Here is a 114137-nt window from a genome sequence, read left to right as displayed (position 1 = left end):
GGTTATACACAATTAGTACAATTAAAGGGATCAAAATGATCACTGAAACATCCAATAGCACTGGAAACTGTTATTTAATCATCAGCCACATGTCAATTGTAATCATTTACATTAACATTTACAGTTTAAATGTATTTCTGTGGCATGGGGCATCATCCACAAGAGTGTGGTCAAACACTGACGTCGTCTCTGTGACACTCACGTGTTCACTGGGCGAGTTGGCACTGATTTTTTTTTTTGTAAATAAAAAAAAACAAAACAAAACATGAAGAAAAAAACAGGTTATAAGGAAACGGGCCAGCTTTGATTTCTGGCAGCTTGAGTGTCCCCGCACTCCAGGAGACGTAGAGCCAACAAAAACCACTGGACAGTGGAGGGTTTTTACTTCAGAGGAACTCATATGGAGACATTTGGATTTTTTGTATAAAATGTTTTGTTTTGTTTAAAAAAAGTTTTTTTGTATATATATATATATATATATACATATATGTTGTACAAATCTTTTATTTTAAAGTGACTGTGATATCAGTTTTATATCGCATGGGATCTTTAACCTCAGGCTTTATATACAATAAACAAGTGTTTCCGTCTGGACTTCATGGACCACAGAAGTTAACAGTCAGTGCTTTCATTGTGAATGTGTTGATTTTGTGGAAAAATCAATATTTTGAATAACTCTCTTCCTCCTAAGTCTTCTAAAACCTATAGCCCTTTGGTATGTAGTTTTATAAGTATAAACAGGAACAGGGAAAAAAGAAGAGAGACCACATCACACTGGCTTCCTGTTGGTTTTAGGATTGATTTTTAAAATGTTATTGTTGGTTTTTAAAGCTCTTAACGGAAGCATCTTTTTTCTCCTTTATTTAGGATAATTAAGTCGTAATATTGCGAGAATAATGTCGTAATCTAAGGAGAATAAAGTCTTAATATTGCGAGAATAATGTTGTAATACTGTGAGATTAAAGTTGTAATATTGCCAGAATAAAGTCGTGATATTGCAAGAATAAAGTCATAATATTATGAGAATAAAGTTGTAATTTTAGGAGAATTAAGTCGTAATATTGCGAGAAAAGTCGTAATTTTAAGGAGAATAAAAAAATTAAGTAATATTAATATATTAATATTCGTAATATAGAACGATTTTAAATTGCTTTTAAAGAGCCACCTCTTCTCCTTGTCTTTCACTTCAGGATAAAAAATAGTCAACCCGCACACTTCTATATGTAGTTTTTACCATTTATAATGTTTTATTATGTCACTATTTTACTGTTTTACACCTCTTATGTTGCTGTGCCGTTAAATCTGTAAAGCACTTTGGTCAAACTTGTTTGTTGTTTTTTTAAATGTGCTCTAGAAATAAAGTGGACTTGACTATAACTTAATATCACTCACATGTTTTTCTGCAATTGGGTCAGGCCTAAAAATATCAGCATGTTGTTCTGCAAATCATCACAGGGGGGAAAGAAACATTCATTGTTTTCACAGACATGTAACATAACGATAAAATCACCTGACAGTTATTCTAGAGGTGACGGCAAGTTCACTGTTGTGGCTCCATGTAAAAATAACCACTGTTTCAAGAAGTCTAATCAATGTTTCTAGAAACTGGGGCAGAGATAGTAAGGAGGGCACTGTCGTCCCGGGAGAGACGTGATAATCCTGAATCTATACTGCAGCCACTCATGTTGTTCTGCTGTGAAGCTCGGGCTCTATCACTGCACCTCTTACATTATAAATACCCGACTCCTGACGCCAGAATCGCGTTTGATCACATCACAATCACAAGATCATCCAGCTCTCAGAGGAACACCGGCTTGTGCACACATGCATATAAAGTTCTGTCTCTTTATATATGTAGGGAGGAGGGGAAAGGAAGATAAAGACAAAAGGGGACACGGCGTATATAGAGTCTTCCTTCAAAGCCCCATGCAGGTAGCATTAAGGCCACCGATGACAACGATGGCATCATTTCTTATCATTTGGTGCACGAACAACAGGACTTTCTAATACACGTCTCTTTGTAGAAAAAGATCCCAGTGAAGCACTAATCCCTTTTAAATATTCCATCACTTCCCTGCCTCTGGTAGTTGATGGCACTTACAAGGAAATATTTATAACTTACTGCACTAAGAGCGACCCCGCAGGTCCCACGCATAGCCAAAATTATGCAAATTGTATTGCCTTTGCGTTCTAACTCTTGAGCGAAAAATGTGCAAGAAGAACATTTGCTTTTCCCTTTTCATGCTGTCACATTCACTTTGTCAGCTTGATCTTAATATCTCCACTCAACCCGGTGTTGTGCCGAAAAGAGACCGCTTGCCGAAAAACGACTGCCCCCCCGACTGGAACGCGCATCAGTTCAGAGGAAGTGAGCGTAGGTCTACTATAGTAGATATAATATATGTGATTTTACACCGCTTTGATCTGTAAATAAAGTTATATTTCAATACCTCAGTTTCAATGATTTTATGAAGATTAGGAAATAAATGCAGAAAACAATGTAGAAAGTTTTAATGTCATATTAGATAGCAATCATATAACACATAATGAGGCTGTTGAAGTGCTATCAGAGGTGGGTAATAATGAGTTACATTTACTTCATTACATTTACTTAAGTTACTTTTTGGATAACTTGTACTTTCAAGAGTATAATTATGAATACAATAATGCAGTATATGTAGAACGGTAACTGTAATGGATTGCCTTTACATTCTGCATAACATTCTCTGAGTTCTGAGAGTTATAGGGTGCAGTCACTTTTTGGCAGGCCCTATAAGTCTATCGGTCTATAAGTCTATAAGGCCCTATAAGACTATAAGTCTTTATTGCAAGGGGTAATATTGACCAAATTTACTGTACATGCACCTGTTTTCCTCCATTGTTCGTGCTGAAAAGACAGAGAATGTAACCCCTACCAATCCAGAGTTATAGGGTACAGTCTCTTTTTGGCAGGCCCTGCCAAAAAGTGACTGTACCCTATAAGTCTTTATTGCAAGGAGTAATATTGACCAAATTTACTGTACATGCACCTGTTTTCCTCTATTGTTCATGCTGAAAAGACAGAGAATGTAACCCCTACCAATCCAGAGTTATAGGGTGCAGTCACTTTTCAGCAGAAACAGAATTTGCAGAAAGAGAATTTGCAGGCTGTACATTTAAAAAAAAACAAAAAAAAAAACATTGTCTATAAACCGTTTAAGCAAATTGAACTCTCTTACTTGACTGCACACATGAGTGTGACAGTGAATGATTGTTTGTCTCTATGTTGACCCTGTGACCCCGCGACCCTCATGTGGAGAACAAAGTGGTAAAAAGATGAATGAATTGTCTATAAACATGGCTGCACCACTATTACCAGTGAAGCATGTATTTCAATTTAACATGTTTCCTCAAACTCTGACGACACATTCCGTGTGCTAATATAACACAGCTTGTTGGGAACGAGACTCATCTCCATATAAATTATGTTCAGCTCTCTAATGAGAACGTAACGGAAAAATATAAATGTAAATCATATTCTCTAGAAAATTAAAAGACGTTTTAACATCAACAATTACGCTGGGCATCTTCCATCTGCTGAGGGCGTTCATGTGATGTTAAATTAATATAATACCAGTAAGCTGTGCGGGGTAGTTTCGCCTCATATCACAGCAACAGCTCAACAGACTGAGAGGGATAAATATGTTTTGTTGTTTTGTTGACAGTGTATTGATATTCATGAACGAGTGCATCGTCACTGCCGGGAATTGTTTTTGTCTCATTTTCTAATCCTTTTTATGATTTATTCATTCATTTATTTCATTTCGTTTCATTTATTTTCTTTAGAATAATTCAACACATAGTCATAGTCAAATGTTTGTGTAGCTCTGTAACCTCCAGTGTGACCCAGTTTCTGAGAGCACATCATAAATGTTTCATCCACACAAAGCCACGCCGACGTATTGTTATTTTGTGCGTGCGCTTCATGTCATGACGCCGGGTTTTATTTTTTTATGCGTGAAGATCTCGGTCAAATATCTCCATCAAAAAACCCAGGGGGCTGTTTTATTACCCACACTCACATATACACACAGAACGCACATTTACGATCACTTGCTTTGACCTTGAGTGTCCTTGTGGCCACAGCTGACTGGGGGGTGGGGGGGGGGGGGCTAAACAAGAGAGATTGAGAGAGGGAGAGAGAGAAGGGGGGAGGTGTAAAGTCATCAATTATTTATGGGTGAAATCTAATAAGAGGAAGGAGTTTAGAGGGGGAAGTGAGCGCGGTGACTAATAGACAAGAGTCCAAAACATCACAATACAACGACAAAAGTGAAGAATTCACCCATATTCCCGCAAATTTGCTACAAGTGAAGTGTAATTTAATGGTATTGCTGTAATGACCTCACATAAAATCCCACTCACAATTCCTCTCTCTCTGTATTTTGCCCTTATCTTAGAGTTAAATCTTTGGTTTGTTGCTCCATCACTCTCATGCTCACCTGTGTCCTGTAGGGTAACACACACACACAAGTGTCTGAGACCACGTGAGACCCTTGTGTTTGTCTGTCAAGTATCCTCCCGTCCATATATGCATACTTATTTGATTTGTGGGTGATTTGCGCAGCTTTGCAGCTCCTCATTAGGAGCGGGGGTTTTTTTTTTTGTGAGCACTCATGTGTGAATGCCCTGACAGCTCGAGTGGTGTTGATACAAAAACTAAATGAATCCTCTTTCACTGAAGCACCAAACAGTCTTGTAATTGGCTTTTCAAAAGACAATTTGCTCTGTTCCGTCGTCTTACTGTGATTAAACCTTCTCTCTGAATTAGAGCAGTGTTTAGCTCTGATGGGACAGAAATGTATGAATATAATGAAGCCATCAGTTGGTTCAACAGTTGTTCTTGTTATTTTATTTTAAATGTTAACAATATAGACTTCAAATGTCTTCTCCAAATTGTACACTTTTGAGATCATTTTAGTTTGAGTAACTTCATTTACTCAGTCGTTTGCGCTCATGCAGCACAGACCTGTGCCACAGGTGCACCCATGGTAAATTGTCGTGGGAATAATACACAACTCGTCACTTCTTCTGATGCACTGTTGAGTCAAAGTTAGGATTCATTTTACATTTTAGCAATGATCGTGCAGAAGTCACAAAATGAGACCGCTTTTTTTTTTCTTTCATTTTTGTTCATAAAAACAAGCCACGTGAACTTTGAACTGTGACGCATTTCCAAATTTCACAAATTCAAATCCGATTTTAAACATTTTGAGTACTTTTTTGCTCAGGTGTGTTTATATAGTTAAAAATGAAAGAAAATAATTCATCAGATTGCTGAAAGAAAGGGTATAAGACACTCTATATTGCTAGATTCTTATAGCCTCTGTATAAACTGTACACTTTAACATAATAATGGAAAAAAAGCAGCTGAAATGCTTTGTGTTCTACGGGACAAGTGAACAAGAGAGAGGATACTAGACCTCAGTCCCTGATTTAGTTCGTTTTCAACTGCAATGAGTGCAAACTTGAGTAATTTAACAACAGTCTTCCATCACAAATAGTGTATAATGCTTTTTTTCAGCAGTGTTGAGTATGTAGGTACTCAAAAATGTGTTATAGTTAATAGTTATAATAATAGTTTTGATAGTTTGCAATGTGTGTAAGCAATACTTTTTGGCTTGATCACTACAGTGGGTCAATGAAAACAGGAATTTACACTTTAAATTAAATGTCCATAGGTTTTTGGGATTAGATCATTTGACTATTTGATAATAGATGTATATACTATAATGACAAATAACCATTATATATATATACATATATATATGTATATGTATATATATATATATATATATATATATATATATATATATATATATGTATATATGACTTATTTCATATTCTGAAAGCGACCATGTCTGCAGTGACCTTCAGGGACGTGGAATACACAGGAGGACATGAGAAATACGCTGACACAGCTGTTTAGCTGTTGACAACCCCCCACCACCACCACACACACACACACACACACACACACACACACAAACGTGGAGTTTGTTCAAACCCTCCTGTCAAAAGCCTTCAGAGGAGAGAATCTGTTGAATCTCTCCACTCAAGCTCATCTTGACTGTGAAAGTATAACAGCATCTCCTCAGTGACCTGGCCTTTCCCCCCTTTCTTTATTCACGCTGAAGAAAACGCTTCAACAATTGTTGAAAAGAACGATGTAACGTCAGACAGGGAACTGTGGTGAACGAAGCAGCACAATGCGGACAATGAAGCGGCTCTTTTGACACGTGATCTCCGATGTGATGATAATAGTAAGATAAGATGGAGCCTCTGTGATGAATTAAACATTTAGCGAAGTGTGTGTGTGTGTGTGCTGTGCACGTGTAGCCAGGGAACAGGACTTGCTGACGTTTGCAATGTGTGACTGTTCAGTCCTGCTGTAAAGTGAAGGGTCAGCAATACTGTATCTACAGTGTGTGACATGTATGATCATGCAGACACTCTTGGTGAGGACACCCTCTTAAAACTGTCCTCACAAAAGCTGGAAAACACTGTAGCCGTGGCAGTGTTGGAGCTTGATGAGTAAATCAATTTAATATACAGAAACTTTCTTTTACTTAAACAGGTTTAAAACAAACAGTATGATAAATCTTAATTGTTGACAGAAGACAAAAAAAAAAACAAGATCAGATAAGAAACACGACACCCCGTCATGTTTTGCTTGCCTCAACCTTCACCTTCACACAAAGTCTCATATGTCTCAGACAAAGGAAGACGGGTAGGTTTATGTAAGTCTTTGGCGTCTGTTCATTTCATAAGTCACAATTCTGAAAATTCTGTGACACTTTGAGACACCAGAGGTCTCTCGTCTGACATGACTTTAGGTCACAAAACACTCAAAGTGAAAAACAGAAGGGGTGGTAAACAGAGACAAGACAGAAAGAGAGACAGAGTTATAAATACATAACCCCTGCACATGCTGGTGCCCTTGTCTTAACCCCCTCATCCTGATTTGTTAGAGATACGTTTTTTTCTCCCTCTTTCTTTCTTGCTTTCGTTCGTTCTCTTGAGCCTTTTCCCCAATTTGGCTCTCATGTCAGATACATCCTGACAACAGTGAGCATCTGCAACACTGGTTGTGCAGCGCTCGCTCTAATGATGCCCCAGCTGCCTGCTTGCTCTGTCACGTTAAGTACGGAAAATGTGCAAATTTGCAATAAAAATGTTAATAAGTACAGGGCTTTTTAGGAAAGGAAAATGAAGGTTCAGAGTTCTGTGGCGTTGTGTGCCTCACCTGTGAAAGACAAACACACACAGGAAACAGGCAGTAAACCATATAACACATTCAAAGTGGACATAATCCTCCAGATTGAGGGCAACCTGGACGTAGAAATACACTAAATAACCACCAGGGGGTTATTTTTGAACCATAGTTAAAGGTTTCACTCACTGCTCTCAGGTCTTCAATTATGTCAATGTTGTACATTATGTTCCCATTTAGCAGAACATATGATAAAGACAGTGTGGGGGTGATATCATCTATTAGGAGCATTAGTTTCAGATATAACGTCAGTGAATTTCCAGTAACAAAAACTCAACATGGTGCAGATCAAATTGCCCATTTTGAGGCCTGAAAACAGGAATTCACATTTAAAAGATGCAGTTGTTGTAAACAGACAAACAGGTTCAAATTGTGGCAGCTTTAGTTTCTGACCGGAGCCATAAACCACCGGGAAACAAGGTTATACTTAAACATTCAGTTCATTTTCCTGATGAATGACGTTGGTTCGAGAGGAGAAAAGATATATTAACAAATATTCTTCAATCAAACAGTGAATTCAGTGTAAAGTCGCGTTAAATACTTGGAAATAAGAAGTTATAGTTAGCTGAACATTATTTTTTTATTATATTAATCCAAAACCCAAATGAAGAGAAAGACATTGCTACTTACAAAGCAGCATGTTCTAAAGACACATGACGCAAACATCAGGCAATGTGGTTCAAATGTTTGGAGACATAGGGAGGAAGTGGTGGTTCAGGCCTCTATTTATAGAGTAGGCGGTACAGTGGGCGGTCCTGTCACATCTACTTCCTGGATACCTGGAGGATAAACCTGCACTTTCTAACATCAATGTTAGCCTATAACAGTGCTTCTCAAAGTATGGGCTGCTGCTTCCTGGTGGGCCTTGGATGTGTTGCAAAAAATAAATAAATAAATAAATAAATATCTTCCATTTACCAAATTCAGTGAATTATAAGTGCATTCTTTAAACTGGAAAACCCTCCACTATTAAAATATGTCTATATGTCCCTGTATGTTGCACCAACTGTCCTCAAGTCCTCCTCCACAAACATCCATGAACCTTCATGGTCCATCTTCAACATCCTTAGTTCAATATAACCACTATCCCTCCTCTGCATGTGACTGAATCGCCTCAACCTCGCCTCTTTTTCTTTATCTGCAAACCTTTCAACCTGAGCGCTCCCTTGAATATGTGCTCTAATTTCTAATCCTGGTCCATCCTGGTCACTCCGAACGAAGATCTCATCATCTTCAGCTCAGCCAGCTCCAACTCTGCCTCCTGTCTTTTAGGCAGTGTCATTGTCTCCAAGCCACACATCATCCACCATCCAAAAACATGGGCATTGGGAGATCTGCAGAACATTTTAGGGGCAGAACATTTTAGGGGCCTCTGGAGTTTGGGAAGCTCTTGCCTCCAACATTAAAATACAGGATTACTTTGGTTTTTTTAAATCCTTGACCTGCTGCATTGTCAAATAACTGTGTTCGTACTTTGTCACCGTAGAAAATCTCTAATGTTTGGCTTCTGTGTGGCCAAATGTGTCTTGTAGGTTATCATGTGACACAAACTCACACTCCTTTATTACTGAGTCATCTGTACTTCAATAAGAAGTAGAGATGTCTCTGTGAAAAAGTTTTTTCTTTCTTCTAGCTGCTCACTGAGATGAGCAAAAGCAGTGTTGGGCCTCAGGTGGTTGGTTTCATAGAAGAGCCTGCTGATCTGTGACTTCTCCTTGTCTCTGCCTCCCCATCCACCTCCCTCCTTCCACCATCTTCCCCTTCTTTGCTCCCTTTGTTCACCCGAGGCCCCGTCGCTCCCCGCGACACGCAATCTCATTTCCACATGTATGCTATATTTCATTCTGCCCCTTTTTTTTTCCACCTGAGTTTTTATTCTTTAATTCCTTCTCACCATTTCTCACTTGAAATCCAGTTACACCTCCAGCTCTTTTTTTTTTTTTTCTTCTCCCCATGATGAATGCTTCAGGACCATAGAGAAGTAGAATGGGAAAACTCCTTGGTGTAAACAACATCACAACATAATCAAGTCACGTTCTCGGGCGTAAATCATCTTCGTTTCGTATGAGACTAATCATTCAGACAAATAAAATAAACCAAGGGCTCGGATCACTGGAGTAGTTTAGCTTGTCACATTTGATGCGAGTGGAGTGACAGCTCTGTTTCTCTTTTTGTCAACATGACTTGTATATGTTCTGAGAATCAAACCCACGAGAAACTCCCCGCCGTCTCTAACACTGAGGGATTTAGTCCTGTCTCCCCCCAAAGCTGCTCCTTTGTATCAATTATTGCTTATTGCACTGCGACACGACGCAGCGGCCCTACAAGAAAAATATCTGTGGGAGTATTCAAACAGCGAGAGGGCTGGGCTGCACGCAAGGGGCTGGAATGGCAATTTAAAAATTCCGAGGGATTCCTGTTCAGAACACTGTGCATTTCATCACCCGCACGGTCGCTCTGCCTTCACAAAGGGAAAAGCGTGAAAATGTCTGGAGATGTAATATCGCACACAAATATGTGTCACTCACACGTACACACGCACACAACCCACACACAGGCCTCTATTCGGGGGGATAATGAGCAGGTACATGCAAATTGTTGGCTGTCTTGTTAGCCTTTCCCTTTGCACTTCCGCCCATCGAGTCAAAAATAGCCAAATATAATCTATATTCACGCTTCGGTTACAGGCGCCTATATATGAGAAAGAAAAATCATGTTTAGATTCTGTGCTCTTCTTTTGAGGCAGACATCACCGGTGGGGGGGAAAGTGTGTAGTGACACTAAAGTTGTCATTGGATTTGTCAGGGGGTGTTATGAGTGTCATAATTCATAGCTGTGCTGCATTGCAGTGGTTTTTTTCCGCGAGCCGGCGTCGATGTTTTCTGTTCGATCCGTGCTTCGCCTGCGGGAGTAAACATTGGATTTTGATACTAACACTCGCCTCAGCAGCATTCACTGAATGTTGACCTGTGAGATCATGTGTGTGTGTGTGTGTGTGTGTGTGGCACCCCCTATGTGTCAGACTGAAATGGAAATAAAAAAAGTAATCTTTGAGATGTTGGTTGATAGTTTCAGATGTAAAAACTGTTTATTTTTTAACAGGTTCTATTCATTTGACTTTTTGCCTCGGGTTAAAACTTTGACCCCGTGCCGTGACCTCACCCCCCCAAGATGGACAATTGAACTTTAAACGTCCTGTGAAGTATTTTCAAGGTGACTCTAATAAACAGACACTTTACAGAGACACTTTAAAGGGATTTAAATTGAATTGCCATCCAGTCGGTGTGCATTACAGTGAAAGACATGTCACTCAAGTCGAGGATTAACAGCGTGTTCCGAGTCTTCTTCGGTTAATTTTAGTGATGGTGCCATCTGTCTGCTGGCAGAATTTCACTCTGCGTTCATCACGCTCCGTGGATCACACAGCAAACGCAAAAAAAAAAAACACAACCCTATATGATTCTGAGACTTTAAACGTTTATTATCTATCACTTTGAACGCAACTTTTACTTCTCAATGTTTAATTTTGTCTTTGCTGCACATTGTATTTGGTTCAATAATGGATTATGGCACTGATTGATCCCACCTTGTGCTCATATTCACAGTATGGCCAACATTAGAGCCTCAGGCAAGTATTGACTCGGACCAATTCCATTGCAGCACTGTATGGAATATTTAATGGCTTGACAGTGTAGTTCTTTACGTCTGTGTCAGAACGTAAACCCTCTTCAATCAGCTTAATTTCCTCAGAGATCAGCTGAAGTGCAGGTGAAGGTCACAGGTAAGCTGCTCATCCTGGTTTTTTTTTTTTTCAATTTGTCCACAGATGGGCGCCCTCACCTCTGACCGCTCTTCTCCATGGAGCGCAGGAACCTGCCATTGGTTCCCAACCCAATTAGTGTGAGTGCATTGATTTCGGTCAATTATGTGGGTTGTCCCTATAATGACCTCCCATTCGTTGGGGCTGGGGATCAATAAACATGATCATTGATTACTTACATATAATGAGTGTGGATTCATTTTGCGGCTCAGCAGGAGTTCCAAAAAAAAGAAGAAAAAAACAAAACAAAACCAATTACTGCAGTTATAGCCCTCACGCGCGCGGTTTCCAGTCGAGGTTAACCTCACTTAGACGTATTTATGAAATGGGACATTAACACAGAGGACGACCAGTGTGGTGAATTTTACTGACCGCACTACATCATCACCTCAGTTAAGCTGTATCCAGGGAGAAAATCTCCCTATTAATGTCTGTGTTAATGTCAATTAATGTAAATAGTTAGACATATTGCAGACATAATGATCCACTGTTTTCTCAGTGTTACACACACACACACACACACACACACACACATGCTCACACATGGTGGTCCATCTCAATAAATAGTTAGAGGAACAGGTGCTCGGGTTCTTATTACGTTACGGAAAGCTCTATAAATAATTTCCCCGCATTCTTTACCGTCAATATTTTGGCTCTTTCTCATAATAGATTCCTTTACTGTCCACATGATGTGTTTCTTATACAAGGACAAACACCGGGGCTTATGTTGTGCAGAAAGGGTTGTGTGTTTTATTATTTTGAGCGTGGAATTCATCTGCTAAGGTGAAGAATTAACTCATAACATATAAACACTTTTGACCTTTTTTTTCCTTTAAGCTGCGAATCACAGCTCTTTTAATTAGATCAGCATCCTCCCACCTTTTTCCTCAGCATCATATCATAGCCATGCCTCAGCTATTATCCTGCACTCCAATTGAGAAGAGAGGAGAAAAGAGTCACAGGAGCGGTAAGAGTGAGAGGAAGGTTTAATGAGACGAGAAGGGAGACGGATCAAAAAAGTGGACAGGTGTTATGAAATGGAGACGAAGCACACCGCGCGGAGGGGACGCGTGCTCTTAAAACCCAGCACAGGCGTCACTAAATGAATGTAAAAGGTAAAAGGTAAAAGGTAAAAGGTAAAAGGTAAAAGGAAGGAAAGCACGAGGAGCGGAGTGTGCAAAGAGAGATCTTTGAAAAATCTGTCAGCAAGACAATGAGGGAGGTGAGGTGAGAGATTTCTCAGAGTGTGTGAGAGAATAATTCCTCAGCAGGTGTGAATATAGTCTCAGCCTGCACATGCACAACCTCGACACACACACACACACACACACACACTTTTAAAGCTGACTTAATTTCCCCCTTCTGCTCTCTTTTTATCTCTGTCACTCAGGCAGAAATAGGACGCAGAAATATCTGATTAACTGCACACACACACACACACACACACACACACAACTTATGTTTGGATCTTTTAAATAGTTGAATATTTCTGCTTTTTAAACACATAAACACAGATTCATGATCTCTCCTGTTTCCAGTGGAGGTAAAGGTGAGCTGACCTGTTACAGTTACATGCTGTTCATAGCATGAACCTTCACAAACACAGGGTCAGACAAACAATCAAACATAAACTTGGCGTCTTTTCTTTACTGTAAATCTTTTCTTCTCTCATTTCAATTTCATGTATTTTTGCCCCCTTCTTCTGTTGTATATAAGAGTCAATGTCACTATGGACATTAAAGCCATGTCCACCATAAGATGCTGTCATACTTTACAATTCTAATATTTATTTGTTATCAGTAAGGAAAGCTTTTAACAGACTATATCTGAGAGAGGGGGGGGGGGGAACTATTTTGGTTTATGATTCCAGCTCAACATGTTCACGCATGAGCATTAATATTCTAGACAAAAATGTCCGCAGATACGCAGACAGACACGTGAACACACACTTCCCTGTGTCGGCATTTTCTCTGTGGAAGAGCTGACAGCTGCCTCTCTAAAAGTGAAGTGCAATTAACACCTTCAAACCCAACGCAGCAGGCTCATAAATAAAAGAAGCCAATTAAGGGCCTGGAACGCATTAAAAGTGGATTAACCCCAAGGATGTGAATATCCTACGCTCATTTTCATCACAGTGCCCACGATGCCATGATTGAGGGATGTATGCAAATGTTTTCCGAGTGGGGTGAAGAAAAACTGCTCGGGTAAAAGAAGGCATTACAAATAGAGACGTGACAATCACACACGGCTTTACTGCTTTAGATTTAATCCCATGGATTTACATTGCTTTCAATGCCCTTCTCTGAAATACACACCCATTCACATATCAATTATCAGATATGAGAAATATGCTCAGCTGGAATCAGCAGCGCTGACACTCGGTTTAGAAATAATGATGACAGGATACTGTATTATTTTTGCACCTCAGTTCGGCAGCTGCGTCACAGTTACTACACATACACTGTGAAAAAAAGAATAGGGTTTGTTGACTCATCCTAGGCGAGTCGTCTTGTTGGTAGATCAAACATACTCATTCAAAACCATGTCGCCAAAATACTTGTGTCATTACACTTATTTAAATTAGTTTATATCACTATGTAAATCAAAGAAACACCAAAACCTGATACAAAATTGTGTATATCTTGGGGTTCATACCACTTGACATTTAGAGTCATTTATATGCACAGTTTAATCGGGCTATGCTCTTAGTCCGACTAAGCAATTGGACAACTTGCCGAGTCCGGGTATACATGCGGAGGAGAAGATCGATTTATGGGCTGTGTACGTCTGACTCCGCCTCCATAGGTGGCACTGTATCCCTCTATAGGCTAGTGCATATTGAATTAGTTTCCTGTTGACTTTTATGTCACAGAAAAATGAACGGTGAAAAGCGGAAAAAGTGAAAAGCTGCCATGTCCGACTCCAGTCCGACTAAGCGTATACATGCAGGAGTAATTGGACTATAAATCACATTATCCAGGTGTGTTAGTCCGAGTAAGACTAGCTGGATTTTAGTCGGACTAACGTGTTTACATGACATTAAGAAAACATAATTATTGTCTTAGTCTGAACTCAAATCTGACTTTTAACATGCACGTAAACACACTGAGTGATACGGACACTAAAAAAGATCTTTTTAAACGACATTCATTTAGAAGAAGCACTGAACTCTAAAATGATCATTAGAAGAAGTGTGTCCAATTCATTATGTTTGTTTTTACATAACGTACAACATCGTGAGAAACTATAGCTAGTGTATACTGCACAGGTGACATAAGAGTCGGGTCCAGTCAAGTCTCTAAAAGGTGTTGGAATCAGCAAGAGAGAGCGAGGCTTAAATGGATATTTGACCAAGACACAAATGCCACCTTTACAATTAGGAAACCGGTGAGCTGGAATATTGTTGTTTTACATTCTCTCCATTCAGCCTGATCTAATGTGAAGGCTGTTATTGCTCAACAGATGGAAGGATTTAGGCAGACACGCTCTGTCTGTCTCTAACAAACACACACAAACACACTCACACACATAACAGCGCACACATAACAGATGCAGCAGAAGAATGTGGGTTTCTCATATCTTCTGCCATTATCAGTATGATTTATATGCCATTCAAACCGTCATATCTAATACCAGGTATAGTGCCTTTTTTCCACCGACGCCATCAAATATTCATTGCAGCAATAAATGCATTATTTGTTTTAGTTAATTACAAGATATTCTTGAAATTGAAGATCTATACAGCCTTGCAGCGTGTACATACTGCCTGTTCACATTTCTGCTGCTTTTGAAGTGCCAGTAGTGCTGGACCTGAGATGGGGGTTTGGTGTGAATCTCCAGAGATGGCGAGGAAGGATTTGAATGGATGGATGTCAAGATGGGGGTAGATGAAAGATAATGTGGGGGAAGGAGGGAACGGGCAGGTGGTTGGCAGGAGATGATACAGCATGTGGAATGGAGGTAGTATACAGGCTGAATTGATGTCACACACTGAGCTAAAGTAACCAATATCCATCAAGGTCAAGATCAATGCCTCAATCAGGGCAGTGTGTGTACACTGCAGCTTCCCCTGTCATTCGTGCCTGGGCTTCTCCAGCTTTCTTCATCAGTTCCCCCTCCTCTCTCTCTCTCTGCCCTGCGTCTGATTCCCAGCTTAAGCGTGAAGTCATTGTTCAGGTGTTCATGTTGCCACGTAAGCAACACTCCGCACAGCCACCCCCAGGACGTCTCTCGCCGGCCTCACTTACACAGGAAGGACGACAGCGCCAGTGTCTGGTTTCACCGCTTTGCATCATCCGGCCGACAGTCTGTTGTAGTCAAAGTCTGTTCACTCCAGCTTTTGTGCTCCCACTTCTCCATTCTTTCTTGCCTCCTGTGTTTGGGGCAGGTGAGAATGTGCAGGTGTATGTTCAGACACCTGCTGCAGAGAATATACCTCTGTGTGTGTGTGTGTGTGTGTGTGTGTGTGTGTGTGTATCTTTGTGAGGAGCACAGAAATGTATATGTTGCTATTTGTTTTTTTTAATGGTTACAACATGGTTTCAGAATTATGTGTGTACTTGTATTTGTATGTGTGTACTTGTTTTCTGGCATAAACACTGACCTTGTCAGGACCAGTCGTCAACACCTGGTCCTATGGAGGCAGAACCTAATTTCTGTGAAACTGCACGCTTCAGATTATTTCTAAGATGGATTGCGGTTATGATAAGGTTAGGGTTAGGCATTAAATGGTTATGGTTAAGGTTAGGGTTAGGCATTAAATGGTTATGGTTAAGGTTAGAGTTAAGGCTTTGTCCAACTGGAAGTCAATGAAGAGCGTGACTGTGTGTGAGGGTGTGTTCTTGTATGGGTATCTTTCTGAGGACCAAAAAAAACCCAGCATAAACCTATAAGGGAGTGAGGACATTTTGGCTGGTTCTCACAGCTTTTTGGGGGTTAAGACCTGGTTTTAGGGTTAGGGTTAGAGGTTTAGGTTAGGGTTAGACACTTGTGATGATTAATGTTTGGGTAAGGTGTTAGTGAAAACATGCATTATGTTTACGAGTGTCCTCACTATGACTGCTGCACAACCGTGTGTGTGCATGTGTGTGTGAGAGAGAGAGAGAGAGAGAGAGAGAGAGAGCATGTAAATGTTCTTCTCTTTGAAGGCACCTAAATGGTGATCTGATAAAAAATAAAGCATATTTTCAGCTCTTGGCTTCCTATTGAAGTATTTTGTGCTCCTGCAGTGACAAGAATAAAATGCAGGTAGACCAAAGCATTTGGGCCAATGCAAAGAGCAAGTTTGTGCATCTTTTTGCGCATCCTATTAAAAGCAAGTTGCAGTGGCAAATCAAAATAATTTACTCTGACAAGGCTGCAATTCATAACGCTCTGTAAATATGAAATGAACTGATGAATACAGATTCAACCGGTTGAACCATTTATTTATTTGTTGTACCTACCACAGTCCTTTTTTTTAAATAGAAACTAACACACAAAGTAGGCTCCACAATAGTTGCGTAAATTCAAACATCCAGCAGGATCCCAACTGAATATTAAAGTCATTTATTAAGAAAAGCATCTGTAAATAAATCCATTTAACAGGTACTCACATTCATAATTATGATCACATCAGTGCTATGCTAAGAAAGAACAGGTTTAAAACCCCCAGGTTTTCTGATTTTAAAGTAACTGTGCCTAAATCTTAAGATATTAGGTCACATAAATAAAAGAGACTTTTCTGTTAGTAAGTTGTCTAAAGAGCCTGGAGCCTTATGGCCAACAAAACAGCGTGACAACCATTTGATGAGTATGTATTTTATGCTGTCACCGCGACAACGGCCTAAGATCAAGTCTGACAGCCGAAGACTTGAGCTGTGTGTGTGTGAGGTTGTGTGTGTTTGTGTGTGTGTGGGGGGGGGGGGATTTGCAGTCTCACCTTACATCACCTGTCACTGACAACAGATGTTCACACAACAGGATTATTTACACAAATTGCATTGTGCTTGCGATTCTGCATATGGGTGGGGCATCGACTGGTTGTGGTTAAACTTAGGTGTAATGCTTGTTGAAAGTCAACGCAGTGTCCGAAGAAGAATACTATAGTTGCTGCATGTGTGAGAAATAGAGGGACAGCAAGAGAGCGACGATGAGTGAGATTCACTGAGGAAAAGCCCAGATATGAGGCAACACCCACAAAGTGCCTGCTCTCAGAGCAAATCCCTCTCTGTTGTGATGTGCAGGTGTCACATCATCATCTACTCATTCCATGTGATCCAGGAAAAATGACACCCCCTCCATGAAAGGGGGGGACACGTCGTGGGCAGAGGAAACATTCCCCCCCAACTCAATCCATATAGGCTATAGTCTGCCACAGTGCTGCATTTAAAGCCGCCTTCTCATCCATCACTCTCCAACAATAGAGACGTCGTCTAAACTCCGGAGACATCTGCTCAGTCACTGCCCCCCCCCCCCCCCCCGCATGTGTGTGTGTGTGCGGCCCGTGCGGCATCTGCACATTTGTGCAAAAGCTCCAAAAAAAAGCACAAATGTTGATGTGTACAATGACCTTTAATCGTGATGAGAAGATGCTCGCTCCATATTCGCTCTATGCTAACACAACAGAGACAGACGCATCACCTGTTTGACACCAGTATTGTGCTTTGTTGAGCGGCGTTCATTTAATCAGACTGATTATCCTTTTGTCTCCTCTGTAACATATAACAACTAACTTTGTTTTTTTAATTAGGAAAGAAATGAGAGCCGTGAGCGGCATAAACATCAGTGCCACAAAGCAGACAGACAAATAAAACGAGATTGATAAATATTCTATTTGTCGAGCAGAATTTTAATAACGGCTGCTGGGAGTAAGATTAGTGTTTGTTGAATTACTTTCCCGGCCAAACCGTTGGCTTTCTGACCACAAGCAGTGTGTGCATCCGTGTGTGAGACCACCTCGCTCGTATGCCCGTGTCATGCTGGCACCACCATCTGCTGCCCGCCGACGTTCTGTCCTTAACTAATCCCTGAACCTTAACCATGACCGGTTATTAACTAACCCTAACCTTAACCTCACCACAATTCAAATCTTAGCCCTTTTACCAGCTCCTCAGAAAAGTTCTGCCTCATTAGGATCAGGGTTTGGTCTACTAGTGGTCCTGATAAGGTGTTTGTGCCAGAAGAGGTACAACTATACACACACACACACACACACTCCTGTGTCCTACCTACTGTCAGGCAGCCAGGTGGCATTGCACCAAATGTGATGATATACACACACGCTGTGACCCACATTACACCCTGGTCCACCAGACCCTTCTGCTGTCCCTCTCTCTGTGTTTCTCTGTGTTTCTCTGTGTCCCTCCATCTCTCCGTCTCTCCGTCCTTCTGTCTGCCAGGTTGACGGCCTGTTTGGCTCCAGCTCTCTTCCTTGGCTTGACGATGCAAAAAGCTCTTCCTCAAAGCCAAATAACAACACCCGTGTGTGTGTGTGTGTGTGTGTGTGTGTGCGCGTGTGTGTGTGCGCGTGTGTGTGTACGCGGTGTGTGTTTCAGAAGACGACACTATAAAAAAAGGATCTCCTTAGAAGGGTGTCAGATGGCAGGCGTTTGGTTTGGTGTGTGTGTGCACGGGGGGTGGTGGAGAGATGATTGGGGGACAGATGAAGGAAGTGATACAGGCAGAAAAAAAGAGGAGGGGTTAGATTGCTCCATTCTCTAACTCATGGGCTTTTGTTCTCCGGGATAATAACTCACCACTCTGTGACTCCAAAAACCAAGGGAAACCTCCTCCAGTCTGGAAACTTGACTAGCATTCAAACTAACACTCTGGTCACAATAGCTGCTAATACATCATACATTTAATTGATTTGAGATTAAATACCCTGTCATGGACGGGTGACTTGCCCAAGTCACTGACTGCTAACATTGACTCTATGTTCAAAGAATACGGACGGAAGTAAAAACACGAGCATGATCTAGTTCGAAGTGTAACTGTGTCACTTTTCCCTCCTAATAAATTATGCCTGAAGTTGGCTCACGAAAAAAAAACCCAACATGCTTTTGATTTGTTCCAAATTGTGTTGAGGGAAAACACAGAGCCACGATGCTGCCAACAACCTGGAGGCCATGTTGAGTGTCGTGTGAGGCGAAGATGACGGAAAATCTGAGAAGAGATTGGATTATTCAAAAGTGCGCACACACAAATTCAGGCGGAAAGAAAATACACTGCAATCGCCTCACTGCTGTGAGTGTGATGAAGAAAATAGGGGAAAAAAAGGAAAAAAGGGCTATATGTTAATTAGAAATGAACATAAAACCCTCCATCTGCTGTCACCGAACATAAAACCCTGCCCACGGCCCGCAACTGGATGAAATATTGTCCATAATTTGAGAAATGAATGTTCAACCTTCGAGCGAGTTTTAACAAGACTTTTTTTTTTTAAGGTTGGCGTTAAGGGACCTGGTTCCTCTGGATCAACCAAAAATGTTGCAGATCCAAACAAGAAATTCACTCAATTCATTACATTTTCTCTCTATTTTTGGGCCAAAAATAAACAAAGGGAAGCAGGACTGTTCTCCTCATCACTCAAGCCAGTCCTTTAGAAGAGTGAACATGGATACCAAACCAGGACATTGTACAAATAAATGTTCCAACGTCTCTGGCTGGCTACAGAACCCCCCCCCCCCCCCCTCATCTCTGGATCCAGGTGTGCTCTATATCTTTTTTTGTGGCTATCGCTCCATGTACAATCCTACACTGGCGTTTCTTCTCTGTGGTTTTAGGAGACCACCACATTCAGAGGACCAGGTGATGCGGGCGTAGCATGATACAATCCAGATCCCACAGTTTCTGTCTTGTAGAGATTGTTTCCACTAAAAATGCTGTTAGTTTCCTGTGACCTGGTTGAGCAGAACTGCATCTGCAACCCACGTGAAATCTAAAAATACATCTGCACCATTGACTGCTACTATGCCGTGGCCTCAGTAGGTAGATGAATAACTGCGTGTATGGTATGCTTGTGTGTGCATGTGTTAAAGTGGGAATGGGCTGTGGGGTATATGCCAAGGTTTGCCTCGTTTACTAGCTCCTGCTGCAAGTATACATGTGGTGTGCAGTGTGTTGGCCTGTGAGTGTGTATGTGAGTGCCTCAAGCACTGGGCTACACTCAAAGCAATCAATATATTGTATAAATAAGCACTAAATATGATTTTTGAATATTTCCTTTGAACACAGTCAGCAATTGGCAAAAAAAAAAGATTCACTATGATGCTTTTATTGAAAAAGGAAATGATCTTAAAGGGAAAACACTCAGCAGTGCATTCACATCTTATAAATTGGAGGCTCTGACATATGTATATTACCATAAGTCATGATATTTTGCCAAAAGGCTAACACAATAAAACCTGGACACAATTGGTTTAAAATGTAAACACATTATGTCTTAATATACTATATTTTGCCAGCAGGATGACAAATCAGCAGCAGAAACAACATGTGGCCTCTTTATTGTGGCTGTGTGGTCTATTACTGTGTCATTCAAACATGAGCCGTGGAAACCCCTTCTGTCATGCCACTGACAGATGTGTGACCAATGTGGCTAATGCTATTAATTAAAAGATTACACAGTGAGGGCTGTGGCTTCATCTATTGTGTGCGGCAACACTTAAATGTCCAGAGAGCATGAAGTATTTATTTATTTACATCATGAATTTACAGATGAAGGTATATTCTGTTCAAAAAGTGGATTTTCTGTGTGTTTCTGGAGTTTTGGCTTCTCCAGTTTCCTCCCACAGTCCAAAAGCATGCAGATTTGGGGATTAGGCAATGTTGGACACTCTAAATTGACCGTAGGTGTGAGTGTGAGAGTGGATGATTGTTTGTCTCTATGTGGCCCTGTGATGGACTGGCGTATTGTCCAGGGGTGTGACCCCGCCTTTTGCCCTATGTCAGCTGAGATTGGCACCAGTGCCCCTCATGTGACCCTCATGTGACCCTCATGTGGAGGATAAAGCGGTAGAAGATGGAAGGCAACACATCAAGACATGCAAAAAAATACAAAACTAGCATTTGTTCCTCCACAGATGTTTGACTTTAAAAAGAGATGTTTTACCAAATAATAAAAAAGCAGGTCTTTATTAGACCATATTAAAGAGGTTGGGGGGCACCGCTCTTTTCTTCTGTCTCTCTATTCTGCACCTGCTGCCTCTGTGTCTGCAGCTCTGCTCCCTTCCATCCTTCCTTCCTTCCTTCCTTCAGTGTACAGGTGCGAGCGAGCAGCGCCTCCGCCAATTAGGAGAACCGAGCGTGACCACGTGAACAAATCCCGTTCTCTAAATTCCTGTTCAGCTCGAGAGAGAGAGAGAGGGAGAGAGAGAGAGAGAGAGAGAGAGAGGCAGCGCTGACAGGCACAGTGAGTGACGGCAGCCTGAACGGGACCTCAGGTAAATGGCTTTAATTTTCGTCCTCTCTCCCGCTCCCTCTCCCTCTCTCGCCCTCTCTCTCTCTTCATCTCCTTTCATTGGTCATGCACACTTTCTCTCCACGGTCTTGTCCTCGCAGAGCGCGCGTGAGGACACGCGGCTCCGGGACAGGATCCCGTGGATTGTGCGGTGTCTTTGCTCGCGGGTGATTCTCTGCTCTCCTCTGATGCTCGGGCAGGACAAACCCGGTCATCCGCTGATCGCTCGATCTGCACCGTGTGCGCATTGAAACTCATCCACTCCTCCCCTTCTTCCTTCCTTCCTTGCCTCCCTCCCTCCCTCCCCCCCTCGTCTCTCGCAGGCACGCGGGGCTATTGATAGTTGACAGAAGCCTCGTAAATCCCTGGCTCATTTGGCTGACCGGCCACGGCCGTTTGCGCAACAAGAATGTTGATGGAAGTTTATTCTGCTTGCAGATTTGTTGTTTAATTGTTCAAACACCCGCAGAGATTGACGCGTGCACGCGTGCACAGCAGCTCTGTGGTGGCGCAAACATGCAGCCAGGCGAGCAGAGGCAAGAAGCTTTTTATTGCTGAATTATTTATAAGGCTGTCTGCTTCTCGTGGATGGAGAAGTCGGGGTTTAAGGGTGTATGTACTGTATATATGCTACGATTGGTCTCATATTAATTACATTAAACCTCCCTACATATACAGCGGGTTATTTCTGCCCAGGAGAAGCTGCAATTAAACACTGCAGTCTTTGTTCCTCTCTGTGTCTCTATTTTTAGCAAATGAGTCACATTTGGTGTTAAAAGTGTTAGATTGTGGAGACTCGGGAGAGTTGTGTGTACTTTCAGTCCATTACAGAGGAAGATGATGACATTCAAGATTAGCATGCTGGAGTGGCTCCTCCTGGATCAGATCTGATATGTGGACATCTCACATAATCATCCTTAAGTGGACATTAGTCTTCTAATTTGCTGGATGAGGCCAACCTGGAAGTAACAATAAATTGACTAGCCACTAGAGGGCGACTGCTGTTTGCAAAAAGAATGGAAGTCTATAAATAAACATTTTCTTGAGGAGTTAATTGTCTCAATTGCTAGTTTAAGCTCTTCTTCATTAGAACATAATATCTCTACCATTTAGGGCCACACAGTGGGTGTAGTGGTTAGCACTCTTTGCCTTTGCAGCATGAAGACCTGGGTTTGTGACCCAGAGTCAGATGAGGGGCCCCGTGTGCGTGGGTTTTCTCCGGATTCTCCGGTTTCCTTCCACAGTCCAAAAACATGCAGATTTGGGGATTAGGCAAATTGGACACTCTAAATTGTGAAGGTGAGAAAGAGTGGATGGTTGTTTGTCTCTATGTGGCCCTGTGATGGACTGGGTGTACCCCACCTTTTGCCCCATGTCAGCTGGGATTGGCAGGGAAGTGGTAGAAGATGAACGATTTGAGGAAAATAGACAATAGAGTGATTGACATGTGATATCTGTGACTTTCTCAACATGACACTGGTCAAATCGCCAAAATCTTTAAAATGAGCGTTCAGATTCTCATGGGTGGCGTCACTACTCGTGAAGAATTTGAGAGGGTATAGTTTCCTTCAGATGAACGCTATGCATGTAAACCATCATATTTGACCTGGATTTAATCTAAAATTGAACATTGTGCTGATACTGCCTTCACTGCCTTCTCTCTCACTCCAGCACACATTTTTCTTCTTCACATTTTAGGCTACTTTGCAGATTCAGATCGAGGCAAATCATCTCATGAAATTCTTATAGAATTGAGCTGCAACATGAAAGCATTATAGGGTGATGCGTGCCCTCTATATACTCTCTCCTTTAGGTTTATTTACAGCGGAGGGAGATTGTGTTGGAAAAGACTCAAGTCCTTTACTTGTTGTAGAAGATCCAAAAGCAGCACCTGCTCCGACTGAAACTGCCCTGTGATTGGTTTAAAGTCTCCTCTCACTCTATGAGGCTACAGTACAAATCCATTTTCTTTTAAAAATGCATATATTCCTCTCTAGTTCAGCCGTATCTTCCACAAAACCAACATTTTTAAGCCCTGGAAATGGAGACGTTTGTGTAGGATTCAGTTTTCCACATGAACTTTCTGATCGCTTCATGTGGGTTAATTACACCTTAGTTTCTCCTTGAGGTCAAGTCTAACAACAGAACATTTTACTTAAGTGAGCAAACAACTGCAGACATGAAACGTACTTACTCTTTGTTGCACCAACAATGCAGGCAAACGGGGTCTTTGATACCTCATATAAATTAGATGTGCAACTAACAATAGATTTCATGAGCTATTCTGTTATTATTTTTTACAAGTACTGTAAGATAATGAAAAAAAAAATCATTGCCCAAAACCTTAAATATTCTGCAGACGTTCTCATTTTTTCTGGATTCTTTATCACACAAAATCAGTAAATGTTCATATTTAATAAGGTAAAGAAAAATGTGATACTTTGTTTTTATCACGTGTGAAAAGTATTATCAATAGTTGGTGATTAATGGGTGCAACCAGTGATAATCGATCATTTACTGTTGCAGCTTTAATAGAAATGCAGTGTTATTACATCTTTCGGCGTCTCTTGTCTTTCTTACTTGTGAATGAATGGACTCTGCTCGCGCCTGCGCTCTCTCTCTCTCGCTCTCTCTCTCTCCCTCTCTCTCGCTCTCTCTCTCTCTCTCTCTCTGCCTCGGTTGTCGCGGCACCTTCAGTCTGAGTCTTGTCCTCGTCGCAGTTGAACGGCGACAGCTCAGACTGACTCTTTCTTTCTCGGATATTCGTCCGTTTGGATTTCTATATTTCGCATTCACTGACACGGACTCGTCTCCAAACACTGTAAGTCTGCTGCTGTAGTATCGTTTTATTATTGTTGTTGTTATTGTGTTTAGTAGAGGCTGTGTGCGTGCGTGCGTGCGTGTGCCCGCGCTGTCATCCCAGGAGAGTGACACAAGTTGAAATCCTTGTCATGTTTCCACGTTCTTAAGTTCATTCCAAAAATCCTTTATCTCCTTCTTTTCTTCACCCGAGTTCTTTTATTTGTTGCGCGACGAGAAGGAAAAGAGGAACTGAAATGTACTCGTGATTTAACACGTGTCCCTGATGCGGGTGTGCGGCGTTTGTATTTGGCGTTAAATAATAAATAAGAAGAAGTGAGCGTGAACAGTTTTGGGTTTCATCTCTCAGTTCATCTTTCAGAGCAGGTGTATAATATCTCGCAGCCACTTCCGCACCCTGGCTGCCAGATTACGAACCGTGCGTAAAAACACACTGCGATCTTAAATATCAACTAAAACTCTTTAGATTGTGATGTGTTCGTTTCATTTAAGGAACGCGTCCTTGTTGTGGCTATTGTTATCGTTCTGCACTATGTTAGGCGAAGTTGTTGTCATCCTAATATAGTCTGCACCTTTTGTGTTCAGCGCGTGCGGTTTGTTTCTGTGTGTGTGTGTGTGCGCGCGCGCGCCGGCGCGTGTGACGGTGTGAATGACAGAGGGGAGGAAGAAATGCTGATATTCTGAGTGTGTGTGTGTGTGTGTGTGTTCCTGCTGAACCAGCTCGTTGACATACCGAAACATGTGCCACTGATCCTAAAAACGAACACACAAAGGTCTTTGACTCGTGCGTCAGGTGGAATCCGTCACACAGCTGTATGTTGTTGTCGTTGTTGTTGTTGTACATTTCTCTGTAAAGTCTGTTTGTTTTTATATTTGACTGGGGCGTCTAATTGCTGTGCAGGCTTGCTCACATGTATCACCATCTTTATGCCCGGTGGTCTCCAAGCCTTAATGGCCTGTTCACTCCACCCTTTTTTTTTTTAAATGCACAAAAGTGTCTGTGCTGACACTTCAGCCACACCTGGAGAACATGTAGTGTGTCTTTGTGTCTTTCGTGCCCAGCCCTTATACCTTATACCTCTCCTAATCTATAGAGCTGTGTGAACACAGCGTTCTCTAGCTGTGAGTATAAGGCTCCACTTGTGCTGTGAACTGGACTAAAGGTAATTATGACACGCTCACTTTTGGTGTCAGTGGTTCTCAGTTTCTTTATTTGTACGTGTCAGTGAAGGACCCGTTTTTATTGAGGCAGTCAAAGGAAAACAAAGTATAGCAGAGATTGAGCAGGGTGCGTGCGTGTGTGTGTGTGAGTGTGTGTGTGTGTGTGTTGAGCACTTTCCCAGACTGTTTCTCGTAAGCATCGTCTTGGCAGTGAACTCTCTATCAATATCAACACAATGATGGGATGAGAGGAAAGAGAGAGAGGGAAACGTCGTATCTTTGTCACTTCAGTTTCCCTTTTCACTTCTTTCTTCAGCCGTTTTGTGCAAATCTTTCATTTGTTTTGCAATTTCTGTACAAAAATGTCTGGGATTTTTTCCCCCGCCTCATTCTTCTACTAAACCCGTTATAAAGAGTGATAGGATTTTTCAACTCCTCTTTACTTAGTTTTTGGTGTTAGACTTTCCCCAATATCTCTGAAAACATCAAGATTCCTTGAGGGGATACAGGATATTGATTTAAGGACACAGAGACAATTGTGTCTCTGTGTCCTACTTTGCGAGGACATAAAAATAAAAAATAAATAGAGTAAAGACAAAAGAATCAAAGCCACAAACCAGGGAAAAGGCAGTCTTTTCTAATTAGTTAAACTGTTTAGTTGATTTGTTCACTCAGATCTATTGAGGCAAGAAAACAAACACAATTAAATTTGTTGCCAGTCAGGTTTGTTTATCCTGCCCATTACTGGACACATTGCCACGTGTGCAGCACAATTCATTCTTGAAGTCCGAACAATCTACTTTTATTTGTTTGCTTTTTTAACAATCATAAAAATGTCTCTCTGTGTTTGTTTACTTTTAAGTTTGTCCGTTTGTTTTTTGTTTTTGCTAATCTCTCTCTCTCGCGCTTCTATATTTACTGGTGTGGCTTTTTCTTTCAGCTGTGAGTGTGTGTGTGTGTCAAGTGTCTGCTTTACAGTATGTGCCCTCCTCAGAGCAGCAACATGGCTCCTCGGCTGCCTGGGCTCTGCTTTGCCTCATGTCATGCTCTTGGTTTTAAACTGTTGGAATCTAAGTAGCACACACTCAGTGGGAGACGACGCACAGTTGCGTCTTCGGATGTCTCGCTTTCCAGCCTCTGCAGCATGCGTGCGTATGTGTGTGCGCGTTTGTGTGTGTATTCTGGTGCCCAGTGCTTATCAGCGAAACAGGAGTCTGCCCTCCACTTCTCATATTCTAGCATACAGCAGCACATTTGGAGTGTCATCTGGCAAGGAAATGTTGCCCTAATCCAATTGGCTGTAGCTTTAGTAAAAGCTGCCCTAATTGGCCAATACAGCGGCTGGCAGCCAAGGTTCCAGTAAGCACAACAGGGAGTTAGGGGAGAATCCCAGTGGTGCTGTGATGCAGGAAAGATGGAACAAAGGGCAGATAGCAAGAGAGTGTGTGTGTGTGCGTGTGTGTGTGTGTGTGTGTGTGCGTGTGTGTGTGTGTGTGTGTGCGTGTGCGCGTGCCACTGTTTTGAATATTCCTCCACTTGGCAATAATAGAGGGCCCATCTGCACTCTGCTGAATCAGATCCATCCAGATGACCATATCTCATTTTCAAATGTGTTGTTTGGCACACGCACACAAATGCAAATACACACATGCAAACACACCAGTCGCCTCCCCCCCTCCCCCCCCCCCCCCCCTCTGTCTGTCTGTCTTTCCATCTGCAGGAACAGGAACAAGAATGTCTTTGGTCACATAAACATGTTTGAGGAAACATCTTCCAAAGTGACTGATGAACAAAGCTGTGAACAGTGTGTGTTTGCCTGTGTGTGTGTGTGTGTGTGTGTGCGCGTTACGAGAGGAAGAGCCGACTGCCACTGCAGCTGTTCCTGTTTCCTTTCACCTCAGTGTGGAATCCAGAGGGAAGGACGGAGACAAAGGGATGAAGGAGAGAGAGAGAGAGAGAGAGAGAGAGACAGTGGGACAGACGCGAGCAGAGAGGGAGAGAGTGAGCGATGTCCATGTAAGGTTTCAGTGTGTTGGCTGCAGCTATACAACCACTGAACCTGAGATGAACTCTGCAGGGGTCGGCCTCTGAAGTTACTGTTAACGTGAACTTTGACTGCGCGCGGCTGCTTCACACAAAGACACCTTTCATCGTGTGATGCATCGGGGAACTAAAACATTTTAGTGTTTGTTTGGTTTGCATGCTCAATGCAAAATACAGCAACAGTGTCATTACTTAAACTAGTGTACTGTATATGATAAATAGATTTCTGTGATTTTCAAAACTGTGATTTTTTTCATATAAGGCTCTATAGGTTTTTACCGCTCCCTCATACTTTTTCTACTCACATTTCTTGTTATTCTTTTGTATGAAATGAATAAAAACTACTATTGTAGTATTTTTATAATATTTTTTTTTTAATTAGTCAGCCCAGTGAAGGATACACGTCTTGCTGCACTTGTGTTTATCATATTCGCTCGTCTACACGGACATTTGAAAATCAAAATATTGATATACAGTACATACTATTTAAATATACTTTTATTACGGTGGGAAGGGAAATGCTCCACATGGATTTTTAACCTTTCACTTTGTTTATGCAAAAATCCTGATTCTGCAAAGTAAACGAAAAGACCAAAAAACACTGACGCTGCTGGAAGAAACACTGAAGAAAGTCCCGCATGTTCATTTACACGCAGCAAATCTAATGTGCGCACGTGTTTATTTGAGCTCCATATCAGTCACTATCCTCAGGGAGTAAAGTAATTGGCGTTTTTCGTTTTACCGCCACAAAAATTTTTTTCATGTGAACTTTTTATGTCACGACAAAACCTTAAATCAGAGAATGTGTTCTCTTCTGGCTTCATCGTTCTGTGCCTGTTACATGTGCAGGCACAGAAGGAGTGAATGGACTGAGTTTGACAGTTATTATTATGGGAGGCCCATCTGCTCCATCACTCAACTATGACTGAGTGAGTGTCACCACACACACACACACCACGACTGTCCTCATGTCCTCATGTCCTTGCTCTACTGTGTCAAAAAAGAGCTTAGATCGGGGAAACCGCAGCTTCCTCTTTTTCCCCCGTCAGAAACAAAGATGGCAGTGAAGCCAGTAAAGCAGCAGAGAAGCTCGAATTATATTATTTCTCGCTGACAGAACTAATGTGCTTGAAGACAACTTAATAAAGACAATAATACACTCGTCTCAAGTCATACTCCAACACAAGATTCCTAAAACCTTTAGAGAGTTTGACGAATGCTAAGCAGTGTATGCTACTGCTTTGATCTGAATCCATAAGAAAAGTCCGGGGGATCAATATTCAATAACACAGGCTGCACAGTATATGGTAATAATTCCGCATTATATCTTGTATTGCATCTCTGGAGAAATAAGGGAAAATAATATTTCTCTTGAAAGCAATTAAAAAAAGAAAGAAATGCGTCTCGCGATGCCTTTGCTTTGTCTGTGTGTGTGTGTGTGTGCGTGCATGTGTGTGTGTGTGCCTGCGAGCGAGCAGTGTTTTCTCTGCTACAGTGACCCACTGACCGGTGTTAGCAGATTAATTGCTGCTTTAATGTTAAGCTGTGGCATATCACCCCGTAATTGGTAATGGAGATTATCTGAGAGATGCTGTGTGGGTCCACGTGTGTGTGTGTGTGTGTGTGGGAGATTTCTTTATCTGATTAAGACGCTCATCTAGTAAAGTAGGTTTTATTGGATTCTGGTCACATTCCTCCATGCACAGCTCACACACTGTCAGGATCAGTGTGGAAATTCACATCTTTTTAAATGCTTACTTTACTCGTAACAAAAAAAACCTTATGTTATGTATATATATATATATATATATTTATATGTACTGTATGTATGTATAAGAGTCAGCTCTAATAAGATTGGTGTATATTATTTGCAACTTCATGAAGCTGCAAAATGAAAAATATTACTGTAATATATACAGTACACACCCCCCACTGCACTTGACTCATATGTCTCAGAGTTACTGAGGTGTATCCACCCGTGGTTGTTGTGCTTGCTGGGAGCACGGGGATAAAAAGCAGAGAGGATGCAACAGAGCAGCACACTCTGCCACACACACACACACACACACAGAGTGTGCAAAGCTATTCTTTTTAGGACACTGCATTGATTTCCATTCCTTTGTACAGCGTAAACAAAGCATTATCCCGACCCCTTAACCAGTTAATGTCTAACCCTGGAACCTTAACCTAACCACAATGCAGATCTTAAATTCTTCTTCAGTTCTTTAGAAATGAGATTCTGCCTCATTAGGACCAGGCTTTGTACACACACACACACACACACACGCGCGCACACACACACAGTTCACTTCATGAAACTTCATCGCTTTTCTCCTGAGGTCTTTTGGAGCCACATCACTGTCTCACTCACACATCAGTGACAGGCTGAGCCACCACTCAGGCGTGTGTGTGTGTGTGTGTGTGTGTGTGTGTGTGTGTGTGTGTTACAGCATAAGGCTTAAAGAGGAACCTTCCTGTGTTATAAGGAAGACAGTAAACTGTCATTTCTTGGCTGTCGTGGGTTGAATGCACTGAAAAAGAGATGTTTCTTCAATTGTAATAGAACAGGGTTCAATATTGGGCCACAACAGTTAATCAGTTACTTAATTGTTTAAATGTCTAATGTCTAAAACCACAATTAACAAGTTTCTTCAACTTTCACTTACGGGCAAAAACAAGTCTTAAATCATCTGACTTTCATTATTAACTCTCTTTGGCCTTACCGCTCAGCCCCAATTAGAATTGAACAATGATTTGCGGATGCAAAACATTGGCTTTTTATTCACATCTCATTAGAGCAAAAGCCCTGCAGCTCACAGACAGACAGACAGACAGACAGACAGCTCTCATTTTCCAACCTCAAAACACAGAAACTCAGTCACACCAACTGGAACGTGTGCAAAAATGTGTGCAAAGTGATTTGTAGCTCGGATAAGCGCTCGTCATAAGTTCGGCTGGAAGTGAGCGACACAGTGTGTTACCATGCGGTGCCATCTCAAACAAACATCACACTCCGCGGCACCATCAATCGCGCTAACCACTTGCAGTATACGGCTTTTCCGGCTGGGTGAGTGTGGGTATGACATTTGGGTTCTCAAGTAGGCACCTTCTCTTCACTAATGAGTCATTGAGTTCCAGACACAACACCTCAACAAGGCTGAAGAGAGCGTTTCCCAGCATCGCTGCAAACCTCGCCTATGTTTGAACACGTGGCCGGGCCGCACTGCACCAGTGTTCTGCTTCTGCCGTGATCTGAAAAGCCTCAGAACTTTGAAGACAGCGAAGGTTCACTCACATTCTGGTGCCGGTTTAGTGAGGAGAACAAGGAGCCCGGGCTCTTTTAACATGAGCTCATAAGTGATAAAAAACAGGCCTGATATGACTCTAGGGGGAGCTTTATAGTTATCAGCAAAATTAAATTCAGACTGAGCAGCCGGTGTAGAAGTACTTAACACACCTGGTATGAAAGGGTTGAAGATAACAACACAAAGCATGTGTCAATGTGACTTAGGCATGAATTTAAAAAAAGCTGATTTAGAGTTAATGTGACTATTTGTAATTAGATTAAAAAAGTCACACAACTGATTGCATTGATCAAATTAATTCTTTCTATTCCAATATTTAAATTGGACCTTGAAGCAACACACTGTTTAGTTAGCTTTTTGTAGAAAGGTAAATATTTTAAGTTCCATACTTTTGTATTATTTTCATTTCACAATTAAAAATACAGCAAAGAAGAATTTTAAGATTCGGGACTTTCTGACGTTCGTGTGTTGAGTGCAAAAACTTAAGGTCCTAAGCTAGTGAGTCAGCTGAGCTGCACCCACACACCTTTCATTAAAGGTGTCAGCAGCAGCAGCGAGCATTTATTTAGTGTAATGCAATTTACGAGGTTTCTTGAATGCACCTCAAAGCCGCTCAATAAGCTGTGGACACTGCACCAGTGATGGCATTTTTCATTCCTTAGCTGCTCCTCTTTGCATCAACATGATGTGTGTGAACCCTGGATCACTCTTCCTTGCTCTCATACAATGGCGTTTGTTTTCCCTCTGACATAATTACGTGTGATGCCGAGACAGTGTCTTGTAGATTTGGCTGGAAAACATGAGCTTTTTTAGTTTTTTCTTCCCTCATAAAAATGGCTGTGAATTTAGTTTGAAGAAAGCACACACTGCTGGATCTGGATCTGGATGAGTACATGTGTGGAAGAGTTCAATTGAAGTACTTGAAGCAGTCAAGTACAGTGTTGTGTTTTCTCTGTCGGATGACTCGTTTCTAGTAGACAGACACGTGGAGGAAAGATAATCCATTTCCGTCCATCTTTGGTCTGTGTGGTTCCATTCCTATCCCTTTCCGATTCATTTTTTTGTGGAGAATAATGTTGTCTCTGCACGTCAACATCTACAGAGTCAGACGCCTGGACCTAAATATCGAGGTTGTCAGATTCTGTCAAAAGCCTTGTTCTACGGGGAGGAGATAATGATCTCCTCCGTGTGGTTTTTCCCACTGAAAATCTGTCTCCGGTGAGGGAGCGTGATGTAATGAAACACATGAAATCACATGATGTAATCGTACACTTTGATATGTAACATATTTTTGGAACAGTGTGTGCCGAGACTTATCTGACTTAGCGGCAGTGGCTGCTATGAGTTCACATAAGTTATTCTTTTTTTTCTTTTGTGTATCTTCGATTGTGTTGAGAACTGTATTGTGTTTCGCTGGGTTTTGTTTGCTCTCCATGGTGCTGAAATCATCCTTCATTCAGAAGTGAGGTACGTTATTGTCTGCAGGGTTAGCGTCAGACGGTTATGATGTGTTTGCTATTGATGCATATCTGTAGTCTCACAGCGTTTATTGATGCAGATGTAGATGCCTGGGAAAAATTCACACCGGGTTTTATTTCCACAAATGCATGATGGGACGCTGAATGATGGCAAGTGGGAACCAGCAAATGACTTTTATAAATATCAAGTGTAGATAACTTACTCTGTAGAGCCCAGAGCTAAGACTTGTGGAAAAATGGGTCTGTTACAGGATGATAAAGAGCCCGGTGTGTTACTGCAGAGTGTAATGGACCGAGCCCAAACAACCAGCAAACTAGAGCGGCGAGTTATTTTTCTAAATTAAAAAAAAATGTGCATGAAACAGTGATTTGCTCAGGCACATTGAAATCATCAGGCATGTGCACTGTGCAGTGTTCAGCCTTCTGCCTTCTTCATTTCCCCCACATATTTTCTTTGTGATGTAGTGCATTTGACCTGTGATTGTGTTTGGTGGAAATCATGAATTTATATGTAATGATCTGATCATTTGAACAGGGACAAAGAAGGGGAGAACAATTTGTTGGGATTCACTTGAAGCCAGGCTAATAAAAAAAACATCTTTTAAAAAAAAAAAAAATCAATACTATAGTGTTATTGCAGGATAGAACAAGACATTGAAAAAAATAACAATTAACATGTAGGAAATGTAGTTCCATGAAGGTACCATATATGGTTCCTTGCTCATCTGTGGTAAAAAAAACAAATCCAAATCCAACAATAGTATATATACATACTATACAAGAAAAACACAAATAAATGAAAGGATTATTATTTTTAGAACATTTTAGAACAGTGTTTCCCAATCCTGGTCCTCGGGGACGTTTGTCCTAAATGTTTTAGATGTTTCCCTGCTCCAACACACCAGATTGATTTCATCAACTCTCCGTCATCAGTCTTTGAGATATTAACGTAGATGCAGGAGAAGATTGAACTGTATGACCATACTTTTTACCTTTGTGGAACTTCACGGATGTTTGGAGCATTGCAGGCTGGGTGAAATCCACGGATTTCAAAAGATCTCATGGCAACGTGTTTTCGGATGTCTGCGGAAGTTACCAAATATAATTCTTTGCCCAGTAAAGGGTCAGTTTAATTATTATTTATTTTGAATTCCATAAGAAATTGCCGGGTTTGTTTCTTTATTGCTGTGTCAGCAATTATTTACTGGCCTATACTGGCATATTATGGATACTCTGTTAGCTGATGTTGCCTTGAGTAGAGCATATTATGGCAATGATCCTATGCTTCCTGCCTTCTACAGTACACGAGCTGTATTATTATGTAAAGAGCCGTATTCATTCCTTACTCTTTTGTGCGATGTCAATCATCCTATAGGTTGATTTACAGGCTGGTTGGCATGAATGTAAATGTGTGGACAAATGATCACAACACACTTAAGTGTAGTGTTTTATCCACGAGAGAATTGCGAGTGTGCGGCACACGATGCTCTGAAACACTGAAATCACTGTAGTGTTTGTATCTGATTAGCTTAGTTATTTGGGGTAAATGCTCACACTCCGTCAACACTGGTACATGTGAACGTGCGGTCGGCGCTTGAGTTACGTAAGGATATTTGCCACAGAGCAAAGTCTCAGCAAAAGAAGGAAGCGTTAGCGTTTCTCTCGCGTCTCGGTCAGTTATTAAATGACTTTATTGTTTTAATGCTTATGGACTTTAAACCTCTCGGGTTAGTGGGCTCTAATCTAAACAGTACACAGCATTGTTTTGGGCCGGAAACCTGCCTAGTTTTGTGTTCTGATTATTCCACAGTCACGGTTTGCAAACTTAAATAGATTCTAACTGCTGCTACAAAAACACCACCGCCACTTTAGGAATCTTGATATCCATAATGTCTAAGTTGCTGTCTTCAGTTTGAACTAAACCCCCTTCCCTTTAACCCACTGTGTTTAGGGTTAAGTCATGACTCCACTGGCACACAAAGGCGCACAGAAGCCTGGCTTCATAACGCTTCCTCTCTGTGACCCTGAGTGGATGTTTGCTGTAGAAACACTGTAGTGCAGTGTTCCTTCAACTAAAAGCCCCCCAGATGACAGGGGTAATATTGTGTTTTATGTTCAGCAGGATAAACTTCAGTCTTATTTGCTCCTTTTGGTTAAAAAAAAGATCGCAGTGCACCAGTGCAGCAGTAAGAACAAAACATATATTATTAAGAGGTATTTCTGCTTGTGGTCTGGCGGATTTATATGTGCCATCACTCTGTCACCATCACATGCACTTCCCCGTGTACAGAGAGGGATATAAAGCAAGTGGTGTTATGGAACCCTGGTGGACTGCGGCAGTGGATTACATATGCCGTCGTCAGCGTAGGCTATTTCTGTTGCCTCCAGTCAGCCAGCCAAGAAACAGCCCTGCCCATTTTGGACCAGCCTTGCAGGTTCATCCATTTAGACCTCATGTTCTTAATCATTTTTTAACTCTTGCACATGTTAAAGAATTCTTCTTTATTTGGATATTTGAGGTTGTAACACCTTTATTGAATGGAGAAGTGACACAATGTTTATTTACTTTTAATATCTATGTTATCACATGGTTTAGGCCTGGACAATAGGAATGTAAGTATAGTAATGTTGTGTTAAATCTACCACAGTAAATATTGAACTGAAGTTTGACTTTGATGGCAATAGATGGCTGGAAGATGGCTCCATATTTCACCCCTCCAGTTGTTAAGCCCTAGTGGCTCGAGGTCCTGTAACGTCTGGAGTCGTCACGCATGATCTGCACATTTGAGGACTCTCCAAAGAACCTCAGCGATTTGGAGACTGTGAGGTCAAGAGACCATGGTGTTTGCTCCATAAACTTCACAGTTTATGGACAGTTGGGGGGGGGGGGGGGTAAACTCGGCCTTGTGTTAAAATGATTTCATTCCATGCTTTTTCGAGCTTGTCTACATGCTCTTTGAGCCACGTTTTATTGAGCATCTTGAGAAAACACCACTTTTATTTCCCAGTTGCTCGTGGATTTTTTCCTTTGAATCGCAACCAATTTTTCTGGCAGCTGAAATTGGGTTTTTTTTGTCGTTGTCTCTGACTGTGGTGTGGTCTCACCGTCGTTTCTACTCCGATTGAACCGACAGGCATGTACAAACATTTGGATGTTTTGTCTCATTTGTAAAATTGAACCAATTTTTCTACTTGGTAGTTTTCCTCCCGTCCAATGGCCCAGTATCCCGCAAAAATGGACGGATTCTTCCAGTTCAGTTTACTCTGTGAAGTCAAACAGGAAGTAAATGGACATCTATGTGACAATGCACCGAGGTCTCAATTGATTTATAACATCAGTAAACATTTTCCTGATGAGACAATGGTCTCAATTGCTTGATTTAGGTCTTCTTCAACAGAATGTGATGTCAATTTTGGCAAATTAGGATCCGATTTAGAGGAAACTGGATGATAAAGTATGGTACATATGAGGGGATATTGTCCATTAGGTGTCTGGCACGTGACCCCTCTGAACTAATGGTTTCAAAAGTCAACATGGCTCTGGTCAAATTGTGATTCTGGAGGCTTCATAATGGGAATTCAGATTATTATGGGTGAGGCCAGTTGCCACTTTCAATCATGTCACAAGTTCTCTGCATGATCCGTCTTATTTTCCAAAAGTAAACTTTGACAACGATAGAAAACAAAGAAAAAGGATCTGCATTTTTATTCTGCATAGAAGAACCTTATATTAGCCAAAAATGGTGTAACTTTGACTATAAGTCTAAGAAAAAAAATGCACAGGTGGGAAAATTCTCCTCTGCATCAAGGCCCCTGTATTAATTTGTCTTTGAGACGAATGGCTGTGGCTTACACATGTACAGTCCGTGGTTTGATTAATACTCAGCACATTAGTTAGTATGCTTACAGCGTTCCTCATCAATAAAAATTTTTATCACCGCTCAGAACTGCTGACCAACACAAATTTCGTGGTTTATGGGTTAGTCTTACAGCTGCGCTGGTAGTTTGGGCCGTAGTGCAGAAATCCCAGAAACACAGCAGAACATGAAACATGAAAAAGTGTGCAGTTCAATTGAAAAGGCGGCGGATATTCGAGGTGAACGTAGACAATGAGAATTGGAAATAGGACACAAAAAAGGATTGTATGGAGCACAATATCACAGGAACTAGTCATTCTTACACAGAAATCCATTTAAAAATAATAAATGAAAGTAATGCATTGTCATTAAAAAAAAAGAAAAAAAAACAACTCACTTAGTTTCACCATCATAATAACATAACAAATAGTAGATTTGTCAAACTGCCGGGTGATTAGATTATGCGTCGTTAATAGCGTGACTGGTAATGTAATGCTCACAGAGTTGTATTCACCCATGTTGTAGGATTTGTGTTACAGTGACAGAAAGGCGAGATGACGTGAGAGGAATGGAGAAGGAAAGTGTGTGAGATTAAGTTGTTTTTTTTTAATATAGCTGAGTTTGGAAAGAAGCAGAGACTGAGTAAGAGAAAGATTTGGGAGGGTGCATGAAATATGTCGTTAGTCAGACAGATTAATTGACGGGGAGCCGCGTGGCACGGAAGTGTCCAGAGATTTCCGAACAGCCTAAGGTGAGCGAGAGGGAGTCACACTTCAGCAGCTTCACAATCTGAATCAATGTGATACCTCCCTCTCCTCTCTACTCTCTCTCGCTCTCTTTCCACTCTCGTTCTTTCTCTCCCTGGGAATTCTCTGACCCAGTTAGCTCCTCCACCAGGCAGCAACAGAGTTATTTTTACATATTAACAGGAGACAATAGTTTTGTCCTCTGCTTGTCCTCCCCTCATCCATATGCCTCCATGCACTCTTCTCTCTCCCCTTCCTCCATCTTAGCATCCCCCCCCCCCCAGCACCTTCTTCTTCTTCCCCTCTTTCTCTACTCGTCTCCGTTGGCATTGATCCTCCGTCCTCCTGTCGGGATGAACAGATTCAGTTGCAGCTCCCTCCTCCTCCTCCTCCTCCTCCTCCTCCTTCGTTTTGGTACAGAGAGACACGGGATTGGTTGTTCCATATCTCGCAACAGTGGCTCAAGCAAAAATGTGAGAGAAGACAGTTATTTTTTTTAACACGAGCAAATCATGAAAAAGTATAGAATCGGAGAGGGACTTATTATTTTTTTCAGTTGTGTTAAAATTATATTCAGCGTATGGAATTAGATTTTAAGTGGTCCCAAGTGGCTCTGTTACAGTACAGAAAGAGCGATGGTTTACAATTTAAAAAAAATAAATTAAAAAAAGCTAATGCATATATCTCAGCAGATATAACTACATACTGTATTTTATGTTGTTGTAGGAACATGCCACTGCGGTTTATGTTAAAAAAAAACAATATTGTTAGTTCATCTCAGTCTTTTTAACGCCTTTATATTTTTTTATATATTTTTTCTTTTTTCCTTTTTATACATATGTTTCAGTTTATATTTAGACTGTACATAGACTTGCATGCCTCTTATGTTTCTATCTTGTAACATATTCTGGAGCTGCTGAACTGTGAATTTCTCTGTGAGATGAATAAAGTATCTATCTATCTATTAAAGGTTGGGATTTCAGCCAAATGGTCAGTTCTCAAATGAGTCAGTGCCAGTTATAAAACTGGCATAACAGAGAACAGCAGTATTATTACTTTTGCATTATTAAATTAAATTTAATAAATTAACTTCACAGCCCCATTTGTTGTGCCTCTCCTCTCCTCTCTTCTCCTCTCCTCTCCCCCCCCCTCCAGTGGATACAGGGACAGAGAGTGGTTGCAGGTGTAGACAGGTCATCCATTTGCCTCCTAATGATGATGGATGGCAGGGCTGCGGAGAGCGAGAATAGAGAGAAAAGTGGAGCGATGCAGGGCGATAAAGAAATAGCAGAGTAAGAGAAGACTTGTGTTTATATTTGTGTGCCGGCCGGCGGGCAGATGGCACAGAGTTTTTAGTGAAATGTTGGTCCTCAAGTGTTTTTATCGTCCTTGTCATCTTTACCTGATAGCAAACAAATGCACACAGAGCGACGCACAAACACAAGCGAGCGTGTGCTTTGCTTGCAAGGTGACATCTGCTGTAAGCTCACTTCTGAGGAACACCCTTGATACACACACACACACACACACACGCACACGAGTCCCATATCTGTCAGTCCTGACTCCTCTGCCCTGTTTTCAGGGGTATATAAGGGAACATACATGGCGTCTCTGTGGATGCATTCATCTTCATTATCAGAGCTGTGTGTTAGTGGCATCAGGAGGTTTTTTTTATGAAATCTTTGCACCATCTCCCTGTACATGACCTCAAGGATTTACTAATGAATAAATCAAAGAGTAGAGAAAATAATAAATTACACACGCCTATATAAACACAGCGTGTGATAAAACTCGCTCGCAAAAAGAGAATAAATTATAGGGACGAAGCCATTGTTCCTATCTTATTATTGTTTATTCTTTTCAGTCATTTACTAATTGCTTATTTGTTTTTTTATATGTTATTGATACAACACAATACATCACATTAGAGGAACTGAGGTCACTACTGAAAGCTTGGATTACATTTATTTACATAATAGGCAGGGCAATAATTCATTAACACTGACTGTCGGGATATTTCTTCAATAGCAATAAGCAAAGATCAGTAAACTGTGTATTGATTTATTGTTTATGCACACAACACAGTGCTTGTTAGTCTCTGTCCATAAAGACTAAACTATAAAAAAAACTACCACAATTAAGTGATTTCTTCAACTTTGACTCAGTGGCAAAAACACATTTTCTGACATGCATCATGATGATTCTTGTACAAAATGTCATATTGATGATAAACACGTAATATCTGAGAAGTTATTGCTTCTCAAAGCAAAGAGTACAGAAATATTCACCTGTTGTTTGTACCAGAAATAGCCCAAAAAAACAAAAACAACTTGGTCCTGTTTGCGTAACTGCTAGCAAAGATGGCGGACACTGTTTACATGTTAGGAATGAGGTCCCGCCCCCCCTACGAGTGGGTCTAGAAAGTGCGGAATTAGCGCTGCAGTTTGAATCCTCGGACCAAGTGTCACTGGTGGACACGTAACAAAGAAAAGAATGAAGGTATAACGCTCGACTCAGGGGAAACTGAGGTTGGGAAGCACAATTTTTCAAAGATACTTCCTCTATTCTCGTAATACAAAGCGAAATGTGAATGGTTGAAATATAACTTCAATTGTAAGAATACTAATAATTCACTGAGAGTTGATCTCTTATAAATGTGGTTTCTTATTATGTGAAAAGGAACGTAGTCTATATTGTGGCTCTGCTGTGTAGCTGAGGTCAGCTCAGTGTTCTTTGGATATGGTTTGGGTACTTAATGGAATGACACATGTGGGTCACAAGCAATTTCGTCATTCACACACGAGTTATTCTCTGACGTGCCCCATCTTCGCTCAGCACAGCTCGCCTCGCTGCTGTCACACACTGTTCCCACTCAGATGTCTAGCTAGCAGGTGTGTGTGTGTGTGTGTGTGTGTGTGAGATGGGAAGTTTGCCTGAGAGAATGTGTTAAGACCTCATCTGATGGGGTTACACCACATACACGTACGCACACTTACACACATTAGCGCGCCGCTAAAGTCTCACCCTTCCCAAAATACAGACAAGGAGACAGGCAGGTTGCCATGGCAACATAGCAGGGGGGGGGGGGTTGTTAAGAGCTACTGTACGGAGCCCCGGGGCAAGACTTAGTCACTCCTTCTCATTTAGTGTTTGCATGTATCGATGCACGTGTGGGTGAGAGAATCACGAGGAGTCGACCCCGTCCCTCTGCCTCCCTCATGTTCTCCTTTTCAAAGCTCTGTGTCACCTGTCAGGCTGATGTGATGGATCTGGGTGAGCGGCGCTGCATTTACGCACCGAAGTACGGACTATAAACCTGGAAAATAGACCACTGGGTGCTTATTCTCGAAATGAAACCCTCTCACAGGGGAGACGCAGAGCTGCTGCGAGCATGTGTTTATGTTTTTTGCAGTTTATTCACATCAGAGACTCTTTAGTGTGATTTGTAGAGACAGATATACAGAAATAATGAGACACCATGAGGGCTGGGTCCAGAACATTGATTGTCTTTGAACGATCTGATATCAATTAATACAATTGTTATATGGTATTTCCTGTTTCATCTAAACAAATCTCAAGTTTTACTTGACTGTTCATGACCTTGACATCTGTGATGTAAAACTAGCAACAATTACATGTCGTGTGTAACGTCACTGTTGTCTTCTCCTGATAAGAAAAAAAGACATGGATTCAGGCCAAGCTGCACTCACAGCTAAGCAACTTGGTTGCTACTTAAAAACTGTCTGATGCCCTTTGAGACTGTATGTTTTGAACTTTTGAAGGTTTTGAGTTTGAATTGTCGCCTACATCTTTTATTGTAGTCGCACTGTGGGGTCTTGTGGTCTCACGCAAGAGAGATCACATCACACCAGCTTCAGCATCACTTCACTGGTTCATTTTAGAGAACATTTTAAAAATCTGCGTCCTTACTTTAGAGCTTTTCATGGACAAGCTTCTTCTTACATCACAGGTCAGAGGCTGTTAGTTGTTTCCCACACAAGCTTTAGGACCAGAGGGGCTCAAACCTTTCAGGCAGTGGCTTCCAAACTATGGAAGACTTTTCCTTTGTCTTTACGTTACTTAAATTCTGTTGATTGTTTTTTAAAAAAGCAGCTAAAGACTCCTTTATTCAAGCAGGCTTTTAGTTAGACAATAGCTTTGAATCTAAGTGTTTTTGTTGTCTTTGTTTTTATCCATTGTATTTTATGTCTCTTTTATTATTAGCCGAAATGGCTCCTGGCACCAATTCTTGTGAGAAACCTATTGTTATCCTTAAGATTATTATTATTCCGTGTCATTGCGTTCATCATTTGAGAAGGTTAACGTGCATAAAAACGCTTGAAACTTTGCACGCAGGTAAGGTCAGGCAAAACTGCGATATTGGCATAGGGCTCAGACCTGTGCGTTGCACCAGGGCTCTAAAGCGCCCCCTAAGGCGAAATGTGGATGGAGCAAGCCAAGATTAAGTTGCACCGAATTTCATGAAACTTGGTGGGAACTCGTAATAGCCCAAAATGAACATAAAGTCAATTGGGACCACGGCCTCAACTCAACCCCAGCCTTATTTCTGGTTATTCCTATAAAACAGTTTTCATGTCTTCTTTGGTTTGTTTTTTTTCTTCCTCTCCTTCAGCTTCAGTTTGTCTTGGTTACGCTCTATACCCCAGTGTCAAAGACACTGCACCATTTATTGGGTCGCGTATGTTTGTGCACACGGGAATCGACAGGATGTGTACGTGTGTTCTGTGTTGCAGCAAAGGCTTAGTGTTAAACATTCGAGCCTCTGTTCAACGCTGGATGGGGGCAAATTTGCAAGCGGTGATTTAAGTGATCCACGCCTGGACGTACACATGTACCAGCTGCTGTAGCTGTATGGATAACAACATATAGACTGTATTTAACACAGGGGTCCCTTTGTAGGTGTGTGTGTGTACATGAACCCACGAGTCATTTTGTATGTACTACAGGACAGAGTGTGTGTTTTTTAGAGACCTGGCTTAGAGTCACACAGAATAACAAACATAATTAGGATGGCATGCATTCATTTAAAAATCTGCGCAAAACTAAAGGTTACTGCACCACTATTTCACTTAAAGATGCTTTTCATTTGACTTAGTTTTTGTTGAGCTAGGAGGACGGGAACACTGTGATCAATAAAGGAAAGATACAGTGCTGAAAAAGCATTACATTGTCTTCTTTTGCTGATAGAAATCTATTGTTTCCTAATTGGGCTCATGGCCTGAAGATAATGTTTTTTTCTTATATGGTGAGAGCGGCCTTTCGTGAGTGCATGCGAGGACTTTTCTGGATCATTTCTCATATCGTCAAAATTATTCTCAGGATTCTCAAAATGTATGTTTGATCAGTTCAAAAATGTCTTTTATAGGGAATTTCATTTCTCGGAACACTTGCTCCAGGGGAATAGAGATGTGCAATAGGCAACACAATACGCTGCAGTGGCTGAGTCTGTATCAGCTTAAATAGCGTTTCTTGTTTCGTGGAAGGGATAAAGAGTTGCAGGAGCAGCAGGAATGATGAACAGCAGGTTAAAACTCCCAACTTTCTGGCACTTCTCGCTCTGCTCTAAACACACACACTTCCTTTCTCACTTCCTTCCCATGTTCCTCCACTCCCACGCTCACGCTCTCTACCTCCTTCATCACACAGTACATGTTTACCCATTTCCCTGCTGCATTCTGCGCCCTCGACTCTGGTGTGACTCGGGGAGGAATGCAAACATGGATTGTATCGTATACAAACCAGGCCTCTCTGTATTCATGCCAACTTTTAATCCCTTGATCTCCATTTCATTCATGTATTCATGTTTTCACCTCGCATCCACCCACCCACCCACGATCCATCGAGCTACAGCCCAGCTGTCTCCCTTCACCCTCTAGTTGTTTCCTGATTGTAATTCCCAGGCCAAGGCTAAGTGGAGATACAGTGGCCAACCTGTCCCATATCACAAAGGAAATATAGAAGCAGAAATACCAGCACCCCCTCTCTCTGTAGTGCAATCTGTCTGTGCAGCATTACAGCATAAATTGTTGTGCACTATCTGTGACGACAGACAGGCAGACAGACAGACACACACACTGCACTGACCTCCATTCATTTGGACGGCTTAAATAAAGCATTATCCCAGGTTTTGGTCTCCATGAGGACAACTGGTCCTTTCAAATTGCTCTAAGGAGTTAACAAATACAATTACACACACACACACAAGTGATTTATTGAGTGCAAGAGCACTCAATGAAAATGACGTTTAGAATTAGAATGGCATTGTAATATTTTTCAACTGAGAATGAGGTTAAAGATTCTCTTTCATACAGTAAGGGGGATGAATATTTAATAGATACATTCATTATAATTTTATTTCATAAAAAAAGAATAGAGAAGGGAATTTAGAATCCAACAAAGCGATCTGTTATATTTTTATAAGAGCAACCGGAATCGACTCAGGACATGATCTCAAATGATCTCAAAATAATAGCATAATAACCCATATAACAACAAGCACTCCAAATTTGTCACATCTTATTAAGTAACATATTATGAACAACCTTTTTTCAAACATTTTTTGACAAAAACAAGTGCAATTTCAACAATATTATGCCTAAGTTTACCATTTACATGTGTGCATTACAACGTACAGACCACAGAGGATCCACAAAGGCACAAAACAACAAACAATGTTACAATTTACTATTATATTCCAATCACAATGTGAAATTTACACAAATTCATTCTGCGGGTCGGTTCTGGTCCGCGGGCCGTACGTTTAACAATCCAGCTGTAGGTGATACTGACAGTGATGTTACAGCAGGGGCCTCAAACTCAAATGAGCTGGGGGCCAGTGAACTTCTAGTCTGGTCAGGAGGGGCCGGGTCAAGTGAAATAAGTGCAACAATTCGGTAAAAAAACAGTTTAGTGATTAAAGTTAAAATTTAATCTTGATAATCCATAATAATGTTGCAATTACAAATATTCAGGATGACATCGCACACCATTTCAAAGTAAAAGTGTTTGTATGAGGCAAAATGAATCTGTAAATAACAGAATTAAAACATTAAATCAAAATATGCATGTAGACAATTGTAATTAACTACACAGGCTTATATATAATTAAATGTTGAATTTTATCATTTCAAAATAAGTGTAGGGCTGCAGAACATTGACTGGCGGGCCACCTGTGGACCTCGGGCCGCAAGTTTGCGACCCCTGTGTTACAGTCTTACAGTCTCTGTTACAGGGGGGCACGTTTAAGGTCCCACATCTTTTATTTTAAGAAATAACAATGTTGTAAATGCTCAATGAATAAAATGATATGTGCTCACACATCATTTTGTGAATTATTATTCTCTTGCTTATCTTTAAAATATGGCTGACGTGTACACCATCATACGTACAACTGTGCAGCACAACTCACCGACTGATTCATCGTGGACAAAAGCCAAGGAAAGGCACAGGGATATTAAACTGTGAAAAAAAAAGTATGATTTCAAGGGTCTGCTGCCCTCAAAAGCACCAGGTGAGAAAGTCTCTATCAATGAGTCAGGATATGAAAAGCTTAATAGTGAGGTGAGTCACAGAGCTGGAGCGTGCTTGGCTTTATTCAGAGAAATAAAGAGTGCTGGTCTCTGCACATGGGGTAGCAGATGTGCAGGAGAGAGAGGGAGAGACAGAAAACTTCTACTGTGTATGTTCACACCATCTCTAATTAAATAAAGTTATATATGTAGGTTTGGCAAATGACAGTAGGTAATGCTGTATGTTTGTGGATGTCATGCTCCAGTGCAGACGGATAGACTTGATGTTTTTCTTTATTTTCCGCGTCTTTAAACTGAATCACCACACGCGTAATAATTCCTCACTGGAAAGGACTAACTAGTACTTTAAACTTAAAGAGTGCCCATTGACACTTTTTTTATGATCATATTTGTGTTCCTTTTTGATTTGCTGCCTATGATGCGTTTGGTTTTGCTGCAAAAATGTATAAAGGTGGCTTTTCTGACTTCAGGGTTTTCACACAGTTCGACGCTTAGGTCACATTTGCTGATTAATTTTTCAGCCCGGCTTTTCAAGGACCCATATTTGTGTACCGTTCATGTCGCACAATGCTGAATACTGCACTTTGAAGGACAACCTTTAGAAGAAAAGACACAAGGTAAACGTCAGTATACCCAGAGGGATCCAAATAAAACAATCTGAATGTTTCAGGGCCACCAGTTCTTTGCTTGATGGTTTGCCAACTTGCCAAAGTGTTGTTTTTCATTTTAAATGCAATGCACACAGAGGTTTTTTTTTTTTAAACAAACCATATATTATAAAGTGTTGTATAATGAAGTGAATGTGTTACTATATAGCCGCAGCAACAGTGCGCTTATAGCATGTATGAGATTCCACTCCGAATGGAACTGGGAACCAGTTTGTCTTGCCGAACCTTGGTGTCGCGTCTATTACTCCAAAACCAACACCCACGTCAGTTATGTTGTGTTACCTAAGGTGCGGCCTCGTCTTCAACAAAACACAGCTTCAGCAAACACTGCAGCGTTTGTCCTGTTTTGATTTTCTTGGCCGTGTCAAGCACGTCGTGTGTGTGTGTTTCTGTCAGGTTTCAGTATCGGGTTTGTCAGGTTGATCACAGACAGTGATTGATGTGTAGCCCTAATTTAAATACAGGCCTTTGACGGATGTATTTTTTATCTTTTAAAAGATCCGCAGACAAACACCGAACAAAGTAGATTTGTGTGTATATAGCTCTCTCCCACTGGTCCAGCGATCTCAACTGTCCTCGCTGATTTACAGTAGTGCAAATTTACATAATTATTTAATGACTATTGGTCCATCAGTTAATGGTGCCTCAAAGTGCTGTAGCTGATAGAAAAGAGGGGACACATTGGCCAGTGGCTAATAAAGTGTTAATGGCCCCATTTTTCCACAGGCTGTCTCTTCTTTCTGTGAAGCTGTCTCATATATCGTCCTAAAAATGACTGGGTAGGATTTTTAAGAACCGTACTGCATAGATAGCAGGGTTTCCTCCAGCAACTACTACAGTACAGGAACATCATGGAGCACATACATGACGTGAGAGCAAAGACGATCGGGTCTGACTTTTTGAAACTGCAGAGTGAAGCTTGCTTTTGAATATTCAGACCACTACAGAGCGTTTTGAAGGTGAAAAAGCCGACAGCGGCTGCTGCAGCAAGGGCGCACACATCCGACTTCCCTATACTCCGTGAGGTGTGTGCATGCAGAGTGAATGTTGTTGCAAGTACGGGACCAGGACGTCAATTTTTCTTTGATCAGCTGTCTCTCAGAAACACGTTTATAGAGTCTTCTGTTCTGTTTCCACTTCTGTCCCAACGCAGGTTAATCAGTCATACCTCATCGCCAAATAATTACTCTTATCACCCGGAGATTAAAGATGCACTCAGCAGAGTGGGTGACAGAGGTCTCGATCATTCATTCTCTCATCAGTTTTTAATGTGCAGCTCTCTGTTTCTGTGAAAGCAGAAACATCCCCCCCCCTCCCCCTCTGTTTGAAGCCTGCTGGTCAGTGACATAAGTAAAGCTGAACCTGATCCTTAAGTGCTGTCACACTGATGTTAAGGACCTCTGAACTTGTGTTTTCCCCTCAGGTACTGAAGCCTTCTCGCTCTGACACGGTGACTCCAGACAGACGGGACGGACGGACGGACTGGCTGAGAGACGCTGGGGGAAAAGAAGTGGGCTGATAAAGAGATAAGGAGGATAGAGGGGAGGTGAGCGAAATGAATAACGGATCCCGCTCTTATCGCCGTGTCTTTATATCTCTCCGCACTACATCTCTGTCTCGCTGTGTATGTGAAAGGCTGCTCGCGGGCTTGCTGGCTCATTGTTTACAGTGCTGCCCAGTCAGCCAGAAAACAAGAGAGGCACTGTAGCGGACATGTTGGTTCACACCCCCGCTGAGCTCCACAGCTGAGAGAGTGTGAGAGGTGTACGCGTGTGTGTGTGTGTGTCATCGTATCAGGGCTCATTTTATGACAAACTACCCAGAGAGTGAAAGATGGGACAGGAGTCAAATGTCGGGTGCCATTTTCCGACGTGTGTCACGAGCACGTCGTCTGCTGAGCTTCAAGAATGTCGGCACAGATCTGCCCGATCGTCCTCAAGTGGAAACAACAGACCATCAAATTCCACATGTTGGCACAAGCCCGGTTGGGGCCGAGAGGTGAAAACCTGTATTTACTGTAAGAGTAACACAAAAGACAGGAGACGGGAGGCAGTGTAGGCAGTATAGGATCAGGGGACTCGTTTTTGTGTTGTTGTTGTTGCCTTTGGTTTCCCCCCGGCACAGCAATGAGTAGACATGGTCCATTAGTGACAAATACACACAGTAACATGGAAACACAAAAGACGAGCCAGTCATTCTGCACATTTCCTTCCTCACTCTGATGTTTCATAATGGGGGAAGCTATAGAAGAGATGGGTAACTGTTACAATCAGGCCTAGGGGAAAACCTGATCGCAGCATGAATAAGGAGACTTCCTCTTACCAACCGCCAGCAACAAACGAAACAAACCATTTTAAAGGTTTGTTAAAAACAAGCACAACACATCTACTGTGAGTGGTTCAAGGAAGTGCAAGTGGGGCCATCAGGCCTCTTGTGCTGGAACCTCCTGTGCACGACCAATCAGCTCCCAGGAGCCACCTAGACACAAAAAGCAGTGAAACAGATTGTGTTATTATATTTTTCTGATATAAATAAAAAACTTAAACGTCTTTTGTTTAGTGCAAAACTGAGTTGACACTCCAGTCATTGCCAGTAATGATGTTCATGTTACGTGTCAATAAACACAGACCAAAATGAAATGGTCCTTGAATAGAAGGCTTTTTGGATTAAAAAAGCATGGGAAATGTTTTAAATGAACAGGACTCATGATTAACATGACGTTAGTCTCATTATTTTTAGATATTTACTGCAGAAATGTTGCATATTATACTATATTTGAACCACCAGACTAAACTAACAAGCTAAACTCTCTCTACAGTATTCATTTCAGGCTAATACTGTCACTTCACCTGTGGCCCGTGTGCTCACCTGTTCTTCAGCCAGTGTCATCTCTGGAGGAACGGTCTGGTCCTCGGTGTGACAGCTGCACACTGCGGATGCTTTGAGGTTAAACACAATGTTGGTTCACAGTTGATCAGAGCCCGAGGTCCTCGTGGAAGCAGTTTACTCAGTGCTTTGATAAACGGCCTAATTACTGTATGTATGTAAAGTAGCTTTCATGCAGTTCACGCATGTGGCCTTCTGCTTCTGTGGAAGTGTGTGTGTGTGTGTGTGTGTGTGTGATTGCTGTAGAGGTTCATGCAGAAAGACCCTTGTTCTGACCCAGCCTTATTTTTTTTCCCCATTTATCTCATTTGCTGCCTCCTCCACTCTCATTGCTCTCTCTGCTCATTTATTCATCTTAATTGTCCGTTCAGTCTTCTTCTTCTTCTTTTTCCTTTTGTCATACCTTCTCTCTTTCTTAACCGTTAGCTGCAGTGTCCTTGAGAAGGCAGTGACTTTGCCGGTGAGCGCAGCAGAGCGCATCACACTGTCTCACACTCTCTCTCACCGTCACTTTAGTCAACACACACAAACACACAGGTATTGCGCAGCAATTCCGCTTAGCACACCGCACTGACGTCTAATAATGAATGCCCTCACCCTAAACTTTACCTCAACACAATTCAAATCTGAGCCCTAAACTTAAACAGTTTCCTAGAAATGATTTGGTGTCCGTGATGACTACAGGTCTGTGTTTATGCCACAAAAAAAGCCCTAAAGAGGTAACACACACACACACACACACATGCATGCACACAGACAGGGTGTATATGTCTTATGGGGCTCTTCCTTTAGTCTCCATAAATAATTCATAGTCTGTAACATTGGCTGCACATTATGTAAATATTGACAAAGCTATTGAAGAGAGAGAGAGAGAGAGAGAGAGAGAGAGAGAGAGAAAACGGAGACAGTCGTTTCCTCTGTTGAGCTCAACTTCTACTTATTTACTGTTTTCATACAATACTGTGCTGATACAAGCAGAATTATGTCAAAGTCAAAGCACAGGGGAGATTAGGACAAGTCAGATATTCAGAAGAAAAGCTGAGGATGTTCCCCTGTTACAGTAAGTAACAATTAGATATTGTTGACGGGCATTCAGACCTCACATTGAGGTCCAGTCGTTGAGAGTTCGATGTTGACGGGTTAATTAAAGTTGGCTTCGGAGCATAAGTTCAGATACTCTACCTAAATGTTTTATGACCAAATTTGGACAAATAGCCCTCAGGTGATGCTGTAATTAGCCCGCCAGCATGGACATGTGATCTCCTTGTTGCCCTCGTTCCCTCATTAAAGGTGCCCTCAACTAATCTTGGATCATGAGAAGCCATTGTCACAGGTTTCCATCGCTTTTGAAATATAGATGGAGTCTGATTGTGTGGTTGTAAGACGAGATGTCGCCGTCTCTCGATGCTGTTTTTGTTCTTGTTGGTTTCTGTTTTCCGTCAGAGTCGGAGGAGGGAGTGCACATTGGGTCGCTGCCTCTTTGTCTCCCCCCCCACCCCCCCTTCCACCTTGCACGTTTTCCGCTGGAGATCGAATGTCACGTGGTTAAGTGCCGCGTGTGGCAGCTGTGTCGTGGTAATTGCGTCCTAAATGAGGCTCACGTACTGTGTTTATGGCAGATTTAAGTTCTTTAAACCTATTTATCCCAGTGCCACCATGTTCATGTTATCTCTCTCTGTCTCTCTCCGTCTCTGTGTGCATCTCTCTCACTCTTCCACATGCTAGTCCTTACGGCTGAAAATGCTCCCGTAGTCATGGCGACCAATCCCAAGAGGAAAAGTTGAGGCTGAATCCCTTTTTATTTCACCTCCTGCGTCTCATGCCTGGCTGTGATCTAAAGCTTCCGTCGCACACAAGTACAAACACGTCCACATCAGGACGGTGATGTGATGATGTTGCTTGTTTGTTCATATACTGGTTAAAAGAAGTGACCTAATTACAGAGAGACACTAAACATCACGCCACAGAGCTGACAAAGTGTTTCCTCACTCTCCCTTTTCTTTGTGTTTGCTACTGTTTTCTGTTTTCATGCTTGTTAGTGTCCATCACTGCTGAACCCCGGAGGCTGAGTACGGAAAGTGACGATGGAAAAACTTCAGAAAAAGTTTTAGTTTTGTCTGTGTGTTAAAAAAAAAAAAAAAGATTGAACACGGAGGCGTATGTGGGTTTCTAGGAAACTGTCCCCCCCTGAGAGGAGCGACAACAGTAGATGCTCCAAAACAACACGTGTTTGAGAAAACCCTCTTGTGGCTGGAGTAATTATGGTGAGGGGAAACATGATACCTGGCTAACACCTTGCATTAGGCTTCGGTAATAATAAAATGTTAAATAGAGAAGTAATGTCATGGTAATATCATGTCATTTCCAGGAAATAGCGTCTGTGATGACAATAAGTGTGGACGTAATTCAGTGTAATACCGTCACAATGTGGAAATTTTCCTACACTCTCCCTCAAACATGAGCAGCGTATCAGGAGCTTTGACTAAACTAATGAGTCTTTGTGTTGTTCTGGAGGAGATGGACAAGACATTTTAGGGCATTTACACCTCATCTGATTATGGTAATGCATTTACATCCTGGCTCTATTTACATTTGTCTAATTCAATATGCAATTCAAACATAAGTAGGGTGTAGGGTGAAGTAAATATGTGGTTTAAAACTAAGAGGAACTTTATTGTATACGTTCATTCGTGGTTTTAATGGAATAATTTAATTTAATTAAATCAAATGACATTTTTATTTATTATTTATTTATTTTCATAATAATGAATTGTGAATTTGCACTGAAATGTGTTATGTGTGAAAACTGACAACTGTGATTCAAGATAAGGCTCTTCCTCTCTCCTTCTCTGGTCTTTCATCACTATACCACTGTTTCCTTTCTTTCCTTCCTTCCTGTCTCTTTACTTCCCCCCTTCATACACTACTGTCTTTAACAGTTTCCCACTGGTTTACAGTTTACTTTATCTCTTTGCTCACTCCCCCCCCCCCCCTGATAAACCATGCACGTCCTACCTCGGGCTCAATTATTCTTCTCTAAATCCATCAGTCCACCCTTTTCACTAAGTGTTCTTTATTTCCAGTCGCCGTAAATTTGTTCTGTCTCGATAATTCATCAAGTTTTCCGTCCTCCTACGCTAACTATTAAATTGTCCACTCTGCTTTGACGTCCGCTAACTTATTTTGACAGCGGTAATGAAGCGCTGACGTTAAATCGAGTGTCATTAAATAGGAAATTATAAAATTACACCCTATACCACTACCTTCTTTTTTTCTGGTTTGTTGTAAAAGCCTTGGGCGGGCTGACAAAAACACTTAAGTCATATCTCTCAACTTCTTCAATGCCGAAAAACATTGGCACATCCATTATGTTGGCAAGAAATGTGAACACACACACACACACACACAATATGCCTCAATAGGTATGACGTTACTAAATTGGGGGTTTTATACCACTTATATTTGTTATAACTTTTAAACTCTAATCATTTTACCTGCCCAATGATTTCTCTCCACTTTACACAACCCTCAACATCACCCTTCCTCTCCTCTCCTCCCATTCCTTCCTCTCTCACACTCTCTCTCTCTCTCTTTGCTTTTCCGTCATCTCCCCCGAGTCCGAGTGAGACAGGAAGGAAGTGGGCAATGAAACAGTCATGTCGAGCACACTGCCCAAATTTGACCTGGAATGAATGGAGTCACTCAGCTCCTGCTAAATCAGTGTAGATCGGCGGAGGGTTGTGCTTACAAAGAGTGCATACTGTAGAAAACCAGAAAAACAGGAAGGAGACAGAATGACAAGACACGCCCGCAAGTCCCTGAGGTTGTTCTATGTCCATTGATGCCCCAGAACATAAAAAAAAATATCATTTCCAGTCCATTCTCTGAAGCTAAACCCTTAAATATACTTAATCCTGCAATGCAATTTGGCTTTTGTAATGCGTCTCAGTAATCTACTAATCTGGACCCACTGTAATGCCGCTTTTATTGAGGAAAATTGAGTGAGTGTGCCACATCACGGGGATACCAAGTAGTACTACGCCTGTGTGTTTGCTGCAGTAGTGTGTAGTTTTTGTTTTTTTATTGTGGAGCAGAAGCACATTAGGGAATTAGTGCACATCTGGATAACCTGAGCTGTCCTTGTGCTCTCAATGTTTCTTAATTTGGAGGATTTCTGCAACATTTGATGTCATGTGTTTTCTTGGTTTTGGGTTTGACATCACCCTGATATTAGTGTCAGGTCTTAATACCTCAAGTGTCACCGAGATGAATGCAGTTACAGACTATTTTTAACCTTTATTTGATCACCTCATATTGTCTATTTGCCCCCTTTAACACCTAAGCCTCAAAATGTCCATCTGGACTTTTTTCTTTTGCTCATTTTAACCATAAAAAGGCCAGAAAATGTCCTGCAAGTAAGTGCTTTTATTAATTTTTCCCCTGAATAAGTGTCAATATCTGGCAGTTATTACTGCATGTTATTTAAAAATCTGTAGTTGTGTTCAATTTGAAATTGCAACAGTATAAAATATATTTAAAATATAACATTTTTTTTAAAAGTTTTTGTCTCAATGTCCAAAAACAGGCCAACAAAATGGAAACGATGTACAGGCAAAAAATACATTCATTTGCCAGCTTCTTGCAGCAGCATGAGTTGAATTACCATAATAACCCTATACTGGCTTTGATGTGCAACTTCTCAGTTTTCAGAAACGTTGGAATTTTTCCGATAGCACAAACTTTCGCGTAATGCACAATGCACATTTTCTCTTCGTGACATACGGTATGCCATTGCACTCCTTTATGCCATTCCTTTACTATTGCACTATTTTTTCCCCCCACTGTTGCACATTTTACATTTTATGTTTACATTCCATTTTATGTTTATAATATTTCTATTCTATTCTATTCTATTCTAATTACGGTAATGCAAAGTGCGCTTGTGCGAACGTGTCTCCCGCAATACGCTCGGTGTTAAAGGCTTCAAGAATCAGATTACCTTTTAATGTAATTAGTCCATAAATGTGTTAATAACAATATCATAATAACAATAATTTGAAACTTGTATGCTCTAAAAAGGGGAATGAATTGAGAATTTCATAGTTGTGCATGCTGTGTGCTCGTAATACATCGTGCCCTCTTCACATTATCAAGCATTTCTGTGAATATAGGTTCCAGTTAATTTACACATGCACACAAACAGTAAACCTGAGCTTAAGCAGCCAAGAGCCTTTTTAAGCAGGATTAAGACTCTTAAGTGTCAATGGAACAGACAAAGTAGGCCAAAGACCAGAGGGATCACTTACACTGCAACAGTCGACTTTGGTGTTTGGGTGCTGGTAGTGTGTATTTGTGTAGAATGTGACATAAAAGCAGGGGAGGAAACCACACACACACACACATGCACACACGTATGCACGTTCACACGTCTTCTCACAGACTGTAGAGCTGAGACAGAGCCATGGCAGGACCATCTGTTCCTGCTGAAATCAGCGCAGCAGGAGCTTAGTGCATGCACGCGCACACACACACACACATGCGCGCCCACACACACACACACACACACACACACACACACAAGGCTGCAGCATTTCTGGCACAGAGAAACGGAACCCTGTTTAATTGTGCACATGGCAGCTTTCAGTTAAAAGTAAGGTAACCAAAGGAAGTGACAGGTGTACCTGAAATCCGGTGTCAGACAGATGGACAGAGAGACAGGGCTGAACAATGACACTATTAAAGATAAAACTACTACACTCTAATGTGAGAATGACAACTTAAGGATATAGTTGTTTTGTTGTTTTGTCCATAAAATCCAGAACATGTTGGAAAAATGTAGATCTGTGTTAAATGTCCTTGATTGTTTTGTAATCACCAGTTAATAATCAATTAATTGCCGTAGCAAAAGATTTATTACAGCTTTTATGATTTGCTAATTGCAGCTACAAGATAGATTGATAGCAATGTCTTCTTTTAGCTAACTTTAAGCTAACAGATAGATAGATAGATAGATAGATAGATAGATAGATAGATAGATAGCAATGTCTTATCTTAGCTAACTTTAATCTAGCTAATAGATAGATAGATAGATAGATAGATAGATAGATAGATAGATAGATAGATAGCAATGTCTTATCTTAGCTAACTTTAATCTAGCTAATAGATAGATAGATAGACAGACAGATAGCAATGTCTTCTTTTAGCTAAATTTAAGCTAACAGATAGATAGATAGATAGATAGATAGATAGATAGATAGATAGATAGATAGATAGATAGCAATGTCTTATCTTAGCTAACTTTAATCTAGCTAACAGATAGATAGATAGATAGATAGCAATGTCTTATCTTAGCTAACTTTAATCTAGCTAATAGATAGATAGATAGACAGACAGATAGCAATGTCTTCTTTTAGCTAAATTTAAGCTAATAGATAGATAGATAGATAGATAGATAGATAGATAGATAGACAGTCAGCAGAATCTGTACACACACATGCAGCTTTCTCCATTTTAATAATCGACCAAGGAGAGTTCCACTCCCCTGTCAGTGTTATCTATTTCCCTCGCAGTGGCTACATCAGCATTTTCTCTGTTTTTTCACCGTCTCATCAATACTCCCTGCTCTGACCTCCCCTGGCCTTCACCTGGACCCAGTCAAAACTAAGTGTAGTAAATTAAAACACACGCAGGGGTAAGAGAGCGAGTTCTTTGCGAGGCAAACCGCGGACATGCACGTCCATGGCTTATACGTCAGGGTGTCATTTCATTCAGGGTAATAATTGATGACTGGGTCAAAGGAAAGCCAATGCCTAAGTATAGAAAGGCAAGAGTGAGAATGGTAACTAAAAGAAGCTCATCAGTCACAGAAATCAATGCCTGGGCTCAATAAAATGTAATCTGACTTTGTTTTGCCGTTAATATAGATTAAAATACCAATCTCAATCAATGGACGTAAGGAAAAATGATTTATCTTCATTTTGTTACCCAGGTCTCTTCTCATAGTCCCCCTTTTTTTTGTACAAAAAGACACCAAAATACCTTAGAAATACTGAAAAACTAATAAAATATACACATATCTAAATAATGAGAACAGGTGAATAACTATTTGAAAATGTAGTTTTAATCAGGAATTACTGGCCAATTTAATCCTCGTAATGAGTTGGAAAAAAACGGACTCATAATATCCCAAACTCTCCCGATAAATGTCCATTTTCCTTTCTCTAAGCTGCAGGACGCCTCTTATTTAAAAAAGGAGATGCTGCTGGTCAATATTATTCCTCGGGACACCAGGGTAATAAAAGCTAAGATATCTCAATGTATGCTGGGAAGGTAAAGTGCAAGAAAAATGCAAACAGTGCACCGCGAGAGTTTAGAGAGCACTTTAAGTGATGTAAGACTTTGACAAGTCTCATGTAAAAGATTAAATGGGCACTCAGGTGGTGGAGATGATGTAATACCTCGGTACATTTTATGGGATTACTAGGCATTTGCAGTCGGAATTGCATTTAGTGTCTCCCTCATTAGACAATGCTTTTAACTCAAAGTAAAGAATTGCAAGTGCAACGTTAGAATGAGCAGGACTATGCGGCACTGCATATTTACATATTTATATATATATATATGTGTGTGTGTGTGTAAATCTCATGACTGACTTTTCAAGTCTATATATATTGTGCTGCTAAAGGTGAGGATTTGTTTGACAGGGGTGTTCTGGCTATAAAACCAGCTGAGAGCAGCCTCGTCATCAATACCATCTGACATCAGATGTCTTGCCAAAGAGAAGCATTTCCAGCCGTCGCATTAGAGAGGTTAGCGTTCAATTATTTAGTGCGATCCTCTGAGGGATGCGTCGGAAAAGTGTTGCCCACCACTGCAGAGGAGGAGTGAGAAACAAACTTGTTACAGCTGACTAAGAGCAGCGGCTTTCATAACTAAGATTATTGTCAGTTTAATCACAGTTAGCGGCATCGCCTAGAGATGGACTTTAGGGCCAGAGGGGTTTTGTGTGTGTGTGTATTTTTTTTTTTTTGGAAGTACAGTACTTTAACTACATTTTAAATCACATCCATTTATGGAGAAAAAAATGTTATTGTAATGCACTAATTGAGGTCCCTGAGTGGCCTTTGACCCATTTTGACTGATACGTTATTATATTTACATATTTTATTTTCATTTGTAAAGGTTTGCCTTTAATTCAAAACAATTAACATGAGATTTATGTCCTTTGTGCACGACACAAGAAAGAACAAGATCAAGACAATAATTTGTCAAAAAACTTATATTTTGACACACATTTTGGCTTTAACAAATATTGAAAATTGCAGCAGGCTATATTGAGATTAATTGTTCAGCCCTAATGCACTTGTGGTATTTCAGTTATCACAGCAGCTGGACCGTCAATTATCCCTAAAAATGATATGGTTTGCATGTTATGAATGAATGAATGAGGACAAATACAAGCAGCAATCTGTGTTGTGTCTCACATGATCACCTGAACTGAAGATCAGACGGCACTTTTGAAGTTTCTTCCACTAACATCTTCGGATTTTTCTCAAAATTCTGTAAATCAAAAACACACAGTGATTGTGTTAGCATATGATATATCATCTCAGAAGAAGCAACATAATAAATAAGGATGAATAAAGACTGAAATTGAACGTGGCAGTAAGTCTAATGTAATACCTGAAAGAGTGCAACAGGACTTAATAACAGCACTGAAAACATTAGAGAGGAGAGGGAGCTGAGATAAAGTGAAACAGACCAGGTGCAAACGTTGGGATCTGGGGGGAAATCAGTGTGATAGTCGTCGGCATCAAGTAATTGCTTTTGTGTGTGTGTGTGTGTGTGTGCGTGCGTGTGTTTGGGTTGAATCAGGGGGTGAACACTTTGATACAGAGAAGAATCATGTTCACTTGTTCACAACATGAATCTCTCCATTCAGGTTTTTCTTTATAACATACACTCTATTTCATGTACAGTATATGACCCACTGCAGTGGATCATTGTCCCCCTACTATCAGGAAATAAATGTATCACAGGGCCACAAAGTAGGAGAGTGCCTCACAGCAACTTAGGTTAATTATACTCTGTAAACTGTCCGTGGGGGTGAATGTGAGAGTGAATGGTTGCTTGGTCCTGTGATGGACTGGTGACCTCTCTGGTGACCAGGATGCACCTCGACTTTCGCCCTCATATGTCAGCTGGGATTGGCTCCTGCTCCCCGTGACCCTCATGTGGAAAATAAAGCAGTAGACATGTGAGTGACTAAAAAGTCTATTCTTCCACTATTGAAAACACCTGTAAAGACCTAAGCCTCAAAATGTCTATCTGGAGTTTTTTTTTTTGTTGCTTATTTTAACCATGAAAGGACCAGAAAATGATTCTGTAACTAAGTGCCTTTGCCCATTTTTTCCAGGATAACTTTACTGCATTTTAATTAACAATTTAAGAAGAAAAATTAAACGTTTATTTAGGAAAAAAAAACACTATAGTTGCCGTAATAACCAAATGTTGGATTTTACTTGCAACTTTCAGCTTCCAGAAACCGGTGTTAAATTTTTCCAATAGCACAAATACATTGAATTTATGAATTTCATGTCTAATACCACAAAGGAAAAGTAGTATCTCTGATAAAACAGTATGAAACATAAACACGACAATGCACAACCGCGTCCTGCATACACACATTTCATTAGAGTCCAATCCGAAGTGTAAGTAATAAGTGGTTCTTCTTGCTCTCTGTTCTATTAGAGTCTAAATTGCATTCACCTTGAGTCCCGCGTGTAAACGTCCCTGATTAAACGTAATGAGAACCAGCAGCAGCAGCGAAACAGCCAGAACAGAGGAATCGAAAAAGCCACAGTTTTAAACAAATGCCTCATGCTTTAATGAGCTTATTCCTGACATGTTTTCGGCTTGCAATCGGCAATTGTCCTCACTGTTGTCGCACCGTTCTTTTCATGTCAAATGCTCGGAATGGAGAACAAAACACAGAGAAGGTAAACAGGGACATTAAGAGAGAGAGAGAGAATTTATGTTTATTATCCACACATACATTTTGTAGCGTGGAGAGAAATGCCACATGGAAGTGACAGGAAATGAAACAAGACAATACAAAACGGCACCATTATGGACCTGCTCACACCCACGACACCGTTCCCCTGGTGTCCTTTGTTCTGATATTCAGTTCAGTTTAGCATGTGTCCAGCCTTCTGCATAGTGTTGCATTAATGAGACTTAATGCAGGTATAATTATTTCCTCCTAATTTGATCTCCACTGTGACCAACACATGTGAACTTTGATTGCTTATAGGTTCTTACTGTTTTACAGCAGCCATTTTATGTGTATGGTGTTTTTGTGCAGATTTGTTTGCAGGAATAAGGGCTGCATATTGATTTCTATATACATCTAAGTTGTCTAGATGGTATCGATATCAACATCTGGACTTTGATACCGATTGCTGAACGATACCAATTTTTTTAAAATCCACTTTAACCATTTTTCTTAGCCGGCTTAAGTGTTTTCAGTGCAACTTTCTGCTCTCAAGTGTTAAATTTGTCGTCTCACTTTAGATCTTCTTGACGTACCTGTGTACACAACACAGATATTAAGCCCTTTTCCTTTAGGAATGAGCTTCTACAATTAAAAACCTGAAAAATACTTCCACACGTCACGTATCATTACCGTCTTATTTATATTGAATTCAAAGTAATCTAAGGTCCCGACAGGATCATGTGTGACCTTTCCGCCCCCAATTCAAGCAGATATCGAAATTTCCAGATTAGAAAAGTGGCAGCCCTAATCTTGAGGACTGTATACTGACATTTGATATGGAATGACAAGACATATGAGTGATACAGAGGGTGAAGTTGATAGCCAGCCCTTTATTTGCATCTGCAGTTTCTTTGTCTTTCCGTGGTACGTTTATAACATAAAGAACCGGTAAATCAAAGCTCATACGTTCTCTGCCCATCTCTCTTCGAAACAATCAAGAGTCACGTGTGAGGGATTGGTGAACTGAACTACACATTTTTTTATGAACTACAAGTCACTATTTACTGATGGAGCAAGTGGATTAATAGGGGTGGGGGCAGTGTGAGGCAGTGAAATACAGGCTCTTCGTTTGGCTGCAGGTCATGCTGACTGCAGCCTCCGCAGTTGTAACTTTGACATGCCCACTTATCGTTTTTTTTCCCCAGCTCCTTGATAAATGGACTCGAATGAGGTACAAGAAAAGCGGGTCAGAATGTCCAGCCTTTGCCTCCGGCCATGATACCTTAAGAAATACACTGTGACTGACTAAATGGTTTCCCCTTTAATGTGTTTTTGTGTTTGTCTTCGTTCTGAAAGTCAAAGCCCTCAGTTTCTGCTACTGGTTGCTTTCACGTCCTGATTTCTGTTACTGTCTTTTCCTTCTTCTCGTGTTTTTATTGGATTGGGTTATGTGTTGTCATAAATAATCAGGATATTCCTTTTTTCTACAACGCAATCCTTCATTTTCGGCATTTGTGGAGCTTTTAACACTTACAACTCAGAGCATTTTGGCTGCTTTTTTCCATTACTATGTTAACGTACAGTATATACAGAGGCTATAAGAATGTGCAATATAGAGTTTCTCATTAACTCTATATTGAGTTATTAAACACACGAAATACTCAAAAAAATCAAAAAACTGTTTTTGAATTTGTGAAATTTGGAAAAACGTCACAGTTCAAAGCTTGTTGGCTCGTTTTTATGAACAAAAAGGAAAGAAAAATGCTCTATTTTGTGACTTCTGCACAACTATTGCTACTTTCTATCACTACTAAAAATGCAATATAAAGTTAATCATAACTTTGACTCAACAACACATCATATGTGACCTATAAACACACACCCCCAGGATGTCCATATGAGGTGTTGTGTATTATTCCCACAGCAAATTTACCATGGGTGCATACACTGAAGGTCATACACTCACAATAACCGGAAAACTGCGAGACACTTTTCTCCTATTTTATCATGTGCCAATAAAAAGATGGTGTTCTCTCTCCAGCTTGAGCTTATACTCTTAAATTATTCCAATTTCTGTGTAAGTCAGCCTGGTTGTAGTCAGTTTAAGTCTGTTGACTACGTTCTCCACCACTGTAATGATGCTCTCTCCTGGCAGCAAAAGTAAATGATGAAAAGAAATCCACAATATGAGGAAATGGAAAAGGACAGATGGGGGAAATGAGATGTCATTAGGTTTGAGGAGAGATGGAGTATGAATAGCAAAGAGGAAAAGCGGGAGAAATAGGGCGTTTGAAACGAAGACCTTAAAAATCTTCAATCACATTTCAAGCACATACCGTGTTTTCTGTTTTGATAAGAACAGAGACTTTCTCTCTGTCTCTCCTTGCTTGTACATATATATGCACCATGCTTCTTCACAGCAGAGGTGCAGTGACAGAGGTCTATGGGAACGTGATTCTGCATCCATTCGCTTTATTTGCACCACTTGCTCTTAGGAGTTTCATTATTCGTGCGTGCCTGTGTCTGTGCCTGCCTGTATGTCACATTCATTACACACACACACACACTTGTGCAGACAGTTTCCCAGATGCAAACGTGATGGCACCAGTAACCAGTGATTCCCACCCAAACATCGTATAGCGGGAGCTGACTAATGAGTCAAGTACACTGTGAAACGGTATAGTGAAAAATAAATACAGCACCACACACACACACAGCACACTCTTATGCACAGATACGGTTAAAACGTATGGATTTTCAAAGGTGGTGGTGTTTTATTCCCCAACTCTACCGCACTGATGTCAATAAAAGGAGGAGGCTCAGAATTAAAATGTAATTAAAACTTGCACAGTGAGTGCTGATAACGCTGCAAGTGACACTGCGACGTGTGAAAGTAGTTTCAGATTCTCTGGTTGATTATTGGACTGTCGCGTCTTCTCGCAGGTCAAACAAAAATCAGTTTAACGTGCCATTTCTTGCACGACAATACGACGCACATCGATCTCCCAGTCGATAGCATAGCGATCCGTCCTTTTTGAAATCTGGGACGGAGCTCTGGTATCGTTTGTTGCATCAATCTACATGACCCGAGTGATGAAATAAACCATATTCAGTGCTGTTTAGACTCTAAACGATCAGTTTAAAGATAATAGATAATAGCAATTTAAGTTTGAGAGTTGTGGAGTCGTTGAACTGGTTTTGTTTCTGGCACACATTATGGGATGTCGTAATTCATGCTCGGATACAAGGGTGAAAAAAACCAAAACAAATACCAAGGAATTTTTAGAGGCTTCACCTAGGTTTAAAAATGCCGAGAATACTTTGCTAAGTTTAGTGTGAAAGAAGAACATTGTGTAACTGCGGGAGCCAACAACACACACACACACACACACACACACACACACAAACAAGTCTGTATGGAGCACACTGGCATCTCAGACGCCCAAATAGCCATTGGAGACGATAATGAACGTGCAAACATGATGGATCAGAAATAGTTGTTGGTGTGCACGTGGCTAAAAATGTCTCCGCTCGAAATAGTTATTATGGGAGAAAAACCAACATTTATAGCTCTGAAATAATAAAAGAAAAAAAGAAAAATACCACACAGACCTTTTTTCTCAGCCATATTTTTACCACCTTGTTTCCTTCAAACAAGATCAGCTCCATCGCCTGCTTCACTGGGCTGCACAGTGTCAGGTCACCGGTGACATGTGACAGCAGGGAACGAGCTGGGACTAACACACAGAGAGCTGCAAGCACATGATAACGGTAACTCGGGATATTTCAAACGCGTAACATGTGACATTTATCCGTTAAAATATCAAAAAATGACAGTGTTTTTGTTTAAATATTGTACTTTCATTTACTTTCTTTAAATCAATAGAAATCCATATTTACTCGTTAGCCAGTGTCGTTTTTGCACTTTATTGTGCATTTGTCACTAATTGTTGGTCGTGACAACTCGTTTCGCCGTTCCCCGCACGCGCCGCTGCCAAATCTCTCTCCGCGACGACCAATTCCACGTCACCTTAACTTCTGTTATCGTTGTGACTGATAAAAAAAATAAATTACATACTGTGCATTTAAACAGCATTCATCATCGTCTGCCAAATGGCTTTAGCTCAAAAGCTAAATGATGTTGTGCAGCTGCACAGGTGTAAGTGCCAAGTGCAGAGTTATTATTGAAAGTCTCCCGAACTTAGATGTTTATTCATCAAACAACATTTATTTATTATTCTCTTTCATCCTTTTCTATATAGGTTTTTTTTCCTTAGGCATAGGGAGGTTTTGCTCCAACAGCATTCTGTTGCACAATGACAATAAACATCTTATCTTAAACAGAAACTCACAAAATAAAACATGCAAATCTTTATATTATAATATATAATGTATTTCATATAGAAAAGGGATAAAAAATATAATGTATTGTAGTCTTTGATTAGGGAATCCGCATGTGGCTGCTTCTTAAAACTGCCACAACACGAGATTTCATGGAGCTGGAAAGCAGAACGATTCAAACGTCTGATAATCTCCTCTCGACTCTCAACTGAAAATAGGAAATCTTGAGGAATAGACTGTGAAAATAATCTCATACAGCACTAATTAGCGCTTTCTCTCCGTGGCTTTTGTCAGTCTCCTCCTGTCTCGCTCCATTCTCCCCACCCCGCCCTCCATCTCACTTTGAGGAAGGTGTAAATTGCCGCTCAAAAGCTATATCAGCAAATTCCCCAGCTCTGCTATCACTCACTCATCATTCAATCAGTTTCCATCCCTCGTTTCGTTCTTATCCTCTGCTCGATGCGTTTCATCTCCGTGGGGAAAACAGGATGTAATCACCAGCTCTGAGCACGGGAAGGAGAGGGACACACAGAGCCACTGTGTGTGTGCGTGTGTGTGTGTGTGTGTGTGTGTGTGTGTGTTTCCCGTATGCATAAACTTAGTGAAATCTATTCAATAACTACAGAGCTATGCAAATAGAGGTGATGGTGGAAGCCTCTCTACGTATGTCTTTGTGCACTGTGTGCAAGTTTGTGTTATGTGTGTGTGTGTGTGTGTGTGTGTGTGTGTGTGTGTGCATGCTAATGTCCATGTCCAGCCACCACAAGCGTTAATTAGACAGGGATTCTGGCAGGGTTTTCTTTTCTTTCCTCCCTTCCTCCTCTCCCTCCCTCTCTCTCTCCCTCTCTCTCTGTCTCTCTCTCAGGAGGAAAACACACGATCACACACGAATGGTCCACAAGGATGGTGTGTAAAAAGAGAAAAGCAGAAAAAAATGGAGAGAATGGAGACCAGTGGGAGGTTGCACAAAAAAAGAGATATAGAGGGGTGGTGGCTGCTGAGAGACATGTAATAATTGGTCAGTTGTGGGCCAGCGGAAGACAAAGCCACGGGGGGATTTATGAACAAATGGGCAAATACAACAGGCAAACCATGTGAGATACAGTCACCTTGGTCACCCGCAGTCCCAGTGGCAGACAGAGGAGAGTGGGTTCACTGTAGGCCACTTTATTCCTCTTCTCTCCATTCATTTATGCGTGGATTTAAATGGGATTCTATTGTGTTTTATTGTATTTTTTTTGTTTGTGTTTTCTTTAAACACTCGAATTATTGGGATTTTGTTGGCTTGGAATAAACCTTTTATTTGTACTTAACAGAGGCTGCCAGCTTGCACCGCCATGTTTCTGGAGCCGCCTACGGCTTACGGTGCAAAAGGGAAAAAGAATAGCGTTCTTTTCTCGTATATTAAGGCCACTTTAGGGCATTGACACATTTGGGAAATGTGAGTGGAGAAGTCCTTGGTTTGTTAGACGTCCCTCGTCCTTACAACGCTGGACATTTGAAGAAAAATGAGGAGGAAAGTGCCACGGGAAGAAAAACAAATGCAGGGAATCTCTGGTGTTGTCTATCATCGGATTGCTCTTATAATGAGAATCGAATGAGGGCTGGCACATTGTTATTATGCCTCTTGGCAGGGTGTTTGTGCCTGTATGTGTGTGTGTGGTGTGTGAGCATACACTGTAATCATGTGTCTATACTCCCAAGTCTGCAATACATGTTAGAAGAGATCCCCCCCCCCCCCCCCGGTGAAAAGTGTTGGCTGTAAGGTTTGGCAAAACACAGACTCAGTCCCTGCCAGCTGTGTTGAGGAGGTAATTGTCAGTGTGGCAGACTTGGCGGCCACTGGCTGCGCGAGGAAACGATGGAGAGAAAATGAGGAGCAGCCGCTGGTGGAGTCTGAGGGGCCGGCTCAATATCAGGTGTTGTTGTTTATCTGATTCCCCCTCCGTCCGTCCGTCCCCCTCACGCGGCTCTGCGTTCTCCCGACTCTTTCGCTGTTTGCCTCTTTGCCCTGACGCTCCAGTCCACGCTTATTTCCAATTTTCTCAATTTCTTCCGCATCGCCTCTCAAATTCTTCTGTCCCGAGCGGCTACAGCGATACCACAGTCTAATCCTCCTGCAGGTCTACGTGCTCCACCTGAGGAGACCAGCCGGTGTCTGTGTGTTTATCTTCTGTCAGGATCCAGATAGAAGTGAGCGGGTGATGAGATACTGAACACATTAGGGAGACATTGTTATTTATCAGCCAGTTATGGAGTGTAAATAAAAGACAACTCCTTTGATAATTCTGCAATCCTGGGCTTCATCAGTGTGTGTGTGTGTGTGTGTGTGTGTGATTCCCCCACATGAGTGCACTACATGGCTAATTTAATTTCCGATCAAACTCAAAGAGGTAATTCACTAATGTGTTATATTTGGCAGCCATTCTCGTTTTGAAACGGTATTTCTACTTTGATTAAACATCTCAACGCTTCAAATGAAGTTCATTTCATATTTTAATGTAGTGTATTCCTACCAGACCCCAGTCTTTTCCACCTGCTTTTGTTTTACTAATTTCATTTATTTATGACATTTAGACTTTAAAGTTTGTTGTTGCCGTCTCTCAATCGTCATTATGTTTTTCGTCAGACTTTAAAGAAAATCAGCTTATACACTGTTAAATATGGACGCGTGCGCACACACACACACACACACACACTCAGAGAGAGACACATCCATGGTTCTATAAATGTCATTTCTCTGGTTTGAGTGTGTCGTGATACTGTTGACATTTAATGTTGTGAATAGGAACTCTGTGGCGTGTATCTGTTCACCTCGGTTTGCTCTGCGCCGATAAAACGAGCAGATGTTTGGTGTGAGCAGTCACAGTTGACCTCAGTGTAGTTTGTGTAAAAACGTCAACTAATAGTTTAGTTTTAATAGTGTCAACTATGTCTTTAATTCACTAGAAAATATCAAAAGCCAGGAAAAGTCGGACACAGTGCACGAGACGAGCAAATTTACAATAAAACAGATTGTTTCGCATGTGATAACATTAGATTTTGAAAAAAAGAAATTAGAAAATTAGAAACTAGGTGAAAAGATTTCACCATGCGTCCTTATTCATGAGTACATCACATATTTGGTGTTTATCTTCTTCTTAACCCCTCTGTTACCATCCTGTTTGGCGTACGTGTGTCTCGTGACCCGAGAGTTTGTGATATCTAGAGAATTTGAAAAACTAGTTGGAAAGCAGAGAAACAGCTCATTACGGGAGCCCTTCATGACTTCCACGGAACGACCGTCCAATCACAGTTCACGGTTGAATCACTGCCAGATATGGAAAGGGAAAGTAATCTTGGAAAAACTCACTCACTGAACATTTTTTGACAATCCTTCACCCATAAAATCTAAATAAATCCAGACGGCCTGAATAATATCATGACGGTCATAACTAACGGTGCATTAACTGGTTATAGTGAAGGTTAGAGATGACACTTTGTTTAAGCTGTCGCAGTGTCCTAAGAAGCAAACCTGTGTGTGTGTTTATGTGTTTATGTGTGTGAGTGTGTGGTCTAAGGTTGGTTAAGCGTAAGTGTGTAACCCAGTGTATGAAAACAAGGAGATGTTTGTGTTACACGGCCCTCCCTCTGACTCTCGCCAGCTGATGAAAAATGAATGAAGGTCTGTGTGCGTGTGTGTGTGTGCGTACGTGTCCACATGTCCGTCTCTACATGATCTGCCATTCTTTCAGATCTCGTACTAAAGGACAGGAACTGCACCCCTGCTGAGAAAACTGTGTGTGTGTGTGTGTGTGTGAGAGAGAGAGAGAGAGAGCTGAGTGCTAAAATGAATGTCATCTTCCAAGTGGAAAAACAGTTTTTGACCATGTTGACCTTGCTTCATCATCTATTCTCCTCTAAATGGGAACATCATTTGCTAAATTGGCCTCGTGTTCTTTTGAAAAAGAGCTGAAGCTTGTGATTGAGTCCATTGAGTCCTCAGAAAAATGTTAACCGATGTTGTAAATCAAGTGAGAATGAGGCTCATTTTCCCATAGAGTGCTATTTGCCTCTTGGTGGCTAAACTGCTCCTTCTGTCCCTCGTCCTTCACTTGTTTTTGTCCATTTTCATATACGGTCTATGTGCTAACAGCGAGTAGATCCTGTCCTTCCTATACCAACTTCACTCCACGTTCTTAAGCCTTAACATTCGCTGAAATATTCCCTTGCGGTGGCTTCCTCCTGTGGTTGTTAAGGCACTAATTAACCTTTCATCCGTCCACTCTGTCTCGCCGTCTCTTAGAAGAACAACCTATCGAGGAGTGGCGGCCAGAGTAACGGAAGAGCACATGAAGAGGGTCGGCAGCAGCACAGCAACATCCTGACCGGTAGCCTTGCTTTCTGCACCCACAACACACGCCCGGCAACTCCAGGAAGCGGGCGTCAGAAAGGGAAGGAGACGTGCGACGACCGCTCCTGCAGGCATGGTAATACACGCTCCACTCTCTGTTTGTGTAGCTGCTGCTGATGATGTTGTGTACAAGGGAACAGTTGAGTGTGACAACTTGCTCTATGTGACATGAGAGTGAGGTCGAGGGGAGAATGTGCATCGCGTGGAGCAGATGTGAGGTAAGAAGAAGTCCACGTTATCAAAAGAGATGGAGGAAAAAGAATAGTAGAAGAAAGACGTGGAAGGTAGCGCTGAACGAGGTGTTGTCGTATGATTTTTGCCTTGAAATGTTTAAAGAAAAAATAGTTTCATTACGATTTCCATGATCACTTTAAAATATGATGGACCATTTTCAGATGTGCACTTTGCATTACCGTAACTACGGTCTCTGAAAGCTGAGAAGTGGCACGTGAAAGCCAACATTGGGATTATTACGGCGAATCAGCGTCTTTGTTGCCATAGAGGAGGGAGTACGGCCGTACATAGTTTCCATTTTGACAGTTGTTCACATACAACTGCAGTGTTTTTTCCCTAAAATCATTATATACATGTTAATACACTATTTTAACATGCAGTAAAGTGTAAATAACTGCCAGATTTCAAATTTACTGTCCATCATTCATTAGGTTTGTTCCATGTCTGTCTTTATTCTGTAAGATCCATGTATTCTCATAGGACAGTTAGTAATTACGTTTTGATTTGATGTGGAACATCCTCCTGCCTGAATTCCTTCTGTATTTTCATTGGTGTAAGTGCACAGTTTAGGCACTTCCTTTTATACCTCACTACTGTTTTGGAGGAGCACAGAAAAATGGCTCCAAAGATCAGAGTGCAGTGGAGGGAGAGAATGACAAGTAGGGGCAGATAAGATTGTTAAAGCATAAATGATTTGCTAAAAAAAAAAAAAAAGGATACAGAAGGCAGTAAAGAGAGTGGGAATTTAGAGGAGAAAACAGAGGTGAGGAGCTGAAAGGAAGAGAGGGAGAGAGAGGAAGACAAGGGATTGATTAATGGTCTTGGCCCATGACAGTTGGAGCCTTTCCCCAAGAGGGAGTGAGCAGGATAGAAGATGAATTATTAAAAACTAGAACAAGAGGACGGAGGAGCAGAGGAGGGAGGACTGAAGGGGGGAAAGGAAAGGAAAGGAAAGAAGGAGAAAGATGAATGATTGAAGGAAAATAAGATTTTGCTGAAGGTGCTGATGTTGGACGTTGCAGAAGAGGATACATGGTGTAACTCATAAATAACCAAGATAATGAGACAAGTGCATGCTCCTGTGTGTGTGTGTGTGTGTGTGTGTGTGTGTTCAGTTATGGTGATGCAGCAAATAGACTGTGTAGTGACCTTGGCGAGTGTGTCACTGCACAAACCGCGTAAACAGCTCCTTCATCGACTTTCTTCGCAAGCTTCCTGCTTTTAATGAATACACGTGCCCACAGTATTTGTTTACATCTTCATGCACTTATGTGTCATTGGCTTCGCTTTCACTTCCTCGTCTTCTTCTTCTTCCTCTTCTGTGTTAGAAGAAGAAGACGTAACTAAATCTCAGCTTTTAAAAAGGCAACACACGTTTGGTTATGAAATTAGGTCGTTATTACGTTTCATAGACTCGCACTCAGTCGTGTGATTGAAAGTCTAGACTCGGAGGAATGTCATTTTATCAGCTTTTAGCAGTGCGGTCATAATATTCTATGGACGGGCGATAAAACCTTTGAAACCACTGCGACAAATTACTTCGAGCAAAGGAGCACAGATAACAAAAAAAAATGTTTTGCACTGTACACAGTCAAATGATATTTAACTATTTAATTATGAATAATCAACTTTTTTTACCCAATTTTTTGAGCTGGACATTTTTTTCCACCAACCTAATGTACGCTTACACTAACAATGTATTGAATAAAGATAGTTTATAGTTTTAAAAACACAATATTAACCACCATTGATTGATGAATAGAATAATTAAGGGGAATTTAGCAGCTTTTTTTGATGTTATTGTTATTATTCTCCTTCTGTTTGGTTCTGGTAAAAAGAAACAAACAGGCTCTGTCAAGCAAGACTAACAGCCCTGACTGAGGGAGTTTTTGTGTGTATACAGAGGCATCAAACTGCTGAAGAGTCTGGTTTTAAGACATTTCCTGGGTGTTTCTTTCACTTAACTAGCACAATTTTGCCGTTGCCTCTGTTTGTCTTAAACTTCCTGTGTGCTGTGTGTAAAATGAGATTAGAAACACGCCTGTGCTGAGGAAACACATTCAGAGTCATGTGGAGCTGATAGGCTAAATCTGCTTCGGGTGAACTTATTCGACACTAGTTTGAATAAAACAGACATTTGTTTATGTTTAAAAGTGACGCTCTGCAGCTTTAAGTGTCGGCAGCAACGATAAAAGCGCACAGTTCAATGCAGGCGTGGAAACAGTAAAAAAAAATTAGCCATAAAAGCAGTGAAGTATACTAAAAAAACCGCTGCTGTTTCCTCTGCGGCCGACTGTGCTCGTCGCATGGCTGACCAGGGAAGGAGAGCAGTAGTAATAGTAGCAGTCGTCGTAGTGGAGTGACTTTACTCCAGAGAGCGGTGTGGAAATGATGAGCGCTTACTCTGCAATTACCTGTGGGAACTGACAAAAAAAAAGACAAATTAACACTCATCGCGCTGTACTGTATTTTGCAGCCGCTGATTTAAAGGTTTGATTGATGACGGCAGACTTTAAATAAATGTCATCTCTGCTGACACAAGACAACATGATCTATTATGTTGTCATTCTGTGGTTTTATCACAGATATACTATATTTATATAAAAACAGGAGCAAGGAGTCCTGCTTGACACGGAAGACCTGCTTGTTGTTTAGTTGCAAAAGTACTGTATGTGTGTGTGTGTGTGTGTGTCTGTGTGTGTCTGTGTGAGACAGACACACAGACAGAGGGCACAATAAAAGGGGACGGCAAATTGCAGCGACTTGCGCCTGCCAAGCAGAGTGCAGATAAATCACAGGATGATTTTTTAATGAAATCCCCCCCCCACCACCCTTCACCTCCTCCCCGGCTGCTGGATGTTACAGAGAAGGCACTGAGTTGTTGTGTTTTTTCTTGTTTTGTCGCCGTGTTGTTTGTCCCATCACTCACAGCTTGTGTGTTTTCAAATTTTCCTTTTTCCCTTTCAGCTCTTCTCGGTTTCATTTTGGGCTAAAGAGGTGTGACATTCTCTCAACCCACTGCTTTTAAAACGGTCTCGCCTGTTTTATTTTTTTTTTTTTTTTTTTTTTAAATCGGCAGTGATTTGTTTTTTCTGCGTTTTAGAATGGCATCACTGATGTTGTGTTCTGCGTTGTCATTGTCGGTACAAACAAACCTCAGTTTGCTCTAATGCTGGTTAATAATAATATTTAGATACTATTTTTTTTGTTTTGTTAATATCCTGCAGGTTTCTCACCTCCATTGCCCTTGTAACTTTTTGCTGCTTTCTGTATCCTCTGTTATTGTCTCTTCATCACACTGCAGAAACTGATTTTCAAGAAAGTAAAATAAGTCTTATTTCCACTAAAATTGTTCTTAGTTTGTGCCTAAAAAAGAAAAATAACCTGGGCATGAGAAAAATAATCAAATTTGAAGAAAAGATATGTAACTTTGTCTTAATCTGATGTTATAACTTGCTTTAACCCTTTTTAAACATACAGTATATACAGAGGATACAAGAATGTGCAATAACGAGTGTCTTATATCCTTTTTTTCAACACAATCTAGACAATCTGATTTTCACAAACTATAGAAACACACCTGAGCAAAAAGTACTCAAAATTTGGAAATATGTCACAGTTCAAAGTTCACATGGCTTGTTTTTATGAAAAAAAAGAAAAGAAAAAAGGGTCTAATTTTGTGACTTCTGCACAATTATTGCTACTTTATATCACTACCAAAAATGCGATATAAAATAAATCAGAACTTTGACTCAATAAGAAGACACATTTTTTAAAGCCTGAATATGTGACCTATAAACACACACAACCAGGATGTCCATTAGTGTGAAAGTGGCCAAGCTAAATTTGCTATTTGCTGTGTTTGTTCGCCTTAGTACTCCTGCAGCACCCGACTTATTAAAAATCGCAGCTCACGGGTGCGAGTGCAACGCTCGTAAAACGCTGCTCTAAAAATAACACATTGTGGTTTGTTTGTTTCCCGTGAAACTTCTCGCAAAGACACACGGGTGTAAACGTGTCCCTCCAATCACAGCTGATATTGTCCCGGTGAGTCTTGTCCTTGACTTGGGGTCATGTAAATTTATAACAGATGGTCACAGAGAGAGAGAGAGAGACAGGGGCGAGGCAGGAGGAGGAGGAGGAGGAGGAGGAGGAGGAGGAGGGGGGAAAGTCAATGGATTCCGCAGCATCCAAAGTGATGTAGTGGCCACTGACGGTCCGGCACATGTCCACGCATAACACCTAACACCTTGAGGGGGAAATGGTTTTGCTGCTGCAGAGTAATAAGGACAAGATGGAGGATGATGGAAGTGATGTGTATGTGTGAGAGAGACACTGTATTCTTTGATTGTACTGTGTAGATATGTCAGTGTGTGTTTGAATCGTTTGTTGTTCTTCTCTGTGTGTGTGTCTGTGTGCGTGTGTGAACGGACGTTTAGTGCACAGTGAGTTGTAAATGCTGTGTAATGTGGTTATGTAACACGGACCTGCCAGCCTGTTTGCCTCACTGGACCGTGAAATGGAATGTAATTGGTAAGTGTGTGAGTGTGTGTGTGTGTGTGTGTGTGTGTGTGTGGTCTAAGAGCACCATGCAACAATGGCATATGAATGTGTAAACACACACTCACACACACACACACACACACACACAGATAAATGCATGGTGTGAGTCAGAGGCTCCCAGGCAGCTCGGATTTTACAATTACCTGCATGTCTGCTTCTGTTTCCTTGGTAGTTATGGCAGTTTTGAGGCGTTTTGTACCAACGTTCTACTAAAATATAATCAAGACCATCAGTCAAATGTGGAGACACAGCGGCGTTATTAACAGCTACACTTGAGGACCAGTGTGAGGTCAAGCGTGCTTAAATTAGACATTGTTTAATTTATGTTGGTGACAGTTAAGGGTGGTTACGGGCATCTGGTGTGAGATCCCTTGTGGTTGCAACTATCATTTATGATTTATTCTTACTCTTTCTCTCTCTCTCTCTCTTGCTCTCACGCTTAAACCGCTGTGCTGTGCATAATATATGGCTGACCTCCGCTCTGTGAAGGTCGGGGCAGAGTCAAGGGCGACTGTGGTGTTGTCTGACAGATTGAGTGTGAGGTTTTGTGTGTATTTGTGTGTCAGTGTGTGAGGATGCATTTCTTAGCTTCTCACGGATTGCAACAGCACTGATAACAAAAATCAGGATATGTAGAGTTACGGATTTTGTGTCCAAATAAAAACTGTCTCAGCTCACCTGAACCTGGATTTATTTAACTAGCTGAAATCATTTTTAGCAAAAAGTTCAAGTCAGGACAATGTTGGAATATTACGTGAATGAAGTCATAATGTTAAAATAGTTTTATTATAAAAAAAGGCATAATATTACAAAAATAAAGTCGGAATATTATGAGAAATAGTCGTAATATTAAAAAAATCACAATATTACAAGAATAAAGTCGGAATTTTCTGAGAAATAGTCGTAATATTAAAACAGTCATAATATTATGAGAATTTTTTTTGAATATTATGAGAAAAAAAAATTGCGAGAATAAAGTCGTAATATTAAAAAATTATAATATTACAAGAAAAATTCACAAGTCATTTACGAGTATAAAGTCATGGTATTACGAAAATTAAGACTTAATATTGAAATAGTCATAATATTGCGATAAAAAGGTCGTATTATTACAAGAAACAAATCGGAATATTACGAGAATTAAGTCATAATATTACGAGAAAAAAGTCATAATATTATGAGAATAAAGTTGTAGTATTAAAATAATATCTGAGCTTTCAGCAAAAATTTCAAATCAGGACAACGTTGTAAAGCATAGAAATTATATTTTTTTCCCTGCAATTTTGAATCAAATCTTGCAAATTAGTGTCAACTGAACTCCTCTATCAGTTTCTATCTTGGCTACACACTAACTTATCACATCAGCTGTCTTAATATCACACATCTGTGCCCATGCCAGTCAAACAGGGTCAACTCCCCTGTCAGCGAGTCCTCCCTAAATGCCCTGATTTACATGGTGATCAGAGCAGCTGGACAGCGACTCCCTCATGGTCGAGTAGTATCAACAAACACGCACATAGATACATAGACTCTCTTCCCGCAATGTGGTTTATGACTGCAGAAGCTCCCATTAGCTATGGCTCATAAAATTCACAACGGCTGGTCTGTTAATCACAGCTCTGTGATAACACAACACACACACACACACACACACACACACACACACGGAGGTTTGCACAGCTTTTCCTCCTCAGCAAACCACATTGATTTCTATTATTTTGGACACTGATCTGAACCATAACCAGTTCATGCCTAACTGCATTGCACACACAACATAATCAATTCCTCAGGAATTAGTTTCTGCCTCTTTAGGACCAGGTTTTGGTCTCCGTGGTGCCTAGTGGTTCTGATAAGGTCAGTGCCAGAAAAGGCCCACACAAGTACACACACACACACATTTGCACAGCATTCAAAGTGAGGACCCTTACAGACATAATGCATTCCCTCGGCCCTTAGCCGAACCTTAACCATCACAACTAAGTGCCTAACCCTAAAACCAGGTCTTAACCCTGACAAACATTGATTTCCATAGCTTCATAAGACTTAGATCTAAGACACCATCAACACTGGGGGACCATAGAGAAGTTGGCCAAAGACAGATTGAAGTAGAGAGACTTTGTTGCTGACCTATGGTCCCCAAACGGTGTAATGGGGATAAGTAAGTCAATAAGTAACCCTAAAAAAAGCCCTTTACATGTCCTCACAAAGCAACAAACACAAGAACATGCACTTTTAGTACAAACTGTCACAACTTTAGACAGTCAATATTGCTCTGTTCATTATAATTGCCTCTTATCTTTGAATGGTTTTTCATTCACAAAATTTGTTGGGGTTTTTTTTGTGTACAAACTTTCCAAACCCCAATATTACACAGTTGTTCATATAAAATATAGGGTAACTTGATAATCAACATTACATTTCAGTATTTCCTTCCTTCTTCAACAACATTAAACCAGTTTTGACATTTCTGCACATCACATGCCCGTGGAATAAAGAGGCTTAATGTCTTTGACAGATGGTTTATGACGCTAATAAAGACCTGTTGGAAACCAAATGTCAGTGCGCACCAAACGTATCGATCGCCTCAGAATGTCACATCAAGCCATGCGCGTAATGAAGATCCAAACAGGGTGTGATTATATAATGAAGTGAATGATTTCACGTGTATATAGTGTATTATTGCATTTTTAAGTCACATAAACTCCCCTCTCTGTGTTTGTGCGCTCACAGATGAGACGTCTAATGTTGCCACCGCACGCACACACACACACACACACACAGTGACGCGAGTAGTGATTGTGCCGTGCTTGTCCTCAATTCTGTTGATGGCTTTATCTCAGTCACTCTGCTGAAAGACAATGCCACCTGTTCAATTAGGTGTGTGTGTGTGTGTGTGTGTGTCTGTGTGTGTGTGTGCGCATGTGTGTGTAGGTGGTCCTTGAATTTCAAGCAGATTGATAGTACTGCTCGAAACCACCCTATCCATACTACACCGAAAAGGTCATCTCTCTGCTGCTGTGTGTGAGAGTGTTGGTTATCAAAGCCCGGTGTGTGCTTCCTTTTGTGTGTGTGTGCGTGTGTGTGTGCGTGTGTGTGAAGTGAATAAAGGGAAATGTGTGTTTCAGAGATAAGCAGGTTCTACTTTGCAGCTTGTTGAGAGCAGCAGCCTCCTCATGTTGAACTGGGCGGTGCACTTCAGGCCGTGCGGCAGTGTGCGATACCCTCTCATGATTACAGATGCAGCTCCACCTTCAGAGTCAGGTTACCGCTGAATGATGTCAGCGATAGCTCGTGCTTCTAATTGTTTTTAGTGATGTAATGTCGTTTTACTTCTGAAGGGAGAAAGTGTTAGGGCCAAACTGAAGAGGGAAAAAAACTAACGTTTTGAGGATAAAGTCGTAATATTATCATAATATTGTGAGTTTTTTAATATTATTATATTAGGAAAAAGTCATAATATTATGAGAATAAAGTTGTAATACTACGGGAATAAAGTCTTAGTGTTAAGATAGCCATAATATTACGAGAAAGGTTGTAATATTACAAAATTAAAGTCTTAATATTATGAGAATAAGGTTATAATATTAAAAAAAAGTCATAATATTGCGAGTAAAAGGTCATAATATTAAGAGAATAGAGTCATAATATTAAAATAGTCATAGTATTACGAAATAAGTAATCTGAGCTTTTGCTTGAATTGTAATTATGACTTTATTCTCGAAAGATTAAAAAAAATAAACCTAAGTTTGGCGCTTCGCTACATTACCAAAAATCAAAACTACACTGACGTTAATCTTCTGGTTGATATAATGTATATATCATTTTGGACACATCATACAACTGTTGGAATATTGTTGTTTATTATATAGCATTCTAAGCATTATAACGTGCTGTTTATATTGTGTATTGTGCAGCATGTTACACTTTTTTTATGCTATGACAGATAACAATACACTCTAACATTCTAAACTAGCTGAACCCTGTGGAATTTCCTGTCTTTCTTCAGTAATTGTGTCATGAAAAAGTGATGTGATTGTGTATTGACAAGCACGTGTGCTGCAGAGCTAATAACACACAGACAAATCTAATCTGCAGTACACACACACACACACACACACACACAGTAAACATTCACAGCGCTGGTGGAAAAAGTCGGTGAATCCAGGGATTTAATAACTGGTCGAACCGCTTTTGGCAACAATGACCTCAAAACTTGCTCTTCCAGTGACTGCAGCTCAAACCTGAGAGAGTAATAACTGCTCTCCTGAGATTATTCACACTGGACCAAACTATTACCTTTCACTTTTATTTGTTTGAAACTGTTCTGTGATATTATTTTATAGCCTTTTCTTTAGGCAGAAATTGAAGATTAAATAATTGCACTCAAAGTGTACAATGTCACTGTTTTTCACCACCACAGAAGGAGCTTTTTCTTTTACAATAGCCCACAATGGATAGTTTGAGTTTTGATTTGTTTCACTGACTAAACTCCAGTGAGCTGGGATTGTCTTGCTCAAAATTGTAATCTGAGATTAGGATCGGTGCCTACATTTAGAAGAAGAAAAAAATTAAAACATGAACACAGGTTATTCCAAAGGGATCACTTAGACTTTTATGAGCGCTGTAATGTGAACGCGTGCAACATTTGTGCTTTACATAACCACTTATGAACCCTGCAGTATCAGTTTTACATTAAAATCCAATTAGTTTATACTTAATAAAAAAGATGTTACAAGGTGTTTTAAAAATGAATGCACACAATCTCAAGGACCCATCAGTGTAAGTCATAAAAGCCTCAATGTGATGTGCTCCTCTGCTGAATGATTTTCTTTCCATTCATTTCTTTTATGAATGCTCTTCAATCACGCAAACATTTATTTATAAAGATTTTGGACTGTTTTTTTTTTGTTTTTTTGTCTATTCTATCCTCTCTGCCTCCCACCTGGTCCACAGTTTCCATCCTTCTTCACCTCCCAGAGAGAAGATAGCAGCAAATTAAAAAAGAGCTGATTTGAATTTCAGGGAAGAGAATGTGTGATTGAATTATTCCAGGTGGAGAGGACGCGAGTGTGGTGGTCTGATGAATTCCTGATTGCAATGTGTGCATGGGAGCATGTCGGGGTCAGGGCTAAATAAATGAGATTGGAAGTGGTGTCTTCCACCTACAAGAGATACTTAGGTACTTCTAATGCACACAAAACAAATCAGAGCAACATTTGGAATGGGCTTTTTGATTGCAGTGTAGATGGCACAGTTTGTTTCTGCAACATGTTTATTAATCTTGCACATTGTCTTGACAAATTGCACAGAGACAAGTTTGTCCCCACTAGGGAGACCAGAGCTGGGTTTGATGGATTAAAGCTCAGTCTGTTTTTGCTGCTGAAATTAAATGGAGGGTGTTTATACACCGTATTTTAGTCCTGTTCAGTCCATCCATCCATCCATCTTCTACCGCTTTGTCCTCCATGTGAGTCACGGGGGTCACTGGTGCCAATCCCAGCTGACATAGGGCGAAAGGACAGGTCACCAGTCCATCACAGGGCCACATTGAGACAAACAAGCATCCACTCACACGGTCAATTTAGAATGTCCAATTTGCCTGATCCCCAAATCTGTGTGGTTTTTTGAAGTGTGGGAGGAATCTGGAGAACCTGGAGAAAAACGCAACTCATTTCTCTTTGTCCCTCTTTCCCTTCCAGAGGTCCTTCCGTTCCTTTAGTAACGATGACCGCCATGTCATGGCAAAACACTCCACCATCTACCCGTCCTCTCAGGAGCTCGAGGCAGTCCAGACACTGGTGTCCACGGTGGAGTGTGCCCTCAAACACGTCTCTGATTGGCTGGATCAGAGCGCCGTCGTCGCCGAGAGCCAACCAGCAGACAGCACGCAGGGCGACGAACCCAGCGGCGAAACTTTGGAATCCAGTGACAGTTACAGGTAAAGTATAAAGCTTAATTAATTATTATTTGCTCTAGTGTTGATCATTTAATCATCAGACAACATGGTGCTACAGACTGGCAACCAGTACAGACTTCATTTTCTCTTTTGAAGCTACATAATGCAATAAAAGTACATGTTCAAGTAGCTGGCATCAGTTTGATATTGTATCAAGTATTTAAATAAGTATCTGTCTGTTGTAAAATAAGAACAAGTACAGGTGAGAAAGTGTCACAAGAACAGGCAGCAGAGGCTCGGTCTGTAAAGTGTCCATGGTCAGTAATCTGTCTGATAATTCTTTTATTAAGGCTTCATTACTTTATTATTATAGTCTTAAATTGCCTTGTCGGAGCCTCTTTTGCAATGACAACTGAAACCGGTGTCGTTCAGTCTTTTTATTACACCTAAGAATGCGTAAAATATTCTTTGGAAATATGGTTTCAATTATCGTGTTCTTCAGATTGGACGTCTCAGATGATTTGATTCATTACACGTGGTGTCTCATAATTGTAATTAGGATGGAGCGCGGGATAAAAGCTATCATAACGTGACTTCATTAAGGTCTTTCATGACACTATTTACTTAAATCCCTGAAAAATTGCTGGTTCAAAAACTCCCCAGGTCAAGTGCCGGGGTAACCCATGAGCAACATACTTAAACCTCTTTGCTCATTGTTATTGTGGTACTCCTAGTGCTGGTCCAAAGTCTGAATAAATGAGAGGGTTGCATCAGGAAAAATCTCTGCCTAATAAAATATGTAGATCATCCACATCCACAGAGAGAGAGAGAGATTCTGAAGAGAAAAAAACACAAAACAGCATCAGTTCCATTGTAAAATGGCACATTTTCAGTTATTCAGTCGTACATTGACATTATGATGTTTTTTTTAAAACAGGGAGTCCAGTGGTGGTGGCGGCGTGTTGTGTGGAGTGATGAGGATCGGCCTCGTGGCCAAAGGCCTCCTCATCAAAGGGGACATGGACCTGGAGCTGGTGTTGATGTGCAGAGACAAACCCACACAGACGCTGCTGGACACTGTCTGTCACAATTTACCCACACAGATAGAGGTCAGAGTCACACACACACACACACACACACACACACACACAAGTCTTTTGTTTTTATCTAATACACAATCGCTTCTTCACTCATTTGCATATTAATAACACCCATAAAGACCACAAAATTGCAGATCATTTGGATGCGGTCACTGCGCACGTCAGTTGTACAGATTTGCTTATTTGGATATTTTCTAACGTCAGATCGTTAACGACACACGTTCTGACTGATTCACTTCACCCAAACTTGAAAAAGGTTCCTGTTTTGGTTTTTTTAATCTCACTTGATGAACGTTTCGACTTGAACCTGCCAACTCTCCTTTTTTTGTGTGACAGAGAGAGAGAGAGAAGGCAAGGGACAGCAATATCAGTATGTATGAGTCATGTGTGATTAATTCTCTCGTCACTACGTCAGTGTCGCGTTTCCTCATTAACAAGTCATGGCACAGAAGTTGACACTCTCACACACACACTGTCACCTACAGAGAGAGTGCCGACGAAAATGCAGGCGCGGATGTGTTTTCTCATTATTTTTTAACAAAAAGCGATTTTTTTTTTTAATTCGCTCCTAAAATATGAGCCGTGTTCTAAACTGTGTCATGAATTCTTCCTCATTTATACGGCGCCATGTGCCGCACACTGAGCCTTGACCGACCCATCTGTACTCACACTCTCACACTGTGACCTCGGCCTCTCACCGTCCGGTCGTGTCTGCTTGACTCCCGGCAGAAGCTGACAGAGGAGAAGTACGAGGTCACGAGCTCCTTGCCCGAGGCAGCCATCTTGGTACAAACTAAAACAGAACCCAGACTCACGCTGAAGATCACCCTCACGTCGCCCGCCATGAGGGAAGACGGAGACGAGGAGGAGGAGGAGGAGGAGGAGGAGGAGGAGGAAGCAGAGGAGGAAGAGACGGTGGAGAACGGGCTGGAGGGAGGAGAGGTTGAGGAGGGGAAGGAGGCGGAGGAGGACGTGCAGGAGGAAGAGGAAGAGCAGGAGAAGGTGAACGGCCAAGGTAGGAACACTTTCATATTATTTTTGAGCACATGAACACACACAGGAGGTGAAACCACTGTCAAGGCGGAACAATCTTTTCTCCCCCTACTGTTTTTATGGGTGCTAGGAACTGGTTATAATTGGTTGTGGGCGGTAGGGCTCAGAGAGCAAGGCCAGCGGAATCAATAACTGTGTAGTAGCGAGCTGGCCATCCATCCTGTGCCGCCCCACCCCCACCAACACCACCTCAGACTGGACACTCAGGTCTCAGAGAGAGATGAGCGATAGCACGAAGGCCGGTCGTACATCACGCCACCTGCCGCCGCAACACAGAGGAGGAAGGCCACTCGCATTTTGACACAAACGCACACCAACTACACACACACACACACACACACACACAGATTGTGTATTTTGTACTTGACAGATAAAGACGCCAGTCACACTACATGTCAACTGGATGAGATTTAATCAGGCATCACTGGAGATTGAGGGGTGTGGGGCAGTTGGTGTAATCAGGTTACATCGCCCTGCCAGCGGGAAACATGACAGGCGGAGTCAGTCGCTTCCTTTAAATCAAGACGTACTTATGATGCATTTGTATTGAGCTTATTGTAGGTTGTATTGTGTGTTAGGGTTGCTCGTGTTTTTTTGTGTTGTACTTTGTATAGTTTTATGACTGTGTTTCTACTCGTCGCTGTAAAAACACAGGTGTTTATGTGTTAATGATCATGGTTTATGCACAGGATTTTAAAGCCTTTTCTTTGGTTCGATGGTCTTTGTAACACAAACATGGCATGCACGTGTTTCAGTAAGCAGCTCTGGGCGTGGAAATGCTAATTGCCGGATCGATGAGCCCTCCTGACTCTCAGTTTAATCTATATATTGATTTTAAAATAAATAGTGCTTGGTTTCAGTGTGTCAACCGGGGGTTTTTTTGTTTGTTTTTTTCACACATTTCACAGAAAATTGAATGACTAATCTTTATCGAATTTAAGTTAAGGTTGCATTCATGCTTAGAGAACACACAGTAGGGATGTTTTTATTTCTTAAATGAGTCAGAAGGATTCTCCCCCGTGTGTGTGCGGGATTTCTCCGGATTCTCCGGTTTCCTCCCACAGTGCAAAAACATGCAGATTTGAGGATTAGGCAAATTAGGTGAGTGTGAGATTGGATGGTTGTTTGTCTCTCTGTGGCCCTGTGATGGACCTGTCCAGGGTGCACCCCGTCTTTTGCCCTATGTCAGCTGGGATTGGCACCAGTTACCCTCATGTGGAGGATAAAGCGGTAGAAGATGAGTGAGTGAGTGAGTGAGTGAGTGAGTGAGTGAGTGAGTGTGAAGGGGGCAAAATAACCCCTTAAAGCAGAAGTAGACACTGAGTTTTTTCCACATGCAGCTGAGAGACCACACCGCAAGTTCACACAGATACAAACACGTCCACATGTTTCTATGGCCAGAGGAAGAGCTGCGCTGCTGTAACAAGCCACACGTGTTCAGTGATGATGTGAGTGTGAATAGGTGTTTTTGACATTTCCACCTAATATCTCTTGAGGGAAAGCTTCTCTCTTTACAGGAGAGTGATGAGGAAAATGTTTGCTTAGTTTATGTTTTCACAGAGGCCACAGAGGGCTCCTTAGTTTGTTTTATTTCACTCCCACACTTAATAAACCCTCTTTTTTTTTCTTCAAACCTCATGTAACCACAATCAATTCATACACAGCTTCATCTGATTCAGCTCGCCTCGCATATCATAAGCTTTGTGCCGATTCTCACAGCGGCAGACTGGGTGAAAGTGCAGTAAACTCCATCAGTCTGGTGTGTTGGGCGACATGAATCGAACGAGTACAAGAATGCTCCTCCTCTCTTACCAACCACGATGCTCCGACTAAACCCTGCCTTGATTCCTCCTGTGTTGCGTTTGTCTCAGACTGGATCCAACTATCATAGATTTTGTTTTTTTTTCTTTCACTTCTCCTTTGAGGAGCGCTTGATTCTGTGTTTGCCCAGACTGCCTCCTCTGCACCTTTTTCTCACCGTGAAATCAAGTGCACCTTATAAAAAAAAAAAACAACAACAACAACGAACAAACTTATTTTGACTCCTGCCTGGCGTCGCAGACTGGATCAAAATAAACACAATCCTCTTCAAATACATAAAGGAGAGATTGATTTACCTCCAACTGGGCTCTTGAACGTCGCCCACTCAGAGCAAATCAAACACTCCTTTGGTATTTGTGTGGTGTACGTCTGTGGGGGGGTGGGGGGGGGGGAGATTCGGGTCTCTCCATCCCACAAAGTTGTGTCTTCTCTTGTGACCCCACTCGCTCTCGCCCGTCATCAGTGACCGATGGATGTAAAATACTTCTGTCAATCTTATATTTACCATGTGCCAAACGTGTGGAGTTAGATTCAAGTCACAGACAGGACATGACTTTAGACTCAACATCACTGATAAAGACCTGAAATTGGACAAAGGACTTTGAGACTTATTAAAAATGATTACTTTTGTTTGCCGCGGTGGGCTTAACAATCTGGACGTGATGCCACAGCCTCTCTGCTTTGACCCTGACTGTGAGTCAGGAAACTTTAATCAGATATGTGAGATATGCGGCAGCGAGCCACACAAACCTTCCATCTCATTTCCTGGATCAACATTTGTTTGTGATGTTCACTGCTGACAAAAAAAAACACAAAGAAAAGTTGACTCCACTGAGTGCCGGGTGGAAGGATGGAAGGACTTTGTTTACCTACAACACAGTTGTTGTTGCTGCCAAACGTTATTAGCGTTTTAATTTCATATATGGCGGATACATAAATACATAAATTGGCATTTAGCTTTGTATTACTAGAATAGGGGTAGTGAAAAATTGGGCTTCCCAACCTCAGCTTCCCCTGAGTCGAGAAATATCTTCATTCTTTTTTGTAATGTGCCCACCAGTGACACTTGGTACAAGCCTTGAAACTGCAATGCTAATTCCACAGTCGAATTCCTTGTATGTGTTCACATACTTGGCCAATAAAGCTGATTCTGATTCTGATTCTGATTCTAAGTAACTGACTAAGTAAAATTCAGTTTACGATCCATAAGTATGATTTTTTTGGGCCATCTTGCCATGTTTCTACAACAGCCAGAACAAACAAACCAATCAGTGCGTACGTTCCTTCTTTTAAAGCTGGAGTTATGTAAAAGAAAGTTAAAAAAACATCTTATGTCTTATTCATGGTTAAAGTTTAGTTGTAATTGTTACTAATTGTCAAAACTGAACAAACTAGCCAGTGCGTGCGTTTGGTAAAAAGCACATTATGACTCGGGACTTGAAACTCTTGGACTTGTGACTTGACTCTCCAGCCCTAAATCTGGACTTGAGCGTGAAAAACCTGATACCTGCTTATTTGACACACGTCAGACTGATCAAAGCGCTAAATAATCAGATCACCGTTTAAGGAACGTTTGGGAGCGTCATCCATCACTGATCGGTGAACTGCGGGGAGCGAGCCACTCGCAACCAGGAGACAAACAACTTTATGGGCATGAAAGGCACCTTGTATGTACCTAAAGTATTCATGCATGTGTGTGTGCGTGTGTGTGCACTCACGCGCCAGCTCCACGCGTGCCTGCATACATCCTCACACACACGTAAAAAAAAAAGAAACACACACACACACACTCAGTGACGTGACGTGTGTGTGTTTCACGTTCTCTGTACTGGGTTGTTATTGTTTTGTGGCAGTGTTGGGTGCTGCTGCGCAGAGAGTGGAGGCTGAGGAGGAGGAGGAGGAGGAGGAGGAGGGGGAGGTGCTGGATAGACACAGATGTCTGTTGGCCCTGGCAGCGCTGCGACACGCCAAGTGGTTCCAGGTCGGCACCCACTCACTTCCTGTCTTCCTGCCCGATGCTTATTGTAGCCTGATGATTCAGCTGTCAGCTAAAACTGTGGCGCTTTATTTTGCCCACTCAGTGTAGACTAATCAAGAAACAGATGCAAGAAGCACACATTGTTATCATTATCATCATTATTATTATTATTATTATTAGCATACATTTTAATGAGCAGCATACAATTGAATGATTTAAATTACTGTCACAACGTTGTGAACAGCGGCTGCCAAAACCATACGTAGTGGAAACATGAATGGTGTCGTTAGGCTACAAAAGCAATGGTTGATACTTTTTTTTTCTTTTGGCTATTACATGAACCTGCCTGCTCTGTACAGTATGTCAGTGCTTCCCCCTTTGATTACCCCCCCCCACCCCCATACCCTTCCCCCATCTGTCTCCCAACTCACTTATCACACTACGACATTGTAGGTTACGTGAAGACAAGAGACAAGCTGTCAACATGTAGCACTTTAGCACACAGATCACAACACTCTCTCTCTATGTGTGTGTGGGGATCATAGGAAGTTTGAGGCAGATTTGATGCTGTTTATGTATATGCATTTTATTTTCCCCGTGCTCAGTCTTGCTTTTTTTTTCCATTTAACTTCCTTCTTCACCTCACTCTGCATCTCTCATTTCTGTCTTCGCCACCCCTTTCTCTCTGTCGCTCTCTCTCCGTCTGTCTGTCTGTCTGTCTGTCTCAGGCGCGAGTGAACGGGCTCAAGTCCTGCGTCATTGTTCTCAGGATACTTAGAGACATGTGCAACAGACACCCCGTCTGGGAACCTCTCAAAGGATGGGTGAGTGTTTCTGTGTAATTACCTCTGTTAATTGGATGAGTGTGAAATGGAAAGAAAGTGTGTTTTAGTTGTTGTTGTTGTTGTTGTTGCTGTTGTCGTCGTCATTGTGATATTAGGATGTTTTTTTAAATGTTCCCCAAGGATAAGTTAAGCAATGGGGAAACACTGTGGAATATAAAGAATATTAGAAAATGATGTACAATGTAAACAGTATGTCACCAGGATATGTACAATACGGGTCTAGGTATAGTTAACTTCATTTTATTCATATCACCCAATACTTTATTCTCTCCACTGGCTACCTGTGCGTTTTGTGGGCCTTTTTAAATCCAAACTTAAAACGTATTTATTCAGAATGGCTTTTAATACCCAGTAGTGTGGTGACACTTTCTATTCGTGTGTATTTTTAATTGGTATTTCCATGCTTTGATTTAAGTTTCATGAATTTGTTTTTACCGTCTGTTTTTAATGCTGTGTGTCTGCAATGCTTTTATTTTGTAAAGCACTTTGGTCACCTGTGTTGTAAAGGGCCTATAGAAATAAAGTACATTCCATTATTGCATAAAGCTGAAGCTATTTTCAGGCTGCATATTCATCTGTGCTGTATGTGTGTGTGTGTGTGTGTGTGTGTGTGTCTTGCAGCCCTTAGAGCTCATCTGTGAGAAGGCAATCGCCACTTGCAACAGACCTCTTGGTGCTGGAGAAGCCCTGCGCAGAGTCATGGAGTGTCTGGCCTCAGGCATAGTGCTACCAGGTACAGAGCCATGCTCTATGTGTGAATGAATATACAGCTGAAAAGAGCTGAGGAAGAGCGGGAGCGTGCGTGTGCGTGTTTTAATACAAATTCTTGGCATAGCTGATGAGCAACACTGAGAAACACGCTCAATTTGGGCTGAGAATTCTGAGTATCTTAGTTATTTCCATGTGTTCTGGGTCTGGGTGTAGATTCTCATTCATCCAGGTCCAGATGTCACCCACTCAGTGACTTTTAAAAGTAAAGAATAAAAAATGTTGATGTATTCTTCTGGGGATGTACAGTAGGTGGTAGCATAATGAAGAAATCATTACATTCCGTTAGAGATGCAGACATTATGGATTCAGGAACGCTGATTTAGTGTCGTGCACGCCAGTGTTTTTTATGTCAGTGCAAAACTCAGTGGCCTTGGCTGAGGTTTTCACATCCTGAGTTCGTTTTAGTTTTGATTCCTAAAATAAACAAAGCAGCGTACATGAAAGTTTCAGTTAAAATGACAAAAACATATGTATTTATATTTTCATGACCTTGTGGGGACTTTCTGTATGACTCTGATGTGTCCTCACTAAGTTTGTGTGTGTGTGTGATCTCCTGACCTCCCCAGGTGGTCCAGGTTTACACGACCCATGTGAGAAAGAGCCAACAAACACACTAGCCAACATGACTGACCAGCAGGCGGAGGCCATTACCTTCAGTGCACAGGTACACACACACACACACACACACTTGTTCGACATTCATGACTTGAGGGGACATTGCATTGACTTACATTCATTTCTTGGAGACTTACTCTAACCTTAACCACAATTACTACTGGCCTAATCCTAATCCTAACCCTAACCCTAACCCTAACCTCAACCTAACCATGAAACATATCTTCACCTTAAAATGTAGTAATTTACGTTATGGGGACTTGCTTTTTGTCCCCACAAGGAGGACAAGTCCCCATAATGTGACTGTGTAAACAGGTTTTGGTCCCCACAACATTAGTAATACCTGGTACACACACACACACACACACACACACACACACACACACACACACTATTCAAAATAAGCTTTTGCCTCATTAGGACCAGGTTCTTGAACTGAAAAGATCGGTTTTTATCCCAGAAAATGTGCCAAAAGGTGTATAAAACACCAGTACAAGACAAGGCTGGACTGTCAATAGGGACAATTGTACAGTATTAGTATTGGTTTGGATGAGTTAAACTTTCACACAGCAAAAGTATAAGGAAATATCATGTACACCCAACAGCAACTAGACTCACTCAAGGAAGGCTTTGGGGGTTTGTTTCTGGGTAAACATCAGACAAGGCTCCATAAAAGTTACATTTCATTTCAACAAAGATATGAATACCAACATTAATAAACCACCTTGGTTGAGCAAAAACAAAAGGTGGATTGTTTGATATTTTTGCTGCTGTTGAAAGAAGCTTCTGCCTCATTAGGACCAGGTTTGTGTCTGCGTGAAGACTACTTGTCCAGAAAATATCCATTTATATGCCACAAAAAGTCCTAAAAGGGTATAAAATACAAGTATATACACACACACACACTCAAGCAGCAGATTAAAGGCACTGTTGTTATCGCCCAGCTGTACTTGCCCTAAGCTGTCAGTGTGTGGGAATCAGCAAGTGACCTGCCCGTTACCACCCAAACTAACAATCTGCATGCGCGCAAACACACACACACACCCTTACTTGTGTGTGCGCGCGTGTCCGTGTGTGTCTCCGGAAAAACGCTGCGTGCTGCATTTTAATGATCGGTGTGGGAAACTATTGCCACCGCGAGCTATAAATCCATCCCTGACGCCGGGGCGACAGTATCTTCAGTGCACGCACTCCTGCGTGTGTGTGTGCGCGCGGGAGGTCACGACCTTCCCCCGCGCACACACTCTGGCTCTGAGCTGCATGGCTTAGTGGATACCGCCGTCCATTTCCTTTGAAGGTGGCTGGGACGAGGCTGGAATGTCAATAGGGATAATTGTTGCAGATACAAGCGCAGATAGGAGCGAGGGAGCCGCTCTGTCGATGAGCTACACCGAGCCTCATGAATGCCTGAGACACTACAGTTCCCTCATGGATTTATATTAGCAGAGCCACCGGGAGCCATTCGGCCTATCTTGTGGCTGCGTAGATTATGAATGTTTACATTTGGACGACAATGATTAATTAACACAGGGATGCACTGGTCAGTGCGTCTACTTATCTTCTAACCCCTTTATCCTCCACATGAGGGTCGCTGGTGCCAATCTCAGCTGACATAGGGCGAAAGGGCGGGGTACACACTGGACAGGTCACCAGTCCATCACAGGGACACATAGAGACAAACAACCATCCACTCTCACTCTATAGTCAACTTAGAGTGTTCACTTGATCTAATCCGCCCATATTGCATGTTTTTGGACTGTGGGAGGACATGCAGTGCACTCCATGCAGAAAGACATGGCCCACGTCTACTTATATTTTTGATATTTAAATGGAGAAAAAAATAAATAAAAATGCAGCAACTGTCAAAAGATGTGAAGATGGTGCAGAGTTGCGAGTGTTATCCACGTGCTTCTTTATTTATTAAGAATTTGCAGGCAGTTTTGTTCTTTATCATCTTAATTTTACATAAAACTCTGCAATACATGATTCAAAAGGATGAACAGTGTTGTTGTTTTTTTAAATACAATCCATACCAGAAAAGTAAATCCTTGTGTCCAAGGTTAATAGAGGTATAATATTAAATCATAGTATGAATTTATCTTTTCTCAGCCTTTATCTCTTTTCCTGTATTTGTGTGTGTGTTTTTTTATCAATATAAGATATGATAGTCGCAGTAACGTGCGTAAAGTTAAAGATAATAAATCATAAACATGCATTTCCACGTGTGAAAGTACAATATAGAAAGATATCGACAATACGATTATAAAAAGTTCAAATAGAATGTACACTATAGACAGTTTCCATAATACAGACAGTATGGGCTTGATATTTACTGTATAAACAAGGATTGGACACGAGATATTGTAATTGTTTGATTTTTTATCAACAGCATGCGCTCAGACTCATGGCATTCGGGCAGATCTACAAGGTGCTGGAGATGGAGCCTCTCCCCTCAAATAAACCGTCACAGAAATACCCTTGGTGTGATAAAGAAGGTGAGTACCTCCTGTTCACCTGCCGGGACGACCTACGTCCATCTCTGCCTTTCATGCATTTCATCCATCGTGTCTCTCTCCGTCACCCTGGGCCTGCAATGTCCTAGTTATCTGCCTCATCAGGCTTTCAGGCTGCATTTTTCCATCTTTCACTCACTCTGGTACCTGCTAATCCATCTGAAAGCTGATCCATTCTCGCATTTGTAAAAGCAAACCTTCAATGACAGGATCAGGGTCGGAGACATGATGTGACCGTTAGAGGATGTGATTTTTCTGCACATCTGAACATGGCTGAATGGTCATAGTGGTCATTTTCACCATGCCTACCTTATTTGCACGTTATTTTAATAATTAATGTAAAAAATAGAGTAGGTATAAGTAAACATTTAAGGGGAGAAATCAATCTCCCTTAATATTAGTATAAATTTATAGATACGTAATTGATGAAGATTTGTTAAACTGCAGGAAAATGAACCGCGTTACAAAACAATATTGCTTTGGATGAGTTCAGCTATCACACTGCAAGATTATAAGGAAGTATTATGTAAATTCAAAAGCAATTAAAGTCCCTCAAGCAAGGTATTTGGGGGATTTTAGCTCCCAAAAAAGGTTACGTAGGATTCATGTCATTTCATTTCAACAAAGACATGAATTCCAAAATGTATAATGAGTCAAAATGACCGCCTTGTTTGTGCGGGAAAAAAAAAGGTGAGCTTTTTGTGACCCTGTCTCCAGGAGTCACGCCAAAGACACGGTGGCCGTGGCGGAATCACTTAAGCTCGTACGTGCTCAGCGCAGGAATGTTTCTGCTTCGCTTCACACGACAAGACGACTCGAAAAAACTCACAAGATCTTAAATTTGGCAAATTTCCAATGAGATTTTCATGGAAAGAAATAACTCCGGGGAGCCCTTTGGTGCTGCATGATGCTGACATGGACGGCTGCCAAAGCACTTAGAGATTAGGGAGCATGTAGGAGAAGAGCTTATATACTGTGTCCTCCTCCAGGTTTGACTTTGTGTGTGTTTTGCTTATTAGTGAGTTTAAACCATCTTTGTGTGTGTTTTGCTTATTAGTGAGTTTATCCATCTTTGTGTGTTGTTTGCCGTGACGTTGCCCGTGTAAACTCTGTGTGTCTTAGGCTTAGCGCTGAAGAGGCCATACGAGGACGGATTCATGGATGACAAGGATCTCATCAAGAAGATGAAGAGGAATCTGAGGAAAGGTACTAAAAATGAGGACTGACAGCGGGTGATGATCTCATTTTCTATTTTCGTGTTGAGAGGGGAATGGTTAACTGAGAGTGGACAAAAATTGACTTTATTAAGACCACACTCCGAGAGAGAGAGATAGCTGTGTCTTTTTCCGACAGACGAGCCTCATATCTCTTCCCATTAGCTCTATTTTTTTTGGTGTCTCCCCCTCTCCCCCCGTCTGCCTCTCTGCTTTCCACCCTCGTTCTGTCCCTTGGAGGCGGATCGATAATATCGATTACCAGCGTTTTAGCAGGCCATCCAATCATCTCCAGCTCTTTCTTCGTACAAGGAGAAGATGAACCACGACTAATGGAGGCAGAAAGGCCTCTTTGGATATTGACACACGGGAGGAACATGATTGAAAGGGAAAAGAAAATAGAGTGGCGTTTTTATCCGTCATGAAAACAAGTAGCCACAGTTGTGAAACGCTAAGGCAAATCAGATAAACACATCTTCAAAGTGGCTCAGTTTGTCCACGCTCTGTTGCATAATTGATACACATGCTATCCTTATCAGATTCACCCAATATGTAAATAAACTCCATATTCTTTTTTCTTTTTTTTATTTCCATTAGTCTTGGACAGTAAAGCCATAGACTCCAACCAGCCAATGAATGCTCTGATGCGGCTGAACCAGATACGGCCAGGGCTTCAGTATCGCCTGCTGTCTCAGTCGGGCCCGGTTCACGCTCCGGTCTTCACCATGTCGGTGGATCTCGATGGAACCATTTACGAAGCGTCGGGATCCTCCAAGAAGACCGCCAAGCTGCATGTCGCTGTCAAGGTAGGACATTTATCCCATGATGTTGATGCAGTCGTTTGTCCTGCCACAAGAACACAAATACAAAGTTAGTGACTCAATTTGAAGAGGGAGCACAGGGCAGCACTTATCTGCACCCGGGGAACAATGGGGGATTGGGTGCCTTGCTCAGGGACACCCCAGCCCTTGACCTGTCTGGCAACCCTACCGTTTAGGCCAATTACCTTGGTTAAAGAGGGAAAAGAAAATATCGGAACGTTGAATCACAATCAGAATAAAAATGGAATCGTCAGCCAAACATCGTGATGCTTTTGAATCGTGACAACAGCATATCCTCTCAACCCTAATGAAGAATTGTCTCTGCTTTTGGCTGCAGTCAGACCTGTGTGTATCTATGTTTGTGTTCGCATATGTTTGTGTGTGTGTGTGTGTGCGTGTGTGTGAGAGAGAGAGAAGATGGAAGGAGGTTGGCAAATCCATGTAATCCCAAAGTGGTTGTGAACAAAGATGCTCTCCAGAGCACAGAGCTGAGATAATCTGCTCGCCGCTCCATTCCCATACAAGGCTTTCAACCCAATCTTGCTCCTTTTTTTTTTTCTCTCCATTCTCCTTCTTTGTCAATTTATTTTTCCTGGTGTAGTCACCTTTTGATCCGTCTTTCTCTGCCTCTCTTTCTCAGCCACCCTCGCACACATTTGTTCTCCCTTTTAGCGAGTGGTCCAGCAGCAGCTGTAACACAATCACCTATTCAAGTCGAGTCAGGACCTTGTTTTTCTGCCTCCACAGTCCACAGTGTTCTGAATGTCTGTGCTCTGCCATGTTAGTGTACGTGGAACTATTGATGCCTCCAGAAAAAGGGTTTTGTTAAAATTGTGAATAGAAATGGTGGAGGGTTTTTTCTTTTTTTAGCCTGACCTGTTATAGATGGTCGAACAACAGTAAAGTTATGTCAGAGTTGATTCACAATTATTAAAAAATTGTTGTGAAATTACTTTTTTTATTCATTCAGGTGTGAGAAAACAAGGGACCGTCTAAAGCACCAACCTTTTCGAGACCGAGAGCTAGTGAATATTTGGAGGACTACCATATTAACATTTTATGCAATTTACCATCTAAATGTTGAATATCATGCGTACAATTGCATACACATTCATTCCAGTGCTTACTCCTAACGACCATCGCAGTTTTCATAAACGATATCAATGATATTTTACTCAGCAATCATATGGATGATATGAATCATATGATGAGGGGAAGTGGGAGTGAGTGGGCTACCAGGTGCTCACGGGCAACACGTTGGTGACCACTGGTCTAAAGTTTCTGACATCCATTTTCAACCCCTTTATCCTCCACATGAGGGTCGCGGGGAGCACTGGTGCTAATCTCAGCTGACATAAAGGGAACAGCGGGGTCTCACCGTGGACAGATCACCAGTCCATCACAGGGACACATAGACAAACAACCATCTACTCTTACTCTCACACCTACAGTTAATTTAGAGTGTCCAATTTGCCTAATCTCTAAATCTGCATGCTTTTGGACTGTGACAAGAAACTAGAGAACCTGGAGAAAACCCACAGGGGTAACATGCAAACTTCTGTCTTCATCAAATACATGATACAATGAAAACATACTACGTTTTATTCTTGCAGGCTTTACCTGCTGTTGTTCTTGTTCTTCTCAATTCCTTATTGCTTCACCGTCATCTTCCTTGCTCTCTAGGTTCTCCAGGCGATGGGCTACCCGACGGGTTTCGACTCAGACCTGGACCCCATGAGTTCGGACGAGAAGTCGGACGGCGAGGGGAAAAGCGACACGTCCTCACACACTAGCAATAACCCCACGCACTCCTCGGACAGCTCCAACACACTCGAGGTGAGGGATTTAACATTTGTGATTGGTGAGGGATTTTCAATGGTGCGCTCAAGGTTAACTCTCAGGCGCGTGCGTTCTCGCCTGAAGATGCTCGTTGAATTAAAGTGCGTCTTTTTCAATTCTCCAGGTGCGAACTCAGGGTCCCATTCTGACAGCGAGTGGGAAGAATCCTGTCATGGAGCTGAACGAGAAGAGGCGAGGCCTAAAGTATGAGCTCATCTCTGAGAGTGGAGGCAGCCATGACAAACGCTTTATAATGGAGGTGAGAGCTTCACACACAAAAGATGATAAAGCCATGTGTAAAATAACAAGTGTCTGTCTGACTAATTAACTAGTTAATCATCAGCACCGACCAGTTTTTGTTTAATTAACGAGCTGATCATATATATTTATCAAAGTATTAACCTAACCACAATTTAAATGTTAGCCCTAAACTTAACCAGTTCCTCCAAAATGGGTTTTTTATCTCATCTGCCACAACTAAATATCAAACCTACACCATTAACCACTAAACTAAACCCAATTCTAACCCTGAAACCAAGTTTTAATCCTTAAAAAAAACCTTCATAGTTGTAAAGAACAGCCAAAAATGTTCTCACAAACATAGGATTCGTCCACAGCCTGTACACACACACAAACACTGATCACCGGTGGAGTCAATCAGTCAACTTAGGTTCCGAGAGCAAGCCTGTTCTCTGTGGGGTGTTTGTGTGTGTGTGTGTTGTTTTCCAACACGGCTGGCTGCTCCATCGCTCCGCTGATTGATTAGCAGGCCTGTCTGACAGAAGGCCATTGCTAAACAAGCCGTCCTCCTCAGCCTGACTCACTGACAGAGCTACTGGTGACTGATGAAACACATGGGCTTGGTGCAACATAATGATGCCATTATTATGTTGTTGTTATTATTATTATCATTATTATTATTGCAATACAAAAACTTGGAGGAAAAAAATGTATTCTTAGAACCTTTTCATGTCTCTGTACCAGAGACATCTAGACTAGAGAATGTCCTCTTAAATTTGGCACAAACATTCAGTTGAAATGAAGGATAAACGTAGTAGTTTTGGAGGTCAAAGCTGAAGGTTGTTGTGACCCCAGAAACCCCAAAGTTATTGCTTTATGAACATTGATGGAATCCTATTAAAATGTGTGTAAATATTCACTTGTATTTAGAGATGAACTGATTTAGGTTTGGATAATCGAAGGTCTCCTGGATTCTTTTAATGAAGCTTCAATGTTGTCTGCTTGTCAGGTTGCAGCATAGGTGGTTTCTGTAATCTCTAACTTTGAAACAAGTCCTCTTATTGTCTCAACGTTGTCGTAGGGAACATGTCTGTGAGTGTCAAGGTCATGGTGACCTCACAGGTCATTGAAGTCAATGTGGACTTGATTTTAAAAACATGAGAGACCACCAAAGATTATGTTTTAATCCTGAGAAAGCACAGACTAGACTAAAATCAGAAGCACTCACAATTGTTGGAGTCCTCTAGACTTTACAGGAGTGGGAAAAAAAATGGTGTAGTATCTTTTCACTATAATCTAAACCAGATTTCATCAATATTTTACGTCGTGTCTTTTGTTTGCATGTGTGGATCTCAGGTGGAGGTGGATGGGCAGAAGTTCCGCGGGGCAGGCCCCAACAAAAAGGTAGCAAAGGCCAGCGCTGCTCTGGCAGCTCTGGAAAAACTCTTCTCTGGCCCCAACGCTGCTGCAAACAAGAAAAAGAAGATACTGCCTCAGGTAATAAGACACAGCGGGCCCTGCTTCATTCTGAGACGTGCATTTACACACACGGAGCAAAACAACAAGCAATTTAGTGGAGCTATACTGTACTCTACGTCTTCCTTAAGAGTCAAACTGTCAGCATGGCTATGAAATGTATTACTGTACGTTTGAACTTTTTCTTTTTTCTGCTTCTTATCTGTGTCGCTTCTGTGGAGCCGCGGCACGACTGGTCTCATTTGTTCACCCAACAGAAATCAATAAGACCGAGTTTAACAAGTGTCTAATCAGATTAGCTCTTGATAGCAATCGGATCACCGCGTCTCCACTTAAGTTGTCACCGAGCGCTAACAGACTGGTCAAGTGTGTGGTTTCGTACCATATTTCTGTGCGTCAGTGTATCAAAATGACATTAACTGTGTGTTCAGACTAAAGGAGCCCTGGCGGCGGCGGCGGCGGCCTCAGCGGTAGCAGCTCAGGTAGCCAGAGGAAGAGGAAGAGCGGCCCTCGCGAGAGGAGCCTTCGTCAGTGCAGCTGCACCCGGATACGTCACGCAAGGTGAGCCTCGTTTCAGCGTCGTATTATTTTCTATCCAATCATACGAGCAAATAAGCACGGAACACATTTTAAATTGATGTATTGCAGATACAGTATCTGTGTCCTTGCATCGGGCCTCGCAGAAGACAATTCTTTTATTTATAAATATTTGACTTTATTCCCTCTTTTATATTTGATACAGTGGGCGGTGCTGTGTTTGCATTTTCTTCCTTTTACTTCAGGATGTTTGCCCAGTTTTCAGCTTGAAAATAATCATCACTTTTCCCCCTGCAGTCGTGCGGGGAAAATATCACAGGCTGGCAGTACAGAGGACAACGTATAGGGAGAACTACAGTGATTATGCGGGGAAACTATTGATTTAAAGTTTGTGTGGAACTTTGACTCAGATTCCACTTGAGCCTCCACTCTGGTGTTTTACCCACTTTTAGAATCTAAACTTAATTAATTAAAACAAGTACACAACTAAACTGGACCATGTCACCTTCCCACCAACAGGCTTCGGGACACCATATGGCTACAGCCCTGCTGCTGCCGCTGCTGCAGCTGCTCCTGCATACGGTATGTGCTTGTGTTTTGTTTTTGTCTGTCCTGATTCTTACCATCTCAAACCTTCTTCACTTCCTCTTAACTCTTTCCAGTCTTTTAACCGTACACTTCCCCATTAACCTGCCATAACTACGTCCTGTTAGGTTTGTTACGGCACATCATGGTATCACCCATTCATACTTCACTCAGCTTATTTATTGTATGGACGTGCACTTACAATGAATGCGATTCGGATTCTGGAATGACTTAAAAGCCTTTCTCTAACACAAGTTTCCTGGGGTTTGGCGCTGAATTTCATTCATAATTAATTAAGTTTAAATGTTCTTTTTCCTCTTGACTTTTTGCTTCAAGCAAGTCTGTCTGTGCTTGGGCTGAACATCCAGCCTCCAGTTGTTCCTCCGTGTGCATTTTTTCCGCCACCCACCCACCCACCCACACACACACGCATACGATACACACCTGCACACACAGCACTTTTTATCCCCCCCTGCCGCCCCCCAGTATACAATCTTGTCAGGATTTTTAATTAGCAGGGACAGGGCCCGTGCTGCCGTCATTCCCATCGCTGTTCAGATTAGCACTTGGCATAGTGTGAGTTCTTCACTTTAGCCGCTGATATTTAAGGCTGGTGGGGAAGCGCTGGCAGTTTACACTGCTCCTGTCATGTTACTGCTGCTAAAGGGTTTCCATGTCCTCGCTGCTGAAAGTGCTCCGTCTCCCTTCCCCTCTCTTCTCCCTCCCCCTCTCTCACCCTCTCTCTCTACAGTTAATGACTCTTAAGTCTATACCAGTCCTTGACCTTTAACAGCAAAGCTATTGGTGCCCGAATTCACCGCGTACATCTCTCTATTGAACACAGTCATATTGACCTCAACAGACTGGGCCTTGTGTCGCGTGTGTGTGTGTGTGTACACATGTAGCATTAGGAGGCCCCTCTGTCCACGCGTCAGCCTGGAGCTTGAATGGGCCTTATGTGTCGGGGGTGAGACAGGTCTGAGGCCTGAGGGCAGGCGTTTAGTCCGCCCCTGAGAACCTAGCAGTCCTGGATATGAAGTGCACCAGTTTTCTGTGTTCATTAGTGTTGGAACTCTGCGTCCGTTTGCAGGGTTTCCTTTCAGTCCTTGCCATTCACACATTCAGTGTTTTGCACGTTGTTATGCTGCACTTAATGGATTACGCAGAAGTGGATAGTAGGTGCAGTTTGTACTGTGCAACTATGAAGTTGTGTTCTGAGTTTGTTAATGGTTGGTTTCATGACTGGTTGATTATCTTTTATTGTTCTGTGGGTGGATGAAGCACAACACATCTCAACCCCCCCCCCCCATGATTCTTCTATATGCCTTAAATCCCAGTGGGTGGTCGCCAGGTTCAGCTGACCCTGACCTTTGACCTCATCTTCTCACAATAAGTCAGGAAGTGGAGTTGTATAAAAGTCAACAGAGAAGCAGCACACAGATTACCGAGCTCCAAATATAAACAGAACGTGACGACTCCTGTTGTGTTTATCTCTCTTAAGCTCAGTGATTCTCAAAGGTGAACTCATAAATAAACTCCTAAACACCGGCTGTTGGGGTGAAAATGGCTATCGTTTGTTTTCTCATGTTGTCTTTGGGTGTCGGATAGTGGGATAAATGTGAGGCTGGTACAAATAAAAAAAGCCACTTGTTTAAACTGGATAGAATAATTAAAAGGTGTCTCTCCTCTTTTGCCTTGGCCTTTTTTCCTCTTGTTCTTCTCTGTGTTCCTGGAGCTCACTGCTGCTTTCTGATTTCTTGCTGGCAAATACTAACTAATGCATTAGAACATAATATTATTGCAACAAGTAGGAGAAGAACATGTAGCATTACAGTTTATTGCAAATGCAAAGTTTACAGGACAGTATATATTTCTATCCTTCCTCCACTGATTTTCTCCACTTTATGTTTACTTAGGTAATACTTTCAGTACTGACAAGGTCCAGTTCTGAGATTTAGTATTCTGTAAACATCACTAAAAAACCCTCAAAATGAATGAAAAACAGTGTTCTCTTCGAAGTGAAACCTGATTTGGTAAAAGATCTTGCCACCAAAAGTTAGTTTGTGATATACTGTCACCAGATCTCAGACATAATGGGTACAATGTTTTAAAGGTGCGAATATTAACAAAAGTTCTAATAAACTAAAATGAGCTTCACACATATTTAGTGGCTAACACACTCACGCACTCACACAGCCCTGTTTGTGTAGCAAACAGGTGTTTATTCAGGGAGTAGACTAGAAAGCATACAAAAGCTTAGTTATTTTTTATTTATTTATTTATTCATTTATTTATTTATTCATTTTTTTGCCCTGAATTCATGCAGAGCTGTGCTCTTCTCATCTCTCCCCTCTAGGTTTGCCCAAGAGAATGCTTCTGTTGCCTGTCATGAAAGTCCCCGCCTACCCCGTCCCCCACTACCACTTCTTTTAGCACAGGAGACATGCAAACCAAACCATGCACCTTTTTTTCTAGAAGGGAATCTCTCAGTCTGTTTTGTGTTCTTTTTTTTTCTACGATATCAGTGATGGGCGTGGGGGTGGATGGGGGTTACATGAGCTGAAGATTGTTTTTGTTTTTTTTAAAAATGTTTTTGGTTTTTTTTGCTTTTTATTTTTCATTTTCATCGTGTTTCCAAATACGTTATGAACGTGAAATGGCAGGTTTTTAAGTTCTTAAAAGATAAAAACTTGAAGGATTTTTACTGTGAATTGTTACCTCGTTCCTTGAGTCTAAATTATGAATATATATATATATATATATATATATATATATATATATATATATATATATCAGCCTTTTGTTATTTTTCTTATTCTTTGCTCAGAGAAGGATAGCTTTTGCAATATGACACACACACACACACAACACACACACACACACATTCTCTGTAAAAAAAAAAAAGAAGTAAATAATGTGAGCTGTGTGAAGGATGTATAGGATTAAATAATGTTGAAGAATTAATAAAGTTTATCTCCTATAAAAAGCTGAAAACTGCCTGGTGTATATCTGATTTTTAAGGCTTTCTGTTGGTAGTGACGCAGCGACGCAGAAGCACCTGGACAGCACTGATCTAAACTAACATTTGGGCATCAATCTTTAATATTACACATTACATTCAGCCGTGATTGAATTTCACGTTTCCCATGTTCCCCCCGGCACCTCTGTAGTTACATCCTTTTGACCCTCGGCCTATAGACTGTCAGAGAGAAAGTCAAGAAGACAAGGGATGAATTTAGAAAGCGCTCGATAGATCCTGCGTCTTGCATTCAGCTGCACGATCTCATTACCTCACGTGGATTAATGTTTGGCAGGCTTCCCACAGCTATCACCCTCAGTCCATATAAAGTATGCTAGCACATGGAACTCTTTTTCATCAGCGATGTGATATTTGAGCTGAATTTAATTCATATCAGATGGCTCAGACTTGATCAAGACAAAACACATTTCCTTCTACATACACAACCTCAGAAGGACCATGCTTGTTTTAATTTCGTTTGTGTACATTATCCTCCATGTGTTTCATTATTCTTTCTTTACTAGAGCTCTCAAGGTCACCGTACATCAGCAGATCAGCAGTAAAATATGGACGAAAGAAGATATATACACAACAGATTAAAAACAGAGAAGCAAAAATGAATAAATAAAAATCATGTGGAGGGGGCTGTACAATTTGGATAGGGGAGAAATCAACCCTATCCAATAAATTCAATTTTGTCTCTGTTTAACTTTAAGGAGATTTGTTGTAAACCATGATTTTATTTCACTATCTTTGAAGGAAGAGGCTTGGTGACTAGGTAGAGCTGTGTAGCAGTGGGAATGGATATTGTGCAGATGGGAAGTAGATAAATGATGAAAAGGAGGGGCCCCAGGATAGAGCCCTGGGGCACGCCTGCATGATTTTGTTCACGTCCCATTAAGGTTCTGCATTAACTGAGCCTCTGAAAATTTAAATGAATTCTCTATGGTAAAAAAAAAAAAATCCTCAGAGCAATAAAGCAGTGTAAATAAATGAATAAATAGAGCTATAGGATGAGAGGACCATACAGTGTGTCCAATGGTTGATTGTGCTCCATTAACAAAGCATGTTACAAAGCATTTTAAATGAGTGCTTTACTTCTATTGCAGATGATTAATAGATTATTTCTACAGATAACCTATTTAGTTTTTTGTTTGGGGGCCAACAGTTGACCAACTGTATCCATGTGGACAGGGTCAGGTTGTGGTTTTGTAGATAATGGCACCAGTTACCCATCAATCGTACACCTCATTTCCACATGGATTTACGATCGTTTACAAGTCGATCAAAAGTGTATTCATTCCTATAACCTCCTTGATTGTCGGGGGTTTGCGTAACTCCTCCCCCTGTGGTGTTTTTCTCTTGGAAAATGACTTCAGTTAATTTCTTCAAACACTCTGCAGAAATAAGACATTAATGCTAAGCTAATGAAACAAGCTTTATATTTATGGTGCACATCAGCAGTTATTGACCATGGCAACAAACACAAATAAATACTCTAGATTAACCTGTCCAACCTTTCCTTTCATCTGATCCTGCAGCTGTTTCCATATCTTATTAATTTCATTCATGTCAGGTCTTCTAATTACAACATTTCTGACTAGGACTCAAGAGCTGAATGTGTGTCTTTCAGGTGGATTTGATGTAATCTTTTTTTGACATTTCAACCCTGTTGTAAGAGAAGTGATGAAACTTTTATATCAACCAGGATTTTTTTTTTTTACTTTGTCTAATTACTCGTGCTTTCTTTCTTTCCTGTTCTTCATCCCGCTGCAGGAGGACTCTTCATTGACAATCCCTTCTACCAGCCACGGACCATTGCTCCCTTCATCATTCATCTGGGTCCCCAGGATCTCTTCTCTGACTTCTAGGGGGAAGCAGGTTGTTAGTTCCAAACTTATCTGGCTGCTCACGTGCCCACCTATTTATCTGTCTGTCTGCGTGGGCTGCCTTTCAATCCCAGCTGATGGACCCACAGATCCAGAACTATTTCTTCTTTGGTTTGATCAGTCCGCTGGAAAAACAACAAAAAAAAAAACCCTGTTTTCCTTCAGAAGCGGCAACGAGACGCGTTCGACCTTCTCACCGAGAGGGTGAAATCTCCTCTCTCTGTTTCCTCTCCTCTCCGTTCAGATGATCACGTCAGAGGAGAGCACCTTTTACGATAAGCAATACTCAGATTTTTACAAAGAAAAAAAGATCTGCTGCGACTGTGCGAGGCTGGCCTGAACTTTGTGTCTTTCTAATAGCAATACATCGGAACTCCTGTACGAGCTTACCTATCGTGACTGAGGAGATGTGAATGTTCAACGGGGTTTTAACCGCCACAGCATTGCAATAGCTCATATTGATTGTATATTCATTATATACGTGTGTATACGTGTGGCTTTAACGTTACTATATACACATACTGTATGGTGTATGTTTCTATAATGTTGTGCTGACATACTATTACTATATGACGATGTACGTATGTAAATACTCTACAAAATATAACTATTGTTGGTATAAATTATTTTAGAATTATACAGTGAAATCTAATATTACAGTATAGCTTTCTTCCAGTTTTATATACACTGAGCAATTGAGGCTAGTTCTAGATGATGCAATATTATCTTTGGTATTCAGATTAACCTGTGCTGTTAGAATAATAATGCTTCCTTCCTTCCTTCTTTCCTTCCTTCCTTCACAAGTTTTCTCTATCTTTGATGTCTTTCTGAGCCTCTCTGAGCACGCTCTCTCCCCCGGCCGACGTTTGTTTACATGGCGCGGGATGAAGAGGCGCTCACTACTGAACACACGCATGATCACCCAATCACACACACACACATATACACTCACACCTGTCAGAAAGCACATTTTCTAAAGTCTCACAAACTGGCAGGGAATACTGTTTTATTTCAAATACTCTACGTGTATAATATGTGTATAGAATGACAACGTGAGTGCTCCTCCCTCCACCATCGACGACCCACGTTAACGGACTCCATCACACACGTTGACCCACGATCGCCTTAGCGTACGAAAGCACAGCTCACTGACACCACTTAAGTTATTTCTGCAAACGCGCACACACAGACACACACATTCACACACGCTCTTCCCTCCGCCGGCCTCTGACTCATCCACACTCTATGTAAGTGACACCGCTGGTGGCAGAAACACAAAGGGCCTTGTTACACAGCGGGAAAGACACAGCACAAACTACTGGGATTTAGAATTGGATTTGTATGCTCCTGCTGGTACATCGTTGTTACCATTTGCCAGAACTGATTCATCTTGTCGTAATGTTGCAGGGATTTAGGGTTCGTTATGGGAGTAGGTGCATTTTAGTGGTTGAATTGGATTTTTTTTTTTTATTTCACCACTTGATGCCTTTGCCGGTAACTAAAGCTATAAGATGTGAGCCAAGGAGAAAACTAAGAGCAGTGTTTCAACAATCACGGCTGCCTGTGATGGACTGAGAGGAGCTCTAAATCTGAGGAAAGACACCCAAAGCTCTTTCAAAGCTGGAAAGACCCTGAAATCTTACAAGTATTTCTCTGTTATGTAAAACATGCATTAGTTAAAAAAAAACAAAAAACATCCCTACTTATTGAACATAAGAGAATTTTAAGAATTGAATACAAGAGTTAAAGTAACACAATGTAGGATTTTTGGTCTTGGGAGGTAAACGGTCGTAAAATATATGACATGGTAACATTTGTTGACAAGCCAATGATAACTGTGAGCTCTGAGGGCCTGTGACGTATGATGTCAAGTAGAATGTTGTCGTTCTTTTTGTGGCATGGACCTGAAACCACAAGTTACATAGTGACGAGAAGTACGTTCACATGCGTAGTTTGATGGAGCTGGGGCCGTAGTCCGACTAAGACAGGCAATTGGACAACTTGCCGAGCCCGAGTAATCATGCGGAGAAGGAAAATCAATTTAGTGGTCGTGTACATCTGACTTGGTTCAGGCTCAGAACGCCAAGTCCGACTCTAGTCAGACTAATCATATACATGCAGTAGTAATCGGACTATGAATAGCATATTGAGATGCATGTTAACGCACCGTGAGTGCCGTTGTACGTTGATGTGTCATCAAAATAATCTTGGAGACATTATTTGAAGGTTGAAATCCTACATTGTGTGACTTTAAACACAACAGCTCATCTGTTTTAATTGGACTTGGCTGTGTCCTTGTTTGGTTTTTGACATCACATCTTCACAGCTGATCCTCGCTCACATCAAACTGGTAAAATACAGACACATGAATGCAAACGTGATATAAATAGTGATATAATCAATTATGTGGCACGTGATCATTTATGAAATGAAGCAGATTTTTTTTCAGAGTTGACAGTTCTTATGATTTGCTAACAAACACGTATGTCTTATTAGTATCTGATTGTGTAGTGTAGTCTTGAGTTACATCATGCTATTGCAAATTCTGAATTTACAGCAATTAAAGCGATGAAAGACAGGCAATTCAACTCTTATGTAAATGCTGCATGAAGTGACATGCACATAGTACTCGGTGAAATGTACGCTGCATTGCTTACGTGCTATCAACAAGGTCTTGGTATGAGTTTTTTTTGTTTTTGTTCTCGCTTTTAATCGAGACAATAAGTCCGTCACCACAGGGTGATGGAGATTGTGCATCAAAAGGCTTGGATTTACCTCATGCTGCTCTTGATCTGGGCACAGGCTTGAGCCCCGGTGTTTGTGCCAGCTTTGACTCAACAAAAACAATATATGAGAAAGACACAACAGACTCACCAAAGGCCCTGAAGCTCTTTTCTTCGAGATGTGAAATTAAAGTCACATTTTTGTGATGCCCACTGGGCCGACAGTGAGGGGAACTGGGCAAAAGTCTGAAACCAAACTATGATTAAAAAAAATTCAAGAGGATGCCCCGCACTTCCTTTACAGTTGTTCTTTGTCCCAGAGCACTGAGGTCAAGCACACAAGGTCACACGTGTTTGAATAGCTGGTGTCTCAACTTCCATGTTCATGTCCTATTTATTGTTATGCCCCCGAGTTAACTCTGAAATATACATGATACAGACAATCCACAAATGTCACATTATTCACACACATAGTCTTGCTCAAGAACAGTGGAGGAGCTGGGGGAATGAACCACTGACCTTCCATCTTAGATCGTCTTTTAAAAATTAAAGGTGCACCCTAACGGCCAAGGGGAGAGAACACTGGAGTGCTTTTTATCTTCATTTTACAGTTTCTGATTCTACTCTGACATTCTCTGTATTGAGTCTACTGACTGTGAGTCTTTGCAGCACACAAGTCGTGCTGAGCTTAGTGCTGCAGGTTTTTCTGTCAAATCACAGAGCACATGTAGTTGCCTGGTTTCTCACAAACAAGGATCAAGAGAGAGCCTTGCCTCGCTTATACTTCCCATCCTTGTGAGGAATTCATGAGCAGGTGAATAACGTGGAGCTTTACTGTGTGGAAACAGACTCTCTCTCTCTTTCTCTCTCCATCAGCTGAGAAATCATCTCCAGATGGCCCATGTTAATAAGACAGACGCATACCTCGGCGAGCAACCTTTTCATTTCCCCTTAGACTGAGCAGACACCGGGACTCACCCGCACTACTGACCCCGTCTTCTCGGTCTGTTGGCTGGACAACTGCTGTCAGCGGGGGAAGTGGCAGAGTGAGAGCTCAGGGAAACGCAGTCGGTTCTGGAACGGGCAGCGGCGGTCTGGTGGGACACAGATAGTGGTCATTTGTTGCAGTTACCGGGCAGAGACCCCAATGTTTGCAGTTATTTTTGGGTCTAGTAAGACAGAAAAGATATTCAATAGTCTTATTGCATCATTGGTTTGTTCTGTACGTTTCCTCTTTTATCTTAAAATGATTTCACACACACACTGTACCTCACATGATCACTGCATCCATACGTCTGTTTATACAGCCTGTGCTTTAGTAAACATCCGTCCATTATTTACAGCTTCATCCTCCATATGAGGGTCCTCTGGCGCTGGAGCCAATCCCAGCTGACATGGGGTGAAATGTGGGGTACACCCTGGACAGGTCACCAGTCCATCGCTGGGTAAACATATACAGACAAACAGCCAGTTATTCTCATATTCACACTGATGGTCCATTTGAAATGACCACTTAACCTAAAATACATGCATCCCGTGATTATAATCACTGGTGATTTGAATTAATGTTACCTTCTCTGGTCATTCTTGACATATCTAAATTATTCAGGCCAGCGAATATGCCACAATATAAATGACTGAAATCACTTCTCTTTCCCATTCAGTTTGATTTAAGCAGCACTACATGCCTAAATGCATGGAGTTGCTGCCATTTGATTGGCGGATGAGACATTTGCATTGGCAGGCAGATGAATGGATGGTTTACAAGAATGAAAATGACAATACCAAACCTACATTGTACTGTGACACTTCTCGGAATAGAAAAACATTCTGTTGACATGTTTCCTGGAGAAAACACACGACAGTCACAGAGGCCATGTTGGCAACCTGGGACAATAATGTCAACGTGGATAGCTTCTCTTGAGAGTGGTGGTTGTTTGTGCGATGTGATGGATGTTTTTCCTGCTCCTGCTTTCTGCGTAATGGGGGGAAACCACGGCACCCGTCCCTCCCTGCATCTACAGTTTTCCAAACACTGCCTGTCGGTGGGCGTTCAACAACAACAACAACAGCTACACATGTAATCTAAGAAGCACAAACCCCACACATCCTTCTCAGGGCTACCTGACACACACACACTCACTCACACGTATATGCAAAAGAACAACCGTACACTTAACATACAAGCACACACGTAATCATATATGTAAATAGTTGTGTGCATTCACCGTCAGTAACAGCTGAGCACATTGATGCGACATGGCGTTCTCCGATCGTGGTTTGTATAATTCACACGTGATTGTACTGTATGTAGTGAGAGTCACACAAGTGGTAAGGCCTTGTTTGTACTTTAGGAACTGAGCCATGTATGAAAAACAAGAAAACACACACTCCCATCTACATCATTTATTATCGTTGGTGCTTTACGATGAGCTTTCTGTAGCACTACATGAAATAAGGGTTGTTTTTTTGTTTTTTTAAGTTGCTTTTGTGGAGAAACAACAGTCACACGTGTAAAACAACTGAAGCTTCGCTATCAGTAGGAAAGAGGAAGTTCTGTCAGTTCTTTAGCACCAAATACAGAGGCTTTGCATGTTTCAATGCTGCGGTATGTTTATTAGATAACGAATTAGGAGTACTTCAATTGTCAGGTAACGTTAGGGACTTATTTGGAGACCACGCGAGCTTGGTTTTCCCAAAGGCCCCTCTTTATCTTTCAGCCATGTCAAAGGTTGAAAAGGAAAGCGAACGACACAGAGATCTTGTGGGAAGGAGGGGTTTTGGTTTGTGCTGCAAGACTGGATTCATCCAGATACCAAAGACTCTAAAGCCTTTGTCACACAAATCTGATCACCCCAGCAGTCGCAGAACTGGGAAACAATTCACAGTCTAGACAGTTATGAAATGCCAGGATTAAAAAAAAAAAAAAAAAAAAAGTAGCAGGTTTGAGTCGGGGCAAGAGAGACGAGTGCTAAATTTGTCTGCGAGCAAGAGGGAAATGAGCTGCACAATGAGCCGGAGAGTCCATCCACAAGTCACTGTGGACTCTGCAGAACAGCAGAAATAGATCCTGGGTCACATTTCATCTGCTGAAGCAAAGTTAACCAGACTAACTGCTGAGCAGATCATTTTCTCTGGGCGTGCGTGTGTGTGTGTGTGTGCAAGTAGAAAATCCAGTGGCACAGGCTGATATTTTACACTTATATGCACATGCACATGCACACACAGCCACACTGACCATGCTGTTTCAAAATTCCTGGTCGGAGTCAAACGATTGTTTAAGTCCGATGTCCTGCCGATTATACGATCAGAGCATTTTGGTTGGGAATGTATGCTGTTGTCATAGTGATTGTAGAGTAGAATGTATTTACTCATAGAAAGAGTAAACTTAGTTTTTTGTAGAGAAGCATATACAGAATATATATGGATATATACATATATATAAACATCTATATATCTTTTGATCTACTTGTGTGTGAGATGGGTTCTGGGCGTATCCACCTTGTTAGGATTCATATTTCGGTCCCCTTTTTAAAAAATGTTTATTTATGTTTTGACAAAAGTAGTGTTTAATGATTGTTGACTTTTTTTCATTTTTTCCTGTGTATATACAGTATATATTTTTTTTATTTGATTTTATTTATTTTTGGACAAGGGGGATTATATTTATGATGCTGCCTATGTCTGTCCACAGAATCTATTTGCTCCAATAAATTATCAATAAAGAGTCAATTTTGTTCAATGTAACAGTGGTGAGGTGAGAATCTTACTGGCTGTGCTAAAAAACAAAAAAATAGAGGGGATGTATCGATGATTTTAATGAGTAGCAACATGCACATCAATGATGATCTCTGGTTGTTACTGTTTTAGACATATTCTGCTTGAATGTTGAAAATAAAACTGAGAAAGTGCTGAAAATCTGTATGCTAGTGTTGTTCCTGTGTGACTTAGAAAGAAATATTTTGATAAACTGTGGGAAAACAGGGTTTCAAATACTGGAAAATACTAATACATTACATTTTCACTTGTAGGGAACAAAAATAAGAAAATTCAAACATATTACACTTTTATGTAGAAGTGACAGATTATTATAATTTATCTTCCGGGTACAATTAATGATTGCTTCCATTGTGCAATTTGCACATTATGGGGTGATTTTTGGCACCTGCCTCTGAGTTTATGGCAGAGACCGGGGAAAAAAGCAGTTGACGTCACTAAAAACCAAAAAAAAAATTAAACAATCCGTTGTTACCTTGAATTGGATTTAAAGAGAAAGAAACTAGGTAGCCAAACTCTGCTGCACCATGATGTGATTTACAGCTATAATTAAACTATTTACAATGACACACAGATTTCTGCCAGATTCAACTAAGTTTGTCACAATCCCAACTCACTGTTGCCTCCACTATCTCCCTCCTGGACTCTCCTTTTCTGCCTCCCGCCACCAGGCACTAACCAATTCCCAGTCTCCTGTCACCACATCTTGATCACCAATACCTGGGGAGAGAAAAGATAAGGTGAGCAACAGGAGTACTCACTCCTGTCCCAAATCAGAAACATAATCACAGTGTGTCAGAGACATTTTTACTCACAAAAGAACACCATTCAACAAAATTTTTTTGGTATTTGAAGGAAGAAATGTTAGATTATTATATCCTAATATGGAATATTCATATACTGTTGAGATAAAAAATTGATGGTTTTACATTAATGTCATTATGATATAGTATAATATAATGTGTTTTATACAATATGACATTGTTATTAAAGAATAAAATATATAACATTTACAAAAGCTTATATTATTTAAATAAGCACAACACAATCAACTTTGTTTACTATCTTAGTCACACTGTCATACTCCCACACACACACGTTAATGCTGCATTCTGACACCCAGCAGTGATAATTCTTGTGTCATTATGTCATATTATAATCAAAGAGTCAAGAGTCTAGGCGATAATTAGCAGCTTTGTCCAGGACGAGTTTGAGGACAGGGCAGTTCAGCAGTATACGACGTGTCAATCATCTTCAGAGAGCAGCACTGAGTCTGAGTATCCAGTCACATCTTCAGCTGTCAACGCCACCAGCCTGCAGCCACGGCCGCCAATCATCCCTGCACGGACAGCAAATGGAACCAATGGGGAGAAGAAAAAAAAAAAAAAGCCTTAAACCCTCTATCTGAGGACAGTTATCCCCACAGATTAGACCCTGCTCAGCAGAAATCACAGGATTGTGTCAGTTTACTTTTTACATTTAATAATTTTAAAGTAATGCTTCTAACTCACTCTGGATTATTTAATTTTCCCCAGAAAGTGACAAAAGTGTCAGAAATCTGGATTATATGTAGTTGGAAATGCTGAGTCGGATTCAATTAGATTAGTATTCAAATTAAGTATTTATTTTTTTCAATAATCAGTGATTACATTTATTATAAATAAAACACACAAATCCTTAGTCCATCAACATGAATCAAATACAGCTAATCTTGAGAACTGTAGTTGTTCATCCTAGAAATCAAACCAAGTTCACATGTGATGTAATGCGAACCCTGTCTGTTTCTCAGAGGCTTGATGATAAAACACTCCCTGATCCCAGAGTTGTTGATGAACATACTAATCTGGAAAAGCAATAAGACACGTTACACCAGAGGCGCCTGGTGTGACGTCAGGCAATAAATGACCTTGGACCGCTGACAATTTCCTCATTTACCCGTATGATATTTCAGCTCCGACGTGCTCACGCATCAGATTAACTTGACAGCGCTCCCTCCTTCACTCCTGACGCTGGCCATTAGAGCCCGTTTATAGATGGAGATGCACTGGTGAGGATTTAGCAGATCATATAAAGCCATGCTGTTAACTGCCTTAAAGGTGACATCACACGAACGACTAATCCCAGAGCAATTTCCTCTATAAACTCCTCAGATTACAGACAAATAATCTACTAACTACTTGTTTTGAAAAATTAGTTGCAAAAATTAATTACTTGCAAAGAGAATATCATGTTTTTACATATAACAGAAAAGTGAAAGCTTCAGTCAGACATAATCTGATTAAGATGCACACGTCTAAATATTGTGATGATCAGAATATGCCACATATCAAATTATTGCTCATTCAGAGTACGGTCAGAAAATGCTCTTTCCATGGCAGTTCATCAGTGATTCAGTGTGTGTACGCTATGTTTCTGAAAATAATTGAAATACAAAACCCTATGAAACATAATAATATTGTTCCTTGTTTATATATGCGACAAGATTCAATTGTCTAAACACTTATTCAAAACCAGACTACTAAATGTATATTTTACACCAGGTCTCTGAAACTCAAGTGACCTGGGGGCCAATGAGTATATAGTGTGGCCAGTAGGGGGTAAAAACGGGGAAGGGGTTGGTGACTTTCACGGAATTTCAAAATAAAAGGTCTCAGTTGATATGAACTGATATAGTTCACAATAAAAAAGGTTTATGACACCAAATTAATATTACCAATGAGTTTACCATTGTGTTATTTATACATAGTTTCATATTTGTCATTTTAGAATAGTTATATTATATACTACTAATGGTCACTGTATACAATTATAAAGTGATCATTTTCTACTTGCATTATGAAAACCAAAATACCACTTACATACTAACATACTGTATTATCAATTTTTCTTCTTTTTAAATTAAGACACTATGACCTTCAAATACTCTGCTTACATGTATTAGAATTACAATATAAACACATGCTGCTATAAAAAAAAGAAATCGATCCAAATTAATGAATAGCTTTATTGTAAAAATGTATATAGACCGTTATACTTGTTGACAGATTAGTGGTCACAGCACATTATCAGGCCTCTACTTGGATGGCAGTGCACTGACCTGTAAACAGAGCATACAAAACTGTGATTAGAACAGATTAAAGAAAAAAGGTGGACTTCTTGTTATGAGTACTTGTCAAGTGTCTTGTCAGATGAGACATATGCTAATGACAATTTGAAAGGTAATATCCAATCCAATTTTTTTTTATAAAAGCTATTTTTTAAACTACAGGGTGGACCAAAGTACAGCACCTATAATTCAAAACAATGAGGGCTAAAAGTAGAGCCTAAACGATTAATAAATTAAAATCGACAACTATTTTGATAATCGATTAATCGGTTTGAAGCTTGTTTTCATGATTAAAACAAGATTTCTAATTGTTTAAGCTTCTTAAATGTGAATATTTTCTTAATTACTTTGCTCTGAATAACAAAGAAATAATTAAAAGTGAATCATTTTGGTTTGTGGACATCATCTCTAGGTTTGACGAAACACCGATCAACATTTAAGGTTTTCTGATAGACCAAACGATTAATCGAGAAAATAAATCAACAGATTAATCGATTATGAAAATAATCGTTAGTTGCAGCTCTACCCAAAACACACACAAAAGGACAAAAAAAAAAAAAAGCATTTAAAAAACAAAAAACAAGCTAAGACACACATAAAGAAGCAACTCACTCCAAGTTAAAAGCCAACAAAAGTGCATCCACAGGTAATACACATTTGAAATACAACCAACACACTCCAACAATGTAAACTGCAGAAAACACAGATGCCTTTTTTTTTTTTATAAGAGATATAATCATTTACTTGTGCATTTTAAATGTTTCACCATGCTGCCTGATGACTTGTGTCTCCAGGAGCTCTAGGGTGGCTGGAGGTGGCACGTGACACAGTAGGCCAACTAATGAGCTAACGTTAGCCTAAATCATTCAACACAGAAACAAGACATACACTGTCCAGTGCTCATACTACTGTTACCAACGGGTCTGTAGGTTTAAGGTTAAAAAAAGGGAAATACAGATAAACAAACATAGTAACAAGTATTTACCTGTTGAGTAGAAAACTGGTAGCTAGTTAGCTTCTCTGGAATGTTGGCTCTTGTTTAGTTGCTTGCTCAACTGACTGATTACCCCTTTTTTTTTTTTAATCACGGAGCTTTTCTTTGTTTGTTTCTTATGGCTTCTTTGTTCCTCCAACAAATGGAGTAAGTTTTGAAACTGGAATTAGCCGTTTCTGACAAAAACATCCTCCTCCGAGATGTGCTTCCTCAACTCACACAGTCACAGCTGTGTCCCAATTAAGGGGCGGGATCCTGATTACGGGGAGAAATTGTCAGGTGCGCTCGCGACAGGAAGTCAGTGAAGCAGGACCGCCCCCTGAGACCACACTTGGCTGTGATTGGATAATGGATAACGCTACCGGGGGCAGCGAAAATTAGCGAATGAGATTATGGCGATAGGTGGAGCCAGGGCAGATATTTTATATCACAGACAATCTATTTTATGAAGTACTTTCACTGTAGTGACAGTTTTGTTTATTGTTGTTTTTTTCCGCTGTAAGCATGTTTAAAAATCAAATTTTAAGAAGAAATGGTTTTGGTGCATTTACCAATTGAGGAGGACTGGGATTTCATATATATACATAATATATACAAAAAATTAATTAATTAAGATGAGTAATTATTTCTCTATGATTGTGGTAATGAGATGTGGCAGATAGAGGAAATGATGTAGTTCTTTCACTGAAAATAACCCTCAGGCTTAACTGTCTACAAAGATGACACTGATAGCTAAGTAATTGGATTCAACAGAGCAGGAATAAATGTCTTCACTCTAAAGAAGAAAAAGGAAAAAACAATGCAACAGCAATATTTATTGCAGGAAAAACATGAGTTGTAGAAGTTGAAATAAAGAGTTTAATATTGCAACCATCCATTCACTACTGCTTTATCCTTCACATGAGCATCGCAGTGTTGTTGGCGCCAATCCCAGCCGACATGCGGCGGGGTCACACCCTGGACCCTGGACAGGTCACCAGTCCATCACAGGGCCACACATCGAGACAAACAACCTGGAGGAAACCCACGCACACACATTATCAGAGAACTATAACATGAAAGAAGATGAAAGATGAACAGACCTTAAAATCAATATATACAAGGGTCAGTACACACAAGAACCAGTTTCAGGGAGAATGCATAGAAAAGCTTTGCATTGTTTTGGCTTTTTATCTACAGGGAACAACAAGTATTTTGCAAAATATCATTACGTAATGATACATTATGTATCATTACTTATATTACATACAAATATCATTATTTTGTAAATATCATTACAAAATATCATTAAAACGATGATGTCATAGCCTCACGTCTCTCTCCTGCTCTTGCATTTGCTGTCGTTGATCTTCATCGTCATATTCTCCTTCTTGTGTTTGGAGTTTGTTTGGTCTGTTCACTTTATGATGACTTTTATTGTCTTTCTTTAGTTCTTTCTGTCTGTCTGTTTCTGTGATTGTGGAGATCTTAATGGATATTTATTTAAATCATTTTTTTAATGTATGTACTACAGCATTTAAAGTCATTTTGGGGGTGTGAAGACATCAAAAACAGAAAATGACTGTATAGGGAAAGCTGTGTTTCTGTGTGGATGACGCCTAAACATGGTGGCATCCGAAACCTGGCATTTAAAGGGTTAAAATCTTTAAAAATCAATTTGTTTTTGATATCAATAATTGAAAAAATCAGCTCGATGAAGGTAGAATACAATAATGTACCACATTTCTTTAACGCTTGCTTTTAAAAAGCACATTATTTGTGCTTAGTGGTACGAGTGTGACTAATATTAGCTCCGGCCCTAAGGGTTAACATGCTTCCTCAATCTCTGATGACACGTCGTGGTCATTATATGTCTTAATACGATAAACGTCTTACATATACCCCCTTTAAACATTAATAGTGACCTATATGTGCTTCATATTGTTCCACACCTGCAGCTGGAGCAGCGTGCCTTCAGTGTGTGTCAGGAGTTTGGGTGACAGGGAGTTCACGGGGTTGTTTGGAGGCTCTGTGGTCCAAATAGCTTCACACACACACACACACACACACAGTTTCATCTCCTGACTCATAAATCACTCACTACTGAGCCGAACAGGCAACTGAAGACGTCTGTCCCATCAACATTCCAACTTCTGCACGTTACTCTGTTGCTGCCTGCGTGTCTTTATTTATAGCTCGGCGATGCAGGGGCAGAAAGAGGAGGAGGTGGGAGAGAAGTGTCAGGCTGATATTGTATAATGCTGATGCTTATTATTATCTGCGGCTGCTGCAGGTATACGGGCTTCCCGGCTCCCTTCACGTGCAGCATGCTGCAGAGGAGACAGCCATCATCCTCCCATCGGGCGATAATGTCACTGCGTTTATAACCGCTCCTGCATATTATACCCGGGTTTGTGAGACCTCCTGCACACAGCATACATTCTCCACACTGAGGGCAGAAAATAGCTCGAGAGCAGACACAGATAAGAGCGCAGCCATACGTTACGAGAGATAGAAGTGGAGCCAAAGTAACAGAGAGATTTTCATGCAGCTCGGGGGAAACGGCTTGTTCGAGAGGCTGATGATAGATAGATAGATAGAAAGAGGCTGTTTTCACACAACATAATTAGTCAGAAGGAATCAGGTTTGTTTTCATGCTCTCAGATGTCCAGAGAAGCGTTCCCTCAGGGTTATTTTTTAAGAAGTCTCATTATGACAACAGCCTGTGTTTCTTCTTCTTCTTCTTCTCATCTTTTTACTCCTATTTTTCCCCAGTTTTTTTTTTTTTATCAGAGCTGGAGAGGAAACATTTTCTGCCTTTATGGGTTTCTCTTACAGAGAGGACAGCTTTGAACTCAGGAGACAAAAATAATAAATAAAAAATGCACGTAAAATGCTGCCGTGTTTCACCGGAGTGTGTGAACAGACTTCAAAAGTCGACGTCTTCTCCTTGAGTTTATGTCTAAAGTGTTGGGAGGAAATGAGATGATGTGAGGATACAATAAGTAGCAGTAATGAATATTCCTACCTCACTCTGACATCTCATGGCAGGCTTGACTTGAAAGAAACAGAAAAGCAGGATATCGTCATTAGAAAACAACTAAAAGAAATGGTTTGTTACCCTGAATAGAAATACAGATTTTTATGGATTAAGGAAGTGGGGTTTTTTTGGCGAATAAAAGTTCACTTTTTAGCAAAAGTCAAAAAAATGTTACATATAAGAAATAAGAAGATATACCTGTTGGTAAAAAGGCAAAAAAAGAGAGAAAACAGTAGCATGAATACCCTACTTTCACTGTTTCTCACTATTTAAATAACCGTGGATTTCTAAAGGGATTATATTTGTTCTCTGAGGTGATGGGAAATCTATAAAAACTTGTGTTTCCACAGATCAAACATCAAACCACAAAATCTGTTTTTGGGTGTGAAATAAAGCTGAAAATCAATCACAATTAATGTTAACATGATCTTGTATCACCCCTGTATTAAAGTTCTCTACTGTGATGTATGTGGGAAAAGTTCTGAAAATGGCTTATCATTAAAAAAAGAGTGAATGAGAGAAATAATATAAAAGAAATATTTTTTTCTTGAACTTTTTGACTCGTTTGTCCCACATCGGAGGGGAAAAAAAGGAAAAGAAACCAGAGATACTTCTGTGTTGATATCTTTATATTGAAATTCATGAAGTATACACAATGCATCCTACACTATTACAATTTCCACACACTGATAAT

General features: G+C 41.0%; 2 protein-coding genes across 7 annotated transcripts in view; one reads left to right on the top strand and one right to left on the bottom strand.

Annotated features, from left to right (window-relative positions):
* The first annotated feature begins 21484 nt into the window (after positions 1-21484).
* On the top strand, positions 21485-99974 carry strbp (spermatid perinuclear RNA binding protein). 3 transcript variants are annotated; one of them, XM_058616614.1, is made up of 19 exons: positions 21485-21556; positions 46625-46747; positions 66708-66891; positions 77312-77550; positions 78446-78617; positions 79338-79623; positions 83336-83463; positions 84189-84284; positions 84927-85038; positions 85643-85740; positions 88081-88186; positions 89327-89410; positions 90016-90224; positions 91923-92075; positions 92203-92337; positions 93675-93815; positions 94226-94355; positions 94851-94913; positions 99712-99974. In XM_058616614.1, exons 3-19 carry the CDS (start codon positions 66889-66891, stop codon positions 99804-99806), a joined length of 2250 nt encoding a protein of 749 aa, XP_058472597.1. In that variant the 5' UTR covers positions 21485-21556; positions 46625-46747; positions 66708-66888; the 3' UTR covers positions 99807-99974. The 3 variants fall into 3 exon arrangements, with proteins under 3 accessions (XP_058472597.1, XP_058472596.1, XP_058472598.1); XM_058616613.1 differs by lacking the exon at positions 21485-21556 and adding an exon at positions 24254-24394; XM_058616615.1 differs by lacking the exons at positions 21485-21556; positions 99712-99974 and adding exons at positions 24254-24394; positions 97273-97910.
* Positions 99975-114051: 14077 nt separating this feature from the next.
* The window catches only part of LOC131445986 (rab GTPase-activating protein 1), a 59665-nt gene continuing 59579 nt past the window's right edge, over positions 114052-114137 (bottom strand). For all 4 annotated transcript variants that reach the window (XM_058616820.1, XM_058616821.1, XM_058616824.1 and 1 more), the window contains one exon: positions 114052-114137. This exon is cut by the window's right edge and continues 2733 nt beyond it. The gene's annotated coding sequence lies outside the window, so the exon portion shown is untranslated.

The sequence above is a fragment of the Solea solea genome, chromosome 19, assembly GCF_958295425.1.
Source record: "Solea solea chromosome 19, fSolSol10.1, whole genome shotgun sequence".
In the NCBI taxonomy this organism is placed as follows: domain Eukaryota; kingdom Metazoa; phylum Chordata; class Actinopteri; order Pleuronectiformes; family Soleidae; genus Solea; species Solea solea.
The sequence above is the reverse complement of the archived record's forward strand: the minus strand, read 5'-3'. Positions and strand labels throughout refer to the sequence as shown.

What these genes read in the sequence shown, in the direction of transcription:
- strbp (XM_058616614.1), top strand. An exon ending in GACACGCCAAGTGGTTCCAG is followed by an intron (nt 83,464 to 84,188) that starts GTCGGCACCCAC and finishes TGTCTGTCTCAG; the next exon opens with GCGCGAGTGAACGGGCTCAA. An exon ending in GGGAACCTCTCAAAGGATGG is followed by an intron (nt 84,285 to 84,926) that starts GTGAGTGTTTCT and finishes TGTGTCTTGCAG; the next exon opens with CCCTTAGAGCTCATCTGTGA.